Source organism: Xiphophorus couchianus, chromosome 8 (genome assembly GCF_001444195.1).
Source record: "Xiphophorus couchianus chromosome 8, X_couchianus-1.0, whole genome shotgun sequence".
Lineage (NCBI taxonomy): Eukaryota > Metazoa > Chordata > Actinopteri > Cyprinodontiformes > Poeciliidae > Xiphophorus > Xiphophorus couchianus.
In genome coordinates this window covers 28,496,568-28,605,150 of record NC_040235.1, presented here as the reverse complement: position 1 = coordinate 28,605,150, position 108,583 = coordinate 28,496,568, and the positions used below count along the sequence as shown (strand labels likewise).

The 108,583-nt window shown below is 39.5% G+C and overlaps 6 protein-coding genes and 2 long non-coding RNA genes across 13 annotated transcripts; 5 read left to right on the top strand and 3 right to left on the bottom strand.

Moving 5' to 3' along the window:
• Positions 1 to 7,980: 7,980 nt before the first annotated feature.
• On the top strand, positions 7,981 to 19,449 carry LOC114149129 (uncharacterized). Its single transcript, XR_003596439.1, has 2 exons — positions 7,981 to 8,961; positions 18,951 to 19,449. It is a non-coding gene; the product is annotated as an uncharacterized LOC114149129 (long non-coding RNA).
• LOC114149119 (uncharacterized) lies at positions 9,428 to 12,556 on the top strand. The gene is made up of 3 exons (XM_028024706.1): positions 9,428 to 10,434; positions 10,661 to 10,845; positions 10,954 to 12,556. Exons 1-3 carry the CDS (start codon positions 10,279 to 10,281, stop codon positions 11,699 to 11,701), a joined length of 1,089 nt encoding a protein of 362 aa, XP_027880507.1. The 5' UTR covers positions 9,428 to 10,278; the 3' UTR covers positions 11,702 to 12,556.
• LOC114149116 (G2/M phase-specific E3 ubiquitin-protein ligase-like) lies at positions 12,336 to 14,752 on the bottom strand. The gene is made up of 5 exons (XM_028024699.1): positions 14,631 to 14,752; positions 13,955 to 14,522; positions 13,706 to 13,878; positions 13,419 to 13,631; positions 12,336 to 12,937 (listed from the first exon to the last, which is right to left on the bottom strand). Exons 1-4 carry the CDS (start codon positions 14,747 to 14,749, stop codon positions 13,550 to 13,552), a joined length of 942 nt encoding a protein of 313 aa, XP_027880500.1. The 5' UTR covers positions 14,750 to 14,752; the 3' UTR covers positions 12,336 to 12,937; positions 13,419 to 13,549.
• On the bottom strand, positions 15,378 to 16,877 carry LOC114149130 (uncharacterized). Its single transcript, XR_003596440.1, has 5 exons — positions 16,532 to 16,877; positions 16,313 to 16,435; positions 16,144 to 16,221; positions 15,825 to 16,070; positions 15,378 to 15,752 (listed from the first exon to the last, which is right to left on the bottom strand). It is a non-coding gene; the product is annotated as an uncharacterized LOC114149130 (long non-coding RNA).
• Positions 19,450 to 29,816: 10,367 nt separating the features above from the next.
• Positions 29,817 to 35,327, top strand: nr5a1b (nuclear receptor subfamily 5, group A, member 1b). Its single transcript, XM_028024697.1, has 7 exons — positions 29,817 to 29,946; positions 30,159 to 30,270; positions 30,385 to 30,526; positions 31,340 to 31,932; positions 33,366 to 33,485; positions 34,100 to 34,247; positions 34,684 to 35,327. The coding sequence occupies exons 2-7, from the start codon at positions 30,169 to 30,171 to the stop codon at positions 34,935 to 34,937; spliced, it is 1,359 nt and encodes a 452-aa protein (XP_027880498.1). The 5' UTR covers positions 29,817 to 29,946; positions 30,159 to 30,168; the 3' UTR covers positions 34,938 to 35,327.
• A 4,975-nt stretch (positions 35,328 to 40,302) lies between these two features.
• psmb7 (proteasome 20S subunit beta 7) lies at positions 40,303 to 51,297 on the top strand. Of its 2 annotated transcripts, XM_028024713.1 has the most exons (9): positions 40,303 to 40,427; positions 41,078 to 41,171; positions 42,759 to 42,856; positions 42,987 to 43,127; positions 48,140 to 48,255; positions 48,959 to 49,017; positions 49,108 to 49,259; positions 49,609 to 49,635; positions 51,093 to 51,297. In XM_028024713.1, the coding sequence occupies exons 1-9, from the start codon at positions 40,303 to 40,305 to the stop codon at positions 51,202 to 51,204; spliced, it is 924 nt and encodes a 307-aa protein (XP_027880514.1). In that variant the 3' UTR covers positions 51,205 to 51,297. The 2 variants fall into 2 exon arrangements, with proteins under 2 accessions (XP_027880514.1, XP_027880515.1); XM_028024714.1 differs by lacking the exon at positions 49,609 to 49,635 and having other exon boundaries at positions 51,093 to 51,293.
• Positions 51,298 to 51,867: 570 nt separating this feature from the next.
• Positions 51,868 to 69,870, bottom strand: nek6 (NIMA-related kinase 6). 3 transcript variants are annotated; one of them, XM_028024711.1, is made up of 11 exons: positions 69,575 to 69,870; positions 64,846 to 64,993; positions 64,056 to 64,149; positions 63,480 to 63,620; positions 63,155 to 63,217; positions 61,225 to 61,335; positions 60,588 to 60,696; positions 58,971 to 59,078; positions 58,631 to 58,725; positions 53,342 to 53,455; positions 51,868 to 52,562 (listed from the first exon to the last, which is right to left on the bottom strand). In XM_028024711.1, the coding sequence occupies exons 3-11, from the start codon at positions 64,131 to 64,133 to the stop codon at positions 52,452 to 52,454; spliced, it is 930 nt and encodes a 309-aa protein (XP_027880512.1). In that variant the 5' UTR covers positions 64,134 to 64,149; positions 64,846 to 64,993; positions 69,575 to 69,870; the 3' UTR covers positions 51,868 to 52,451. The 3 variants fall into 3 exon arrangements, with proteins under 3 accessions (XP_027880512.1, XP_027880513.1, XP_027880511.1); XM_028024712.1 differs by lacking the exon at positions 64,846 to 64,993 and having other exon boundaries at positions 69,655 to 69,870; XM_028024710.1 differs by lacking the exon at positions 64,846 to 64,993 and having other exon boundaries at positions 69,575 to 69,868.
• Positions 69,871 to 78,494: 8,624 nt separating this feature from the next.
• On the top strand, positions 78,495 to 107,315 carry dennd1a (DENN/MADD domain containing 1A). 3 transcript variants are annotated; one of them, XM_028024688.1, is made up of 23 exons: positions 78,495 to 78,665; positions 83,774 to 83,838; positions 85,867 to 85,910; positions 86,193 to 86,242; positions 89,417 to 89,536; positions 91,153 to 91,222; positions 91,505 to 91,585; positions 92,032 to 92,085; positions 92,772 to 92,882; positions 93,852 to 93,952; positions 95,743 to 95,788; positions 95,954 to 96,055; positions 96,203 to 96,328; positions 96,656 to 96,757; positions 96,891 to 96,978; positions 98,078 to 98,118; positions 99,998 to 100,069; positions 100,289 to 100,345; positions 101,534 to 101,683; positions 102,956 to 103,020; positions 104,254 to 104,391; positions 104,579 to 104,819; positions 105,310 to 107,315. In XM_028024688.1, exons 1-23 carry the CDS (start codon positions 78,649 to 78,651, stop codon positions 106,348 to 106,350), a joined length of 2,982 nt encoding a protein of 993 aa, XP_027880489.1. In that variant the 5' UTR covers positions 78,495 to 78,648; the 3' UTR covers positions 106,351 to 107,315. The 3 variants fall into 3 exon arrangements, with proteins under 3 accessions (XP_027880489.1, XP_027880492.1, XP_027880490.1); XM_028024691.1 differs by lacking the exon at positions 104,254 to 104,391; XM_028024689.1 differs by lacking the exons at positions 78,495 to 78,665; positions 83,774 to 83,838; positions 85,867 to 85,910; positions 86,193 to 86,242 and adding an exon at positions 88,995 to 89,331.
• Positions 107,316 to 108,583: the final 1,268 nt, after the last annotated feature.

The window sequence follows — 108,583 nt, the reverse complement described above, 5'->3', positions numbered from 1 at the left end:
TATAAGATTCTGCCAAAAAAGGCTATATATGTGAATTTTTTGCTTGTATGTGTTGCTCAACCCTGGTTTGTTCATGAATTCTTCTGTGAACCTTATTCATTTGTTTGTTATTGAACTTTGCTCAATTACGTTTCTTAGGAAAAGTAAAAAATAAAAGGAAAATTCTCATATGTGGACTCACTAATATTTTGACATTGTAAATGTTTTTTTTATTATAGTTACTCATGTTACTTTTCATGGCTCCCTAATTATTTTATTCCTCCTATAATTGATTGAGATGCATAGGTATTATTTATAATATATACTTTATTTTGAGTATATATTTTGAGGGGAGTGGGTGATATTTCCTGACATTTCTAAAATCATTTATTTCATTATTAAAGCAATATAATAATATACCATGATAAATTGACTACTAAGCTATTCTAGTTTTTTAAAATGTATTTAGGTTAAAGACAAGATTTTGAGCATTGTTAAGGAAAACATGATAGAAAAAATTAAAATACAAAAAATACACACACATGCACACCAATGCACGGCATAGTTTTGCAGTTTCTCCATTAGCTCAGATGAGCTGCGCTGCCTCTATTACTTTTACTAAAATAGCTGTGCTTGCACACTTCTCAAAAGCGGAATAAAGTTGTGTTCAGGTTTAATAATAATAATAATATTAATACAACCAACAAACTACAATATTTACAAATATATTGTGTTTCACAATTATGTTTTAATCATGTCTTGAATACAAAAAGATTTCAAAAGTTAAAAAATCTTGAAACCGTGGATAATATAGGAAATAGCGCCCCCTCAGTTCCGGAGTACAATGCCGCAATTTCAAAATAAGGTATGGGATTGACATCTGGTCTGTCCCCGCCCTTTCTGTTTGCTGCAGTGGGGTCCTTCGCAACTGGCCTATTACAGAGCATAAGAGACTGAACTGTGCATGCGCACTTCTTCTTTGAATGCACCGTAAAGAGATGTTGGCAAGTGAGCTTAGCTCTAAATAAAATAATGCTCACTAAAAACAATAAGTATTTTTGCATTTTTCACCATGTTAAGCAATTTTTATTTCATACATAAGTCATAAGTGCATTTTGCTGGTAGTTAAAAGGTTAACTACTTTTTGCAAATGACTTTGCAAAAAAGTCATTTGCAAAAATGGATTTTAAAAAATGGGATTTTACGGTGTATGAATATTTCTGATCCTGGTCATGTTCCCAAAGTTATTTGGCACATCACCAACTGATTCTACTTTTAAAACTGTGGTTTGCGCATTTCTATAATTTATCTGCAGTGATGCAACGAGTCCTTAGGAAAAAGGTCTCTACAGGTGTGTAATAAGTAGGATGTTAATGAAACACCTTGCAAGCCTGTTTGTTCATGATCCTTACACCAGATAAGGATGCAATGCTGCAAAGGTACAATGAGAACACAGTAATCTGTTTAAAGATTGAGGGAGTATTTTTTGCTATAATGCAGGGTCAAGAAAAAATTAATAAAATAACATAAACATGTATCTATATATGCACAGAGGGACAAATGAGGTACACAACCCTTGCACATCCATCTACCTATTCATGCATCTGTTCTTCTATCTTGTTTGATCCTCTGGACAGAAAACCTATGGGGAGAGCATCCAAGTTTTTAATTAAACAAATACAGTTAAGTGTTATTGCAAGTGATGCAAGGTTTTAGAGATTCCATACTACATGAAATTAGTTCTGGCATACCAGCAATACAGAGCAACATAGACTATTTGTCTATGTTAGCACTTGGCTTGGTTTCATTAATAGTAGGGGCAGCAATTTATTCACAGTGGAAAAAATCTTCTCTTATGAACTGCTAGTGAACACAAGTGGAATAACTTGATTTGTTTCACTCTGTCAAGTTTCTAGGTAAAAGACAAACAGCTGTCTCTTTGCCAAACAATTGATCATAAAAAAGTATTGCATACATTTCTCAGTAGATAAAGGTTTGTGGTCTGAATGCAGTCAAGTGGAAGATACAGACTGAGACAGGTGTCAGTGGCTCCGTGCACAATAAAACCTGCTGCAAAACAAATCCTGACCTCAGGAAATCTTCCCAGTAGATTTCCAGGCCTTCAGCTTAGAAAACATACACCAGACTAGCAGAAAGGGCAACATTGATTCTTTTTTCTTTTTTTTACAAGATTCATATTTTATGATGCTAACTACTTTATAATATTTAGTTTTGACATGAAATGTCATGCTTTTTTTTATTATTTTGTTGAAACAGAAACCCTTAGATTAGCGTTTCTCAACGGGGGCGGTGCCTCCCTCCGGGGACGTTCAGAGGACGGCAGGGGGCGCTGGCGGACATTTTTTACAAAAGGGGGGCGCTGGGACTCCTTTGGGGGGCGTTTTCCTCGAAGGTAAACTTCACTCCATAAACTTTACACCTGGTAACCTGTTATACACAACAATACCAGGTTAGACTTTAAGCAACTTGTTAAACCTGTATTGTGTAACATTAAAACATGCTTGGCTACGACTGTATCGATCTCTTCAGTGTTTGTAGCTTCTTGGCGCAGCTCCGCGGTCCTGCTACTGGTAGCTTCACCGCATCAGTTCAGCGTTACACCTGCTGATAACATTGCTGTGGTTCACTTGTCTGGTGTCTGATTTTCAAATATTTTATGTTTTATTGATGATTTTTGTGCACATGTTCTGGCAGTGCTCTGATCATGTCAAAGCAACAACTTATATTAAAAAGTGTTTTATTGATCTTTTGGATTTGGCGCTCTTCCATAGAAGGACAACAGAATATCGCTCTTATAAACATGTGATGACTAAAATCACGATGCCCTCACTGTGTATCCCTCAGAAAATGAACCCAATTGAATAATAATTTTTAAAAATCCTTCCTTGGGTGATACCACGATAGACGGCGTTCATTTTATACAGTTCACATCGGTGTTGTAAGTGATCCGGTATGAAACGGTAGTACCACAGCAGTTTTGAATTTCAATTATCAAAATACCGGAATTTTTTTCCGTTGTTTCAAAAAGCTTAAGTCAATCTGCTTTTTTCCATCGATACGCTTCCCGAACGCTCCGGGAAGCAAAAAAAAAAAAAAAAAAAAAAAAAAAAATCGATGCGCAAGTTGCAAAACTCAGAAACCAGGAAATAGAACGGAGCGAGAAACTAGATGTGAATCATATAAACAGAGAATCCGACGCTGAACAGTGAAAAATCAATATGAGTGGCGAATCAACGCATGATGTGAAACACATGATGATTTGGCGGCGCAGCATGAATAGCATGATGAGTGAAGATTACTGGTGGTGAGCGTCAATAAACGATGAAAGAAACTAAAGAGGACATAACAATAAACCAAGAGAGGACATTGCTAATCAAATAAAACTAAATGGAAATGAATGAAGAACAAAATACAAGAATAAAGTAAGAAACTAAATTAAATACAGAGGAATAAGCTGATATGGCAAGACCTGTCGCGCAATAATTAATACAGAGGACTATACGGCAAGAATAAACAAACAACTCCTATTTGTATGGCATTAAAATGATCGGGAACTTTTGTTTTTCCACTGAAAGCTCTGTTGCACAATTATGCCATCCATCCATCCATCCATCCATCCATCCATTTTCTGTTCACCCTTTGTCCCTAATGGGGTCGGGAGGGTTGCTGGTGTCTATCTCCAGCTACGTTCCAGGCGGGAGGCGGGGTACACCCTGGACAGGTCGCCAGTCTGTCGCAGGGCAACACAGAGACATACAGGACAAACAACCATTCACACACAACACACACCCCTAGGGAGAATTTAGATAGAACTAACCAATTAACCTAACAGTCATGTTTTTGGACTGTGGGAGGAAGCTGGAGTACCCGGAGAGAACCCACGCATGCACAGGGAGAACATGCAAACTCCATGCAGAAAGACCCCGGCCAGGAATCGAACCCAGGACCTTCTTGCTGCAAGGCAACAGTGCTACCAACTGCGCCACTGTGCAGCCCACAATTATGCCATGTGGGTGAAATTATATGGATGATAAAAATGGATGCCCCATTCTCCTGAATGCAGCACAGAGCTGCTCCACCAGAAACTCACAGAAACACTGAAGAAAAGAGGAGGTGTGATTAATATAGTTGCAGTTATATCCATATTTTAATGTTGCAGAGCCCTGTCGTTTTGCAAATAGATCAAAGTTTAAACTGGCATTGCTGTACATCTTTTATCTAGTCATTTTGTGCAAGATTTAGCAACTAACATCAGAAAATTGCACAGAACAGGAATAATTTTTCCACTCTGATTGTAAAAATAATTTCTATTCATATTGCTTTTTTGTTCTCTGGAAAATTACTTTTGATGATAAATACAAAAACAAGCATACAAATCAAAACATCAACAATAGTGATAGTAATATTAGTAATAAAATAATATTCAGTGCAAAGTGACCTACAATTTCTTTGGTGGGAGGCGGCAAGGGACCTGGATAATGGTTAAGGGGGCCGTTGAGAAACACAGCTTCAGATCAAGTTCAGTTACTTTTGTATGAGGGACAAGAAAATTGTGAAAAATGTGCAGAGGAGAAACAGTAGTGCGCACCAATATCTGCACCTCTGAATATTACTTCACTCACGGTAAAAAACACCAAAAAACAATTCTTTGCTTTAAAAACTATTGACCCCAAAATGTCGTTTTTAAGTGGCCTGATGTAGCTCATGTCATGGGTCAGTGTATTCAGGCAGTTTGTTTTTCGTTTGAAACAAAAAATGAAAAAACAAAAGTAGACTCGTTTTTTTTGTTTTGTTTATTAAACCAAAACGAGAAATTGGATAATCAATGAGTCCGTGTATGCTACTGGGCAGTTTGTTTTGTCGTTTGAAATGAAAAATGAAATAAATAAATAAATAGACTCGTTTTTTTCATTTATTAAACCAAAATCGGAAATCGGATAATGGCTTCACTCGGCTTGTTATCTGATTTCCCATTTAGTGCACAAAACGGAAATGGATAACGAGCGTTCAATTTCGATTTTCATGATTTCATTTTTGACAAGCAGTATGACCCGGAAGTTCTCTCTGTCCGACACCCTGTACTGAGACCCGTTTTGTACACTCCTCCATAGCGGCATGCAATTACGGTAATTTGATCATGTCACCTTTAAACAGAATACCTTATATGCTGACTTTGTTCAGTATATGAAGCTAATGGCTTCTGCTTCCTATTCAGTAAATGGCTAAAGGGCTAGTCCGCCCAATTTTTCACGACCTTGAGTCTTTAATCTGCTCTGGCTTAAAACGACGCTCAAACTGCGACTAGAAAATTCTGCCAGTCATTCAAACCCTTTAGTTTTTTGTTTAAGTGTTGCCTTTATGAATAGAATTTGTATACCAATTATAATCCCTTATGTCGTGAACAAGCATGCAGAAAAGTATAATTATTCAAAATTATACAATAAAAATTTAGCTATTTCTAAGTAGAAAATGTTTGAAATAATGTGCCAATGTTATTAGATTATTAAAAGCTTAACTAAATAAATGTCTACCTTTGGAAGAAGATTAGGATCATGTAAAAAAAAGTCAGAATTCTGACTTCAATCTCAAAATTCTGACTTTAATCTAAAATAATAATCTTGCACATCAGTTGGTGTTAGCTAAATGTTAAAAGATCCTAATCTTCTTTCGTGGTTTACCACTTCATCACTTTTCACACTTTAATCAGTGAAGTATGACTGTCCAACATGAAATGACAACTTTGGTCCCCTTCATGAAACTATTTGCTAAATTATTGGTCTCAACTGTTTAAACATAATGAACAACTTTTGAGTTGATGTCTTCCATTATTCCTTTGATTTATTAGCAAGAAACAATAATAGAATTATTTCATATAAAATTTTTTATCAACTTGTAGTCAGTTGGTGCTTTTTAACTACATTTTTTATTTACAATACTTAGATGCTTACCAAAGTTATTTTCTCTTATTATCATCAGATTGTAAACTCATAACTTACAAAATAAACAGGAATAAAATGTATTAATAAAAATGTATTTATTAGAATAAGAAACAATCTGATATTCAGTCCAGGATCACTGGGGAATTCTGAAGCTGCATCCAAACATGGAGCTATGGCCTCTCCTGAAGGGCCACCTTCCTAAAACAATAAAAGATAAATAAAAATGTTCAAAAACGTTCACACATAAGAAGCCTATCGAAAGGAAGTGTATATTTCACTCACACGCGCACACGCCCGCACATACAAAATAATATAAATTTACAAACTAAAAAAAATCAGAGGAAGGGAATATTTTGTATTGGAAGAAAACACTGTGGCAGAGTTTACAATACACTAACATCTTAAGAAGTATCGAAATCTTTAAAGAAGAATGTTATATTTTGATACATGTATCAAACGGTACATATGTCAACACATTAAACTCTTCATATCACACTTTGAGCCACTACAAACAGATATCAAGCAGTAGAAAATGACAGAATGACTTGCTGAGATAAACGAAAAACCAAAAAACGAGTCTTTTTTAAAATTTATTTCAAACCAAAAAAACGAATTGCCGGAAAATACACAAACAGTCATATCCTTCCATTAGGGATCCTGCTGAGCTGTGTTTGGGGACCAGTCTTGTTTAATCTCTGGGGACAGATTAATTGTCCCAAGACAACATCTCATTTTAGACTCTTTTTGTAAGCCTTTCCAGAATAAATCTTCCCTAAAGCCAAACGCAAGAACATTGAATCTCGGCAGCAGCTCTCATTCTAAAATCTGTCTCTGTGATCATTTTGGCCTATTGTGGCCTGTAATAAGAGCTGCTTCCCGTCTCACGACTCAGATTTGTTTATTGTTACATAAAGAGCTCCTTCTCTCCCTGTTACTGAGATCATTGAAAGCTATGGAATGTTAGCCATGAACGTCCAACAAAACCTTTGGCTGCCAGGCAGTAATCATTAATAAAAGCAGGGTCCTGATGACATTTGCTACACAGAAAAAATAAGTTTGGTCTTAAACATTAAAGATGGCTGACACCTGTCTGCAGTTACATTACCAGGCCGGCTTGCTATATGTCCAAGATTCTGAAGCCAAAAGTAAAATATGTTTTCTCAAGTGACCTGCTGCTTTCTACATATTCCTCAGCAACTGAATACACATCCATCATATTATAGAAGCTAAAGAACAAAAACCACAATAGTATATTTCAAATGTAAATCACGACACATTCATTCACAAAAGTTGTGTATTATTATTATACTAAACAAACCATTATTATGCATTCATGCGAGAAAAAAAATTAGGTCACTCTACAAGAGCCTTTATGTTTTTCTAAGAATTTTAAAATGAATATTTAATTTACATTTTGACAGCCTTGAACAAATAAAACTAAAATTAAAGAACAGCAAAAATTGATGAAGATGTCATTTAAAATGTTCTGCAAAATATAATTTAAGAATTCCATTTGTGGTGCAAAATAAATTAGGACATCCTACATTCATTCCCATTTAAAACAGCTAAAAGCAGGCATATACATATTAAATCAGATTCATGTGTGTGGAAAGGGATTTTTGACCTGTTTAAACATTAGGCTTCTGGCTGTTGAAAGAGAGTGAACACACCATAGTGGGATCCAAAAAGCTGTCTGGTAAAAGGATTTACCAGGTCACCCATTGGCCATTAACTGTATAGAATTGACTCTACAAGTTGCAGGGCCCAGTTTTGGCCTTTCAAGAAAGTTCATCCATGCTGCGGTCTTTCTACAGCAGCAGGTGTAGAAAGACCTGCTGCTTTCTACATATTCTTAATAACAAAAACACCAACATGTCATCATAAGCCCTACAGCACACACTGTTATCCTTTGCTGTATTTTCTACAGTTAAATACCACAAAATGCCCAGTAAAACTACCATAAGACATCTTTACAAGTAGTTACTGTAATTTGCATTGCATTATGGGTATAGTACATAGTATTACAGTAACTTACTGTATGTGTTGAATTTGCAGTAATTTACTGTTTATACATTACAGTAGTGGTGCTGTACTTATAATATACAGTAAGAATTATATTTGATTTCTAACCGTCATCATACACTGTTAGCCTTTGCTGTATTTTTTACAGTTAAATACCACAAAATGCCCAGTAAAACTACCATAAATAGAGTGACCATATTTTCAGTTGGGAAAACCCGGACACGTTGTAGCGGGGGGGGGGGGTCTGAAAAAAGCGGGGAAACTCTTTTGTAAATAGTAGGTAAACATACATTTGCGCTTTCGTATGTTGTTGGCTACTGACAGCCACGCTATCTATCTTCTGATTAAGAACAGGGCTGCCCGCACTGACGCGGCTCAGGGATTACGTCACACGCAGGGCCGTGCGCAGTGCCCTAGTGCCTGTAAATATAATGGTCCAATGAAGGTAATTTAAAAAACAGGACATTTCCTCACTTTCTAAAAAAACCCGGGACGCCCGGGACAGGACGTGAAATACGGACATGTCCCGGGAAATACGGACGTTTGGTCACCCTACCATATGACATCTTTACAAGTAGTTACTGTAGTTTGCATTGCATTATGGGTATAGTACATAGTATTACAGTAACTTACTGTATGTTTTGAATTTGCAGTAATTTACTGTTTACACATTACAGTAGTGGTACTGTACTTATAATATACAGTAAGAATTATATTTGATTTCCAACCGTCATCATAGCTGCTTCATCGTGGTTCCCTGTTTCTGTATTTTTACTCCTTTAGTGGTTAACATATTTTTAAGGCAGAAAGAGAGAATGTACTTTTGTTTTTTTCCACACCCTAGCTAACATTAACATGCAGTTTATCTAGCTACGTCATCAAGCGTGGCTTCGCTTCCAACTGTTTTCTCATGTTTGTTTTAAACTCCGAAGCTTTTTCCCTCCAAGTGCAGCTCTGTCTCCGTGCTGTGGGCTCACACTGCTTCAGCTCTTCAAGACAGGTAAAAAAACACTTCTTAGAAAACTGTTTGAAGCCAAAACCTAGTCTGGAAATGTACATTTTAGATGGAGTTAACGTAGCTTATAGCATCATGCTATAATGCATTATAGCATGAGCTGGTTTGTGCTGGTTAGCCTGGTAACATAACGTTACCTTTACGTTACTAATTCTGGTGTTTTATATAACTGTATGGCAAGCAGTTTTAACATAAATTCGGTTTCGTCTGACTATCCGTAATTACGTTCCAGATATCTAAAATTGCATTTTGACTAGACCAAACTACATTCTGACTATCCAGAATGGTAATTTAAGATATCTCTATTTACATTCTGACTAGGAAGAATAATAATTCAAGATATCTTCAATTACATTTTGACTAGTCAAAATTCCTTTCAAGATATCTCAAATGACGTCACCGGATTCGTCATCGGAAGGGTACATCCGTAATTATAATTTAAGATATCTCGAACGTAATTATGACTAGTCAGAATTACAGTTTTAGATATCTGAATTAAGAGATTGCGTGTAAGCCCCTCTTTGGCTGTACTGAGCTGTCCAAACAATTGCATGAACATTCAATGGCGCTGGCAGTTTTGGACAAAATTGTAAGAAAATGCCACAATATAGAAAGAGCTCTTCAGTATGGGATATGCGGAGAGCGCGAAAATCGTGTACTTGAAGAATGCTTAAGAAATTTGCAAAGAATTTCTGATTTACTTTCTGCCGACACACACAATGCACTGAAAAACGGCTTAGGGGAGCTGAAAGTGCTACTATCGACCCATGTCCAAGCTGGAAGTGGGGAATATTCTGCAGCCCGGGCCAGTTCAGGTAATAACCAGATGTAGTTTTTATATTGTGGTAAAGCTATCTGCCTCTTCGGAAATGATAGTAAACCCAGCCAGCTCTTGATTTTGACATGCTAGACGACACAAGGCATTACAGCTCCCTCCTTTAGCTCCTCTGAAAATAAAAAGCGCAGCCCCGGTTCATGTCTGATTCACACTTTAAGTTGCTTTCCAGCGTCTATAAAAGTTTAAAGCTTTGTGTTCATGCATTTGCAACAGGAAATTATGTATATCAAAATAAATTTATACATTATGTGAAGTGCATAGTGTCACCCTTAGGAGACACAGGGACACCTGTAGAGGATAGACAGATATAGACAGACAGATAGAGAAAAACAGATGTATAAAGTAAACATTATGCTGATGCATTTGAATATGATTCTATTTTAGGTGGTCGAGGTAGACCAGCAATTCATATTACAAAAGAGCAGATCAACTTTCTTTTGGCCCAAGGACACACGGTCAAGAGGATGGCAAACATCTTTGGATGCTCAACATCATTTCTTTATAAGAAGTCCAAAGCACTTGGGGTACCAATCAGGGGAAGGTTGGCTGCAGTGACTGATGAAGACCTTGAAACTAATATCAGACAACTTCAATCCCTGTATCCAAATTCTGGGACTGAGGTATGGAATCTAAATATATTACTTCTGAACAAGTAATATGTTCAACAGTGGTGGTGCAGAATACTAATTATTTAATGTTAAGTGTCACAAATGATGATAAAAAAAATCATTTATTTTATGACCAGATGTGAAATCTGAAACCTATATTTTGTAAAAGATTACTTTCAAAATGTAAAATTGTGTGATGGTTCGAAATAGTAAGACCACATGTCCTTCATTGAACCAGATGATGCGAGGCTTGTTGCATGCACGAGGACTAGTGGTTCCACGGCGTAAGGTCCGTGAGATGATGGCTCAAATCAACCCAATGGCAACTGCAAGGAGGTGGAGCAGTGCAGTGTCTCGACGTGTCTATCATGTGCCGTATCCCAACAGTTTATGGCATATTGATGGCAACATGCGTCTCATAAGGTATCTGAAAATATCAAGGATGTATTTCAGAGTAGATGTCTTAGAACTAAATTCACTATACACATTTGCATACATTATTCCTTATACATTTTTTGTATTTCCATTTAGGTGGGGCTTTGTGGTCCATGGTGGCATCGATGGATGTTCTCGCTTAATCACTTACTTGAACTGCAGCACAGACAATCGCGCCTCAACAGTGCTATTTCATTTTCTCAAGGCAACAGGCCTCTATGGCTTACCTTCTAGAGTGAGGTCAGACCATGGTGGAGAGAATGTGCAAGTGGCACTGGTGATGAACCTCCTTCAGGGCATTGAACGTCGGAGTCATCTAACTGGGGAATCCATCCATAATCAGAGAATTGAGCGTCTTTGGAGGGATGTGTTTTTACATGTTCTGGAACCATTTTATAGCACGTTTTATAATCTTGAAGATTCAGCCCTCTTGGATCCCAGCAATGATGTGCACAAACTTTCTCTTCACATAGTTTTTCTTCCTGAGATTCAAAGCCGACTAGAACAATTCAGAAAGGCATGGAACCACCATTCCTTGCGTACAGAAAATAATAAAACACCAACACAAATCTGGACTGAACGGATGTTGGCAAACATGGGTGCCAACAGCACAGCAACTAACAACGTGTTTGGGGAAAATTCCAACGCACCAGAGACTCTTGAAGAACTTCTGCAACAGCATGGCCTCTGGCCACTACCAACCACTGATGCTGAAGAGGTTCCTAGTGTAGTTGTAGAACCAACCCAAACCAGGCTCAGTCAGCAGCAACTTCAGTCAGTTAATCTTGCAGTCAATCATATTTCAGATCTAAGGAGAAATACCAGGCCTGTTGTGCAGAAATAGCAAATGCTTTATTGATTTAAGTACATGTCACTGTTTGCGGAGTGACAAACATCAAGAACATTTGATCAAATGCATTGTTATAAAGATACAATTACTACAAATAAAACTCAGAACTGATATGAGTATGTAACCTTACAAATTTAATTATAAAATGTTAAGGTGTTTAAATACATGACAAATTAAATATACATTCTGGAGAGGGAAAGAACAATAAAAATTCTACTTTTGAAAATGTTCATGTAGAAATAACAAGTATATCCCAACCCCCTTTTCAAATGCATCTTTTGGAACCTATGAGCATCTTTAGAATTGGATTTTGTTTTTAATCCAAATGAGCCGTTTTCATTACATGAACTAGAACAATCATTACAAAAGATTAAACTACAATGCCCATTTACACAGAAAAAAACAAACAAAAAAAACTTACCTAAGATTTTCCAGTGCAAAAATCACTTCAAATAAGACACAAATAAGATATAAGTAACTTTTCATCAAGATATGAGCTTGTTTTAAGTCATTTTTTCCTTAATATTGATGAAGAAGAACTTATTACATTGTCAGATTAGTTCATTTATAGCAAGGGAAAGATGTCCAGTTATAAGTGAAATTAATATGCCAATGTAACTATTTTTTCAACAATGCTAAATAATTAGACTTAAAACAAGCTCATATCTTGATGAAAAGTTACATGTATATTAGTTTTATCTCTAGTGTACTAAGAAATTTGCACTAGAAAGTAGTCCAAAACTACTTGATAAGACCTTTTGTTTTTGCAGTGTGGCTCAAACATCCACCTTTAAATTATGAAACCAAAAAGTGGTTAATAAGACATCTATTCTTTGCAAGAAAAAAAAAGAAGCAATTACATTACATTTCAATATTTTCCAAGTTTGGCCATTACATTACCCTTACTATAACTTGCTTTAAAACACTTAACTTTTCAAAACGTTCCAACTCTTTTTTAAAAGAACTGCTTATTACACTTAGCTGATTATGCAACACCAAAGGTAGGTGCCTGCAGCACCCCGTCTGTCATGTACTTTGTGAAAGACTCATAGTCTGGGTGTACAGGAAGGCGGAGTACTACAAGGCAAGTATTTGCTTCTGGGAAGACTCTGTTAGCCTCATGGAGGAATTCAATTTGTGGACGATGGGGAAAGCCCAGTGGAGGTACCGTGGATGCGCCGGAAGCGAACTCCAGTATCATTTCAAGGGTAATGGGACTGCATTCTCCTTCTGAAAGACAAAATGTTGAAATTATTACTTTTGTTATAAGGTATCCAGTGTGTACGTAGTCTTAAAGACATGAAAGAAAATGTGTTAAATATCTGTCCTTGTTCCTCCTCAATCTTGTTATATTGGTGGTGACAATGCATTTCTTGTTAGTAAATATAAATCAATAAACATTTTGAAGATGAAAAATGACTAAGCATGATCATTGTAAATAGTATGTAAAAGTATGCATTTATGCAACAAATTACCCAATATATATATATTCACTGGTAAATGACAGACAATTTCTATGGCAGCTTAACAAAAAGACTTTCCAGGAAATAGATTTTTCTAGTAATTTAACTGTTTTTGGTCCTGTCACTAGTCATTTAGAAAGTCTGCCTCTGTACTCAAACTATGATTACTTCTTTTTGGACAGTGGTGATATATCGGTCATAAAATGTAGTTGATACAGATTGTGTTTACAGTATCACAATAATTGTACCTTCAATATCCACCAACCAGTCTCTCCAGTAGCATATGGTTTGATTTTCTATCCTCCTTTTATTGCTGCCTTGCACAGAAAAACACACTTGGAAAAGTGTGTACATGTCCCGTGCCAAGAGTGGTTTCTCCTCAGACAAACAATTCATGAAAGACTTCAGGGTTTTTCTGAATCTCGTCTAGCACATTAAGAGTCTTCAAACCTTCCACAAACCTTTAAGAAATGAGAATATGGTCTTACTTTTAGAATACAAGATTTCTAATAGAAAAAATTAGGATCTTGCTTACTGTTGCAATGAAGTGCACACTCGGCCATTTACAAAGAAGTCTGCAGCAGATTGCACAAGGGAGTCCCTCTCTTCCAGAGTAGTTACACGCCTTAATGCTCCAACAATGCTCAGGGTATCTGCTGCCTGCATAATGGCTTCGTTTGCCTCCACGATTGTGTTTGTATCCTGAATCTTAAAAGAAAAAAAAGATGTGAAACTGAATTTAAGCTTATGATCAATAAACAAAATTCTTAAAATTGCTACTAACTTTGATCAACTGCTGTCTGAATGAATGGTTAACAACTTCCTCAACCAGGGTAGGTTGAGACAATGTGCCACAAATCTGGTCATACAGCCTTTGAGAGAAGAAATGTGGTCCAATGCCTCCATGCACCAAACAGACTGATATCATTTTTCCAATACAGTTGTACATTTTTGACTCCAGCGCTAAAGAAAAAAAAAATGTTAGTTGACAATTTTCCATCCTTAAGAATTGGGAAGAAAAAAAAAGGAAAGAATACTGACCACTAGTGTCCAAAGCTAGATGGCGGTCATTCTCATGCCCCTCAAAGACATTAGATTGATGAATGGCCCTCATTAACAGTCTTAGATACTCCCGTGTGGGACCACCTTCATCAACTGCCCCTTCAGCGTTGTCCTCTTCATCCACAAAAATAACATCCAGTTTTGCTGCTGGATCAAAACGGCATCTTCTGAAGGCATGCAGGCTACATTCTAAAATCCTGTCTCTGCACACATTTATTTGGTTGCTTGTAGGAGAGAAAGTCATATCAACCTTGCTGTATAGTTTTGCTAATATAGTCTGAAGATCTGTTCTGTAAAAAGAAAATACATTTTATTGTGTATTGTTGGAGTAAACAATGGTTTGCAACTGTCAAAATTAATTTCATAAGACACTGCCAGAATATGTAATTTTGACTCACTCATCCAAAGGCAACTCTGGTGGATGTTGTGGAGACTCAGGTGGCTCTTCTTGGTCTTCCAGGAGAATTACAGGTTGCTCAGTAAATGGAGAAGCTGATGCCTGGTCCTCAATGGTCATCACCTGTGGAGTCAGATTAGAGTTGTAGGAGAGGGGCAGCCTTGAGGTTGCAACCAAAGAAACTTCAGAAGACGGCAAAATTGGTTGTACTTGAGTGGAGGGCTGGGACACAGTTGCCTGGGAGGAGAACGAAGTTGATGTTTCTGGGGAGTTGAGCATGGTCGACAGCACTTGAGGAGATGCTGGGGCCAGTGGTGACTGGGCTGACAAAGATGTCAGTGCTTGGTCAGAAAGCGATGTCTGTAGACTTCGGACCGAAGACAGTGACTGCTCCAGCACTACATTCGCCTGAACTGGACACCTTTCCTAAACAAAATAAAACAAAAACCTAATCATGTCAATTTTATTTATGAAGCACTTTCAAAACAGATATTAATTCCACCAAAGGTCTGTACAGTATTCATGCAGCACAGACAAAAATACATAAGAATAAAACACAAATTAAAACAGACAAGTAAATTACAATGTCAGGCCTTAGAAATAGCCAAAGAATAAAAATGAGTTTTAAGGAGCGATATGAAGTGTCTGGTGCAAGGAATATGTAAGAGCAATTTATTATTTGACCGAAGTGTTCTAGCACTGGAATGGTCGTGAAGAAAGTCTTGAAGATAAGCTGGAGCTAGGCCATGTAAAGTTTTAAAAACCAATAAAAGACTTAAAATCAATCCAATAACAAACTGGTAACCAATGCAGAGAAGCCAATACTGGTGTTAAATGCTCTCGTTTCTGGGATCCAGTAAAAAGTCTAGTTGCAGCATTCTGAAACATTTTGGGGAAAAAAATAAAAAATACTGAGACGACACTGTATGGAATTTGGACTTAATTACTTTACCTGAATATCTAGAGTTGAAATCCAAAGCACGTACAGAGTTGCAGATGTTGTTATGCCATGATCCATAAGTGAGCCTGATGAGGTACTCTCAATTGGTTTGGATGATGTTGCTTGTTGAACACTGAATATTTCACTTGCCATTTCATCTTGTCCGACAAAGTCAAACAAGACCTTTAAAAAAGGGTAATGCAATTTCAGTTACTTGAAAATAAATAAGATACATTCTCTGAATGAACACATTACCTGAATTGGGTCCGACACATTGAAAGTTCTCTTTCTGATAAATCCATTCGGATATTTGAACTTCAACAGCAGTCCACTTGACGGTTCCTCATATGCCGCCAGTCGTTGCTGGCGTTCTTCAATTGACTAAAACATGAGCACTAAAGCCTTTAGGTAATCCATAAACCACTATCATCCTAAAAATGTAATAGTTCTTACTTTTATGCGTCTTTCCTCCCAGGCCTTGTAACACTGTCTTCTCCTTTCCTGGTAGAAAAAAAATTGTGAGTAGCAACAACAACAGCAACACCAAGTGATGATAACAAAAATGGTAAGTCACTTTTTCTTGGTCTGCTAACAAAGACTCTTCATACTCTTCGTCTTGCTGGGACCGCAGAGATCGCCAATCTAGCAGTGTCTATTGTGAATACAGCACAAAGATTGTTAAAGTCAACATCAGAAATAAGATATAAAACTAAAATGCATATATTGTTCTTGAAATTAATGACCTGCTCTTCCCCCAAATGTTGTGTGTTGGTACTCTCCACCTCTAGAGAGACATCCTGTACTCCTGGTGCAGTTGAGGGTTCTGGAAACAAACTGCTGGACATTGCTGAGGTTGAGTAGGTTACCTAGACATGGCCAAGACATTTCAAATTATAGTGGAAGATATTACTCTGGATTTACCATACTACATAAAATTATTTTTGTGTACAAAACAATCATACCTGTGACACATCTGCTCGTGGTAGAATGTAGAGTCTGCTTTTGCCAACCTTTTCCTTCAGCTCCCTCACAGAATTCACTTGTAATTTTTTTACCTTTCGTCCTTTTCCAGCTCTTGCCAGTTCAAAGCCAACCAGATTTAGGCTGATGTGTGGGTAGCTTTGACACACAAAGTTGTTCAGTTCAGACAAGCTCCAATTCAGGTTAATTTTGGAGCTCTTGGTTTCGGTCCCCTCATGCACAGGGTTGCCTGAATAATCAACAGTGACAAAGCAATGTAAAACACAATAACAAAGAACAAGTCATTTAAGTTTAAACTCATCAGCCCGCTAGATGACTCTGGTGAAAGAGTAAAATTATCATGAAGTGGTGAATTAAAAACCCAAATGGAGATGGTAAAAGCAAAAGTACCTCCTTCTGTCACATTATGCGGGTGTATGAAATGATGTATTTTTTGAAAAAATATGCCCACCTAATCCATGGTTCTTCAGTCTTTGTACATCCGAGGGAGAAGGGAGAACGTCAACATTAGGGCCAGAAAGCAAGAAAATATTTGTCTTCCATACAGGGCTCGGCAGCCTCCCAACAGAGCCTGCAATGAACACAACAGAATCACACCATTGATTCTGCTGTGTCAATGGTGTACACATGGAGTGTGTATACCATGGAATACACACTCCATGGTATTCTATAACATGGAGTGTGCTAACTGGGGTTGCCACCTTTCATAAGTTTCAATAAGGAACGCCCACCACCGCTTCTCATGTAGATTATGAAAATTGTGAAATTAAAATGTGAAAGCCAATAATTTAATTTCTCATAATGAACAATGACTGCGATGGACTGGCTACCTGTCCAGGTGTACCCCGCCTCTCGCCCGCTGCTGGTGCGAGATGAGAACAAATCAAATACACAACAAATCGCTTCCCATATCGCTTCGGGACGTAAAATTTATTTGCCAAAATACTGGACTATTCTTTATTTTATAGACAATTCCATATTTTATAGGGCGAATAGCAACTCCAGTGCTAACTAAATAGGCTACTTAAATTTTCCCAATTAATATTTCTTTATTCCACTAGCACGAAGCTAACGTAGTCTGGAAAGCTACAGTTATATGAACCGACACCTGAACACCCACTTACCTTGACTTCTCTGCACTTGACGTCGAAAAAGTCTTCTTGTGGCAGAGAATAAATTATCTGTATTTCTTAGTTCGTGTCGAGCACGAGCTGCAGCGCTGAATATTGTGTTGAAAACACGAGCATTTGAGCTGGACTGACCTGACATTGTGGACCACGGACTAGCACAATATAGTAGCCTAAGGCTAGAATGCCTGCCCGCCAAAATGCTACGTAAATCTGTGACGTTTTGACTAGACAGAATGCTAATTCAAGATATCAGTAATGTCATTTTGACTAGTCAGAATGTCAATTTAAGATATCTTAAATGGAAAAGCTGAATAATTCAAGATATCTCTAATTCATTTAGAGATATCTTAAAAGGAATTTTGACTAGTCAAAATTGCAATTCAAGATATCTTTAATTTAGTTTTGTCTAGTCATTATGTGCTTTTAAGATATCTATAATTTACTTTTCACTAGTCAAAACTACATTTCTCCTATCCAAAAATACATTTAAGATATCTTGAATTATGTTGTCATTTAAGATATCTTTAATTAGAATTATGACTAGTCAAAATTAAAATCGAGATATCTTGAATTTACTTTATGACTAGTCATAATTTAATTGTAGATATCTGAAATGTGTATTTCAGATAGTCAATAATTTATTGTAGATATCTTGAATTGACGTCTCCATACAACTCAATGGTAAATCTGACGTCATTTCGACTAGTCAAAATGTAATTAGAGATATCTTAAATAGGTATTATGACTAGTCAGAATGTAATTAGAGATATCTTAAATCGCTAAAACGTCTAGTCATAAGACAGTTTAAGATATCTGGAATGTAGGGGCGGCAAAACCGAATTTATGTTAAAACGGCTTGCCATAATAACTGGCATATTGCAACGTTATAAGTTACGTGTCTGTAAATGAGGTGAAAGAAAGGAAAATATGATGGTGTTATTTTTTGAGCTGGTTCGGAATTAACGTTAGTTTTACCGTTGAAGGTTTTAGCTTAACTTTTGCCGCTTAATCTTCCTCGGGCGGCTTTGGGTTGAGATAAGCTCAGTGCTGAGTGTCTGTTAGCATTGTTGTTACATCCTTTGTCGAACAATATAAGCTTAACTGATAATTGATCCCCCCCCTTCTCTTTTTTTTTTTTTTTTTTTTTTTTACATCTAATGACTGTTCATTTGTTTAAACCATGATCTTGCAAATGTTAAAAGTGCAGATTAGCTACGTAGGTCAGCAAGGATGAATTTCTAACATTGTTCTTTTTTTTCCTTTTCTTCAGATGACCTTTTTTTTTAACTCCCAAGCTTTTTCCCTCCAAGTGGCTGTGCAGTTCTGTCCTGCTGAGTGCCAACATAGCTTCATCTCTTCAAAAGACAAGACAACAGGTAAAAAGACAGCTCTTCAAACATATTTGAAGCCACAAAATAGTCTGGAAATGTAGAGGAGCAGCTAACCTAATCTATAACTTTGAGCTTGCTACAGCTGGTTAGCCTGCAAAAGTACCATTACATCTCCAACATAGTGTATAAGAGTCTGTAAATGAGGACAAAGGTGAAAAACATTAAAGTAGTTTCTGTTATTTTTTGAGTTTGTTCAGCCACAGTGGCAGGTGGACAAAAACGTTAATTTCCAACCCTGGTTACACATAAGGACTGTTCACATGTTTAAACCATGCTCCTGTAAATTTAAAGTTAAGTCAGTACTAACAGGTGCAACTATGTACAGGTGTAAATTCTGCAGCATTTGTACTTCAGAATTTACAGAATTTTGTAGTCATGTGAAGAAACATCAACACACAGCTAATTATCGGTTTGCATGTGGAATAGAGCAATGTTCTGCTTCCTTCAGAACATTTTCTGCATTCAGGTCCCACATGCACAGGAGTCACCGCCATTGCAGAAGTCAGACTGAACACTTGTGGAACTGTACTTGTGGAATGTAATGCTATAAAAAATGCATTTAGCCCCACAAACTGTCATTCACATCCGCTGTTTCAGAGTGGTAGCAGGATGTAGGGATAAAGTCTAGTATAGTCTCCGGGATGAGGTTCTCAAAAACCTGTTGTAATCTGGGTGAACTGACCCTTTAAATATAAATTACTACCAGTAATTCACATTTAAGAGAGTTTTCCTTTTATGTTTTAAAGGTATGTTCCACCAAGATGTCTGTTGAAATGGAAATGACCTTACCCACTACACCAAGGGTAATCATGCTTGGTAAGAGGAATATTTTCTATCACTATAATGTTTTCGTAGCAATGTATGTAATTGTTATGGTAGTCTGCACTTTTACTCACTAGCGTTATCCTGACAAGGGTTTGTCTATTTTAGGAAATAGCTTGATGTCTGCAACCCGGTGGATGGTCAGTATGGAGGAGAAGGTATTTTTCGAGCCTGAGCAACTACATGACTTTGCCAGCGTCCTTGCTGTCTGTTTTGGGTCATATTATGTCTTCAATCTGGAGTATCAGGAGTCAGCATCCACCATGCTGGAGATGATACAATGGCAAGTACTCTACACCAAGCCATTTATGAATTAAATTTGGAACAGTGGGTGGGCATCGGTCACATAGCTCTGGACGCAGACTCCACCTCTCTTCGGTCTCTGTCTTTATGTCTGGAAGATTTGAAGGCCTGGGTGGCCCTAAATTTCTTGAAACTTAATGAAGACAAAACAGAGGTAGTGATTTTTGGCAGATCCACTGTAGATTCCCTGACCAATCTTGGCTCTTTGGCCCAGTATGTCAAGCCGGTTATTACAAATTTAGGGGTCAAGATGGATGCTGGTCTTAAGCTGGAAGCACACATTAGAGCCTTTGTAAAATCCAGCCTTTTCCACTTAAGGCAGCTAGCCAAAGTAAAACTTACCGTATTCTTTCCAGACAGCACTTCGAAACAGTGATCCATGCATTTGTGACCACACGGCTGGATTACTGTAATGCACTTTATACAGGAGTCAATAATTTATATATTTCCCAGCTTCTTCAACTTTCGTCAAGATGGCACCGGCGCAGCTGGCTGCCTGCAGACGCAGCTCCCTTCGTGTGTGTTTGTCTGTGTATATTTGCTGTAACCGATTAAGGATCCGTGTTTGAAGAACCCATGGATCATCAGTTGGGCTTTCCACAATGGCTGGATGTGGTTCTGTCGATGTTCTCCGCGTTCGTCTGCTACTTTTTATACTCTTGGTGGTGGAGAACCTCGCCGAGCGGAGTAGCGGCATTGTTTGCTTGCGTGAACGGCTGATTGCGCTGTGTGGGCCTCTGCTACTGCCCGGAGACAGGCCTGTGGTTACGGAGGAGTTACGGAGGAGACGACGGGGCTGTGGGTCTGGAGTTAAACGGAGGTAGAAGAAGAGACGGCGCAGGCCAGCGTTACCGGCGATTATTGTGGGGAACGTGAGGTCTTTGGTAAATTGGACAGACGAACTCACGGCGCTGGTTAGGACCCAGAAGGAGTACTGGGAGTGCAGTATCTTCTGCTTCACGGAAACCTGGCTACACTTGCTTATTCCGGACTACAGCGTGGATGTTCATGGATTTTCCTTGGTGCGGGGGACAGGGACTTTTCCAAGAGTCGGAAGAAGAGGGGCGGCGGGATTGCACTTATGTGAGCGAGAGGTGGTGTAATCCCGGCCATGTTAACGTGAAGGAACAGATTTGTAGCCCGGACATTGAACTTCTGGCTGTGGGAATGCGGCCGTGTTATTTACTGAGGGAGTTTACGTCCGCCATTTTGATCACTGTCTACATTCCCCCATCAGCTGATGCAGCGGTGGTCTGTGACGTCATCAGCTCTGACACAGCCAAACTCCAGACTAAACACCCGGACGTTGTTATTGTGTCTTGTCTCTTGTCTTGTCTTGTCTCTATGCTGTAACTGCGAAGTAATTTCCCTGCTGGGATGAATAAAGTACTTCTATTCTATTCTATATTCAGAGGGTACAAAATGCTGCTGCACGTCTTTTAACAGATACATAAAAATGTGACCATATTTCCCCTCTTTTAGCTTCCTTTCACTGGTTGCCAGTACATTTTAGGATTCATTTTAAAATCTTCTTTGTTTTTAAAGCTCTTAATGGCCTTGCCCCTCCCTATCCTTCTGAGCTGTTACATTCTTACACACCTTCCCGCTCCCGCAGGTCAGCTGATCAGTTGCTTCTGAAGGTGTCAAAGACAAAGTGCAAGCTCTGAGGGGACCGTGCTTTTTCCATAGCTCCCAAGCTATGGAATGATCTTCCTTTGGGCATAAGACTCTTCTTCTCTTCACTCGCTGTTTTTAAGTCCCTTCTTAAGACCCATCTTTTTTCTTTGACTTTTGGCACAATCTGAGATGTTTCATTTTGTTTTATTGTGTCTGTATAGTAATATGTATTTTATATTCAATCTTTTCTATTTTATAACTGCATTGTATTTTATGATTGTGTATAGCACTTTGGTCCTGTAGGTGTATAAAGTGCTTCATAAATAAAGTTGGTATGCTATGGTATTTATGCAAAGAGGTTCACAGAACAAATAAAATTTTGATCCATTTGATATGCTTTTCTGTCCAAACATTGACCTTTTTATTCTCAGTCATGCATCATAAGAGGATCAGGGAAGTAAACCCCTGTAGGATGTCCTATACCTTGACCAGGATTTAAGAAGCTCTGCCTAAAAATTCAGTTGGGGCCATAAAAATGGCAACTCGATTGTGCTTATTTGATAAAAACACAAAAAGCAACTGCAGGGTATCTATAGTTACAACACATTTATATTCAATGCTGACATAGGAACATAGCATTTATATGCTTTATGTGCTCCCTGACAGTGAGGACAGCTTGATTCAACTTTCTCCAGGAAACCCAGAGCAGCCTAGCCAAATCAGGTCATGCCAAAGTGCCCGGAGCTCCTGGATTAAGAAGAGCTAGCCCATATCCCAGCAGATGCTCTAACCGACTGTGAACTGGATCCAGATGCTTTGGCTCTTTCTTTGTAGATCCACTCTTGAAAGACCAAAAGTTCAAATGTGTTAGGATCCTGAGTTGTTTTTGAGGTTTGATTATATTGTGTTCCTTAGTCTCTTTCTTTGATCAGTCTTCTTTCTGTTTTATTTTAGTTCAGTCTTTAGTCATTCAAATTTATTATCTTTATTTCTTGTCTCTAGTTACTCTGTTATTCCAGTTTTATTATGTTTCTAGTGTCTAGTTGTTTAATATCAGATTTATTTCCTAGTACTCTGTGTGCTCCCACTGTGCCATTTTTTCGCTTTCTCATTTCACAATTGCAACCAGTTTCTAATGAACCATCTGTTCCTTATTCAGTAATCAACCTCTCCAGTATATATACTATTCATTCTCACCTCCTTATGTTTATTCGTGTTTCTTCCCTGTGGCCCCTGGTTCCTGTGATTATTATTATTATTATTTTTATTATTTTATTGTTCTGCTCTGGCTCCCTGAGATTTTTGTAGGTTTGTCGTTGTAATTTTTTATTAAACATTTTTTCAATACGATTCATGCTCCCTGCTCCAGTCTGCATTTTGGTCCAAACTCGGACTTGCATAATGACTAAATGTCTGTTTTAATGTATTTTAGTGTCAGAGCCACAGTATCTCTCAGGAGACATGCAAACCGGAAACCCTCGTACAATTTTGTTAGATTTGAGTAACATACATTATGAATTTTATAGTATTTTCTATCATTTCTCTGAACAATACACGGCCATCGTAAAATAACATTTTTGTGAGATCCTTTACAATGTTCATTTATTATTTTAACAGAATCAGGCAGATTTGATGTTGACTGCTGGTTTCTAATGGATTATGTTGTTTGGATCAAGAGCAACATTCAAAAGTAAAAGTTAATTTACAGAAAGTTTAAAAGCCTGTGGCACGTATCCCTTCACACACCATCAGGATAGTTTAATGTCTAAAATTGTATTGAAATTAAAACACCCCTTTAAAACAAAACAGTGGAGAAAAAAATTTAATTTAAAGAGCAGATATGAAAAAAATCTAAAACTGAAACTGAGCTGCTGTGGCCATTGATGCAACATCTCCATCTACAGGTAATGTGCATTACTGAAAGATACTATAATGCCAATATATCCATCTAGGGCTGAGTGATATATACTAACAGAATACTGCATAAATTATCCAGAAATTCATAAAAGTGGACTATGAAGCCCTGCTACATTCTTTTTTGATAAGCTTATTGTTATGGTGGTTATCTTCTGACCAACATGCACATTCTCAGGAGACATGTAAAAAGTTAGTTGCAATAAATAAATTAATCTCTGAATGGTCCGAGAGGAAGTGGAGGACGGCAGTCAGGAACATTGCCGCCCTCCAGGTTGATTGGAAGATGTGAGATAGAATCTGGAACGAGCTACTTGTATAAGTTGTAAATGATGTCAGGGAGGAGTGAGAGAAGGATATTTGTCCTTGTGTGTTGATTTGGCAGAAGACGGCAGAGGTTTTTTTTTTCTTTTTGGCTGGACAGAGTATTTGACGGATTACTTGACAAGGTAATCCAGATTACTTAAATGGAGAGACCAAATGAGAAGGGCAATCCTGAAGTCAGAGCATGAACAGGTTTGAATAGAGTAGGCCAAGGTACTGAGACATAAAGAACAGGGATTTCTTTGTTTCAATTGGAAACTTCTCATCAAAGAGGTCAAAGGTCACATGTGGGGTACCCCAAGGTTCAATCCTAGGACCGCTCTTATTCAATATTTATATGCTCCCACTAGCTCAGGTTATAACAGGAAATAATATTAGCTACCATAACTATGCAGATGACACACAGCTCTACATTACGATGTCACCAGGTGACTCAGAGTGTCATGAAGTGCGGGTGTGAGGTGGTGAGGCAGAGGCAGCGGACCCAGGTATGATGAATGATGAAGATTTAATGAAGAAAACCAGGCAAAACTACGAACAGCAGGCACAAGAAAACACTGACGACAAAGAAGCTAACATTGACGACGACAACTAGACTCGACATTGACGAGGACCCGACGAGGAACAAAGAACACAGGTGGAGTTAAATACACGGGAGGGTAATCACAGACGAGACACACCTGGGAACAATCAAGGGGAGGACAGGACAACGAAGAGACTTAACGACACAGAAAACTCTAAATAAACAAGGAAAAACACAGATCATGACAGTACCCCCCCCCTCAAGGGCGGCTACCAGACGCCCAAGGAAAAAAAACCCAAAAAACCCAACAAGGGTGGGTGGAGGGGTGCCGGACGGCGGGCCAGAGTCCAAACTAACAAAAAACAACCCACCATCGTGGGCGGAAAAACAAGAAGGGCCAAGAGTCCATAAACAACAAAAAAAAAACTACCCACAGGGTGGGCGGAGGCAAAGGAGGCGGGAACCACTAAGGTGGTCTGGCGGTCGTCCGCGGCGGCGGGAACCACGGAGGTGGTCCGGCGGTCGACCGCGGCGCTGGAGGCGGGAACCACAGAGACGGTCCGGCGGCCGTCCGCGGCGCTGGAGGCGGGAACCACAGAGACGGTCCGGCGGCCGTCCGCGGCGCAGGAGGCGGGAACCACGGAGGCGGGACCCCCGGAGGCGGTCCAGCGGCCGTCCGCGGCGCTGGAGGTGGCAATGGGGAGTCCCGGGGGCCGCCCACAGACGGCGATGACGAGCCCCCCGAGGCAGGGTCTCTGGTGGAACACAGAAGGTCGGGGTCTCGGAGGGAACACAGGGGGTCTGGGTCTCTGGAGGAACGCAGGGGGTCTGGGTCTCTGGAGGAACGCAGGGGGTCTCGGAAGGAATGCAGGGGGTCTCGGGAGTCGGGGTCTCGGAAGGATCGCAGGAGGTCAGGGTCTCAGGAGGATCGCAGGAGGTCAGGGTCTCAGGAGGATCGCAGGAGGTCAGGGTCTCAGGAGGAACGCAGGGGGTCTCGGTCGGAGCGCTGGGGGTCTCGGTCTCGGAAGGAACACTGGGAGTCTCGGAAGGAACGCCGGCTGGAACGCCGGCTGACTCGGCCTCGGGTGCGCCGGCTGGAACGCCGGCTGATTCGGCCTCGGGTGCGCCGGCTGGAACGCCGGCTGATTCGGCCTCGGGTGCGCCGGCTGGAACGCCGGCTGATTCGGCCTCGGGTGCGCCGGCTGGAACGCCGGCTGATTCGGCCTCGGGTGCGCCGGCTGGAACGCCGGCTGATTCGGCCTCGGGTGCGAGCCGCAGCGACGCCTTGGAACCGGCTGCGGGGGCGAGCCGCAGCGAAGCCTTGGAACCGGCTGCGGGGGCGAGCCGCAGCGACGCCTTGGAACCGGCTGCGGGGGCGAGCCGCAGCGACGCCTTGGAACCGGCTGCGGGGGCGAGCCGCAGCGACGCCTTGGAACCGGCTGCGGGGGCGAGCCGCCGCAGCGACGCCTTGGAACCGGCTGCGGGGGCGAGCCGCCGCAGCAAAGCCTTGGAACCGGCTGCGGGGGCGAGCCGCAGCGAAGCCTTGGAACCGGCTGCGGGGGCGAGCCGCCGCAGCCGGTTCGCAGGCGACGAGGGGCCGGGTGCACCGGCGGCTCACGTCGCTGTCTCCGACCAGGCAGCGGAGGTGGCGCCTCCGGAAAGCGACGAGGGGCCGGATCTGCCGGCGGCTCACGTCGCCGTCTGTGAGCTGGTCGCGGAGGTGGCGGTTCAGGAAAGCGACGAGGGGCCGGATCTGCCGGCGGCTCACGTCGCTGACCTCCCGGACGGTGGAATCGACGGGGGCCGTATCCGGGAGGTGCCAACACCAGTCTCGTCCCCCGGAAAAGCTCCCGCTGCAAGTCGGCGAGAGCCTCCGCCAGCTCCCTGTCCTCCCTGCCGGACCTCCGCCACGGGCCGCTCTGCCCTTTAGGCGGTAACCTCACTCCAGCTGGGTCCATCATAGCAGCCTCACCTTTCGGTCTGGTCGGGTCCTACTGTCATGAAGTGCGGGTGTGAGGTGGTGAGGCAGAGGCAGCGGACCCAGGTATGATGAATGATGAAGATTTAATTAAGAAAACCAGGCAAAACTACGAACAGCAGGCACAAGGAAACACTGACGACAAAGAAGCTAACATTGACGACGACAACTAGACTCGACATTGACGAGGACCCGACGAGGAACAAAGAACACAGGTGGAGTTAAATACACGGGAGGGTAATCACAGACGAGACACACCTGGGAACAATCAAGGGGAGGACAGGACAACGAAGAGACTTAACGACACAGAAAACTCTAAATAAACAAGGAAAAACACAGATCATGACACAGAGCCCATCCAATCACTGAACAGATGCTTAGAACAGATAAATGTGTGGATGTGCCAAAACTTTCTCCAGCTGAACAGAAACAAAATTGAAGTTATTATTTTTGGACCTAAAGAGGAACGATCTAGAGTCAATGCACAGCTTCAGTTATTACAACTAAAAACCAGCGATCAGGCCTGAAATCTGGGAGTAGTGATGGACTCTGACCTGAACCTACAGAGCCACATAAAGACAGTTACAAAGTCGGCCTTCTATCACCTGAAGCACATTTCCAGGATTAAAGGACTAATGTCTCATCCAGATCTAGAGAAACTTATACATGCGTTCATCTTCAGTCGTATTGATTATTGCAACAGCGTCTTCACAGGTCTGTCCAACAAATCAATCAAACAGCTGCAGCTGATCCAGAATGCTGCTGCTCGCGTTCTCACTAAAACCAGGAAGATAGAGCACATAACACCAGTTTTAAAATCCCTACACTGGCTCCCTGTAAGCTCAAAGAATAGACTTTAAAATACTGTTAGTTTACAAATCACTGAACGGCTTCGCACCACAATACATTAGAGATCTGCTGTTGTTGTATCAACCTTCCAGACTTCTCAGGTCTTCTGGTTCCAGTCTGCTCTGCATCCCCAGAACCAGAATCAAACGAGGAGAAGCAGCATTCAGCTTCTATGCACCACAAATTTGGAACAAACTTCCAGAAAACTGTAAAACAGCTGAAACACTGACTTCTTTTAAATCTCGACTAAAAACCAGCCTGTTTAGGATTGTATTTGAAATGTAATCAATTACAAATTTATTGATGGAACTTGACTTAATGCTGTGTTTTGATTGTTGATTCTATGTTGCATTGTGTTTCTGTGTTTATAATGATGTAAAGCACTTTGAAATGCCTTGCTGCTGAAATGTGCTATACAAATAAAATTTGATTGATTGATTGATTGACTCTGAGGATTTGGTTTATTATGGAGGAAACACTCAGACGTATATACGACGTGTATATAAAATCTGGCAACCAGATTTTATATACAAGTTAATAAGTGTAGATGAATTGTAGGTGCTCCGGAGCACATCTGCAAGGTTCCACCTCCACGTCTCCTGGCGCCATCTAGAGGGTACAAAAATAAACGACACACAAGGACGTAACCACTCTCTTGACACAAAGCAGAAATGTCAGGAGCAGGAGGGTGGTTCCTAGCATCAGGAGGATAACTAGCTTAGGTTATCCTTCCAATTTCCTTTTTTTTCTTTTGCTGGTATTTTAACTGTTAACTTTTTGTTTTCTCTGTTATTTTCTCTCCATATAAGCTACACCTGGTCCGGCATTCTGATTGGCTATGATTCTTTCCTGGAGGAGGGCATCGACTGGCATAATGCTGCCATCACCTAATCGTTCTCCCTCTCCTGCTGTGAACTTTTTACTTTTATGAACATCAAAATAATCCTACATCAGTTCATCAGTTTCTTTTTGTGCATTCTGACATCAAAGGATGTAGTCTTTGTGAAAGTCACAGCACTTTCATTCAGATTGTAAACAAATTTATCTGTCCCTGAAGCAAAATGGGACCATTTAACATGTTCTGCATTAAATACAAATAAAGTATAGATGGTCTCCAGGTTTATACGCTTCCACATACTTATCAAAGTTAACGTGTGCTTAGTTATTTCAGGATGGTTGTAAATGATGTCATTATAACTCATCTGTAATGCCTCTAAATCTGAATACCAGTAAGTCTGAAATGCAGTAGCTCATCTTTTAATAGAACCAGAAAGCACACTTTGCTGCACTCGCTTCCCTTCCCTTCACAGATTCTTTCTGGTTTAGGATTGACTTAAACTTTTTTTAAATTTTTTTCAATGGCATGGAATTGTTTTTGATCTTTTCAAACAAATGAGCCTCATAGACATCTGCTGACCTCTCACTTCTAGACGAAGGCTGAAGTAAATCAGAAATGGGACCTTTTTACTCTTGGAACAAGCTACCTCAAAAAGCACGTTATAGGATGATCTTGCTACTGTCTTTTCCTAACAGTTTTTTGCTCTATGGACTGAGTTTTCATTTTGTATTATGTTATTGTTCTGTTCTATTTTTTTAATTAAAATTTGGTTTCTAAGTTTTTAGCTGTTTATAATTGTTTTTATTATTTAGCTTGAAATTAATTAATACTTCAAACAGAACATATCCAGCTGTTCTGTTTATTCTTTCTTTAAACTAATTTATTGTTAGTATTGTTCACCATTTTATTTGTTTTTAATATTTAGAAATAAATAATTTATTTTTTAAAATGTGTCGCCAGAAATAATGGGATACATTTCCAGAAAATTTTAAAACTTCTAAACCACTGAGTTCCTTTAAATCAAGGTTAAAAACCCATTTGTTTAGACTTCACATAGATTAATTCTTTTGAGAGGATTCCTGGACTGATACTCCTGTTCTATCATTCCAAGTTGCCACTGGTTGGCTCTTCATTCCTCTTACTGTTTCTGTTGCATATGGCTCCTGGATCTGCTTTCAGTCTTTCTCCTTTCATAAGGGTCCTTCACCAGCTCAAAATATGACAACAGAAATAGCAAGTTTCTGGAATATCACATTTCAAAAAAAATCTTGATTTAACATAAAGTGAAATTATAATTCTTGCCTACCGAAAAAAATGCATCAGATTTAATGTAGAATTGTGAAATTTACCCATTAAAGCAGAACTATCACCGTGATTGTGAAATGGCAGACCATAATTTGCTATTTAACTTTAGGAGTGTCTGCCACCAGAGAACAAGAAGTCACTGGCAGCATAAGAGAAACAAATGTAGTTAGCCTGTAAATACAATAGACATATAGTCCCTCAGAGAGGAAATCAGATGAGCAGGTGACTCATTAAGCATGCCTTCTGGTTGGAGCCTTGGCACTGGAAAAGAACATTCGAAGGCTTCCCTCCTCCACAGGTGATGACAAGATCGACGTTGTGAGCAGTAAAACTGGAAGAAAAGCAGATGAGTGCACATGTCTGACTCCACGCTGATTCCACAGGGAAGACCATCAGGGAAGGGTACTGAACCAATATCTGCATTTATGTTGAACTTACACTGATTTAGATGTTCTGTTTCTACCCTAGTTTTAATTTCAGATTTTCATTTAAATGACTTTCATAATAACCTAATGTTTAGTTATAACTTGTTTGTGTAAGTTTGTGTTTTTCACTACACATTTGAGAAGAGAACAAAGAAATCCTCAGATTTTGTTTTACATGTTTTTCTCTAGTTTCTCTCTCATGAATTTCCCATGTGAAGTGGATTTAGAGGAGCAGTGCCCGGTGTGTGGAGATAAGGTTTCTGGATACCACTATGGCGTCCTCACTTGCGAGAGCTGTAAGGTACTTCAAACCCTACTGTAGTATATTATTTTGTTAACCATAACTTCCTACAGCACAAGACCAATATGTAGCAACAAAACTGCTTTCATCAAATTGTTTCTTCTTGGTCCTCAGGGATTTTTCAAAAGAACTGTTCAAAACAACAAAACATATGTCTGTGTGGAAAACCAGCAGTGCAAAATTGATACAAGTAAAAGAAAAAGATGCCCTTTTTGCAGATTTCAGAAGTGCCTTAATGTTGGAATGCGGCTGGAAGGTAAAGTGGGCATTTTTTTCTGAATCTAATTGTGTAATGTTAGCTGACTGTAAGTGGAAACAATTAAATTAATGGAAATATTAACAAAAATGTTTTTTAAGCCACATGCTCAGCTGTAATCTCTGAGGTGAACAAAATAGGTTTAAGGAGATTTGAGAAGGAAAGCATTTTCCATTCACTGCAATTATCATTTCATAACTGTCTCCATGAAGTCTACATGTAAACTTCTAATATGCATTTGGATAGTTGTTGATAATAAATGAAAACAATAAAATGTATTTATTTATTTGCACAAAGCTGCTGTTTCTTTCACAGTTTGTTTTACTTGTGAAAAACAAGCAGATTCTGTCTGGATTTGACAGAGCAGCAGCGAGGAGCCTTTTGGTGTTTGTTTTCCTTCAAATTGTGGTATAAAATGTCAGATTAAAATTGACATAAATTTGGTGTTTTCTTCTGTCCATATTTAAATAATTTTCAAAGAAATTTCAGTATGTCACAGTAGCCACAGCAGCTCTGTCATGTTCCTAAACTTTCACACTTCCTTAAATAATTACACGGCTTCATGGGAATGTTTTAGAAATTAATATGATAAATTAATGGCAAAATGTCTTCTGCCTTACAAATTACAAAATATTTTCTTCTGTTTTATCTAACAACAGCATTGGCCTTTTAATTTTATATGCATTAAGAAGTCAATCTACAAAGCAGAAAACACCAAAAAATATTTTGAGATTTCCTTGAAGTTAGAATTTATCTCATGATCAAATGGAAAGTCACCTTAAAACAGACTAACAGATTAATTTTTCCCATCAGCTGTCCGTGCAGATCGAATGAGAGGAGGCAGAAACAAGTTTGGTCCCATGTACAAGCATAATCGTGCCCTCAAGCAACAGAAAAAGGCTTTGATACAAGCCAGAAGATTGAGAATAGAAAGCAACCAAAAAGAAGTTACTTTTACCAGCAACATCCACTCAATTGCTATCCTTCACAACACCAAACTAAATCCAAACCAGCTTCCGTCATTATCTTTGTCCCAGCCCTGCAACTCACCTGCTGTTATACAGCACCAAATCACCTCTCCATCTAACTGGGCTATGAGGTTAGAGAACTGCAGCAACTCTGCAGATTTGGCATCCTTTGCTGAGGCAATTGTTGGTCTACATCACACATCCTCTAGATCCATTTCTACACAAAGTCCAAGGATACCCCAGCTTGAGATAGAGTTCCGACACTGTGATCCACATGAGCTTCAGCTGCAGAAAAAGATCTTTTCTTGCCTGCAGCAGGAGCAAGCCTGCAGGCACAGAGAGGCCAACACCTTCAGCTCAGTGTGTGTCATGGCTGACCAGTTGTTGTGCTCTATTGTGGAGTGGGCTCGTACATCCATCTTCTTTAAGGAACTAAAGGTAAGATCTCTTGATTTTAGTTTTGTGTGTCTTGATTATATGTTAATCTGAGTCTGACCAACATTGTGACATGACTGTTCATGTCAGAATTGAAATGTTTATTTTTGGCTATTTTTGGCTTAAAAGGTTAATCATGGCACTCATTCAGATTTGGCCTTGACAGCTGTGTTAGTTTTGTCAGCTGTAAAAACAACAGATAAAAGTTGTCATATTTCCTTACAGGAACCCTCTGCTTCTTCTTTGTTCAACCTTACTGAAAACTTCTGCAGCTCTTGCACAATATGTGCTCTTGCACAAAACTAGGTCATACTGTTATTTGCCAATTATCATAGTGGTAATCCCATCCCTTATGGTGGTCTACTTCCTAAAGCTGAAATTTTAACTGAAAAAGACTTGACGTAGAGTACTTATAATGGTGGTCACTTTTTTTTCAAGGTTTATTGGATCTGGTGGCCTTTATTTGAAAGTGAATTGACAGGAAAGTGGGAGAGGGGTAAGACATGCAGCAAAGGTCATCAGGCCTGGACTTAAACCTGTGACATCCATGTTGAGGAGCTTTACCCCTGCGTCAGCATTAGAACCCCCCATGGTGGTCATTTTTATTACCTCTTATCCCAAGTCTCAGTAATTGATGATGTCCTATCTGTCCATTTTTCTGTTATCTTTGAAAGTATAAGTTCCATTGACTCACTTAGCCATAGAATACTACAAAATACAGACATAATTTTGTAGGGTTTGTAGGGTAATTTGGTTGGGAAGCTTTTGGAGGAAGCTATTTTTAACAACTCAGAAAACTCAACTAAGTCAAACCAGTCCAAACACATTCAGTTCTGCCTCCTATGGATGATTCCATTTTTTAAGGAGGCTACATTGTCTAATGCCACACACAATGAGAGATAACAATAGGTCTGAACAAGATCATCAATTTGATAGAGGGAGGAGATTGAATTGCTGCTTTCTGCTGCGTTTCTCTGAGATTCTGAGGAAATTAAACATAGAACAGATTCTTTAAAAAAATTCAGCATTGTCTGACAAAGATCTTATATAACAAAATTTTGTTTCTGGATGGGAATACACAGAAAAGCAGGTGTCAGAAAGCCCAGGATTATGAAGAAGTACTGTTATTTCTTCACACTCAATGCCATATGTCAGCATAAGATCTAAAGTATGATGACAAAAGTAGTTAGGACTGAGAATTCTTTGAGTAAAGCCAGTAACGCCAATAACTTTAAAAACTGCATTTGAGCTATCACCCTCAGTGTCAGTATGAATGATGAAGTTCCCCACTATAACATAATAATCAATGTTTAACATTAAATTTTATTTTTTTGGAACACTTTATTTACAAAATAAGTCCAATCTTAAAAATACATGAGAAATTAACAGGATGCATAATGTTCCAATGGTGTCAGTTGCTCTTACTTTCTCCCAAGGTCTCTGACCAGATGAGGTTGCTACACAGCTGCTGGAGTGAGCTGTTGGTTCTGGAGATAATCTCCAGACAGGTACTTTATGGCATTGATGGCAGTCTGCTACTGATCACTGGGCAGCAGGTGGGTGGGATGAGCCTGATTTTATATTCATTCTGATTTCATTTGGTTAAAATAAATACCAATGACAAGCTCACATGTATTACTAATACCATGATATTCTTGTATTAGGCTTTAAGTGTGGTCCAAATAAATTTTCTATGAAGTAATTTTATTATGTTATAATATAAATTGACCACATATTGTGCACTGTGGTCAATATGTCAAGTCTCAAAGTTAAATTGTAATAATAATACTGTACTACTCATTGATATCTCAAAGGAGTGCTTGAACTATAATTTTTGGTCAGCACTCTTCATCCTTTGACAATATTATGTTTAACCAGTTGCGGGGTCCCATTGTGCTTGACCGTTCTCAATTTTGATACTGACTAAAGATGCTAAAGTGTAAGGTGGGAGTATCTTGATGACAGAAGACAAAAAAAAGAAAAGAGAGAGGAAAATGTAGGTTTATTTTTGTAATTGCAATAGCAATTTTATTAACATTCGCTCTTTTCTTAATATTGTCCTGCCATAATACAAATGCTTAAATGAGTAATGTGCTAATAAACACAACTATTCTAGTTCAGAGAACGCTTGATCACCATCTTGATGTCAGCAGATGCTTTCTTGGTCCAGGGGGAGCTGTCATATGTAGCGTCTCATGCTGGCTCTGCTTTAGTCAGCCTGAATCAAAGAGGGACAGAGCTTGTGGAGAAGCTTCGAATGCTGAAGGTAGACCATCAAGAATTTGCCTGCATCAGGTTTCTAATCCTGTTTGCCCCTGGTGAGTGACCAAGTTGTACCCTTTTGAAGTGTATTGGAGGTTCATTGGTTGTCTATTGTTAAGCCACTGTGAGATGCAGAAGACTGCTGTAAACAATGTGAGATGAACAAAAACAAGATTTTAACTCAAACAAGCCCGTATTATATACTGGTGCACATAACCTGAGGAAAATCAAAACTAACAGAGTTTTTTCTCATAGATTTCCATAGGTCACCTAAGTCACCCAAATTCTCAGTTTTTGAGAGAGGCTGTACCTCTCTTTTCCAGAGAGGTACAGCCTGTTGCCTCTTTATAGTTTTTTGCTTAGATAAGTTACCGACACTGAAATGTAACTTGTTTTCAGGCACTACACTTTCATGTGTTCAAGTTTCCTACACACTAAACAGTTTGAATAAAAGCCTGAAAATAGTTTCTCAGATTGTACTCTCTCTGTCAGATGTCAAGGAGCTTGAAGAACACCATTTTGTAGAAAGTGTGCAGCAGCAGGTTGAAGGAGCCCTCCTGAAGTACACATTGGCCTCATCATCGCAGTCCTGCAACCGTTTCACTTGTCTGCAACTGTATCTGTCAGAGCTACGCTCCCTCAGCATACTGGCTGAAGATTATCTGTACTACAAACATCTGAGTGGTGAGGTGCCCTGCAACAATCTGCTTAATGAGATGCTACACGCCAAATGCTGTTGGACATGAGCTGAATTGTTCTAGAACAACATGCAAGACACTACTGTAAAGTCAAAAATCTACTTTACATTTGTGTAATGAAGCATTTGTGTTTATCCTATTATTTTCAACAAGTTCTGCTTCAGTTTTGTTCTGTACAACTGCTGCATCAGTTAAATGAAATTTATTTGATGTACTTGTAGTTTATGTATGTGGATATATATTCGTGGGTAAGCAAATTATCTCTTTCCTTATTAAAATTGCTGCTTTTGTGCTGACATAAATTCAGATGTTTGTGTGTTTGGTTTTGTTTTGGTATGCTCCTTGGTTTTAGGACAAATTGTAAAATGATTTTCTGTGAATTTACTATATATTTAATGGAATGTTCTTCTGTATCGTCAGCAGAAGGCTTCCCAGTACACCTTTCCAGATAAAATGTAACACGTTTTTCATATAAAACTAATAAGGTCACAAATTGTGATTAAGCTGTAAAAACGTCCTTTTTTGTAGTCTATTTTAAAAATATTGCTCCTAAAACTTGAAATTAATAATAGGAAGGGTTGTCATACAAAAATAACCCTAGACCTCCCAGTTTGTCACATGAAAATAAAATCCAATATATTTTACAGAGATTTTATATGACAAATCAGCACAAAACAGTGCAAAAGTGGAAGTAATTAAGTAAAATTTATTTATAAAGTGCTTTTCATAAACATAAAGTCACAAAGCATAGTGCAATAAAAATCAACCTTAAACTATTAAAAGTATAAAACAAACATCACAAACACAATAAAATTGCGACATAAAAACCTGGGAAAATAAAACTGTTTTCAGTTGCTTTTCAAAAACATCCACAGTGTGCAAAACGGAGCGGCAAGGGAAAACTGTTCCACAGCCTTGGGGTCACTGACTGAAAGAACCATACAAGGAGCAACCAAGAGGTCCAGTGTTTGGAACAAAAGCCGCGAGCAGCAGAGAATTCAGTTTAAAGTTGTCAAGGATAATCTGGAGTCTGACCATTTAAAGCTCAGTACGTCAGCACAAGTACTTTAAGACATATTCTAAAATCGCCAGTGTAGCCAGTGTAGAGAATATAACCAGAGTGATATGACTGAATTTACTGGATTTGGTGAGAAGTCTAGCTGCTGCTTTCTGTATTGATTGCAAACATGAAATTGGAGACCTATCCAGGCAGGTACAAATGGTATTACAGTAGTCCAGACGAGATGGCACAAAAGCATGAAGGATTTTCTCTAGGTCAACTCTGGAGACCATATGTCTCTTTTTAGAAAATGAAAGAATCAAGAAAGGGAAACAGTCTCAATGTGTGACTCAAAGCCAGGAATGACAGGATTTTTGGTATATTTTATGAATAAGAATCTAAAAACATTATGTGCATTTTGTAACCAGACCCTATGAGTCTTTTGTAGAGCTACATTTTAAAGCAATTCAAGTTGCCTCTCTTACAGCCCTGGTGGGATATCTCAATTTTGTACATCTGGTGACACATTTCTGCTCATTCAGATTGGATGAAGAGCATCTGCGAGCAACCATTTTCAAATCTTCTCAGATTCTCGGGTCTAAACTTTTTTCTTTTTTTTTTACCCCTCCAGGGGGTCTTCTGTGGGTTCTAGTGTTCCTTATATGACAGTAGGCTGACAGGAAATGGGGAAGGAGAGGGGGGAAGACATGCGGCAAATATCGTCGGGTCAGGGAGTCGACTCAAGGCCTCCAAATATGGGTCGCGCTAACCCCTACGCCACCACGGCACGCCAACGGGTCTAAACTTTTAACATTTAATAATGCAAGCCACATATGCAGCATTTGAGAAATATTTTTAAAACTATGCCTCATTTTATCTTCACTTCCAAATATTGAGTAATAACCCTATTTTATTATTACGGCTATTATGTACCTATTAATAGGTACACAATTAATTTTATGTAGCACCAATTCAAGATGATTGTCATCTCAAACATCTAGTTTATCAGTAAAAATATACAGTCAGTTCAGTCCAATCATACTGACAGACTCAAAGTCAATTAGAAATACTCCAGTTTAAGTCAATCAGACTTAGTTTATTATTCAAGTTGTTAAAAAAGTTTTCTGTCTCATTAAATCCAACAGATCACATCAGCAATCCCTCCTAAGCAAGCATGTAGCAACAGTGGAGAGGCAAAAATCCCCTATAACAGGAAGAAACCTGCAGCAGAAACTCACTCAGTGGGAACGACCAGCTCCTGCAGCCCACTGGAGGTTTGAGAAGACAGAGCATACACACATGAAACACAGAAGCACTGATCCAGGAATACTTTCTACGTTAAAGAAAAGTAAAAATATTTATGGCAAAAACACAGCTAAACAAATGAGCTCATCTGTTGTAAAATCAAAACAGTAAAAGCAGCAAACACAGTTAGTCTAATGAAAAACTCCTTGAATTGATTTTGCTAGAAAGACAGGATTAAACAAAAAGAGGTGGGGAAAAGTGTATAATCAATTGAAGGAGAAAGTGAAGTTATTGGCAGCAGTAACTAATTTCCTCCTTCCAAGATGGTGAATGCCAGGATGCATGCCAGATTATGCTTCTATGAAGGGAATAAAACAGAGAGAACAGATAATAAGTAATTGGAAAGAACAAGAAGAAAGTAACATAGAGCTGAATAGTGGTCTATATAATTTCACAGGGTCTGCTAAAGGCAAGCTAAAACTGAAGAAATTTGATGTTCCTCTTTTTCATATTCATGAGAAATCTTTCTGCTGCGTTTTGGATCAGCTGGTGGCTTTTACCTGCACTTCCCTTCATTTACCACTGAAAACACAAATAAGAGAGGTTGTGACTGTATGTAAAAAAAAAAAAAGTTCAAGAAAGAAAGCATGTCATATGCTGCCTGAAAAAAAAAAGAAAATAAAGTTTCTGCTTGTTTTGATTAAAACATGTTCAAGCTCTAACCAAAATTCTACGAAAACATCTGAAAAGTTACTTTTTAAAACTAATGTCTTAGATTTAATCAAATTTGAATATCTCTGCTGTCGAATAATTAGTTCTTCATACAGATGAGTATAAACAATTTTCTTTTATTACAATTTTCTTTGTAATAAAAGATTAGAAAATCACTTAAATAAATTATTCTCTTTTTTGATTTTTTTTTTGATTATCACAACCATACTTCTTGATTGAATGAAAATGATTTTAAATATGGATCTTCCAGATGTGGAATAATTGTGAATAATTTTTGGTTTACCTGTAACCACATTGTTTTTGCAAACTAGGCTTTAAATAAAACTAGAATGCTGATTAAAAGAACAATGATAACTGTTTTAAAAAGATTATTCTGAATAGCAAATGTACAGGATTGGAATGCAGCAGAAATTTTTCACTTTTGTTAACTTGTGTATTAAAAAGTTAATTAAAAGGAATTTACATGAATAAATCCTAAATTGTGTCATGTTAAAGAGCTAAAACCAACAGTTGTGTACAAAAAATATTTATTTGTCCAGCTTACTAATAAGGATAGCTGTTAAGAATATAAAATATAAAAATTTACAAATACTTTATGCAACACATTTTTATTTTAGACTAAACAATGTCATGTGCTTGAGGTATCTGTATTTACAAGTAAATCATTCAGCAGCTGTGACTTTATATGTGTAGACTCACCGTACTGCAAGTCAATCAGGCTTTCCAAATCAGAATTCAGATTTCATCATGAGTTGGTGTGTGTTTATTGCTTAGCTGTAGAGTTATATTGGGCAAAAGTTTGGGGATTTATGCCAGAAGAACTATCTTTGCACAGCTGTGGAGCATTTTTGGTTTAGTCTCACCGACTTTGGTTTGCATAGCAAGCTGGAATCTTGACAAACTTCTTTCTGGCGGCTGCCAAGAGTTGTGCAAATAAAAACAACTGCACCAATAAATCTTGTGCTATCATACAATTCTTTGTAGCATCATGACCAGGGCTGATCCCAGCATTTTTTTTTTTTTACTTTCTTTGGATTGTAAGAGGAAGACATTAAACCTGAAAAACATGTATGAGTAGGGTCAAACAAGCTAGTTTCACTGGGAAAGGCCTTGGCAGATCCATCCACCCATCCATTCATCCATCTGTCCATCCGTCCATCCATCCATACAGGTAGCTAGTCCATCACAGGACAACACAGAGACACATGGGACAAACAAAAACATACTCACATACTTATGCCAAAAAGTAATGTTCATTAATCGATTGACCTAACAGTCATGTTTTTGGATTGTGAGATGTTGAAGAACTTTGGAAAAAATGGGCAATCCTCATTCCAAACTGTTATGTTACATCTTTAAAAAAAAAAAAAGGTTGCAATGGAAGTGATGAGTCTTTATTTTAATCTAATAATCTGCTGCAACACGAAGGTCAGCAGACACACTTACTGTAAGTAAAAGTCTGTGTACATCAAATCCTTGTTATTGGCCACTTAAATCCCACCGATTATATCTCCAAGCAACTGTTTCTCTTCCCCCAAGCCCAACACTGGCTTAAGTAAAAAGCTTAATCAGCATAATGCACTCTCAGTGTTTTCTGGTGGTGCACTATTTCCTAAAACATATTACTAGACCTTGACATCCAGCTGGCATCCAGTTGGCACCTGTGCTGTTCAAGGACACAACATGGCACCAGATTAAAGATATCTGCTTTACCCTGAAGCAATAGGAACTTGCTTATCAGGAATTTTCACAAAACATTCTGTACATTTGTGGACATCCTGTTAGAAATTTCCCACATGTTTTATTGTGTACCCAAAATATATAGATTTTGTTGCTGAAAAGAAAATGGAAGAAAAAAGTGAAATTAAAAAAAGAGCTGTGGGAAGCACAGAATATCAAACAATCAAGGATAATGCCTTTCATCCCCTCTACGCCATGGTGGACAGTCTGAGGACCAGACACAGTCAAAGATTACTGCAACCGAGACACACTAAGAAATACAGCAAGTCTTTTCTGCCTGAGGCTATCGGGCTTTTAATACATACATAGACTCTAGAGCTGTGCGTCTTAAATGTTGAATATATATTTAGCAATGTACTGGTCAATATATGTGTGTCCTTAAGACTTTCACTGGTAATGGTTATTTATTGTTATTTTTATTATTATTACTTTATTTATTTATTTATTTACTTATTTTAATTTTTATTGTGTGTTGTGCTTTGACAAATAAAATCCCCCCCCCCCAACACCACTTAGGGATCAATATAAACGCATAATACCCAACATCTGTCTTCTGACTTTCATTTTCATTTATTATTGAAGTTCACTTTCGATGTGCCATTTTAAATAAAATGCATATTTAAAAAAAGAAAGAAAAACACACTTTTGACATTGTTTCAGAGGGTCTCCTTTCCCCACTATGAGTGGAGTCCGCAAATGCCGCATCTCTCGCGAGCTTCTTTCTTCACTTCCCGGAAACACAAACCTTCATCCACCAAGATGGCGACTTTAACTATGAGCAGACCTGCTGTGGCGGGTTTCAGTTTCGAAAATTGTAGAAGGTAAACGGTTTTAAATCTATGAAAGTTATTTAAGAATTAAGACATTATTGTATACAACATGTTTAATCCTTCGAGCTCTATGTTTATTAGACGTGTTTTGTTTTAAAACGGCTTAGTGATGCTAGCTCATGTGAAGTTGCGTTACAATGACTCAGGATTTTCTGATGCGCCGTTGCAGTCGCTTATATCTCATGCTCTGTTTCACTTCTATGTTGTTTTATGAATGAGTTTAGTGTGTTATTTTAATTAGAAACGAAATAAGTCCGCATTCTTTCTGAAATTTAGGTGTTTTTAATACTGTTCCAGTTTAGCTCCGCATCGGGTAAAAAAGGCACACCGGGCCACTTAACCCTTCAAAGCCACCTAAATGAAGTGTTTAGATTCAAATATCAAAGTGTAATAAAATATCAAATGTTTCTACTGAAGTGCTTAATCTTATTGTATGGGGATTGAAATGATACCCGTTACTGAAGTTGATGGGAATTTGTTGTTAGCAGAGAAATGGAATTTACTGCCACATTTTTAACTTTGTAGTCAACAAAGTTGGAGAGGGAGCACGAACGAGCCTTTGCCGGTGATGATATATGTTTTACTCTTTACACTGATGAAATCATTCATTCATATTCATGATTTAATGTTTTTGATTTCAGAAATGTGATTTTGGAAGGTGAAGTCAATAATCTGGGATGCAGCTTGCCTGCTGCTCGAAAAACCGGAACCACCATCTGCGGTGTGGTCTTCAAGGTTAGTGACAGAAGCAGATACTGGACTTGGAATGATAGCCAGTTTTATCTAAACCATATGTTTTGATACTAGTGATTCACCTATCAGATTTTTTGCTCAAAGTGAAGTTCAGCTCAGCTCCTCATCCCCAAAGCAAAAGGACAAGGATGAGGACTTAAGAAACCACCCAGCCATTTTTGGCTATAAGTTATTCTTTTTTGGTATTTGAAAATGAGCTGTTTCAAAATCCTTCTGTAGCAAATTGGTAGACACTGCCACTCGCCTACCAACCCTAGTGAATCCCAGCCTATTACCCAGCAACTCCAGTAAAACCCGGCCCATTACCTACGACCTATGACCTTCACCCAGATGGTGGTGATGATAGCAGGAATTCGTCACACTATTGCCGGGTCAATGGTTCGACTTCCGCTTCATCCGATTCTGTCATTGTGTCCCTGGGCAAATCACTGCACCTGCCTTGCCAGCTGGAAGGCCCAACTGGTGGTGCCACTGCATGGCAGCCTCATCTCTGTCAGACTGCCCCAGCGCAGCTGTGGCTACTATCTAGTAGCACACCACCATCAATGTGTGAGAATGGGCGAATGAGGCCCTAAAACGGCTTAGGTGAGAATCTAATTATCTAAGAATGATTTTGTACATAAAATTGTGAGCATGCTTTGTATAGCACATAGACCTATCCTGATCTTACCTGTTCAAGGAAGAATAGCATTAATTAACTGAAAAACAATATTGTTTTTCAATATTTTATTTTATATTGTTTTATTTAAAAAAAAAAAAGAACAAAAAACAATCAAACAGCATACACCGTGAGAAATAAAACGTGTAGTAAATATTGGCCAGATCACACTTGATGTTATCCAAAATTATCCATAAAAATGATCATTCTCTAGTTTCTGTAATTTGATCCCATTGTGTAATACCTTCTTCTGGCAAGAATCAATAATGAATTCACTATGTATTGATTTAGCGTTTTTTGTTGAGGGACATGTATGCTTTGGCTTGACTCCTTGTGCTTCACTTCACACTGTAACAACATCTTCTTCACGGGAGAACAGGAGCATCTGACCACAACTCTGTGTGTGTCTTTTGTCATTGTTTTACCTACGACTTTTATTCAAAAGTCGTAGGTAAAAAGACCCACAAGTGAGCAAAACTGTTAATGGGTTTTAGTTTAGTATCTGTTACTGGATGGTGAAAGAGCACTGAGAAACCATGCTAGCAGAAAATTCATGATTATATTAATGTGTACTGTTGGTTGCTATGCCATGTTGTCATATTACAAGAAGGTAAAAGTATGCCAGGATCAAGAAAAAAGAGGGGGATTTGCAGGTCAGAGTCTGGTCTTGTACCTCTTTTTCTTCAAAATGATGATATAATGTTTGCAACCTTTTACATCAACTAATTAATATTGGATTAGTTTGTAAATAGCATACAATGAAAGACTCAACTCATCTCTTAAACTGCTGGCTTAAACCTAATGTGCCTGATCAGAGATGTTCTCAATCCACAAAAAAATGCTTGAGGATTAGCTAACCAAGAACAGCTCATCGAGCAGTTCCAGAGATGATGATGTGATTTGGTGTTCAGGATGGAGTTGTCCTCGGCGCTGACACCAGAGCCACTGAAGGCATGGTGGTGGCTGATAAGAACTGCTCCAAGATCCACTATATCTCCCCCAACATTTAGTAAGTGACAGCTCAGCTCTTCCTTTATCCTTAAATTATGCATTATGTAGCCTCTGTGAATGGAGGTTTTGCTAGATTATAGCAGAAATCGTGAACCCCCTCCTTACTGCTCCTTTGTGTTGTTGTCCAGCTGCTGCGGTGCAGGAACCGCTGCAGACACTGAGATGACCACTCAGATCATCTCGTCCAACCTGGAGCTGCACTCCCTGTCCACAGGCAGGCTACCACGTGTGGCAACCGCTAACCGCATGCTCAAGCAGATGCTCTTCAGGTAGGCTTCTGTGTTTGTGTTGCTGAGTGAACAGTGAACATCCTCACTTTTTAACCCACTGTCATTATTAGCCCAGAAAGCTCCGGTTATCAGATCTTATCACTCAAGCAGACCCATTGCATCTTTACATTTGCTGCTGTTTGTGGCAGAACTCAGGAGAACACTGACATAGCAGTGCTGGATAAAACTTGGAACAAGTTCAGACAGTAGATGGTTTTCTATTAACCATAAAATTGCTCAAATTGAAATGACAAAAATACATTTGCTTAATGAAAACACTTTGTTCACATCACACAAGTTATCAACAGCCAGATGTTACTAACAGCGAAATAATGAACAAGACGGCAGAAAGTAGTAGGAAAAAGATAGTTTTTTTGGGATAACACAATTCATAGAAAGTTTTGTCATCAACATGTTGAATCCATAACTCTTCTGTATAATCAACAATAATTTCCCTAAAACACAGCATACGTAGCCGCTCTGAAGTATACGTGGCTAGTCTCTCCAATACCTGAATAAGATGCCGACATCTCCTCTGATGGCTCATAGAGCGCCATGACTGAATTGTGTGGGTGTATGTATATGTATATGTATATATATATATATACACTGCTCAAAAAAATAAAGGGAACACTTAAACAACACAATATAACTCCAAGTAAATCAAACTTCTGTGAAATCAAACTGTCCACTTAGGAAGCAACACTGATTGACAATCAATTTCACTTGCTGTTGTGCAAATGGAATAGACAACAGGTGGAAATTATTGGCATTTAGCAAGACACACTCAATAAAGGAGTGGTTCTGCAGTTGGGACCACAGACCACTTCTCAGTACCTATGCTGTCCGGCTGATGTTTTGGTCAGTTTTGAATGTTGGTGGTGCTTTCACACTCGTGGTAGCATGAGACGGACTCCACAACCCACACAAGTGGCTCAGGTAGTGCAGCTCATCCAGGATGGCACATCAATGCGAGCTGTGGCAAGAAGGTTTGCTGTGTCTGTCAGCGTAGTGTCCAGAGGCTGGAGGTGCTACCAGGAGACAGGCCAGTACACCAGGAGATGTGGAGGAGGCCGTAGGAGGGCAACAACCCAGCAGCAGGACCATTACCTCCGCCTTTGTGCAAGAAGGAACAGGAGGAGCACTGCCAGAGCCCTGAAAAATGACCTCCAGCAGGCCACAAACGTGCATGTGTCTGCAAAAACGGTTAGAAACCGACTCCATGAGGATGGTATGAGGGCCCGACGTCCACAGATGGGGGTTGTGCTCACAGCCCAACACCGTGCAGGACGCTTGGCATTTGCCAGAGAACTCCAGGATTGGCAAATTCGCCACTGGCGCCTTGTGCTCTTCACAGATGAAAGCAGGTTCACACTGAGCACATGTGACAGACGTGACAGAGTCTGGAGACGCCGTGGAGAGCGGTCTGCTGCCTGCAACATCCTTCAGCATGACCGGTTTGGCAGTGGGTCAGTAATGGTGTGGGGTGGCATTTCTTTGGAGGGCCGCACAGCCCTCCATGTGCTCACCAGAGGTAGCTTGACTGCCATTAGGTACCGAGATGAGATCCTCAGACCCCTTGTGAGACCATATGCTGGTGCGGTTGGCCCTGGGTTCCTCCTAATGCAGGACAATGCTAGACCTCATGTGGCTGGAGTGTGTCAGCAGTTCCTGCAAGATGAAGGCATTGAAGCTATGGACTGGCCAGCCCGTTCCCCAGACCTGAATCCGATTGAGCACATTTGGGACATCATGTCTCGCTCCATCCACCAACGTCACGTTGCACCACAGACTGTCCAGGAGTTGGCGGATGCTTTAGTCCAGGTCTGGGAGGAGATCCCTCAGGAGACCATCCGCCACCTCATCAGGAGCATGCCCAGGCGTTGTAGGGAGGTCATACAGGCACGTGGAGGCCACACACAATACTGAGCCTCATTTTGACTTGTTTTAAGGACATTACATTAAAGTTGGATCAGCGTGTAGTGTTATTTCACTTTAATTTTGTGTGTGACTCCAAATCCAGGCCTCCATTGGTTAATAAATTTGATTTCCATTGATGATTTTTGTGTGATTTTGTCAGCACATTCAACTTTGTACAGAACAAAGTATTCAATGAGAATATTTCTTTCATTCAGATCTAGGATGTGTTATTTGAGTGTTCCCTTTATTTTTTTGAGCAGTGTGTATATGTATATATATATATATATATATATATATATATAAATACACAAATATATAATTCAGTTAATTATGAACTGAATTACTAAATAAATAGACATAAGAGCTCAAGAGAAAAGAAGATAGCTATAGTTTTTATTGTGAAGAACAGGTGTAACTCCCTCCAAGCAGAAAACGGACACAAGGCGTTGTTGTTACTGGTGTTTAATAACTATGCCGTGAGAACTGTACAAACACAAAATACATATTTACAGAAACACATTAACTTAGAGAATAGACAACTATTACACACAAAATTAAAATACAAAAAAATGCGTACCTCATTGGCCGCTTCAACCTGAAAGGGTTAATACAAAATCTCTTTGTAACGTCTTCTTGTAATCCAGCTACACGAGCCTTAATGCCTCACCGAAACCTCTCCATCAACTAACAGCAAAAAAGAAGCATGCTGCCTTACACAGAGTGCTGCGTGTCACTATAAAATGTGCCGGAACGAAACAACACATTAAATATTGGTTCCGCTTCGGAACCATTTGCACACTTTAATAATAAATATAAATATTTTACATCACTTTAACTTATCTACACCAACTTAGAATCATGAAATTAACCCAAACTGTATAAACTGCTGCTGATGGCAGCCACAACAGGGCTCCCACTGGTATTTAGGGAAAAAAATCCATGACTCTCCATGACCTTCAATAAAATTTTCCATGACCCACAGAACAGGTTGAGAAAGAAATGTTTATGACTGACAGACTAACCCCACCAACTTGAACTATAGCGAACATGTAAACGTGTAATGCAGGAAGATGGGGAAGAAGTATAAATTACAAACATTTGAAAATGAAGGCCACACAGACTGGTATGAATTGAAAAGTGTCAATTAATATGATGAATCATATGATGATAATGTCATAAACAAAAACCTATTAGCAATAATGCAAACACAAGATTGTACATATATGCAGAACTAACTGCATCTACAAAAGTTCAGAACAGACAGGCACTCGCACTGCAACACCAGTGTGTGTGAGCACAGCAGTCACATCACTGTTCTGTGACTTGTGCTGTTTTCTTGCTCTTTAAATCGTTCAGTTGCGTGTTTTCAGTCAGGAAACCAGTTTCAAAGCAGCACTGACTTTTAGCATCGTTAAAAATATGACATGCAAAGCAAAACACAGCCACGGTGGATGCAGAATAAATCAGCCTATGTTTGGCTCCACTTGGAGCTGGTTTTCAAAACGCCATCTGGAGAGGAGCCGTTTCTGATTTTTTTGTAAACCTGTTCCGATGCTTGAATATTAATATCCATATTTTGACAGCTCCCTGTTTCTTGCTTACCCTAGTAAGCCCACACAAACTCATCAGCAGTTTTTATCCAAAGCGCAGGATCAGTACTGCATGGATTGTCCGTGGTCATTGTTGCGACTGGCGAAGAAGATCGCACTTCTACCTCCTCCAACTAAACAGACCCCAGATCAGACACAGCTCCAGGTTCTGGTGAAACCGTTGAGCCACTGTTAGCAAGGCTGATGTTTTGAGAACCAGAGAATAATTATGGGGTTTAAAAAACCCTACTAACCCTCACCTCTTTGTTGTGCTCTTCTTTTTTTTTCCTGTGCTCTGTTGTCATACTTTCTGTAGTCCACCATCATGAGAAATTACTCCCTGATGCTTATCGCTTATTACCAATGATTAGACGGACATCTTCTCCCACTCCAAAACTAACACTGCGCATGTCTTGGAGCGCCGTGTGCGAGTAAAAGGGGGAGGCAATACGTGGCAGCGGCAACAGAAACATGTAATTAGTTAGTCGCGTTATTGCTTGAATTTTAATCAGTATGTTTTGTCTAAAACGAAAACAAGGATGTTAACATATACTGGACACTATGCAGGCAATTTAGTGACACTTACACAGTTACGGTCTTGAAATAAAATCCAGAGTCCTCAATGTCCGACTCCGAGACGAAAGCAAACGCTGTCGTGTCAGAGACCAGAACCACAGAGACACACGCACCACAGAAAAAAAACAGCATTTTATTTGCAAATTCCATGACTTTCCATAACCTGAAATGAAATTCCAGGACTTTTCAGGTCTTGAAAATGGAAAAATGACATGACTTTCCAGGTTTTCCATGACCGGTACAAACCTGGAAAAAATTATTTTCTGTACATCCAGCTTTCCATGGTTTCGAGAACTCCTGATCATTTATGGAACTTCTTTAGAAATGTGAACTGTGGATGCTCACATTAGCGTTTATGACATTTATTCTGCTGCTGCATGTTTAGCATTGAGATTTTAGGTTTTAATAGCTTCACTGATAAGCTAACTCCTATTAGCACAACTTGAACTTGAATAGACTTTTCCAGCATTCATAAATTCAAAATCCAGTCATATTGGGTTTTGAAGCAAAAGTAGACCAATGGTAGCTTAGCCGTCCGTTGCTGTTGTTTTCTGATGTGGCTTGTGCATCAGATTTGCAGTTGTGCCTGAAACATGTGAATATAAAGATAAAAAATTTGATTATGTTGTAACGCATTAAAATCTATAAATAAAACAAAATTAACTTTTAGAGTTCCCGGCCCTACTTTTTACTGTCACTTCTCTGCTTTTCATGGAGCTTGTTTTGCACATGCCTGCTTTCACATTCAGCAGTGGGGCTCTTTGCCCAGGTAGCCGGAAACCAAGAGGTGGAGCTGCTACTCATGGCATCACACTGCAATCAGTCTGTAAAATATCTTTTTTTTTTTTTTAAACTCTGGTAAATTCGTAATTTATCTGTTTTTTGACTTGTGAGTGAGCAGTTGTGTGTGTGTGTATGTGTCTTCAGGTATCAGGGCTACATTGGCGCTGCTCTGGTCCTTGGCGGAGTGGACTGTAATGGACCTCACTTGTACAGCATTTACCCCCATGGTTCCACTGATAAGCTGCCCTACGTAACTATGGGTCAGTTTGTCTCACTAACAGCTTCTAGCTTTTCTGATAGTTTAAATGCAAACCATAGTTTAATTTATTTGTTTTTACTTTGTTTTTGTTCCATTTATCCTCACTTGTTTCTGGATAGATGTGGAAGAGAGTAAGACGAACTACTGTTTCCAGACTGCTGATGTTGTTTTGGAGTCAGTAATTTATATTTCAGGGTTTTATTTTCTAAACCAGGTAGAGGTTCAGATTCAGTTAGATTTTTTTTGTTGTTCTGTGCAGGTTAAGACAAAGTCAACAGGATGAGAACTGCATTACTCACTACAAAATCAAGAAATACTAATCACATTCAGTAGAAGTACACAAAGAATGTGTAGGTTCAGTTCAGGCTCAATAAAAACTACGTTTAGAAGTACTACTCAGTCTATTCTTACTGCTTGGTACTTGCTATTATGCTTTTTTCTTTTCTGATTGTTGTAGTTTTTTGGAAGACACTCCAACGTTCTTTATTAATTGCACCTTTCTGCAGCAGCAGTCTCTTCTCCCTGAGGCTTGTTGTTTCTTCTTTGAATAAATCTGTACCACATAGTCTGTCAATAATGAAGCAGTCTTATTTCTGCCTTGGAGTTGTTTTTTAAAACCCCTGTAACCCAAAGCATTATGATTACTGGGGTTACTGAGGTTAGGACACTGTTAGGTCAGTGACCCAAGTCTCGCTCTTCTTAAGGCTCTGGCTCCCTGGCTGCCATGGCTGTTTTTGAAGATCGCTACAAGCCAGACCTGGAGGTGAGCCAGTCACTGCTCAGTTTAACATCAGTTCAGTAACCATGACGGTTCACGCTTCACCTGAGCTTCCATGTTGCTGCTTCCTTTTAGGAGGAGGAAGCCAAGCGGCTGGTGCGTGACGCCATCGCTGCAGGCATCTTTAACGACCTGGGCTCTGGCAGTAACATTGACCTCACCGTCATCACCAAGGGCAACGTGGACTACATCAGACCACACGATGAGGCCAACAAGAAGGGGGTCAGGTGAGAACTACTGCAACATCTGGATCTTCAATTGGATACTTCCTGGCAGATTCAGCCAGAATGTTGTCAGTTTGCTACATGTTACTTTATAAATATGTCTTAAAACAGCCCTAGAGACTGCTGGCTCTAGAGCCCTTACACTAGTGGGCTAGTGCATCCCACTAGTGTAATGGGATGCAACAGATGAATCCAATTTCACTAGTGCATGGTTGTTGTGGCATTTCTCATGTTACAATTTGTCTCACCATGAATACAGTGCATCATGTGTCTTCCCTCTAAAAAGCAGCTTTATTGCATCAGTCTATGAACCTTGGCTGACAACTTGTTTTATTGCTTGTTCTCCCTGAAGACTAAATGAGCTTGAGGCCTTGCAGCTGTAAGTAAGATGGAGTGTTTAGTGCAGACTTGACTTACCAGCCACCATAACTTGTCAGAGTTCTCTACTAACCAGCTCTTACCAACTTTGCATAGCTAGTAGGGATGTGCCGATCAATCGGCCACCGATCACAATCGGCAGTTTTCCGTGAAAAAGTATGTGATTGCCTATCACTGTCTTTTGTTGTCAATCACAAAAACTGATCATCTGTAACTCACTTTGCAGTCTGCAGAGGAATCTGTTTGCAGCGTATCTCCCCGTCCCTTCACACTACGCAAGCACGCAGTAGCAAATCCTAAGCAATGTGTTGTTCATTCTGAGAGTGAATGGGGAAGTTTGCATCTTGAGACAGGAAAATACCTTGGGTGTGAAGCACGTCAAAATCAGGATCAGGACAATGAATTTAATGTGACATTTAAAAAAACAAACATTTGTAAGAATATGGTGAGTTATTGAGGCCCACTGCATGTAAAAAGACATCTCCCTGAGCGATCAGACGGCAGGTAAAGCAGCGCACAATTTCCAACACTCACCCAGATGTACATTACAGTCAGAAAGCTAAAGGAACAACCCAAAAAATAAAGTCATGGGGATAGCGGTGGAAGATGCTGGATTCTGCCCTCTACTTTTAGACTATGCGTTATTGATATTTCACAGACGTAGCGCCGTCCGACCTCACCAGACAGTGGACTCTTATATCGAACAGCTTCTTAAAGCTGCACCATGTAACTTAAAAAAAAAAGTTTTTACATTTGTTATGTCCAAACATAAGACGGAAAATCTTTGGGGAAAAAAAACATCGAGCTCCTCTTTCTCCTCGCTGAAAGCATGGGGCAGAATTACACAGCTCGGTCAGAAACAACCAATCAGAACAGCACAAAACAAATAGCCATGCTCTCAGGAAGTTTTGATTTAGTATGTTAGGATTGTTTATTTGAATGCAACCTGCATTTAACTTAAAATGAATGTTTTTCTTTTTCACTTGAAATTATTTGATATGGACAGTGTTGTGAGATTTACTTGACTTGTGTATAATTTAGGCTGTTGAGCCTTACTGCTAAATATTATTTTACTGATTGCAGGTCCTTTTGACTGAATAGCTGCTGTATTGTTCCTGCAAGTATGTTTTATGTCTAAATTAGGTGAATTTATTGCCAGATCATTTTTCCAGATCACATTGTAGCATTTATACCTAAAGCAAAAAATTAACAACCAATCCAGGTAATCAGCAGTGATCGATGATCAGCAGTGATCGGCCCTTATGGGTGATCGGAATCGACTGCAAAAAAAACCTGATCGGAGCATCCCTAATAGCTAGCATGCATGGCTTGTCTGTAGGCTGATGGTTCCTGTTGTGTGCAAATTAACCATGGATTTGAATTTGTTTTTGTTCTTGATGTGGTTTAGACATAATGAATAAGGATTTATACTTTATCTTGTTCTTTTTTTCAATGCAGAACCAGTGATTACAAGTACAAAAGAGGAACGACTGCTGTGTTATCAAAGTGTGTAACCCCGCTGGACCTGGAGGTGGTGGAGGAGTCCATCCAAACTATGGACACTTCCTAAAATGTTTGTTTTTTTGATGTACCTCTCCCTTTTAGAACACCTGACACACATTATGTCCATGGTCAACAATAAAGTTTTGAGTTGACTGATTAATTTTTTTTTTTAAATCAAGATCAACATTTTGGTTCAACAAACGAGGAACACATTACCGTTGTTGGCAGTACTTTTAAGAGATTTTAAATATTGAATAATTCAGACTAAAAATTAAAGACGAAGCTGAATCCAGTTTGGAAAATAATTTCCTCAAAATTATTTGAGGAAATTAGGGGTTAGGGTTAACCTAAGTCACAGGGTGATTGGTAGGTGAGTGGAAACATATAATCCCTTCACTAACTTAGTCAGAAGAAAAACAAAAAAGAATATTAGAAAATAATAGAATCTAAATAAATGGGCAGACAGAGAAAATAAGAAGAGACAAAATGCAGAGGCAATATTTGAGAAACTATATCAGTGTATGAAGAAAATAAATAGAGTATGGAAAGTTTGAAATATATGGTGAAATCGAATGCAAAATGAGAAAAATTGTAAATAAATTGAGGAAACTAGTTAAACTAAGATTGAAAAATTAATTGATAAGTTGATACAGTAAATCACACTGTATAATCAAATCAGTTGTGACAGTCCTTGTATTTTATAATTTGGATGAAGTATTTAGCACATTACTCACTTTATCAAGCCATTTATTTATTTTTATATTGGTTCTCAATTTTGGCAGGATCTGTTGTCCGTAGAAACTAAATTCTTAAAGCTGAAAATGTTGAATTCTTCCTAAGCATGGGGCTGGATTTTCTCTGCTGCTTATAAGAACGAAATTCATAAACATCACTTATAAACAGCTCATTTGGCAGATTCACAATCTAATCCAATTTGAATAACTTTTGGACCAGTCTGTAAGTATGACTCACTGGTATGATTTGGCCCCAATCATTTGTTCAGTTAGAACTTAAGTCTAATGACTGTAAGGTATGATGAGAGGAACAAACATTTCTACAGGATCAGACACCAGCCATAGAAAAACACACCTGCTGAATGCTAATTCTGCTGCTGTGCCTCTATACCACAATCATGACAAATGGATTGGAAGTGTTCACAGAAAAACATCTTAGTGCACTAAAACACATCTCTTAGATTTTGTTTGAGAGTCATTGCTAGAGATGTAGATTTTGGCCTGGAAGCCAGGGCTGGTTTCTGAAGCAGCAGCTGCAGCCAAGCTCCTCAGACTGGGCAGAGTGGGCTCCAAGTGGCATTCAGGTGCTGGACGTCCAGATGTGCATCTGTTTGGCTGTCTGTAGCACGAAGACAATGTCAGGCCTCTGGACTGGGTCTGGGTTGATGCACATGCTGACCAGGTCACGTAGCTGGGGATAAGGTGGGATTCATTATCTTGTCAGTAACAGAGAACTGTGTTTTACACCAGAAAAAAATCCTGTTTCATTTCAAAGAACATTTTCAACAAATGTGTATCTATTATAATAATGTTATAAACCCATTTGTCCAATTTTTTTCAGTGAAATGAGTTAAGAACAGCTAAATATGTAAAAACAGCACTAAGCAAAGACAGTTCTACAGCTCTCTGATCTGGGTGGGGTCTGGAGCTTGAAGTGGCAAGAATCAGCTAATCCAGTTTTTTCAAAAGTACCCAGGATTCTGTTTTAAAGCTTCCAACTGAAATTTAAACTAACAGATAAAACCCAACAGAGTAAACACAGAGGAGTTTGTTCAGTCTGAGTGAAGACTTGTCAGTTCTCAGTTTTTCCCTTTTGAAACATCACATGACAAGTTTATGTGTACAAAACCATTCATACACAAGGGCTCTAAAGGAAACCAAATGAGCAAATATAAGGAAGTTACATACAAAATACATCAAAGGACAATAGTGAAAGAAAAAAAGAAAAATGTTAATATAATTAAGGAAGCAGCTTTTTATCCCATCCCATCTCCTGCTGTCATAATTATCACAGTTAGAATAAATGCACCTAACTGTGGACACCATTTGTATTTAGCAGCAGAGACTAAAATCTGTGATGTACAAATCCTGTGAACACATCTCAAACCAATAAACATTTACACATCTACTTGAATAATCACTGTTGAAGGAAAATGGAAGACAAGTTGGGTATTAGACAAAGTAGTTTACCTTCTTGGAGTAATGGTCAGATGGGAGTGGAGGGTAGTCACACTGCTCAATCTTTTGACAAAGGGACAAAAGGTCCATTTTGTCCCCATAAAATGGACTCTGTAGTGCAGCCATCTAGAGACAGAGGGAGCCAGTGAGTCAATGACACAAAATCCTGCCAGAAAAATCAAGAAGCACATTTTCTCATGGTGAGTAGGGCCTGATCACTGCACCCTATGCCCCTTTATGAAGTGTGTACTCAATCAAAGTGAACAAGGGTTCGAATTCACATTCACATTGGATCTGTTTAGGCATCTGTGCTGCTAAAAGGCACAACTACAACAACAACAAAAAGGGATTTTAAATGTACAGTATAGGCATTTTTGTTTCCCGAAGTCATTGCTGGCTGTTCAAAAATGTTTTTTATGACTTGTTTAAGACTGAGCATAATTCTATGTATTCTCACATGTTCAGTAGAGCAAAACAAAAATTATTTCAATGCTTTACATTTGAAACAGATTACTTTTTTACAACAAACACAACTTGCTCTGTGAGGATTGCCATATTTCCAATGGCAACTATGATGATTTTATCCAAAAATACGCATTAAAATATACATTCAATTTAAAAGTTTTAAAGGCAATTCATCTAATTAAGGTATGATTACATTCAGCTGTTACTCCAAAAGAGCCACGTCTGATTATGTATAGTTGTAGTGACAATTTTTTTTATAATAAATTCATAAGGAGCACTCTGACATCCCCCCTGAGAAGAAAACATTTGTTTCAAAATCATGATATCTCTAAAGAAAATAAGAACCAAATATCTTTCTTTTCCACTCACAAAAAATAAAGAAATTAATTTCAAAATTTTGTATCAAGTTTTTCCTATAATAACTTTCTGAAAACAAAATTCAATACAAATATCAATACCATTTCCTCTTGCATTTGTAACATTTTGTTTTACTTTCCTCACAGTTAGTTTGTGACTATTCTTTTTATTTCTTCCTTTTTCTGCTCAGTTTATCATATCAAATCTTTTTGTTACTGACGTGTGCTTTATATTATTTTTTATTACAGTATTTTCCGCACTATAAGGCGCACCACATTATAAGGCGCACCTTCAATGAATGGCCTATTTTAAAACTTTTTTCATATACAAGGCGCACCGCATTTTAAGGCGCATAGAATAGACGCTACAGTAGTGGCTGGGGTTACGTTATGCATCCATTAGATGCGCTAAAGGGAATGTCAACAAAACAGTCAGATAGGTCAGTCAAACTTTATTAATAAATTACAAACCAGCGTTCTGAAAACTCCGTTCATTCCCAAAATCAATAAACAGCTGTTTTATTATTTTCCCTGAGGTAACGTAAGTGACGTGGTATTTTCGTGACACAGTTTATCTTTTAACAACAGCAAGGTATAACATATAGTGGAGGGGAAGTTTTCCTCGATTCAATAAACACGTAAAAAACAGTCTGATAATGTTACGGTAAATCAAACGTTAGTGCCATCACAATATATATCCACTTCCGCTATAACCATTGATTCGTTCATGTTAAATTCTCTGGCTGCTGCTCTATTCCCGTGTTCTACTGCGTGACTGATCGCCTTGAGCTTAAACTCTGCATCGTAAGCGTGTCTCTTAATAGGAACCATTTTGGGGTCTTTACACAAAACCCAGAGTGCACCGCGCGCTTCTTCTTCTACGGGGGAAAATGAAGTCGGCAGCTGCTTACCGTAGTTGCGAGACCTGTTGTGGCTCAATATTGGTCCATATATAAGGCGCACCGGATTATAAGGCGCACTCTCGGCTTTTGAGAAAATTGAAGGCTTTTATGTGCGCCTTATAGTGCGGAAAATACGGTAATTCTCAATAAAGACAAAAAATTGCCATATTTCCACCTTTCAAAATGTCACATGCAGTGAGGAATTGTGGGTAATGTACTTCACCGAGATCCGACTGGATGCAAGCTAACCAGAAGTGCAGAAATACGACCCAAAAGAAATGGGGCGAAGGCCAGATGTGGAGAATTGGGACAAACTACACAGTCAAATATTTCAACATGAATGTGCATTTGAATGACACAAGGGTGGTACAAGGTTGAAGCAGTGGTGCCCAAAGTCGGTCCTTGAGGGCTGGCATCCGAAACCTTTTAGTTCCCTCCCTGGTGGTAGTAACAACCTTTTCAGGATGTCAATGTTTTTCTTAGGCCTCTAATGAGCTATCATTTGACCCAGGTGAGTTAAACCAGGGAGAGAACATGCAAGATGCTGGCCCTCAAGGATCGACTGTGGGCACCACTGTCTAAGTTTTTTTAAAGTTTTTTTTAACAAGAGTCAAGGGTGCGAGTATTGGGGCAGCTAGGGCATAGGAGCCTTTATAATTGTTCTCAGTGTTATAGGAAGATGTTTATTACATATGAGAGGAACTAAATGTTCTTCCAGGAATATTCATTTCAAGGCTGAGGCATGATCTATGTACTCAGATTTCAGTTAGACTTTGTAAAGAAGGCAAGTAGCAAAACAGAATGAAGCTGTGAGAACATTATCAACACTATCCAGCCTGGCACAACATTTGACGTTTACTGGCCAATCAGATCCTCTGACACACTCCAGAAGGTCAGTCTAAGGTCAGTCTCTGCATATTAATAGTGAACAATGGCCCAGCATTCTAATATAATTGAAGGAAGTGAATGAAAACAGAGGTCTCTATTCATACACAGGAGGCAAGCATCAACATGAGAAGAAGTCCATCTGTTCCACACTGTCACCAGGTGGTGGAAGCTAAAATCTTTCCACCACCACATTTTTGGATGCACAGAAGACATTACTCCCTGCTGCTTCAGGCAGCTCATTTCAGACAGCTTGAGAAAATGATCTGCACATAACTGGTGGGGTTAAAATACAACAAAGATGTCCGTTACATTAAGTTGGCTCATGAAGTGAGCTTATATTTAATCTGTTTTACTTGAACACAGAGCAGTTCAGGCAAAGACGCAAACAGTCAGTTTTCACATTTCTGCTGGTGAAAAGCCAACTATGGAAGACAATGGACTGGGCTCTAGGCGGTGTCTGTGTTGAAGACATCCAGTAATATAAGAAGATTTGTCATTTGATCTTCCACACATTTTATAAAGCAAAGAGTGAGAAATCCCAACGGCTTCCATCATGGCATCACTGTGGGAAATCTTTGCATCATTATTCATTGTAAGGAATACCAGTTCAGTTGCAAAGCAAGAGAAAGCTTTCTTTAAATGTACAGAAGGTAATCCCAGAGCGCTTCACATGGGAGAAACATTACATCCAACCACAGCTGCTAATCTCAGGACTGAACAGAATAAACCACTGTTAGCTTCCTGCACCAGTTAGGAAAGTAGTACAGACAGGTTCATATAGACCCCTTTTGTCACATCAGTTTTGACTACATCAGGTTTAAAACCTAATTTGACATTTTCAGAAAGACGAAAATACTCTTCCAGACAGACTTATAGGAACAGTGAATATGCCCACCAAGCTTTAGTTGCTAGGCTTCTGATGCCTAAATGAAGTTGGCTGTTACATCTGAACCAATGTTCAGTTTAAACTTTGCAGTAAATCAATATGTTTCACTAAACACTACAAGAACCATCTGTTCACTTTCTAGTGTTTTTGTCAATACTTCCTCACAATCTCTGAGAAAATAAAGAAAAAATAAAAACAACTGCCACTAATGGTGGCTGCTTACCATTAGTGGCAGTTGAATGGTCCGCTGCTTACCTTGGATAATTGAAGTAGGCTGTTTTACTGTCCAGCAGGCATATGAGATCAATCTTTCAGGTAGTGGTTGATATTGTAGCAGTCCCATTGAACAGTCAGTGAGTTCCAGCTGCTATTAGCTGCTGGATTACTCTTCAATTATCCATCCATTGACCATAAGCATTTTCATTTCAAGGTCACGGGAGGCTGTTGGTGAAAGGTGGTAAACTAGCAAGTTTACCACAGAGCAACCAGTTCCTACCGGCAGGAGCTCTGGGAGCAAGCCACTCTGCAGTTATCACTTAGACAGGAAAATTTCTCTTTGAAAACTGCATCAGGAAAAGCAGATGTGCAGACATGATGCTTTCAAGTCAGCTAAAATCTTTCCACCACCACATTGTTGGATGTACAGAAGACATTACTCCCTTCAGGCAGCTCATTTCATATAGCTTGTAAAACCTGTTTTATTCCTAAAGAAATCAGCAACCTCCTCTTTGTAAATCAAAACAAAAATGAATAAAGAAACATTCCCACAATGAAATAAATAGAAGTGGGCTGGGCCATCATCTGTTGTGATGTTTAGATATCAGCATATTTGATTGTGATAACTAGTAGTGAAAATCCTGACAGTTTTATAACTAGCTGATAAAATCTGTAGTTCTATACAGTCTGTTTTGAGTGAAACAATTTTTTTCCACTGAAAGTCTAACATTTCCTGCTGCAGAAGATGTCCCTCCTTTTTTTATTTTTTACAACAGTTCATGTCTCTTCATCTAAAAGAACAAAGGAAAGCACTATGCCCCGTCTTTCAGTGTTTAACTCTGTCTCTCTCCTAGACAAGCTATTGGCTGGATAACTTAACATTGGTAAGAAAAGAGAGCCAAAGTGATGGCTAATCATGGTTCAACCAGCCACATTAATTGAATTTAGTTTTTAAGCAAATATTTAGCTTAATTTTTTTTGACAAATGAATCAGAATCTACCATGCATAGGTAAAGTATTTTTTTAATACTTAAAAATATACTGTTTTTTTTGTAAGTTGTCATGTTCTGTGTTTTCTGTGTATTTATTTAGAGTTTTCTGTGTCCCCGAGTCTTCGTGTTGTCCTGTCTTCCCCTTGATTGTTCCCAGGTGTGTCTCGTTCTGTGATTACCCGCTGTGTATTTAACTCCACCTGTGTTCCTTGTTCCTCGTCGGGTCCTTGTCAATGCGTCTTATGTGCGTTCAGTCCTTCGTGTTGTCCAGTCAATTTACCAGTTGCTACCGGCGTTGAGCCCTGGCTTCTGCTCAGTCGTGCTGCCTGGTTGTTTGTGGACTATTTTGGACTAATTTATCATTAAAACCGTCATTTCTCACGTTACCTGGGTCTGCTGCGTCTGCCTCACCACCTCACACCCGCAAATTCATGACATAAGTGTTTAGGGATACAGTCTACCATAGAGATGAAGGTGTATGTAAGTATGGATCTGAGACAATCAAACAAAATGATTAAATATCTTTTCTATAGACCAGGCTAATTTTGCAGACACCAAAACCCTGGTTTGTCCAGATCATGGTTATGGCAGCTCACCTCATACAGAAGACAACCCAGGGACCAGATGTCTGATTTGAAGTTGTATCCATTCTCATGGATCCTTTCTGGTGACATGTAGTAAGGGGTTCCCACTGTGAAGGTGGAAGGAAAGTTAGAGTTTGGTTACTGCATAATCTTCAGCATCGAGAGAAGAGTTGCGTTCTAGAAAATAAAACTTACTAAAATAACAGTAAAGGAAGACTTCAGAAAAATGTCTACAAACTGTCTATATGCTTGTTTTAATAACACTAATTTCAAACTGCCACTTCAGTAAAATACATACACATTGCATTCATGTACAGCAGGTACTAGAATTTGTTTAGTGTGGGTGTGTTACCTAAAGAATGTGCTGCTGTGGTTTTAGAGCTGAAGAAGCGTCCTAATCCAAGATCTCCCAGTTTTACCTCCCCTGTGGCTGTTATGAACACATTGGCTGGCTTGATATCTGTTTACACACATCCAAACCTCTTTCAGATCCAGAACATAATTCATTATAAATATGTACATTCAAATTACAAGAGATATACAAAGACAGTTTTACAATATAAAGACATTTTTTCCCTTTTTCAAGATGGAAATCGTCTTTGTTAGGTAATCAAGGTAAACATTACACTGGTCTATACTTCAAAGCGAGTATAAATGAACACTCTACTTGGCAGGGGACATAGGGCTGAATGAAAGGGACAAGTCAACACCATCACTGCTGATCAGTTTGCTTACTTGTAGAGGCTAAGATGTTCCTAATATTTATGACATTTTATCAGTATAGTAGCACATTTTAGCAATAATAGCATTTTTCTTTTTTTGTATTTCTTCACTTAAAAAATACTTTGATATTCCTGATGCATAAACAATTCTCTTTATGCATGGTCTCCTATAATAAAAGAAGTTGAACAAGTGGCAGCAGAAACCAGATTCATAACCCATAGCCTTTGACCTTCACTCTGACATTAAATCAAACTAAACGTTAGCTGTTTTTGGTCAGTAGAGACTCTTTATATTGCTTCTGTTTGCTAGTCAAAATAATGAGAGAGAGAGTAATGTGAAATATTATTTATTAATTTCTTCAAAGTTTGACATCTCATACACTAAAGGTGCATTCCTACCAATCCACTTTAATCCAAAAGTCCATTCGCCAAGAAAGTCTGGTTAATCTGGAGAGGTGTGAATTTGTAATGGAACTCTGTTTCGGACCAAAACAGTGAACTTTGGTCCTACAAACTCTGGTGCATTTATAATGCATATGTGAACGCCAAGTGGACTGGACACTGCTCCAAAAGCAGGAAGTGGACTACATTCTGGGTTAATACAACCAAAACAAATGCGCATATCTATCGCTGGTGGGAGAAATGTCTATATAGTCTTTTAACAAAGACAGAAGGGAGATCCTCCAACCTATAAAATTTATTTTTGTTTACATTTTGTGAGAAGGACGTTTCAGTGCTTTCAGTTGCTCAGTGTCTTCTTCAGAACTTTTCATGTCGTTTCCTTCAGAAGGTCCTGGTGTAGCTCCACTACAGGTGATGGGGGGGAACATGTTTTTTTTCAAATGGTTTGGATTGTTTGACAGTGACCAAAACAGTGAACTGAAAATTAAACATATGTTTGGTCCCCAAACAAACAGAATCTACCAGACTATCAGGGGGGGAAACACCTCACATTACCATGTCCTATAAACAATCTTATGAAACTCCATTAAATCTGCTGATGGGTTCATCCATGTTAAATAGAGGCACACCTCTGGATATATTTCAATATCGACCATGTTGGCTCAGCTACACAAATTAAGCACCGTTATCTTTCACTTTCTAAAAACAGTTATTGATTTGTCTTTTTAACTGAGAGATCTTAACATTTATACGATCAGTGGGCCCATGTACATAGAGACAGACATGAGGTGTGCATGCTGAAAATGCAACCTGGGGAATGAATGAATCTGTACACAGCTGTTTACCCCGGTGCATGACTCTGCGTGAATGCATGTGCTCCAGGGCACTGCACAACTGTACAAAATATTTCCAGATCGTCTTCTCTGGTATCAGCCGTCGCTTTTTCTTGAAGTGCTGCAAGGATATAAGAAATAATACATTCAAGAATATATTAATTCTATTCTATTCTAAATCTAGGTGAACCAAAAATGTTTATAGCTTCAGTGCTGTGCATTGAGAGATTAGACAAGAACTATAAGTAGCTGCTTTTTACGTGGGAAACATGAAATAAACCAGGTTCACTGAGGCACCAAGCAAAGCTCTGGAATTGCTGCTACAAACTCGAAGCTTTTGATACTTGATACATGTAGAGAAGAATGACCAGTATTTACATGTAAAGATAGGAAGTGGCAATGCAACAACTGTTCATAGGTCATGAAGTCAGACTGTTGCACACACACATCTGTATATTCTTGCCTTCGTTGTGGCATTTCTAGTTTTCTTTTCTACTAACATACATGTAAGTAAAATGGAAATACTGTCATGGTTGTTGTTTCACATTTACACATAAAAAGGTATCTAATTCCATGCAACAAAACTTAATTGTGGATGAAAGTTTTTACTTTCTGTGCAATCTGATGTTTACAGTGACCTGTATCTGACCTTTATCATCTGAGAAAGATCTCCAGCATCTGCCAGTTCCAGAACAATGTTCAGCTCATTGTCTTCGATAAAAGAGTCCAGGTACTTGATTACATTAAGGTGATTCAGTTGCTGCAACACACAAACAGGAAGTGCATGCTTCAATGTAACATTTTTATCTTTAGCTAGCATTTAGCTACCCCCAGATACAGATGTGACATCTGAAGCCAGGTTTTGATGTTGTGTCAGATAAAAAGTGTGTCAGATGAAACCCCCACTGAAAACCACGTGACTGACAACAAACGATGCTTCGTATTACCTGGTGACTGCTTCATTGAATGTCGGTTTTCAAAATAAAAGCGCGATGAACCATGCTGCTTCATGGGTTGTTGTAGGTAATTAGGTGGCGCATCAGAGGAGAATATTTGTCTTCAGGAGTGGTCAAAATAAAAGGAAAATTGACCAACATATTTGCTGTGTATTGATGATGGCACTCATCAAAATACAATATTTGTTACTAGTTATCGCAATTGGTGAACACGCAGGTTCTGGCAGTAAGCACCTAATGGCGCCGAGGAGACCCCGGCTCTCATTTTACCCCCCAGCTGCACGGTTGGTGCAGTCATGTGGGAGATTGCAGACATCGTGAATAGAGCCTCACGGAAGAAACCAGATCCAGATAACAGGCCTCCAAATAGGACCTGTCCCCCCACTTCTGTCCGTTCTCAACTTATTCATTGGTACCATTCTGCCACGTTTTCGGCTCACCCTGGAACCATATCACTCATTGTTCATCGTTTCTGGTGGCCATCCTTGCACAAGGACTTGAAAGAGTATGTCCTCGCCTGTCAAGTGTGCACTCGTAATAAACCATCCCATCAGCCACCTGCAGGCCTTCTCCAACCTTTGAAGGTTCCCAAGCATTCTTGATCCCACATCGCAGTAGATTTTTTACCAGACTTCCCACGTCGCAACGCATGATCACTATTCTAACCATAGTTGACCATTTCTCCAAAGCATGTCACCTTGTCCCTCTCAGAAAGCTTCCTTCTGCATTCCACTGCTCAGCTCCTCATCAAGCATGTTTTCTGGCTGCATGGTATTCCTATGGAGATCCTGTCTGATTGTGGACCACAATTCATCTCACAGGTATGGAAACAGTTCTGTCTCGCCCTCAACACTAAAGTTTGTCTCTCATCTGGTTATCACCCCCAGTCAAATGGACAGACAGAGCATATGAACCAGGAGCTTGAATCAACTCTCCGCTGTTTGTCATCCTCCAATCCGTCTGATTAGAGTAAATTTCTATCCTCGGTAGAATACGCTCATAATTCTCACACCTCAGCAGCCACAGGTCACTCCCATTTTGAGATCTCACTAGGTTACCAACTGCCCCTCTACCCGGAGGACAAGAAGGATATTTATGTAACCTCAGCCACCACATCCGATGGTGTAGATGCATTTGGTCCAACACAGTTACCGCCCTCCAGCGCACTGCCGACCAGAACCATCGCTTCGTCGATCGTCGCCATATACTGGCTCCCAAATACTCACTGGGACAGAAGGTTTTTCTGTCTTCTAGGGATATTCCCTTAAGATCCATCTCGAAGAAGCTCACTCCACGCTTCATTATATGTCATTGAGTCAATCATCAGCCCCACAGCTGTTCGCCTCTGACTTTCCCCTAATCTCCATGTCCACCCTATGTTCCATGTCTCCCAAATCAAGCCGGTTATCACCTGTTTTAGAGTAAATCTGCATGTGGGTCAGAAGAGTAACTAAACTGCAGTGTTGTGCTTGCCTACTGAAAATTCAACATAGTGTTTGTCTGTTGTTCTCAGATTGTTTCTGTAGGAAATTTCATTTCAGTCAAAAATCAATTTGTGCAGTTTTTTTATGCACTTGTTAATTAATTTTATCAAATGAATACATTAGCATGGGAGGACTTTACCTTTAGCAGATCAATCTCTTTAAGGCAGTCCTGGCGAGCCTTCACATCCATCATCTCAAAAATCTGCAGTGGAAAATTTGTAATGGTCTTTTCTTACAGAGATATAACAGCATTCAAGTTAAAGAGATGTCTAAGAGATGTTTAAATGTTTTAAATAGATTTTAAATAAATCTATTTAAAAACATTTTGTCCATATTTTGTGAAATCACAACATTATTTTGCACCATAAAATCTTCAGTTTTATACAGATATTAGCCCACTGGCAGCAGCTGGCTTACTAACCACCAGTAGAAGATTGTTCTGAAGCCCTATTGGAGCACTATACCTGAACTTTTTTGAGTGCAACCAGCTGTCCATCCAGCAGGTATGTGGCTTTATAGACCTCACTGAACTGACCACGACCAATCTTCTTTTCAATGCGGAAGTTTGCCATAGTGCAGAAAAACTGAAGGCTTGATACATTTCTCTGTTCAAGGAAAGGATTAGGGGAAAAACTGTCAAACTCAAATGGCAGAAAAAGAAATTTTACAGCATTAACAAAAGCTGTGTAATACAATTTTAAAAAAAGTCAGTTCCAGATCGACAAGTAGTGGTCGATCTGGAACCAGCTTAGAAGTTTCAGGATAATTTGTAGTAGCATTGATGCTATATTGTAGCATTGTAGTATCAATGTAGCATACTACAATGCTACATTGTAGCATTTAGTGAAAAATAATGATAGTGGTCATAATAACATGGTTAATGGGTTTGGATAGAACAGTCGATGATTTAAGCAAAAATTCAGTTTGTGAGGATTTTGTGTTTTCTACAAGAAGTTACAACTTTTATAAACAAAGGGTTCCTCTCTTCTGAAGGCACTCTGATATCACCTAACAATAAACATAACAGTCAGATTTCTCACCTGATCCTCCTGAGCAGCAAGCATGCACAGGATGTTGTGATTGTCCAAAGCAGGGTGGTTGTTGTTTTGTGCTTCCATGTCAACACACACTCATCTGCAACAAATAATAGCTGATTATTTAACAGTTGCACAGCATTTTATTTGACAAAAATTAGGGGTGCACCGATTTATCGGCTGATTTTTACATGTGAAACCGATCTTATTCATCGATGTTATCAACCTCTGCAAAGGTCTCAAAATCAACCACTTTGCTTTTCTTTTCTCCTGTGAGAGAGGTTTTACTGGCAAACCGCTCAACCAGGTCATGTCTGCACATTTACAGTTTACAATAGTCACCCCATTGTTGCCTATTCAGCAACTTTCTTGATATATTGAGCAACATTTCAGACAAAAACTGGTATCGGCCAAAATCGGAATTGGTAAGTTAGGCTTTAAAAGATCGGTAATTGGCAATCGGTCAGAAAACTGCAATCAGTGCACCCCTAAAAATATGACAAAACACAAAATTAACCTTGAAGCATAAAAGAATAGTTTGGATGAACTGGGGAAGAGGTCAAACAGGGATAAGCGTCTATGTCTAATTTTCCTGCTTTCATCTGCCTTTTATTCTCTGTTAAACCCACATGTACTTGAAGTTTGTGCTATCCATCTCTGTGGAATCCTCTAGCATATTTTTAATATGACCGTGTGCCTACAGAAGGTCCCTGAGGTGTGGAAAATGTCCTGCATTGTTAGGATGCCGAAGACGCAATGACCCCGTGGCTCCGAGGACTAAGTCCGTAGTACTGACCTCTCACGTTGTGAAGACCCAGGAGGCAGCTTCAGCCCCTGTTCCAGTCACACTTGGACCCCTTGAGGTTTGCCTACCAACCCGAACTTAAAAGTTAAGGATACCATCATCTTCCTGCTCAAGTGTGCATACACTCACTTAGACCAGTCTGCAAGCACAATGAGAATTATATTTTTATACTTCTCTGGTGTATTCAACACCATTCGTCCGGCCCTACTAGGTCAGAAGTTGATGGCGATGCGGATGAACCCCACCTTGTGTCCTGGTTTGTGTACTATCTATTGTGAACCTGCTGTTGCAGGTGTCAACAGTTTTATCAGCAACACAGTGGCTTCACAAGGGACTGTTCTCTCTCCCTTCCTCTTCACCCTTTATACTACTGATTTCAGCTATTGAGACTTGTCACCTATAGAAGTTCTCCAATGACTCAGCTGTTGCTGGCTGTATCGGTGATGAGCTTTGGTTGGTGATGAGGTTTAGTACAGGGTTGCTGTAGGCAGCTTTGTCACATGGTGTAGGCTGAACCACTTGCAACCCAAGCCTCTATGTTGGTCGCCTTTCCCAGCTCCAAAGCTTCTACGTCCAAAACATGCCACAAGCTCTCCTGGTGCCGTAGCCCTGCATGCGTCAAGCTCCTAGTCCAGTGCTACAGTCCGCCACTGGCTGAAAGGCCAGCCTGGAGGCTCTTTGACCCTCTTTGTGGCTTCCTCCGTCCTCATGGTCGACCTCCAGACTTCAAGTTGCTGCTCCGCCAGGGCACTTCAAGGTACCTTCTCCAAAGGCGTCTTCCAAAGTATCTGCTCTTTCGTTGCCAGACCAGCAGACTCTTGCCTCCTTCATCACCAGGCTATCATACTCTTGCTTGCATTATGAACATAGCTTTGTTTTTGTTTTAGTTCTAATCCTCCTTCCCAGAAGCCCTATGCCCACACTGGCTTGGTTGTTTTTGTCTCTCTCGCCACCTTTGCCATTTTCTCTCTCCCTCTCCTCAGTCTGCCTCGTGTTCCTCTCACTCACACTAGTGCACTCATCAGCCCAGGTTATTGAATGAAGCATTGTCATGTCAAACACTATGTAAAAAAGTTTTGTGATGGAAATGAGGAAACAATGCTCAAATTTAAGTGTTTCAGAACATCAAACCAATTTAAATATGTAAAGATAACACAAGTAAACACAAAATATAGTTTTTAAATGAGACAAAAACTCCAAACCCAACTAGCCCTGTGTGGAAAAAGTGATTGCACGCATCACCTTTCGCTCAAAATGGATGAATTGGAAGATGCTCTTGCTGAGCAGGTTCGCCTGTAGTACCATTTATTTTATCCCTCTATGAGGCTCATTTTCAGCAAATAATGCTCCAACGTGAGTGTCCAATGACCTTTTATCTGAGAAATGTCAGTTAATAGAATGGAATGCAAATAATAATAGGAGGATGAAACATAACATAGCATGGACACCAGTCAGGCTGCATGGAGCAGCACTAGAGAGCATGAATGACTTGATTGATACAAATTAAAAATGAATCTGTAAAGGAAGGGAAGGGACTCTGCTTGTGACTCTATTGCGACACTGATCTAAAAGAGGCTTTTATCTGTTACTAACTGCCAATGAGTCACTCATGTCCGGCAGTGGCTTACATTAGGCAATGACTACTGTCCATTAGGCATGAATTCATTCATGTGGTTGAATGAATTCCTGAATGCTCAGAAGAAGGCTCAAGAAAATGCATCACCCCCTAAAAGAAAGACATTTAAAAATTACATATAACAGTTATCCTGTGCATAGTCTGGTGACAGATTAATTTTCAATAGCACTTCTTTTGAGTGTCATTAACTGTCACACACATAGCACTGCTACTGTATGTTTCTATTCTATTCTAACCCTATCCTCCAACATTTTATACAGATCACAGCATTAAAGAAACAACAAACACAATTATACACCATCTGTGATGAACTGATCATCATCCAGTCCTAGTCACTATCACAACAGCTCCCCTTTGAACAGTACAGGCTTCACTGGAACTGAACTTTCTCCAATTATGTTTCTGTTATTGGAACCTCAAGACTTACTGAAAACTCCAAAGTCAAACTTCCCATAATTCATAAACTCAGACTTAAAAATACAAACTGTGAGAAAATTGTGGTAACTGTTGAATATCAGTTCATTAAAACAAGTCTATTCTTGACATGGTTTTAGATCAGAGTATTGTATGTTTCTTACAGAAACTTAGTCTGACACTTAGTTTTGACAAAATACCACCTTGTTTCAGGCCATACCTCGTAACTGTTTCAGGAACTGGTTAGTCAGTTTGTTTGTGGATCGAATTAAATGGCAAACCCCTGCTGTTTCACTTGTCACATTTTCTTGTTTTAGGATTTTATTGTGTTTGCAATTTATTGGAGGGTCTTTTTTCTGATGGACCCAATTTTCCCTTGTCTGGTAACAAGGTAATATTTTAATCTCTCCAAATAGTTTCAACCATAATAAACCATTGTCTATAATGCCAAAAACCAACACAGTGGATTATGTGTTCTACTTTACCACAGGAACACGACACTTATCCATTCACTGGGAGTGTCCAATCCAGTGTCAAGTGTCATGTCCAAATGAACTTTAATGACATGTATAAGAAACCTCATTATTGAGTTCGGCAGAAAGACAAGGATATTACCAAGTGGGCCGAGTCATTTTAGGATGCAAACATGAGACAGTACACATCCACTAGAACATTTAATAAAGTTTTTATTTTTAAGTAATAAATAAATAATGTAATTTTGTTCCTAGTTACAAAGCTTGGTTAGAGTAACAAGCCAATCACAACTCTCTCCCCCATTTATTTCTAGTTGTATTTTTGATCCAGCCACTGTTTCATATAAACAGATTAAGAAAATAATCAGAATTTATGTATCAGAATCACAAACATCATTTACTTGTTTATTCATTGTAAGGCTTCATGTTGTTTTCACATTGCCTGTTTTACATAATGTCCACTTTATTGACGCATGAGACGAACAGTTGGGAATGCCTCAGTGCTTCATGGTGAAGCTTCATTTCACCATCACTAGTTGTATTTTATTTCTTGTGGCTAGTCCTTTTCTTTAGCTATTTTAATTCAATTATTCTGTGTTCTTAGTCTTTTCTGGATTTTGATTTATTTCAGTTCACTTCTTCTTAGTGTTTATGATTATTTCTTATTTCTAGTTCTTCTAGTTTAATTATGTTTCTTTAGTCTAATTATTCTTTAGTGTTAGATTTATTTTCTAGTCCTCTGTGCACTCTCCCTCACCCCTGCACCTCTCTCAGTCTGCCTTCCTCCTCTCTCCCCTCACACCTGTGATCAGGCTGCCAATCAGCCTAGTTCTGTGTTTTAGCAATCAGTAATCTACCTCCCAGTATTTAAGCTCCTCTCTCTAACCCACTCCTAATGGTTCCTTCCATTCCTCCTCGTTTGGCTCTGTTTCTTTGTGTTCACATTCCTTGGATTTATTATTAGTTTCCTGGCCTGTTCTCTTGTGGAGCTTGTGAGTTTTTGTTCCTTATTCTTTATTGAACCTTTTTCATCATCACCTTCATGCCTCTGCAGTTCTGAATTTGGGTCCACCACCAATCAACAAACAGTTCATGACATATAATATCTAATATCAGTAACACTTTATTTGAAGGGGTGTGCATAAGACTGACATAACACTTTCATAACATAAATGACTCTTCATATATATTTATGAGTGTTGTCATGACGTGTCATTCGGCAAATAATGACATCTTTAATGCAAAGGTGCACTAAAAGTTGAAAGTGTCAACTTTGCATTATTCAGTAAATAAGGAAACTTTTAATACAAAATTTCATTAAAACCTGAATGAAAAGTCAACTAAAAATGTCAACTTTCCCTTAAAGGTGTTATTATTTACCAAATAACACTTCACGACAGTTATAGACATTCACAAAGACTCCTTTGGTGTTATGTGATGTTTATGACAGTTTCAAATAAAGTGTTACCCTAATTTAGGGAACATAGGTTGGAGAGTTTCTGATTTAAACATACTGTAGCTCTCACAAATGCACAAAACAAAATGATATTAGGATTAAACTCCCCAGTCTAATAGTGTTTATAAATCACAGAGAAGGACAGATTAGCAGCAACAAAGACATGATGAGTCCATGACTTTATATCAAGCTCCTGCAGTCACAGAGGACATCAGCTCCATGACACAACTGACACGTGACTAATTTTAGGCAGTTCTTTGACCTTAAATGCTCAGGCATTCTCAGAAACCACAGTTTGATCACCGCCCACCTTGCAGCATGCAAACTGAACTGATTACCACAAGCACGAAGCTGTGGAGGTGTGTTGTCAGCAGAGGTGCGTTTTCTATTATCCTGTCACATTTTACTTTGAACTACACACGTGCGTCAAAATATTTAAATGTATGCTGCATGCCCACGTAGTCTCTCAATAGAAGGACTATGAGAAACCTAATTGTATTAATTTAAATAGAACTTCGGACATTGTGAATCTCATAAATCCCAGTGGAATATTAAGCGGTTGCGTATAACTAATAGCCGACGTCCACTAGTTTAAAGCAGATAAGTTACACACACAATGCAGCCTGTCATCTCTTTCAGATGAGTCCGCAGCTTCCAGCAGCGAGCTAATGTTATCAGCTAGATCCGCTCCGTCAACATGTTAACTCACCCAAAACTCTGCTAGCTAGCTGCATGTCTTACCTAAGTCTTGCTGTCGGAGAACTAGAAATGTCGACAGTTTACATTGGTTCTAGTTGTCCAATTCTTCAAACGACAAATACCTCGAGCTCAGCCTGCGTGTTTGGCAGTAAGCCCATCTCGGGTATCCCGAGCCCAGCGAAGTTGTCAAACTTTCTGAATGAGAAGACCTATGAGCTGTGAAGTGATGAGGAGGAGATATGACAAGCGTTTCCTTCAAACTAGGTCAAACGTCGCCGCTCCCCGTCTCATCTGCCAGCTCCGACATGTGATATGGAGCTATTATCTAATCAATGAAAATCTTAACATACCTGAAAGCAGCTCAGGTTCAGTTAAACTTTTTTATAACACATATTTAGTAACTGTTTTTGTTTGAAATGATGTTCAAAGAGATACTTCAGGTTAAAGATGTCAAAAGTGAATGTGCCGATTAGGTCAATGAAACTGTTCTACGTTTATAACAAAGTATTGTTTTAATACTAATATTATTCATCTCCATCTCTTAAGTTCAAGTTTATATTTGCCAATATTGGAAATATTTTCTAGAATTTGTCACATCTTGTCTATTTAAGCATAAATATATATTTTACTGCGCAATCTCAGGGTTAAAATAATTTACTCAATAATTTTGGCTATCACCAAATTCCCTATCACCTTCCCATTTCACACTCCCGCTACATGAACCAAATGTAGTTCACACTTCGACCACAAGATGACACAAGATGACTGCTTATGTCTGTATGAGAGCCAGGGGCATATCAAATAACATTTGTAGCAAGGGCGTAGGTTTGGTCTAAGTTTTGGTGGGACCTTACAACTTACTGCGCCCCCCCAAGCCCCCCGCACCGACCATTTTTGACCAGTGGGGGGGCACAACATTGGCTTAATAACCCCCTCCCCCCAACCATAACCATAACTTGATCATACATCTTGTGTATACAACCAGATACAGTCATGCTCAGCAGATCAGTTCAAGAACACTTTACTTTTTAATAAATGTCAAACTCAGAAGGAGACGCGTTCACTTTCAGCACCATGGACCAAGCTTCCGTTCCGCGTGTGGCCAGCTGGCCGCTGCCTGGTGCAGCTAATCAAAGAACTAGATCCACATTCTTTGAGCCAATAGCGGCATGGGTCGTCATAGTTCAGAACAGCGAATTTTAAAATGAATGCTACCACTTCGTAGTATATTGAAATATTAAACTAATCAATGTAGATTTTCGTTTATTTATTTTGTTTTTGTTAAAAAATACATATGTTTTTTTTCTTTATTAATATGGCAAAAATTGGTCGGGACTATTTTATATCCCTTGAATATTGGTCGTGACATGTCACGACCGTCCATACCCAAACCTACGCCCATGATTTGTAGTATTCAATACCCTGACTGTATTCACCACAAAACAGATGTACAGGTAATTAGCTACACACTCCACAAGGGGTTGTATACATACACAATTTTATTCCATATATGTAGACATACCTGTATCAAATATCTGTATGTGCACCAGAATATTTCCTGAATCTTCATCCCTTTTTGCATCCCACTCTGATGAATTTGTAGGGGAGGCTGCCAAATTACGGGATATTTGCGGGAAAATACTAATACGGAAGCACAGCAGGAAAGGGGGTAAGCAAACAGTATTTTCCCTGCCAAAACGGGAGACTTCACAGGTATGGAAAACAACTTGGTAAAAAGGCAAGCACGTTGGTGAAATCATTAGAAAATGGAACAAGCTCGATGACTGTTTATGTCTGGTGGACTGAGGCTCCATGCAAGATCTTGACCTTGTCTATATTTTGCTTTGTTTTCTGACAAAGCAGAATATAGGTCAGTATCAATTGTTTATCGTGAATGTCAGTATCAATTGTTTTTCAATTTATTATACCCTTTTTTGTTATATTTGTTATGGTTCAAGCAGTATTCAATTGAATTGTCAAATTATGTGATTATACTAACCAAAAATGAAAAGTTAAAACACTCTCCAACAATTGTCTTGTAAGCTCTAATTGGCTAACACAAGGATCATTAAGTCTTCTGCTATGGAGCTATGGAAAAAGCACGGTCCCCTCAGAGCTTGCACTTTGTCTTTGACACCTTCAGAAGCAACTGATCAGCTGACCTGAGGGAGCGGGAAGGTGTGTAAGAATGTAACAGCTCAGACAGATAGGGAGGGGCAAGGCCATTAAGAGCTTTAAAAACAAAGAAGATTTTAAAATGAATCCTAAAATGTACTGGCAACCAGTGAAAGGAAGCTAAAAGAGGGGAAATATGGTCAAATTTTTATGTATCTGTTAAAAGACGTGCAGCAGCATTTTGTACCCTCTGAATATAGAATAGAATAGAAGTACTTTATTCATCCCAGCAGGGAAATTACTTCGCAGTTACAGCATAGAGACAAGACAAGACAAGAGACAAGACACAATAACAACGTCCGGGTGTTTAGTCTGGAGTTTGGCTGTGTCAGAGCTGATGACGTCACAGACCACCGCTGCATCAGCTGATGGGGGAATGTAGACAGTGATCAAAATGGCGGACGTAAATTCCCTCGGTAAATAACACGGCCGCATTCCCACAGCCAGAAGTTTCGGGCTACAAATCTGTTCCTTCACGTTAACATGGCCGGGATTACACCACCTCTCGCTCACATAAGTGCAATCCCACCGCCCCTCTTCTTCCGACTCTTGGAAAAGTCCCTGTCCCCCGCACCAAGGAAGATCCAGGAACATCCACGCTGTTTTCCGGAATAAGCGAGTGCAGCCAGGTTTCCGTGAAGCAGAAGATACTGCACTCCCAGTACTCCTTCTGGGTCCTAACCAGTGCCGTGAGTTCGTCTGTCCAATTTACCAAAGACCTCACGTTCCCCACAATAATCGCCGGTAACGCTGGCCTGCGCCGTCTCCTCTTCTACCTCCGTTCAACTCCAGACCTGCAGCCCCGTCGTCTCCTCCGTAACTCCTCCTGGACCACAGGCCCATCTCCGGGCAGCAGCAGAGGCCCACAGCATAATCAGCCGTTCACGCAAGCAAACAATGCCGCTACTCTGCTCGGCGAGGTTCTCCACATCCAAGAGTAGAAAAAGTAGCAGACAAACTCAGAGAACATCGACAGAACCACATCCAGCCATTGAGGAAAGCCCAACTGATGATCCATGGGTTCTTCAAGCACTGATCCTTAATCAGTTACAGCAAATATACACAGACAAACACACACGACGGGAGCTGCGTCTGCAGGCAGCCAGCTGCGCCGGCGCCATAAATAGATATTATTAGGGCTTAATTAGTAAAATGGCAGCAAATTTGCTTATTTCACAACTTCATAACCAGGCACCTTCTCTCTGATGGTCTGTTTAACATCGACAGTTTCAGATCAACTTAGATCTCCAGGACTGTCAGCAGCAGAAACAGCAACTTTATACCTGATGGGGAAAATATACATTTGCTTTGCCTTGTCCCAACATGATGGCAATGATATAGTAGGATCCAATTAAATTCTTGATTATTATGGGTTGGTGCTGTGTTGTTGTACGGTGTTTAAAGATCTTGTTAATGTGCCCTTTTTTAACTTTGAGCCCCTGCCCTTCCAAAGTTCTCTGCACAGCCCTGGCTGAACTGATGCGGTGAAGCTACCAGTAGCAGGAGAAGCTAGCAAACACTGAAGAGAAGAAGAGCTACCATCGATGCAATTGCAGCCAAGCATGTTTAATGTTACACAATACAGTTTTAGCAAGTTGCTCAAAGTCTAAACTGGTATTGTTGTGCATATAAGGTGTAAAGTTTACCTTTGAGCAAACGTCCCCCAAAGGAATAACAGCGCCCCCCTTTTGTAAAAATGTCTGCCAGCGCCCCCTGCCATCCTCTGAACGCCCCTGTTGAGAAACGCTAGCCTAAGCTATCTTAACCCTCTCTTGAAGTATATTTTCTTGAAATTCTATTATTATAGATGAACTTTCAACTCTTTCACCATCTATTATTTTCAACAATATATTTATCTGATTCACCTAATGTTCTTTTTAATCTTTTCTAGGTCTTCATTTACAGGTATTCTTATCACTCCTCTTATTACTTTCTACTATCCTAAAATCCTTTTCGCTCACAGTTTGTCAACAGCTAGGCCTATTCTCAATATTCAAAGCTGTGTTTTTCTGTTCTTCTGTTTTACAAATGATCATTTCACTCCCATCTTTAAGAGTTTTACTAAAGAAATATCTCTAATCTTTTTTTTGAGTTCTCTTGATAGTGCTACTGGACCAAGCTGAATCATCTTCTTCTTTAAATTGAAGAATTACTTTAAATTTCTCTCTAACAATCTTCTTGCAGATTATAGGAATCTCTTCATCTGAACTGTTTTCTTTCAAAGTTCTTTTACTAACCTGCATCCCAATCAAACTTTCATTTTCTCTCTCGAATCTCCCTCTTTCTCTCTCTCTCTTCCACTAACAGCTTGACTAATTAGTCAAATCCATATCATCATCGTTATCCTTTATCTGAGCCACCCTTCCAGTCCAGTCAAAAACCAGTTTATGTCAACCACCTTTTTCGTCCGACCCTCTTTTCTGTAATGAAAATTCTTCTTTTGACAATTTTGCTCCTGGAGATATCATTCCGCACTGGCTTTCGAACTCTGACATTCTATTCCCTTTTTGTTTAAAGTTTTCTTTTATGTCATAGACTGATTTGACAGTAAAGATATTTGATGTTTTTGTCACTAAGCAAGATTATGTGCACACCCGCAGTAGCCAACTCCGCCAACCGTGCCCTTTTCCGCCATTTGATGGAGAACTGAAATAACTGACAGGAGTAATGAACACAGAGACCAACAATTTTTTTTTTTGCAATAACCTAGCTAGCAGGAGGCAGTTCAGTCAGATAGTTTGTCTTTCTAATTGTAATTGCAAGTATAATACCAACATTCATGAATGTGCTCTAAAAGTTCAACCAAATCTCTACAAAGTATAAATGATATATTTTCTATTTATCCGTGCATAAAACATGTTTTCCCCTATTCATTTAAAGAAATTCCATCAAATTTAAAACCTACAAACACAAATACAAAGTTGCAGCAACTTTGTGTTTGTTAAAAGCAAAACTGTAACAAACACAGATCGAAAGACAAATTTTAATGTAATGAGCAATTGTGCCACTAAAAAAAATTGCATAAACACCAGTATTAAAAACAGAACTGAGGTCAAGAAGAACAATAACAGATATTTTATAATTATCAAAACTACCGTAATTGTAAGAGAATTTATACTGTGTGTTTATCTCTAAAACTTGACTGGTTACTAGCAAATAAACCATAATAATTTACACAGTTGTAGATAGTATCTGAAAAGAAAAGTACATCAGATGTGGTCATAATGTGTCAAATTTAGAGAATGAGGACCCTTTTATAGTTTAATATTGGAGAAAAATTATTCCAATATGGGTCCTTGTATTGCCAATTGAATTTCCATCCATCCATCCATCCATCCATCCATCCATCCATCCATCCATCCATCCATCTTCTTCCGCTTATCCGGGGTCAGATCGTGGGGGTAGCAGCTTCAGAAGGGAGGCCCAGACTTCCCTTTCCCCGGCCACTTCTTCCAGCTCTTCCGGGGGAATCGCACGGCGTTCCCAGGCCAGCCGAGAGACATAGTCCCTCTAGCGTGTCCTGGGTCTTCCCCGGGGCCTCCTCCCGGTGGGACGTGCCCAGAACACCTCACAAGGGAGGAGGCATCCTGACCAGATGCCCGAGCCACCTCAACTGGCTCTTCTCGATGTGAAGGAGCAGCAGCTCTACTCTGAGTCCCTCCCGGATGACTGAGCTTCTCACCCTATCTCTAAGGGAGAGCCCAGACACCCTACGGAGAAAACCCATTTCGGCCGCTTGTATCCGCGATCTCGTTCTTTCGGTCATGACCCAAAGATCATGACCATAGATGAGGGTGGGAACGTAGATCGACCGGTAAATCGAGAGCTTCGCTTTTTGGCTCAGCTCTCTCTTCACCACGACGAACCGGTACAGCGCCCGCTTGACGGCAGACGCTGCGCCAATCCGCCTGTCGATCTCCCGCTCCCTTCTTCCCCCATTCGTGAACAAGATCCCGAGATACTTGAACTCCTCCACTTGGGGCAGGACAACCCCCTTAACCCGGAGAAGGCACTCTACCCTTTTCCGGCTCAAGACCATGGCCTCGGATTGGGAGGCACTGATCCTCATCCTGGCCGCTTCACACTCGGCTGCGAACCGCTCCAGCAAGAGCTGCAGATCACGATCTGATGAAGCCAAAAGGACCACATCGTCTGCGAAAAGCAGAGATGAGATCCTAAGGCCACCACAACGGATCCCCTCAACACCTTGGCTGCGCCTAGAAATTCTGTCCATAAAAGTAATGAACAGAATCTGTGACAAAGGGCAGCCCTGGCGGAGTACAAATCTCACCGGAAACGAGCCCGACTTACTGCCGGCAATGCGGACCAGACTCTGACACCGGTCATACAGGGACCTGACAGCCCGTATCAAAGGGCCCGGTACCCCATACTCCCTGAGAGCCCTCCACAGGGCTCCCCGAGGGATACGGTCGAACGCCTTCTCCAAGTCCACAAAACACATGTAGACCGATTGGGCGAACTCCCATGCACCCTCCAGGACCATGCCGAGGGTGTAGAGCTGGTCCAGTGTTCCACGACCAGGACGAAAACCACTCTGCTCTTCCTGACCGAGGTTCGACTATCCGACGGACCCTCCTCTCCAGGACCCCTGAATAGACCTTGCCAGGGAGGCTTAAGAGTGTGACCCCTCTATAATTGGAGCACACCCTCCGTCCGGTCCCCCTTTTTGAACAGGGGGACCACCACCCCAGTATGCCAATCCAGGGGAACTGCCCCCGATGTCCATGCGATATTGCAGAGTGGCGTCAGCCAACACAACCCTACAACATCCAGAGCCTTAAGGAACTCCGGGCAGATCTCATCCACCCCTGGGGCCTTGCCACCGAGGAGCTTTTTAACCACCTCGGCGACCTCGTCCCCAGAGATTGGAGAGCCCAACCCAGAGTCCCCAGGCTCTGCTTCCTCAATGGAAGGCATGTTGGTGGGATTGAGGAGGTCTTCAAAGTACTCTGCCCACCGGCCCACAACATCCCGAATAGAGGTCAGCAGCACACCATCCCCACTATAAACAATGTTGGTGCCGTACTGCATCCCCCCCTGAGACGCAGGATGGTGGACCAGAATCGCCTCGAAGCTGTGCGGAAGTCTTTCTCCATGGCCTCTCCGAACTCCTCCCATGCCCAAGTTTTTGCCTCAGCAACCACCCGAGCCGCATGCCACTTTGCTCGCCGGATGGGAGTTAAAGCTCCGTCTCACAGGGGATTCTGCCAGACGTTCCCAGCAGACCCTCACAACACATTTGGGCCTGCCAGGTCTGACCGGCTTCCTCCCCCACCACCGGAGCCAACTCACCACCAGGTAGTGGTCAGGGGACAGCTCCACACCTCTCTTCACCCTAGTGTCCAAGACATACTGCCGCAGATCCAATGAAACAATGGCAAAGTCCATCATCGAACTGCGGCCTAGGGTGTCCTGGTGCCAAGTGCACATATGGACACCCTTATGCTTGAACATGGTGTTCGTTATGGACAATCCATGACGAGCACAGAAGTAACAACAGAACACCACTCGAGTTCAGATCGGGGAAGCCGTTCCTCCCAACCACGCCCCTCCAGGTCTCACTGTCATTGCCCAGGTGAGCGTTGAAGTCCCCCAGCAGAACAAGGGAGTCCCCAGGAGGAGCACTCTCCAGTACCCCCTCTAAGGACTCCAAAAAGGGTGGGTAATCTGAACTGTCGTTCGGCCCGTAAGCACAAACGACAGTCAGAACCCGTCCCCCCACCCGTAGGCGGAGGGAGGCTACCCTCTCGTTCACCGGGGTAAACCCCAACGTGCAGGCGCCGAAGCTGGCTGTAGCCAGAACCTCTCGACCTCAAACACTAGCTCCGGCTCCTTCCCCACCAGAGAGGTGACATTCTACGTCCCAAGAGCCAACTTCTGCAACCGAGGATCGGACCGCCAGGGTCCCCTCCCTCGGCCTCCACCCATCACACACTGCACCCGACCCTTTTTGCCCCTCTCACGGGTTGTAGGCCCATGGGAGGGGGGGCCCATGTTTCCTCTTCGGGCTAAGCCTGGCCGGGCTCCATGGGAAAAAGCCCGGCCACCAGATGCTCGCCGTCGTGCCCCCCCTCCAGGCCTGTCTCCAGAGTGGGGCCCCGGTGACCCGCGTCCGGGCGAGGGAACACAAAGTCCAATGGTGCCGTTCATCATTGGGGACTTCATGCTGCGCTTTGTCTGGTCCCTCACCTAGGACCTGTCTGCCTTGGGTGACCCTACCAGGGGCATGAAGCCCCAGACAGCTAGCTCCTAGGATCATTGGGACACTGATGCCACGATAAGGTGGCAGCCCCAGTAGAGGTAATTGAATTTCACATTGTGGTATTATTTTAATAAATGGATGGTTTATTTTTATAAAGCGACATTAACATCACAACATTTAAAATTCACTATGAACAGTTAGATTGTCAGTATTATTGTGGATGTAACGTGGTTATGTAAAAATTATAACTAAAATTAATAATGAATAACATAACTGGCTTATTTACATTAACATCTCACATAAAATAGCAGTATATAAACGCAAGGCGATTTTTCAGGAGGTTACAGATTTTCTTTATTGTGTCTGCAAAGTGAAAGACTGTCTAATTTTTATACTATCCCAGCGGAAACTCCTGACAAGTAACGGTAAACACAAAAGACTGAATGAATCAAACTGGCCGCTGGAAGAAACCACGTCACTCACGTTATGTAGTATGGAACCTGTAGTTTATCAAGCATTTTAATGTATCTGAGATGGTTACAAGAGAACTACAAACCCCAGCGTCAGCTGCGAGGTAGAGCGTGACATACGCCTGGACTAACACTATGGCGTTGCACAGCCGTGTTTGACAGGCAAGCTAGGATCTCAAAAACATCCCCGGACCGACGCGTCTGCGCTCACTAACATTCTGCCAGCAACGGCGGGACGACAACTAAAGATGAGCTCCAGAATTAAGTAAGAGTACTTTGCCACAGTTTTTCTGGAGGTTGTTAGCAAGCTGCTGTTGTTAGCTTTGTTCTCATAGTCCCTGAGAACGAAGGAATATGGAAGGCCCTGACTTGTTGCGACACTAGTTGAAGTACTGGTGCCTCTCCCTCCACTTATCTGACCAGAGAATAACATTACATTATTAAGGTGTTTAGACTGTGAGGTTAACCATCATCCATAGAAGCTGCTAGTTAGTTGGTGCTTTTGCTAAACAAAAAAACAGATAAGTGGCGCCGAACGTCATTATGAAAGATGCAGTTGTTATGGTAACTGTGGGACATTATTACTAAACAGTGTGAGAGGTTTCAGGCCTGACGTGCTGAAAAAAGTTAATGATAAAATCTGGAAATATGACTTGTCAAACTTGCTTTTCTATGGGTTTCAATTGTGTTAATTATATGTGATTCTTATCGTCTGCTTAGTAAGGTTCTTTAGGCTTTTTTCTCTCTTTTGAGTCATTTACCAAAATTGACTATTTAGAGAAAATATCTAAAGTTTTGATAAGTAAAATGCAAGAGTGAACAGAAATACTACCAACAGTTAGTTCGTATTCCTTTGAATGAATGGCCACCTATCACCTGCTATTGGGTAAAGTTGTTCAGTTGTTTTTTAAAGTATGAGTCAGTCACATGGCAGTAACTCAATGCACTGACGCATTTAGACATGGTGAAGACAAAGCAAACATTAGTGCGATGGCATTGTAAGGTCCAATATATAACTATTTTCGTCTTTTATCTTTTTCTCATTGTTCTTACACCCATTCAGGGTGCATAAATGTTCACTCCCATAAAGCTCCTCCCTAGAGCTGCAGTCCCCCAGTTGAGCACTCCTTCCCCGATCCTGTACAACACAGCTCCTTCAGGCTAGCAACAGCATCAATTAACAAAACACCTAGAATTGCACATCTGTTAAGTTTATCAGGTGAAATACTTCTCAGTGTAACACTTCTAAGAGTGATTGTAAACTCCATAATGTGGTGACATTGTTGTGATGACGTGCTGAAGGCGAAGTGTCAGAAAGAGCTGTGTTAAGAAGTAGCAATTTAGAGGAGATGATTTACACTGTGTAAACTTATTTATTATATTGGGTAGGATTTCTGTTTATTTTGTTTATGTTTGTTTACCAATCTGTTATTTGTTGTTTAGTTACTCCTTTCTGATTTTTCTTCTTTATCTGTCTCATTCTGTTACAAGTTTATTCTGCATGGAGACATATAAAATGTATTTTTTTGCTATAGGGGAAACAGACTGTCTATTTCTGACCAAACTGTGTAATAATAATTTAATTAATTTGGTAAGGACAATGCACATTAATTAACATTTTTATAAATGTGCCAGAATTAGCCAAAAGGCTATTTTCGCCTATTGCCCCTGGACAATGAGTAATGTCTTGCTAAAACAGACAAAGGTTTTGCAAACAAGATTAATATGGCTTATCTGCACAGATTTTGTCAATGAATACAATAAATACAATCAATATAAACTACTGCAGCTCTGATCAGGTTTATTCCTGCTGATATCGATCACCCATTAGGGCCAATCACTGTCAATCACTAATACCGATCACATGGATTGGCTGTTAATTTTTCTCTTTAGGTATAAATGCTACTATGCGATCTGGCAAAATGGAACCATAAAATCTAATAATTTAGACAAGAAACATGCAAAATACTTGCAGGCACAGTGCAGCAAGTATTCAAAAGACAACTGAAAAACTTGCAATTAGTAATACAATATTTAACACTGAGGCTCAACAGCCTAAATTATACGTAAAGTCAAATTAATTTCACAACACCGTTTATATCAAGTAGTGTCAAATAAAAAAGTAAACATTCATTCAAAGTCAAATGCAGGTTACATTAAAATAAACAATCCTAAGTTACTAAGTCAAAACTTCCTAAGAGCATGGCTGATTGCTTTGTGGTGGCTCTGATTGGTTGTTTCTGACCGAGCAGAGCAATTCTGCAGATCACAGGGAGGAGGAAGAGGAGCTCGATTTCTTTTTTTTCCCACAGATTATTTGTCTCTTCTTAGGACATCAAAAGTTTTAAAACTTATGATGTCCTAAAAGTTTTTAGGACATCATCATCAAAAGTTTTTGATGTCCTAAAAGTTTTTAGGACATCAAAAACATTTATTTATGTTTTAAAGGTACATGCTTCAGCAATAAGGAGATGTTCGATGTGAGAGAACATGTCTCAGTAGCGCGTAGCGGGGGTCCAACAGCAAGAGCAAAACTCACCCAAGTGAAAAATAAATATACTAAGCATGTTCAATTTTAGCATACATAAAAACACTTGAAGCCAGACTGATTAACAGTATACTTGAAGTGTGTTATTTTGGAGCAACAAATTTTGTACTTGGTGTATTTTAAGTAATTAAATTGTAGAAAATCACAATTTAAAGTGATTTTCTACATGATGTGCTTTTTTGGAACAACTAAAGTTGTACTTTGTATACTTTAAGTATACAGCGTTTCATGTAATATAATTGTGCGTGATTAGTATATCTTAAGTGTACTATTTTTGTGATTGAATTACATTGAAAATATATTTAGAATGTATTTTAAGGATATAAGCATTACATATTTTATATATTAGTAGTGTGATCACAGTATGCTCCAATTACACTTTTATTTCATTATAGTTACTAACGAAGTACACTTTTCAGTGACTTATCAATGTCTTATTATTCTTCTTTGCCATAGTACATTACATGCTTCATACACATTATGAAGTACATAGAAGGATCAGTTACAAAACATTTCCGGCTGAAAAAACATACATTGTGTATTTAAAATATTCAAATTTTTCAAGAGTACATTGCCAATATACTATCACAGAATTGTACAAATTGTCAATATATTAAAAGCTTACAGACAACATGCACAATGATTAGCACAACAATTAGCGCATTAAAAAAAGGTACACTTCTGAGGAAATGTAAAAAATATTTCATCAAGGACAGAGTATTGTTTTAATAAAATGTCACAGTATTCCAGTATTGCTCCAGACAAACTGACATTTGTCCTTCCTAAGAACAGTGAGGATGAATGACAGAACATTCCCATTCACTGCACCATCGCACTTTACAGAAACTTACAAAAAAAGAAAACTAGAACATTAACCAGAGAAAGCACTTGTATTTTAAAGAGTACAGAAAAACGACAAAGATTAAAGTATGGCTTACAATTTTAGGATGTTGTGGACTCGCTATATGTGTGATATAATCAGAACTAGTGCGATGATGATTTCGACCGGATGCCTGGGGTGAAAAAATATTTCTGGGTATCTTCTTTGCCTGTTTATGTTCGAAGTAGAAAAAAATAGTCAGCAATATCATAGAATCAGTTGATACTGGTGTACGTATGTACGTACGTACATACATATACTGTATATACAGGTCTTTCTCAAAATATTAGCGTATTGTGATAAAGTTCATTATTTTCCATAATGTACTGATATAAATTGAACATTCATATATTTTAGATTCATTGCACACTAACTGAAATATTTCAGGTCTTTTATTGTCTTAATACGGATGATTTTGGCATACAGCTCATGAAAACCCAAAATTCCTATCTCACAAAATTAGCATATTTCATCCGACCAATCAAAGAAAAGTGTTTTTAATATAAAAAAAAGTCAACCTTCAAATAATTATGTACAGTTATGCACTCAATACTTGGTCGGGAATCCTTTTGCAGAAATGACTGCTTGAATGCGGCGTCGCATGGAGGCAATCAGCCTGTGGCACTGCTGAGGTGTTATGGAGGCCCAGGATGCTTCGATAGCGGCCTTTAGCTCATCCAGAGTGTTGGGTCTTGCGTCTCTCAACTTTCTCTTCACAATATCCCACAGATTCTCTATGGGGTTCAGGTCAGGAGAGTTGGCAGGCCAATTGAGCACAGTGATACCATGGTCAGTAAACCATTTACCAGTGGTTTTGGCACTGTGAGTAGGTGCCAGGTCGTGCTGAAAAATGAAATCTTCATCTCCATAAAGCTAAAGCATAAAGTGCTCCAAAATCTCCTGATAGCTAGCTGCATTGGCCCTGCCCTTGATAAAACACAGTGGACCAACACCAGCAGCTGACATGGCATCCCAGACCATCACTGACTGTGGGTACTTGACACTGGATTTCTGGCATTTTGGCATTTCCTTCTCCCCAGTCTTCCTCCAGACTCTGGCACCTTGATTTCTGAATGACATGCAAAATTTGCTTTTATCCGAAAAAGTACTTTGGACCACTGAGCAACATTCCAGTGCTGCTTCTCTGTAGCCCAGGTCAGGCGCCTCTGCCGCTGTTTCTGGTTCAAAAGTGGCTTGACCTGGGGAATGCAGCACCTGTAGTCCATTTCCTGCACACGCCTGTGCACGGTGGCTCTGGATGTTTCTACTCCAGACTCAGTCCACTGCTTCCGCAGGTCCCCCAAGGTCTGGAATCGGCCCTTCTCCACAATCTTCCTCAGTGTCCGGTCACCTTTTCTCGTTGTGCAGCGTTTTCTGCCACACTTTTTCCTTCCCACAGACTTCCCACTGAGGTGCCTTGATAAAGCACTCTGGGAACAGCCTATTCGTTCAGAAATATCTTTCTGTGTCATACCCTCTTGCTTGAGGGTGTCAATGATGGCCTTCTGGACAGCAGTCAGGTTGGCAGTCTTACCCATGATAGGGGTTTTGAGTGATGAACCAGGCTGGGAGTTTTAAAGGCCTCAGGAATCATTTAGAGTTAATTCGTTGTTTCAGATGATTAGGTTCATAGCTCGTTTAGAGACCCTTTTCATGATATGCTAATTTTGTGAGATAGGAATTTTGGGTTTTCATGAGCTGTATGCCAAAATCATCCGTATTAAGACAATAAAAGACCTGAAATATTTAAGTTAGTGTGCAATGAATCTAAAATATATGAATGTTCAATTTTTATCATTACATTATGGAAAATAATGAACTTTATCACAATATGCTAATATTTTGAGAAGGACCTGTACTGTATATATATATATATATATATATACCCTGGGTTTAAGTTTGGCTTGTAACAGCTTGCAATATAATTTCTCACGTTTTGTTCCAGGGAAAGCCCAGAGTCAACCTTTGAAGTGTATCTGGAGGTAGCTAAGCCAGGGCAGCATATCTCTGGTAAGTTTGTGGACTTTAATCTAGCCATTGTATCATCAGACATCCATGAAAATCTTTTTTTATGGCCCTGTCAGGTCAACCATCATTACACTATTAAGATCAGAACATGTGGTGAAGAAAGGGGGGCATTTTAACCCTCATGTTCTCATTAATCTCAGTCTTGCAAAGATGTAAGGCTGAATGAACCACCTTTCACTTTTCAACAACATTGATATGTCTAGACCAGCGGTGGGCAATCCTGGTCCTCGAGGGCCAGTGTCCTGCAACTCTTAGATGTCTCCCTGGTCCAACAAACTTGAATCCAATAGCTGAATCACCTCCTGAGAACAGTCAAGTTCTCCAGAGTCCTGCTAATGACCTCATTATTTGACTCAGGTGTGTTGAAGTAGAGATGCATCTAAAAGTTGCAGGAGACTGGCCCTCGAGGCCTGGAGTTGCCCACCCCTGGTCTAGACGGTTGATCGTTGTCCTATTTTTGTGTTTAAAGCCGCAGTATATAAACCTACACATATTTTTACATATTTGTTGAAACTTTCACCATGTTGTGACAGTATGGTATGAGCTATATAATCTATGAAAAAATTGAGCTGCTCTGCTTTCTCCCAGTTCTAACTAGAAACAACCAACCAGCGCAAGGAGGATGGTCTTAGTGCTAGCAATCATCCTCATATATGAGCTGCTCATTTTCCTTCCCACCTCCCCCTTGCTCTCTGCTGCGCTATAGCTTCTTTCTAATAACAGTGTCTGCCAGGAATGCTCAGTCTAGTTAGCATGGCTCAGGCTGGTTAGCATGGCCACTGATGTCGGCAGATAAAGAGTTTTCCTGGAATAGTGACTGTTTTAACTAACCAAATGAATAAAAATTACGCAATGCAGCTTTAATGAGACTCAGACCAAGGGTAATCCTGCCCAGGTTGTAGTCATCATCTTTTTCTTATGATTATAGAACTGGTCCCAAACAGATTTTTTGCTTTGTTTTAATCAAGAGAGAAACATCTCCAGATCCCAAGTTGTTTGTTGGATCTGCCCCCCGCCCCCAAATATTCATGTTTCCACCAGGTCAGCGACAGGCTTCTTTCCTTGCAATTAAAAACAATGAAGAGGACTTATCAATGTGAACCATGTCTATTCTGTATGAATTTGTTGACAATTTCTCGCATTTCATAAAAATTATGCAGCAATCCAACAAATATAACTTTCCCAAGCCCCTGTAAAGACAATCACAGTCCTAACATATTTGGTTCAGTTTAGCTCTGTGGAGCTAACTCACAACAAAGGTCGCCTCCAGGAACTTTACACAAATATAAAGTCCATTCTGTCCAGTCATACAGATTCCAAAAGTCCATAGATTCAAATTGTTTCTAATTATCAAACAGTGTAGTCAAGTTCAGTTTATTATATGATTTGCAACGCTCTGGAGAAGCCCAGAAAATGTCACGGTTGGACAGTGGGTCCGGGGGGAGAAATTTCCCATTAGACTCAATTTCTGAAACCACACACACATACACAAAAACCTTGTAAAAGCTCACATGGGGTCAGAGCGACCCCACCAGATCCCAGATGGAGTAAAGAACCTGTGGGGTCTTAGGAATTAGGCACCCATCATCTGATTACTGCACTACAGAGGGGACACAGTAACTGCTGCCTGATGAAGAACCATTCCAAGAGTAAACAATTGGAAACAGCAGAACCTAATTTAATAGTTATGAAAATGTCACTCTTCCTTTTCTGTATAAGGCAGATTTTAACTGCTGTGTTTGACTGATTTCCTGGATTCTGAGGAGAACTTGTCAGCTATATTTCGAAGAAGTCCTTCCTGTTGCTCATTTCCTGTGTACTACCTCATCAGTTCTTGACCATGCTGTTTTTATATGTTGAATCAAACATGTTGAATCAACAACATATGTTGTTGCAAACAGTTTCATTTTTATTTACCACAATTTAGATGTTTTTGAATTTGAATTGTGGAACTTGACATCAAATGGTAGAACTTTAATTTGTTGACTTCTTTGTGTCCACTTTAAACAGGACTGGAGGTGCAAAGGCAGTTTCCCGCTGACTACCCTGATCAGGTTTTAACACAGTCTATCATGTTTCTTTCTCTAACGTTCAGATTTTGTAAAGAGTTTAAATGAATTGACACACTGCTGCTCTTTTGCATGGGATTTTGTTTTCAGCTGCTTTCAGTATATAACACCCAATTAGTTATTTTATTTTTCTGTCTACATTTCTGCCTGTTGACCTTGAAATTTCCTCTTTGCAACACCACTTTTTACATGTCTATCTCTTTAAATCTGTTCACTTATGTACAGTCTGTCAGATATATTGCGCATCAATTTCTTTTTGCTTTACAGGAAACTCTTCTTACTGTGCCAAAGTTCTGCTTCCCCTTCAGCATGGACAGGTACATACACTTAAATACAGACATCATTGGGATTCAACAATCCAAACATGCATTTTGACTATACTTTCCTAAGCAAAATGTGTATATTCATAAAGCACTTAAGGAACAACAAGCAATAACCAAAAAACTGAATATAATAGGACATTAAACTTGGTTTGGCTGCTAAGTAGCAGCAGTGAACAACACATCATCTCAAGGCACTTTTTGAAAAAAATGTATTCAATATAATTTTACTTGTATATAACAATTTATCCTCTTTGTCAAGATCAGTTAATTATTCAAATTAGTTAAGAAAAGTTTCAATCTAAGGAAACCCAGCAGATTTCATTGAATTATTGACATGTTGCATTCAATTCTCCTGGATAAGTGACCATAGACAATCACTTGCATTGTGTCATTGACTTTATAACAATAACTCATAGCGAGTATGCATGTAGTGATTGATAGTGGAGAGGAAAAACTCCATTTTAACAGGAAGAAACCTCCAACAGAACCAGAACCAGGCTCAAAAGGAGAAGCCATCTGCCAAGACCATCTCGGAAGACAGAGCAAATACACGAAATAGAAACAGAAGATTGATGTAGGAGTGCTATAGCTGAAGGCTTTTAACTGTATTTTGTGAACTTCCTTTTAGCAAAGAATGACAGTAGTCCTACCTTGAAGTAATAATCCATGGACTGGTTTTTCAGCATCACTCCTGGACAAAATATTTTTCATTATGGCAGTATTCCAGAGATGAAAGGAGAACATTCTAGAAACCTCTTTGTACAATTTAAGTGACAAAAAAATAACACAGATGTTCTTAACTTTATTATCGGAGTCCATTTTAATGCCATCCAGATCAAATGATTGATTAAGTTTCTTTTTCAGATGTTCTAGTTCAAAGACAACAACTTATGTATTGTTAGAATTTAAAAGAAGAATGTTTCCAGGTTTTAATGTCCTCAAGACATGCCTGTAATCTACCTTGGAATCAAGATTTATGGATAGATGTAGCTGTGTGTATTCACCATAACAATGAAAATTTACCCTATGCTGCCTGATAATTTTTCCAATTGGAAACATATAGTAAAACAAATTGATTAAACACAGAGCCCTGTGACACTCCCCAAGTAACCCTGGAGTGTGAAGATTTATTGTTCATATGAACAAACTGGAATCTGTTGGTCAAATAGGATTTAAACCAGCCTAGTGCTTTTCCCTACCTGCATGGTAAATATTCACAATATTGCCCACAACAGAATATTTTGGGTAACTGTGTTGCAGCGCTGAGATCTCACAAAACCAGAACAGACACACGTCTATTATCTGAAGCCAAGATAACATCATTTGTAACTTTCACAAGTTCTGTTTCAGTGCTATGATGAGCTCTGAAACCTGATTGAAACTCTTGAAACGGGTCATTACTATTTGAATGCTCACACACTTGATTAGCAACTATTCCCTCAATGATTTTAGGTAGGAAAGGAAGATTTAATATAGTTCTGTAATTAAGTCATCTTGATTAAGGAAAGTTTGCTAAGCAAATGTTTAATTGCAACTACCTTAAAAGCTTGTGGTACATGTCCATCTACTAAGGATAAATTAATCATATCTAAAATTGGGGCAGTAATCAAACGCAACACTTTTGATAATTTGGTTGTGAAGCGGTCCAGAGGGGTTTGGAAGAAACGAATATTTTTGACAACTCCAAAAGCTCAACTGATTCAAAACAGTTCAAACACTTATTAGGTTTTATAGTTGCATTCAGTGGTGTATCACTTAAAGAGGATGAAACAATCACATTTGTGAGGATGCCAATAATTTTACTTCTAATGGAATCAATTTTATTTAAGAAGAATGCCATGAAGTCATTACTGCTGAGATCTGGGGGAGTCTATGGCTCAGCAGAGCTAAAACTCTGTGTAGGTTTGGCATCTGTACTTATAAGAAATCTAGAATTATTCTTATTGTCCTCTTAATAATGAAACATACAATGTTCTAGCTTGTAACAATTTTTTTAAAGCAGTTGTAGACTATTTTTGTAGGCTAAGTATCTCTTCTAGATACGTAGAGTGCCAAAAATGCATTAGAAATAAATGTTAATGACATTTTAAATGGGAAAATATAAGTTAAAGTATGACTTAGATTATTTATGTGACAAGAAACATGGTTAAAAATATCTAATCAAAAAATTAAATGAACATTTTGTTCTGTGAGAGCCAGTTTTGTGTTTAGAGCAGATATACATATGCTACATGTATTATCTGCTCTAAACACAACATGTTAAAAATATTTTTTATATTTATTGAAATACACTTATTTATTTATTTTCAATGCCTTTGAGAGTTGCTATTTTTTACATTTCGTTGTGCTTTCTTGCACAGTGACATTAAAAGGAATTTTCATTCTGATTCCAAAATGTAGTTGGAGAAAGCAACGCCTAAATTTACTCTCCTCTTAAGTTATGATGGAGTTGTATTAGAACATCATGTTTTCTTCAGTTGTTGAAATTTTTTAATAATTTCCTCTTAATAATGAAACATACAATGTTCTAGCTTGTAACATTGTATGTTACAAGCTAGAACATGTATGATCCAACAGAGAGCACACAAGTGCTCTCTGTGTTGGACCAGCATGAGAATGTTTATGTGTACACCAGGATAGCATCCTGTTGGCTAATAAAACACATGAAAAAAGAAAAAAAAGGAAAGAAAAAATGAAAAGGACTCAACAGCGGTACATTCACACCACAGAAACAAGATTAAAACAATTTAATGAATTAATGAAACTGGAAAAAAGTGATCATTCATGCATCTCCCTAAAGCACAGTCTTTCGATTCCTTAAAATCATTTTGCGAATGATAAAATGCGAGTGATCATGTCAAAGGTTTTTACTCATTCTCCAGTTTTTTGCAAGGTGTTTCCTCATTTCCAACAGTTTTTTCCCCATCTATATTCTCTGGATCTGTCAGCCACAACCACCGGATTCTCTTTGGGCCTCACAAGGCCCAAAAATGACAAAAGGCCCCAAATACAATGCATACTATTCCTTTATATTAACCCATGAGTTGGTCTGAGCCTGTTTCTCTTTCTCCTCAGAGTCTAAGGTACCTTGCAGTTTGATCTTTCAGATATCTGAATTCAGTCTGGATGTTCTAACTCTTCATTTCATGTAATATCTGCCCCCTGCAGCCTGACAATCAACCAGGTTGGCCAGAACTTCACATTTGTGTTGACTGACATTGAGAGTAAACAGAGATTTGGTTTCTGTCGCCTCTCTTCAGGAGCTCACACCTGCTATTGCATTCTCAGGTGGGTCTGAGTGTTTTAGGATCTGAAGCACATATTGTTTGCACAATCCTGTGAAAACAATTTAAACATAGCCCTTGAAATAATAAAGTAATTGTGTTAGTCATTAAAAAAGGTTAATAATTCTGATGGTCATTTTTGTCAAAAAAGGAAACTGATCTGATTGGAGCTCAAAGCTGTGTTTTTCTTGATGGCAGTATTGTTGATTTTTTTGTTGTTGTTTGTTTTAATATCTGAAAATCTGAGCTTTATTCCAGCAATTAAAGGGATAAAGTTGACAGAAAAAACATGATCAGTGTAACAATGTAAAATGGTAATAAAAAGCAATTATTGTCTCTGTGAATGAACAGCTTATCTTACACATTGCTTAAACTTTAAGTGAAGCCATACTGGACTTGCATATTTGTTACGAGCTTTTCTGTGTATGAAGAGTCCTGCAGGACAGTTAAATGTCTTAATCTCTTTTGTTGGATACATACAACAGTTTATTTTGGAGATGAAAATTATAGAGTATGTCTATGATGCTATGACACGGAGCCCCTAAGGGACATAGAGGATTTTTTTTTCTTTTGTGTTACCTCGCAAAAGTATTATGTTTCCTCGCAATATTTTTGCATTGCCTCACAAAACATTTGCATTCCCTCGCAATACTTTTGCATTGACTTGCATTAGGTTTTGCGTTCTCTCGCAATAATGTACTGATCAGTTTATGTGGCATATTTGAATACTGTAAGCCTTTCTTTAAGGTATACTTTCTGCTATAGTATAAGGTTTTCTTAAGGCTTTTCTATGTATGTTAATATCTTGTTGTGAAATATCGGAAGCTTTTTATCTTTTTCTTTAGGATCGAAATGCAACACAAACCTATGATATAAACAGAAACTTTAAAGTAAGTAGAAAAGGAAGAAAAAATACATCCAAACTATTTGGACTATTTCTGAGTTATTATCACGGGGTAATAAGTCATCTGACAGTTTTGATTGTGTCTCTTGTGTTGGTCTGAATAGTTTAAGGAGCCATTTTCATGTGCCGTTCGGTCACAACCTTACACAGACATAAACATGCAGTGAATAAATTGATCTTCAAACAGCTTTTTGCACCAAAGAGTTAAGAATAAACATGTTTTCACTGAGGCTCTTTAAACGTGTCTGCATATGAAATTTTAAATTGACATTTACTGCAAGGGAAGGCAAAACCTATTGTGAGGGAACGCATAAGTTTTGCAAGGTAACGCAAAAGAAAAAATTTCCCTATGCCCCCTATGGTGCTTTGTAATATGATGGTAATAGGATATGGAGAAAAACAAAATAATCATGAATCCTCAAAATAAACTATTTTTGTATTTTGTATTCTCTCTGAGTTGAATGAAAAGTAATTGTTTTAGAAGTGCAAAGTCAGAATTTTCATTACTCAATGTTAAAAATAATTTATGGCATGTGCTATGTCTTTATTTTGGCCATGCTAATCAACCTAAAATCTATAAAAGCTTTCAAATAAGCTTCCATTACGTTTTAAATCCTTTAAAAATAGTGCTGAGTCCATAAATTTACAACCAATGATTAATTTAGAATTGAAATGATGCCTTACTAAATGTATATTAAAAATGTATCTTCTCTCAGCTACCTGCCGTGGTTTGAAGTTTTCTACAAGCTGCTGAATATCCTTGCTGACTGCACTGTCAAAGGCCAGGTGACTCATTCCACTCTCGCATGTTATGTTTGGTTCTTGTTTGTCTCCAAATTATCATTGGGTGTTTGAGTTTACATAGATCTCCTTGATACCCGCTGATTTTCACATGTAATGATGGAATATGTTAACATATATTTTTGTATCTGTCTAGTGTCTTCATATCAGCTGTGGGCTTAATTTTTCTGTGTCCACACTCTGCAGTTTGACTTTTGAAATTAGTCATTATTCCAGTGGAAAATTTTTACTGCAGCTGTATGGATTGATATTGGTGTAATATTACAGGAAAGCCAGTGGCAAGAGCTCCTGGTGTCACTACATACACTCCCCATACCTGAGCCTGGAGTCCCCGTTCACCTTGGTGTGGTAAGCTCCAATTCTTCACGATACATGCATTTGAAATCAGTTGAATAGTTATGGCTGTTGCACATTTGCATTTCTGTTAATGAATTCATAGCACCTATGATATTTTACTGTCTCAGAAGTGTTTTGTGTGTATAAAATATAGTCCTAAGTTATTCAAAATTCAATTAGATATTTTATTTTGACTACTATGTTGCCTCGGTCTGGAAGTACCGTAACTAATGATTTTGAGTGGCCCAGGCAGGGTCTTGGCTTCATAGATAATATGTGGTAAGCTAAAGATGCAAAAGAGAGATGCTTGCCTCATTTTCAAATATCTTGGTAAAAATAATTTAAAATTTAAATCTGGAATATTTTAGAGCTTAACTATCCTCAGTAATCATTTAAGCAAATGCAAGTCTATTGTTTATACCTCTCTCTCTCACGCTGTCTCACTGTTTTTTGTCTAGCATTCCTTTTTCACTGTGCCTGACATAAGGGAACTCCCAAGCATACCCGAGAATGTGAGTGTTGAATTCCCTACCCTGAGAGTCAGTAACCTCATTATTCATATTGTCTTTACACTGTTTGAACGTTAGCTTCCTGATTAGGTTAGAAGGCATAATGAGTTTCTAAATTTTGTGACTTCATATGCTGACAGTTTAAAAATGGATTTGAGTTGATATTAATATAGAGTGGCATCCTGGACCAGTTAACACTGTCACTCTGCAGCAAGGAGGTCTGGTTTGAATCCTGGTCTGGGGTCTTTCTGCATGGATTGTTCACCTGTCTAGGTGGACCCTGCATCTTGCTTAATGACCAGTGGAGATTAGCCCCACCTATCATTTGGATGGATAACAGATATTATGATATCTAGATGATAATGTAATAGATACCTAATAGATACTGAAGTACATTAGGATGGAATTCCTGTCATTTATTAAAATCTAAGCAGGTCTCTTTAAGCCAACTATGTCCTGTTGGTTTGGTAATTCAGACAGCTGAGGGTACTTACTGCTCAGAATAATATATCAGCAAGCATCGATATATAAATATCGTAGTTAGACTTCTAAGAGTGTTCTTTGCTCTTTTGGGAAGTTTAAAATGCATCAAAACCTATAAAATTTATGTGAAATAATTTGTGTCATATGGAGATTTTGCCACAACTAACTGTCCTGACTATGTATCTCTTCATGTTTTACCTCTACAGAGAAACCTAACAGAGTACTTTGTAGCAGTAGATGTCAATAACATGCTTCATTTGTATGCTAGTATGCTTTATGAACGTCGAATCCTCATCTGCTGTAGCAAACTGAGCACTGTAAGTAGTACTTCCTGTTTCCTTCTCTTTTTTTGTCCTGCTCATCATGTCAGAAGTTAGTTGTCAGTATTGGCCTTTTTGTTATTGTGTAGTTGTTTTCTTTCATTTAGTATAAAACATACATTATTTGTTAAGAATTTGATTTACTTGGTGCTAAGTAAAGCCAGCTTAGTTAGTGTGGGGGTTGTGGTATAGCACAACTCCACCTAAAATCATTTTTTTATTTTTAGAGCTATCATTGTTTGGAGGAGCATTATTTATTTTATTTTTTTCCATTTTACGTTACTGACACAGATTGTATTTTTGAATAGGCATGTGTGAGCTTTTCATACAAGTATTTGTAAGGTGTCATCTCTAGACATTGAGTTACTGCAGCAATTGCAAACGCTCCAGTTTATTGTTTTTATGGTGCATTATTGTGAGCTTCAGCACACACCTTTTCAGCTCTTTTCAGTCTCATGTTCCCAAAGCAATCATTTTAACAGCTGCAAGCTTTTTAAATTGATAAAGCTCAGAAATTGACTGAACAGGAAGCAGTTAAGAGACACACGGAGCTGTTTAATTAACAGATTGGTACAGTTGTAGGCTAAGAGACAAAGTTTTCCTTCAAAGGCTGAGGAGCATGAAAAACTGTGCTAAACTGTGCTATACAAATCACTAAAATTCATAATATACAGTATGTGACAATTACAACCTAAATGAATAATATTGTTGAAGTCCAACTATTGAACTACTAAATAGCTATTAATATGAATTGAACTTATTGCAAGGGGAATTAGTGACATCTAGTGGCAAGATTTCAGATAGTAATATAATGGATGAAAGCAGGTGTTTTCTACATTCTTGGCTGTTTTATATCCCATATGAAACTGACAAACATGTATTGTATTTTTAAATCATGCATAAGTGGCTGTTGGAAGGAGGGTAGAAAAATGAGTTGTCACATCTGTTTTTGATCTTTGTCTCCAGTTGACAGCTTGTGTACATGGGTCTGCGGCCATGTTGTATCCTATGTACTGGCAACATGTTTACATTCCTGTGCTTCCTCAACATCTGTTAGACTACTGCTGGTGAGTTTGAAACTTTAAAATTTGTAAGGAAACAGCCCTAAATTTTTACCAAGGCCAATGTGTAATATGTAAGAAAACTGTAAGAAATTCTGGTGTCATGTAGAGGAAGCACGGGTGCCTAATGTACGGAGGCTTTTAGTCCTCAATACACCCATCCAGGGTTTGGTTCTCAGCTTGGTGACCTTTACTGCACGTCTTCCCCCTTCTCTTTGTGCTCATTCTCTGTCTTCATACTAGTAAAAGCCACTAGTGCAACAAAAACCTTTGAAAATAAACAACTAAATGCATACTTGTGGCCTTAAATTTGAAAGTACTATGATACAGTTCTGTTTGCTGTTTGCTGTCACACAGAACTAAAAAGTGACAAAACTACTAAAAGTGAAAAATATGCAGGGTGCTTTGGTGGTGCACGAGTAAAGTACAATCCCTGTATGGAGGCCTTAGTCCTTGACATGGTCAACCCAGTTACAAGTCACCGCCTGATGACCTTTGATTCACGTTTTCCCCCTCTTTCATTACCCACTTTCCTGTCTTTCCACTCAAATAAAGGCCACTAGTGCAAATAAAACCTTTAAAACAAATATATATATATATATATATATATATATATATATATATATATGTTATGTTCGTTTTCATAGCATTGATATGACAAAGGAGGCATATGTGGAAGGCCTCCTGTATTTTAGTACTCAGAAGGTTAAATGGCATTATGATGTTTGTCAGGACAGCTCTAAAACTTGATTCTGTAAATAGGACTGACATAACATCAGTCGTCATTCAACTCACTCCTTCTTCTCCCCGCTTTGATGAGAAGCCCATTGGTGACTGCACCTGTGGACAGAAAGCTAGGCTGTCCAGCAACTGGTGTGCCACTAGGTCTCTGAGAGCTTGCTTTCTGCCATTTGGATATCTGCTAGCTTGCAAAAAAAGTTGTAATACTTTCACTCGTAACTAATTAGCCATACTTCTAAAAATAAAGTAAGCAAAACGTTATTGGTAGATGTAGCTGTCATCTGGATTAGCCAACCGTACCAGGTCTCCTGGATTACAAGGTGTGAAAATGACCGTAGCTGTCCCTACTGTCAGCCATTAATGGCTGGTATAATAACAGTCATGCTTTGATGAAGTCATGCATTTGGCATCCCCCATAACAAAACACTTAATCATTGGAAACAGATGTAGAAAATTTAGTTTAGACTGTAATTGTTGCAGTCTTCTGCATTTGATGAAGACACAGTGAGCGTATTGAAGTGATGTTTGTGTTGTGACATAAACCAACAGCAGTGATGGAAAAACCTGACTCTTAATTGAGAGATCTCCAGCACATAGGAATAATGTTTTAGAGTGGAAAGGTACAAAGTACTATACTATTCAAATATTTAGAATACAGCCCAGTGAGTCCAGTTTGTCAGATTAAAGTACCTTTTGAAAAAGAAAACAACTTAAGCAGGTATTAAACATAATTTTACTAAGCTCACATTTCTGTTTTTAAATGTAAAACTGAATATTCTAATTTAAAATATTTTCATTACCTCTAAGTAGAAAATCATAAGTAAAAGACATAAAGCCTTACAAACATGTATATGTATATAATTAATGTACATGATGTGTTTTGCTTAGTGACATAGTTCCTAAAATGACTTTATCACTTCATGATATTCTAATTTGTTGAATGGATCTAAAGAGCCACTAAACTGCATGGGAATTGATAGTGTTTATTTAATGTCATAGTCTCAGGTGTTGTCATACCTTAAATAAACAGGTTTTTTTTCTGTTTTTTCCCTCAGTGCCCCAATGCCTTTCCTCATAGGAGTACATTCCAGCCTGATGGAGGTAGTGGTCTATGACTTTATTGCCCACTTGAACTGGATCATGAAAAGCAATCTGAGTCTCTGCATTATATTTAGCTCGGCTTGTGTTAGCTTTGAGATGATTTAAATTGTTTCATAAATAAAATATATCATGTCACTGTGCCACTTGCTTCTGTTGTTTTTGTAGAAAGTTCAAGGGATGGCTCTGGATGATGTGGTCCTCTTAAATGTGGACACTAACACCCTAGAAACCCCCTATGATGACCTTCAAAGCCTTCCCAATGATGTGGTGAGAAACTACTGGGCAGCTACAAATGGCTGTTTAGAGATCAGGAAGGCAAAACTAAAAAATCACCATTGTTAGATAAAATACTCATTATTCTGTGGAAACCCATCATAAAGTTTGTATTAATGAGTGTGACTTTATAATATGTAGGTTTCATCCTTAAAAAGCCGTTTGAAGAAAGTTTCAACTACAACGGGAGATGGTGTGGCTCGAGCCTTTCTCAAGAGTCAGGTGTCTCTGTTTGGAAGCTACAGGAATGCTCTGCAGTTTGAAGCGGTCAGTCTGGAATGGATTTGATTTAAAAGAAAAAGCTTCCAGACAAAACGTGTTGTTTATCTTTGGGCACTCTTTATAAGGTCCAGTTTCGTACTCAGAACCAGTTTCATTCCTCAAATTATTACATAAACCAGAAGCCTTCAGAATCACATTTTTTGGTAGTTGGAATTGCTATTTTCTCTGTATCTAGATATCAAGTTGTTCATGTGTTATGTTTAAATATAGTTCATCAACAACTTCACACCTAATTGTTTGTTACAGAGACAAACAATTAGGCATGACCCAAACAAGCGGTGTGACCCAAATTGTATATTTTGATGTTTTTAGGGGGAACCAATAACATTCAACGAGGAGACTTTTATCAACCATCGCTCCAGTGCCATGAGACAGTTCCTTCAGAATGCCATTCAACTTCAGCTCTTTAAACAGGTATAAATAGAGCACCCACTGCTGCTCCTGTCAAATCTCACCTTTAACATCAATTGTGTTCAATGGGTTTGGAATCTATGAGCTCATGCAAAATTTGGATCTTCTTTTTCCGAACTTTGCTTTTCTAATGTAGTTCATTGATGGTCGCTTGGACCTGTTAAATGCAGGAGAGGGTTTCAATGACATTTTTGAAGACGAGATCAACATGGGAGAGTATGCCGGTGAGCCACCTACATGTTCTACAAAACTGTGTGTTTAAAGTGTGAAACAGACATTTAAAACAGTGAAAATGACTTTAGACTGGCAGTTAAATTCTAAACTTAACTTTGCGCAATGTTCCCTCTACCATAATGCTACCATAATATAAGGGGGGAACCAGGTCACAGAAGTTATGTAAGGTTACTTTTCAAGTCAGTTCAAGTTAAATTCAGTTTAGTTATGTAAGGTCAATATACAGTACAAGAAATGTCACCTCAAGGCACTTTTCAAAAAAAAATTATACAGAAATACATAATTAAATCAAGTCAAATAAATAGCTTTAAATTGAATTACATACGTTCAAATTAACTACAAAGTTGTTGTTGGTGTGGCAGGGGGGCATCCCTCATAGATGGCACCTCTGTCATCTATGGGAGTGTTGTTTGTATGGGTGTTTGAACCATGTCTCTGAGTGGTGTGCTCCCATCAGACACGTGTAATCATGCAGACTCCTGCATGGTGAAAGGCGGTTTTGTTGCTGGTGGTTGTGCCATGCTACTGAGAGGACCGGGTTAAGGGCCTGGCCTGTATGAGAGGTGGTATCGGCATTGCTGAGTCAGGGCTTTTATTTCTATATATTTTTCCCTGTACCTCTTTGCCTACGGGCTGCTGCATTATTGACAACATAACTTTATGCAAGCAGCTACTTAAAATCTGCATGTAGGTTGAAAGTAACTGGCTGAGTTATAATACTGTAGTACTCAAGACAATCACACTAATAATTACACTAACAACTCACAATCACCCTAGAGAGTTCAGCAAAGTCAATAGCTTTGCTGAAATCCATCTCCCTGAGAAAGCATGGGGTGAAAGTAAATTGTTAATTACAGTTGTGAACAATTATCTTTAACAACCAACATGGGGTGGAGGGAGACAGATCAGACACAGAAACATTGTTTCAGGGGTTCTTTCTATATAAGAACAAATAAACAGGGCTAAAGGCTAGTGAAGCTCTTTCTGTGTTTTTATATAGGAGAGGCACAGAACTAAAGAAATGTTTCTTATTTTTTGTATTGTTAGTCATGTTATATTGACATGAATTTCATTGATTCCTTCCCACAGGCAGTGACAGGACCTACCACCAGTGGCTGCTTACTGTGAAGGTGAGCTGATTTGTCATACATCCATTAGTTATATTGATGTGTTTTTCCATCTAATTCCAAGTTACTTGGTGAAATCCCTTAGATAACTGGCTGCAGTTGACTGTTATGAACACACACTGTAATTGTATCTGCTGATTTTAATATGCATTACACCACAAAAATTCCTTGTGTTTTATTCCATGGTAAGGGACATATTGATTATGTTCTGCTGATAAAACAGCCCAGAAACATTTAATAACAGTTTATTTTTACAACTTCTTATTGACCCACGCTCAGGTTGCAGTGCTGTATGAAAGAAGAATTCAATTGTGGATGTTATAATTCTGCTGAATATAGCTATGTAGAGTCACAGATGTTGGACTAAATTGAAGTTACGACTGAAATTATGGTTCTATGAATCCTGGATGACAGCCACAGGCGGTGCTTTAAGCACTGAATTTTTTTTAAATTCTTTATTCACAAGTTGAGTATTTTATGCCAACAAAGTCACCTGTGGTACCAGTGAATCGGTATAATCACGTGCCTCCAGACATAGTCCCTTAATCTTCTCGTGAAAACACAATGATGACCGCCAGTCATCCAGGTCATCCAAGATTCATCCAGGATTCATATAATGATGATAGCTAGTCATAGTTGTAGTTCTATTTCCTCCCTACTGACAGTGCTTTAGGCATCTCTGTTGAATGATGAATACCAAGAGCCCTGGGGAATCGCAATAGAAAAGAGAAAAAAAGAAAATGGTGCCCACCTTACAGAGAGCGCTGCAACAAGTTCTCTTCAAGTCAGTCAGTCAGTCAGTCTTATTTTATTTTATGGCACCCTTCATACTAAAAGCAGATCAAAGTGCTGTACAGATTTATACAAAATATACTCACAAAATAAAAACAAACGTTACCCTCCTATTTCCCACATGGAAAAACACAGAACTATATGAAAAATGTATAAACTGAGCTGAAATGATCCAGTTCAGGAAATGAAGTTAAAAAGATGGGTCTTGAGCCTGCTCTTAAAAAAAACAATATTGTCTGAATCAACACCCATGGTTTCCCTGAGAAAACTTGCTAAGACTGGTGGTCGGTTCGCCGAGGTGGTCCATGGGCAGTCCATCAGTGGTCCACCATGTTTTTGTATTAAAAGATACAAAAACAAGTAGGCAAGAAATGTAAAACTATTACTGGGTAATTTTATGTTACGGGAAAATATTGCCAGTGAAACGCTATTTAAAGCGGAAAGCATGATGGCCGCCAGGCTTACAATACACTGGGGGAAACCCTGAACACCATTGAAACCAGTGCCCACATTCACTGTGTAGAATCTCACAAAGGTATCGGGAGATTCCAAGAGGCAGCAGCGCAGATAGCTTCCAAAGAGATTCCATTGAATGCTGCCTCAGAGGTACTAAGGCCTGTCAACCAGCCTACAGGCCTGAAGTAGCACTTCAGGCCTGTAGGTCGTAGCCTGTAGGCCTGAAGTTCTTGGAGACAGCTAAGAACCAAAACCTGGCAATGGCCATTTTTGTTTTTGCACCAGCTGTTGAAAACCTGGGATTGCATATAGTATGACCTACATTCCCTCCATACTCTGTTGTACACTGGATTTTAGGACATGCTTTGGTTCATAGAACAGCTTCTCTTAACTTCTTCCTTGTTTCCGGAACCTCTGCCAGAGTTGGGATACTTGTTGGGTTCCAATCATATGTATGGGTGCAGTTTTTATTCACTACATTAGATTGATGGATTATTTAGCCATTAATTAATCACATAAAGGCTGGAGGCATTTAGAGATTTTACATCCTTGCTCATGCAGTAATGTTTCATTTTGAGACTTTGTGTATTAACGGTGTGACTTCTACCTCTAACTCTTTAATGTTTTGAAACAGAAAGGGGGTGGAGCTATCTTCCAAACAGTGAAGACCAAGGCAAATCCAGCCATGAAGACTGTGTACAAGTTTGTAAGTTTTTTTCCTTGTTCAAAACTATTCATTTAATGCATTATATTTCTGTCATTAGGAAACAGCTTGAAAAAACACACGTTCTGCAGAATAGTTAATTCTGCTGCAGCCAACATTATGATGACAAGTCACAAAATGGTTGCCTCCTCCTGAGACTCAACTTTTAAGTTGCTTACAAACTGCAAGGGCAGTGAAGATCCAATTGTGTTTGTTTAACAGGCAAAGGACCATGCTAAAATGCGCATCAAAGAAGTCAAAAGCCGATTGAAGCAGAAGGTATGTAACTCTGTAGGTATTTACCCAATGAGTTCTAAAAATTGTATGATCCAATCTCAATAGCCAGATCAGGATCTTTATCAAGACCAAAATGTTTCAATCAGGTAAACAATGTTCCTCATGTGTTTACTGTAATAGACCCAAATCTATTACAGAATAAGTTACCCTATGCTTTTAATTCAGTTTTCATTTTTACTGCTCCAGTGTTGTACCACGAGTATTATGATGGAGGAATAATATGTTTGTTTGAGAACAACTGAAAATTTCTGCTATATTTGGTGGAATTTTGAGGAGCAGTTTGTAATTACATTGGGTTCATACAAGGTTTGCATGGTCATTTGTCGAACAAACAAAAAAAGGACAAAAAACATGCTACTCTAGTAAGAGAACAAAAAGAAAATAAAACATGATGTTTTACTAGGGCTGCACAGTTGGTAGAGCTGTTGCCTTGCAGCAAGAAGGTCCTGGGTTCGATTCCCGGCCTGGGTTCTTTCTGTATGGAGTTTGCATGTTTTCCCTGTGGGTATTCCGGCTTTTTCCCAGAGTCCAAAAACATGACTGTCAGGTAAATTGGTCTCTCTAAATTCTCCCCAGGTGTGAGTGTGTGCGTGTTTGTCCTGTCTGTCTCTGTGTTTCCCTGCGACAGACTGGTGACCTGTCCAGGGTGTATCCTGCCTCTCGCCCGAAACGTTCGCAGGAGATAGGCACCAGCACCCCTCCCGACTCTACTAGGGACAAGGGTGTACAGAAAATGGATGGATGAATGTTTTACTATTTCTAATATTTACTAATAATACTAATAATAACACTACTTACCATAATCTAAATAAATGCAGTTTAAAGTACTGTAGCATCAGACGTTTTTACACTGCATTGCACAGTGTAGTGAGCACAGTGAGTTATGTTTGTACATGGCTGCTAAATTCAGTCATTGTGCTGTTTTCAAGGCAAGTTCCGGATTGAAACCTGTTGCATCTGTATTCTGTGAGATACATAAAACTGAAAAGATTAAGAACAAGTAACACTTATACAAGCTTGTGTAGTTTCTACATATGAATACTCAGACCTTACTGAAAAGTTTTTCTCTTTGAAACACACGCCAACACACACACACACAGAAAAACCCGAAACATACTCTCCTTACCCGAGGGGCATTTCAGTCCTCCTTCATGTGATTCCCATTTTCAGGAGCAGGGCGAGAACGGCTTCACCACCCCTAAGTCAGCAGTCGATGATGACAGCACAGCAGAATTTGCTTTCTCCACTGCTGCCGTCATGAGGGAGGAACCCGAGCGAACATGGGACGGCCACAGGCCAGTCACTGTGCACTTTGGACAGGTGAGCTAAAGTGAACATGGGCTGAACTGGAAGAAGGACAATATAGTCCTGAAAAGTGCATAATGAAGCTTGATTATATTTAGTATAATTGAACTGCCTAATAGTGTATTAATATATATCGTAAATTATATTTTGTTTAGGAAAAAGAATTCTAAATAGAAGATAAAGGCACTTTTAAAGCCTTTTGAAGTACAAACCCATTCAATAAATTATATTGAAAAGCCTATTTATTTTAGGAACTTGCTATCACTATAGATGAATTCTGCACAGATGGATGTTTGAAAGCCTTCATTTCTGTTATGGTAATTATAATCAACTTTCATTTACAGTGAAAACATGACATTTAAAACTAGATTGTTACATCACACCAATAAAAATAGTATTTTTAAAAACCGAAATGAGAGCTTAATGAAAAGTGTGCTGTTATTTTCAAAAGGTACTTTTAATCTGATGAACAAGATTCATCAGGACATGTATTCTAATTTACTGAATATTACTGTTTATTAGGAGGAGGTGTGCATGAGATCATTGCAGATTTATGCAGATAAACTAATGTTGATGTTTTGTATATGAGCTGGAGTCAGCTCATATACATATACACTATGATGAGTGTCATCTTTTTCCCTTGTCAGCTGTTCTGGATGCTCATTGTCCTCATGCAGACCAGTGAAAGACCTGGTTTACAATCCTGTAGTAAGATCTGTATCAAGACAATTTAGACCCCTTTTACCCACCTTAGGCATTGTTTGGGACATTCTGTGAGAAACAAAATTGATAAAACTGTCAAATTGACATAACTTTTGGATATGTCTGCCACAGTGATGACTCATCTTATTTGATCTAAAATAGAGGCAATTAGAATCAAAAAAATATTTGTTTTTGTTCTGCCAGTTACTAAATTATTTTTCTGGTAATTGTGCTCATTTAAACAAGTGCATTTTAATTACATGAATAACATTGACTATGAAGCAGTGAGTTCATTTTTTTTATAAGGAATTGTGAACTTTTTTCCTGTTTTGCTACTTCTCTACATTCGCAATATTTCCCCATCAGCTTGCAATGGATTTAGGGTATTATTCTGGATATTTTGTTATTTTTTCTCTTGACTTGTCCTGCAGAAAGGATGACTTTTTGTGTTCAACTACAAGCTCTGCATTTACTGAACTGAACTTCAGCCATCTCTCTCTGGTCAAATTGTTCATTGTGTTTTTGGTAACTGGAATTTATGCATATTGATGTGGAATTGCATCCTTTGCTTTGTCATTACTACAGGCCCGACCACCAACACTATTAAAGAGACCAAGCAGTAACATGAGTCTGGAAAGCAGCTGTGACCAGTAAGCATATATTTAATTATATGCACTAAAGTTAAAAACAAAATGTATGTACGGCAAAAGGCTTACTACCTGCACTAAAGATGCCTGGACTACTAAAATGTTCTGACAGAACTCGGCAGAAATAATGAAATAGACCAGAGATCAAAATTGACCTGTCTTCTCAGTATTGTCTCTGATCGGTGGTTGGCAGGTCTGTAGAGTTCCATTCCCTCTGATGCATTTTTAAAGGTCAGAAAGATATGGTTTGATACCCAAGCTGAAATAATGTTTATTCAGTTTCTGTTGAAACTTCACTTATCAAAGAACCTGCATCACATGTTTCTATTTCATGCCTTCTACAAAAAGAAGTCATGATCGGTTTAAAATCGGAGTGGGCAGGTTTTCTGTAAACCTCTATCAACTGAGAAACCCTAATGAGTGCATCTGTAATGATTCTCCTCTCAATCAGGTAGTCATGCATTTGGTCTTTTTTTATTAACAGTTCTTTTAATCATGTACTTGGTACATTATACAAATGTTTTATTAGATTCGATATGAAATAGGAACCCCTTCAGCCGGTTGGATTTAGGCTCTAGGTTGAAAATAGGTAAAACAGTTTTCTTTTTCAAAGTTTTACTAGTCTATGTAAATAATTTTCAGTTATTGACTTCAGAAGTAGAGAGGTGGATCTGTAATGTTACTTGTTTTTATTGTACAATTGGTAATTTTGTATTATTTTGTAAATAATGACACTTTAATGCAAAGTTGGCACTTTTAATGGACTTTCAATGCAACTTTTAGAACAACTTTGCATTAAAAGTGTCATTATTTACCAAATGACACTTCATGACAACAGTCATAGACATTCATAAAGACTCCTTCATGTTCATAACAGGTGTTATGTCATGTTTATGACAGTGTCATGTCAGTCTTATGCACACCCCGTCACATAAAGTGTTACCGTACAATTTTTAATATCTGAAATTAAAAGCATTAAGTAGCTTAGTTGCAGTGATTCACACACTTGCATTTTTAGGGGGAAAATCCCTAAAAATGTTTAAAAACACTACATGTTTAAAAAATTGCCTGACTAATTAACAGAAAATGTTTTCAGATCTAATGTTCAGTGTCTAAAAAAATTTATTACAGGTCCTTCTTGACTTAATTTCCCTTTCTACTTTCTGTCTCTTTTTGACTTACTAGATAATCTGTGTGATGCACTGTAAATTTTCTTTTTCTGTCTTTGCTCTGTAGTTCTGTCCGTCCTACTCGTCACTATACAGTGTTTCTGTCAGAGGATTCATCTGGGGACGAGCTCCATTATGATGATGAGTCCATCTCTGGCTTTCCTGACAGTTTTCTTTTCTCCACTCCTTTTGACTGGTCACCTCTGTATGCATCTCTTTGATCACCTTAAATAAATCTTTTTCTACTTCCTTCCCATATTTACCAGTGAAATATGTCTATATTTCTATCGCTAGCATTATGTCCTAAAAACAAAACCTCTTTGGACCTTATTTATGACAGAATCCTGTGTTACTAAAGACTTAAATAGCCAAAAGTCTTCATCTGTCTGCAGGCCACAGCCATACCGCTCCCTGAAGGAGGTGGAGTTGATAGATGATCGTGGTTTGGGGGCAGAAAGCCTCACTGCCCCTCCTAGTCCAGTTACTGAAAGGTTCTCCAATGTCAACCTGCTGGGAGACATTTTCGGATGCCAGGATGAACCCGAGTGTCAAACAATCACCCTGGCTAAGAGTCTGGAGGACCTGAGAACACCGAAAGACTTTGGAGAGTTACAAGCAAAGTTCACCTTCCAGGTCAGCCATCCATTAGGAGTTACAGCATAAACAACGAAAAGCCCAGCAGGCTGCATAAAAGTTTAGATTATCACAATATAATACTATACAAAGGAAATTAAACGGAATGGAAAGCACTGGGTTTACATGATTAGTCAAAGAAACCATGTGTGCTTTAAATGAATGTTCATGTGAAATATCCCATTCATTGACAAGGCTAGAACTGTTCTTGATTCTGCTGTCAGCACTTCTCTCTCCGTCCGTTTCCCTGCTTTTAGCAGGATGTGAAATTTTCATGATTGAGTTTTAGTCAAATTATTAGATCTATTTTTACTATGTAAAAAACTTCAACTAAATGCCACAAGTAGTAAACTGAACACATTTGTATGATTCAGGAAACATTTTAGATGTGCAGGCAACAACAGTAACAGAAGGTTTATGTTTAATCTAGCTGACCTCTGTAGTGAAACATGAACTATGCAGTGTTCTGTTTGTCTGGTTGTTCCTGCAGAGACTGGACCTGAGCATCAGTGAAAACTCCCGAACTCTTCCAGGGCTCAAGCTTTCCAATCCTTACAACAAGTTGGGCAGTCTAGGCCAGGAGCCGTCTCTCCTGCCTGTCTGTGTGCCTCCTGCCTGTGACAGGCCTCCGTCTGTCCAACTTCCAGTGCAAATGGAGTCCTGCTCCCCTCTCTGTGAAAGCTCTGGCATAGCAGTAGACTCTCTAGATCCCTCTGCTATTGGTAACATAACTATTCCTCGACCCCACGGAAGGAAGACACCCGAGCTGGGAACTGTTCTGGTGCCCCCTGCTGTGCAAATGCGTTACAAGACTTCAGGGAATGGTGAAGGAAGAACTACTCCAGGAAGAGAAGAATTCCGGCAGGCTTTGAGCATGACCTCAGATGAACTCCAGCAGAGGCCCCCACAACCTGATGAGGACAGTGTCGATCTGATCAGGCTTTTGGACCCCTTAAGCAGCTCAGCACAGACTAACCTTTCTGCTCTCCCAGATGCTTTGGATATCAGGGCATCACCTGCATGCAAGCCAGCTCTAGCACCCAGACCCTACCCACAGAGTCTGCCCCGTTTTCCTCCTCACCCTCACATATCTCTAAACCCATTTGCCCAGTCTTTGCAGCACTACTCACCAACTGTCAGTGGAAATCCCTTTACAGCCGTCTATGGTCCTCCTTTAGGTCCATACATCCACGCTCCATCCCAGCCTCAGCCCTTCTCTACATTATCAGGACTCCACAGACAGCCGTCCCCCTGCATTTCCACCCTACCCCCCAGCCACGGACTGGCCCCGTCAGCGGCCGCCCCCTCAGTCAGTACTCTGCCTCGCTCCTCTGGCAGCAGCCATGCCCTGGTGGATTCCGCTTGTGTATTCAGCACACCTATGAACACGCTGCCAAAGCCTCTGCAGGCACAAGAAGAACATCAGAACCCTCCAGATCCTTTTGGGGACCTGCTTCATATGGCCTCACCTCTTATACCACAGAAGAAGAAGGTAGAGGACCTCAGGAGGAAGTGGGAAACATTTGACTAATTGTGTGCATCATATGTGATACACACAATGTTCTTTGTCTAGGTTTTTTTGCTGTTCTAATGTTGCAGTGGAGTGACAGGGCAAAAAAACCCCGACACGCAGACACAACAGGGACTGTTAGCTGTGAGCTTTAATCCGAAGGAATAAGCTCATTGTGTTAACAACACTTACTAAACACACTTAGGTTCAGAGCTGAGCAGTTTGGTCATGCACTGAATTCAGACATGGCTGGCTCATTAGCTCACTAAATCTCCTGGATTCAGAAACTGAAATGTCTTTTGATTTGATTATTTATTACAAGGTTCAAATGCTCTATAATGAGCTTTTCTTTGATTGTAGAATATCGTACTACTGCTGTTGTGCTTAGTTCATCTGATGACTTAGTGGTATGGCTTCTACACTACAACTGACAGTCTAGATGAAGTGGGTTGGCCACCCAGCCGTCGGCCAGACTCCTTCTGTCCTGCTGCTCAGAGTGTATCTGGTTCTGGCTCTGCTTCAGGACCCGTGGCATAAAATCCCATCTAAAGACAGCTTCGCTTCAAAAACAGTTTGTAGCATATTGCTAATTGCCAACACACTTTTTTCCCCTCTATCTCTCTCTAGTGTCACCAGACTTTAGTACTATCACATTAACACTCTCTATAGATCTCCAAAGCACACAGTATTTTCCAGCTAACCATCCAGATATCACTATAGTTGAGTAGCTATAAATGGTTGTGCCCCTCCATCCTGCCATTGTTTTGCTTATATTTTTGTTGGTTCTTATATTGTGCTATTTTCTCTTGGCCTTCATGATGAATCTTCCTTTTATGCTTCTGTACTTGACCTGTGAAAATGTTTCCTCTGTTCTTAAAAATATATAATATTTTAAGCAAAATCACTCAGCTACACTAGACTAATATCCCCAAGATCATTTTAAAATTTCTGTATAAATAAATACAAATGAGGTTTTTGAAACACTGCATTTGCATAGTGTGTTTTCTTCCTACAACTTTTTATTTTAAGTTTTACAGATTTTTTTTTTCATTGGTCAGTTAAATTCTTATTTTCAACATAAATGAAAATAAACCATAAATGGTATACCATAAATGGTCTTCCAGCCAAAAGGAAGAATCACTACTGACATCGACTATACAAGTTTTTGACAAAGTACCATGGGTAGGTCTTTTCTAGTAAAAATTTAGGGGAAAAAGGCTCTAAAGTGATGTAAAGTGTAAATAAGATAATATTTTAGTATTTCACTTTAAAAATATTTCAATATTTTAATTGAATGTTGAGAGGGGCTGGACATACTTCCACTCTGGAGTTGCCCAAGGTGAGAGACGTCAGGCAGAAGTGGGCATACTTGTTGCTCCCCATCTCGGCGCCTGCACGTTGGGGTTTACCCCGGTGAACGAGAGGGTAGCCTCCCTCCGCCTACGGGTGGGTGGACGGGTTCTGACTGTCCTTTGTGCTTATGGGCCGAACGACAGTTCAGATTACCCACCCTTTTTGGAGTCCTTAGAGGGGGTACTGGAGAGTGCTCCTCCTGGGGATTCCCTTGTTCTGCTGGGGGACTTCAACGCTCACGTGGGCAATGACAGTGAGACCTGGAGGGGCGTGGTTGGGAGGAACGGCCCGCCCGACCTGAACTCGAGCTGTGTTCTGTTGCTGGACTTCTGTGCTCGTCATGGATTGTCCATAACGAACACCATGTTCAAGCATAAGGGTGTCCATATGTGCACTTGGCACCAGGACACCCTAGGCCGCAGTTCGATGATCAATTTTGCCATCGTTTCATCGGATCTGCGGCCGTATGTCTTGGACACTAGGGTGAAGAGAGGTGCGGAGCTGTCCACTGACCACTACCTGGTGGTGAGTTGGCTCCGGTGGTGGGGGAGGAAGCCGGTCAGACCTGGCAGGCCCAAATGTGTTGTGAGGGTCTGCTGGGAACGTCTGGTGGAATCCCCTGAGAGACGGAGCTTTAACTCCCATCTCCGGCAAAACTTCGAACACGTCCCGGGGGAGGTGGGGGACATGGAGTCTGAGTGGACCATGTTCCGTGCCTCCATTGTCGAGGTGGCCTATCGGAGCTGTAGCCGCAAGGTTGTCGGTGCCTGTCGCGGCGGCAACCCTCGAACCCGCTGGTGGACACCTTCGGTGAGGGATGCCGTCAGGCTGAAGAAGGAGTCCTATCGGGCCTTTTTGGCCTGTGGGACTCCGGAAGCAGCTGATGGGTACCGGCGGGCGA

Excerpts from the sequence above, each read along its gene's own strand:
- LOC114149119 (XM_028024706.1), top strand. The coding sequence starts at position 10,279 with ATGGCAAACATCTTTGGATGCTCAACATCATTTCTTTATAAGAAGTCC. Across the intron at positions 10,435-10,660 it reads ATCCAAATTCTGGGACTGAG|ATGATGCGAGGCTTGTTGCA; the intron begins GTATGGAATCTA and ends TCATTGAACCAG. Across the intron at positions 10,846-10,953 it reads GGCAACATGCGTCTCATAAG|GTGGGGCTTTGTGGTCCATG; the intron begins GTATCTGAAAAT and ends ATTTCCATTTAG.
- LOC114149116 (XM_028024699.1), bottom strand. The coding sequence starts at position 14,749 with ATGACCATTGAGGACCAGGCATCAGCTTCTCCATTTACTGAGCAACCT. Across the intron at positions 14,523-14,630 it reads CCAGAGTTGCCTTTGGATGA|AACAGATCTTCAGACTATAT; the intron begins GTGAGTCAAAAT and ends TTCTTTTTACAG. Across the intron at positions 13,632-13,705 it reads GTGTGCACTTCATTGCAACA|GTTTGTGGAAGGTTTGAAGA; the intron begins GTAAGCAAGATC and ends CATTTCTTAAAG.
- nr5a1b (XM_028024697.1), top strand. The coding sequence starts at position 30,169 with ATGAATTTCCCATGTGAAGTGGATTTAGAGGAGCAGTGCCCGGTGTGT. Across the intron at positions 30,271-30,384 it reads TCACTTGCGAGAGCTGTAAG|GGATTTTTCAAAAGAACTGT; the intron begins GTACTTCAAACC and ends CTTGGTCCTCAG. Across the intron at positions 33,486-34,099 it reads TACTGATCACTGGGCAGCAG|GGGGAGCTGTCATATGTAGC; the intron begins GTGGGTGGGATG and ends TTCTTGGTCCAG.
- psmb7 (XM_028024713.1), top strand. The coding sequence starts at position 40,303 with ATGCCGCATCTCTCGCGAGCTTCTTTCTTCACTTCCCGGAAACACAAA. Across the intron at positions 41,172-42,758 it reads TCTGCGGTGTGGTCTTCAAG|GATGGAGTTGTCCTCGGCGC; the intron begins GTTAGTGACAGA and ends TTTGGTGTTCAG. Across the intron at positions 48,256-48,958 it reads GCTGCCCTACGTAACTATGG|GCTCTGGCTCCCTGGCTGCC; the intron begins GTCAGTTTGTCT and ends GCTCTTCTTAAG.
- nek6 (XM_028024711.1), bottom strand. The coding sequence starts at position 64,133 with ATGGAAGCACAAAACAACAACCACCCTGCTTTGGACAATCACAACATC. Across the intron at positions 59,079-60,587 it reads ACGCAGAGTCATGCACCGGG|ATATCAAGCCAGCCAATGTG; the intron begins GTAAACAGCTGT and ends GTGTGTAAACAG. Across the intron at positions 58,726-58,970 it reads CACAGCAGCACATTCTTTAG|TGGGAACCCCTTACTACATG; the intron begins GTAACACACCCA and ends CCACCTTCACAG.
- dennd1a (XM_028024688.1), top strand. Across the intron at positions 96,979-98,077 it reads CAACATGGGAGAGTATGCCG|GCAGTGACAGGACCTACCAC; the intron begins GTGAGCCACCTA and ends TCCTTCCCACAG. Across the intron at positions 104,820-105,309 it reads AAGCAAAGTTCACCTTCCAG|AGACTGGACCTGAGCATCAG; the intron begins GTCAGCCATCCA and ends TTGTTCCTGCAG.